This window comes from Ambystoma mexicanum, chromosome 8 (genome assembly GCF_040938575.1).
Source record: "Ambystoma mexicanum isolate Mex_15411 chromosome 8, UKY_AmexF1_1, whole genome shotgun sequence".
In the NCBI taxonomy this organism is placed as follows: domain Eukaryota; kingdom Metazoa; phylum Chordata; class Amphibia; order Caudata; family Ambystomatidae; genus Ambystoma; species Ambystoma mexicanum.
The window spans coordinates 1,305,422,996-1,305,567,174 of NC_090929.1; positions in this window are offsets into that span (position 1 = coordinate 1,305,422,996).

The window sequence follows — 144,179 nt, forward strand, 5'->3', positions numbered from 1 at the left end:
TATTGCACTTTCCGAGCTTATTCCCACTAACCCACCCCACCTCCTCCCCTTTTCAGAGCCGCCAGGGGACCACTTCGGTGGTGATAGTGCGCGGTACAAATGTCCTTTAACATTAACATTAACAGCTGTCCAGATTGACCTGAGATTCCGCTGGCTGTCCAGAATACCAAACCAAGGCTTACTTTGTAAGTAGCAAGTAACCCCAGCCCTAAGTTGCATAAACCCTTCTTTTTGTAACATTGCATCCCATTATATATCCCATTAAATTCCCATTGAAAGTTCCATTGAAAGTCCCAAATTGACAATATCATTCATTCACCTTCCCATGTAAGAATCTGCATTATCTTCTGTCTGTTAGCCCATTCCCTGTGATTAATCTCCCAGTAGGTTGTGTAAGTCCTTAGCATTATTTTGAAGTAAATCAATTAATTCCCCTATAAGGAAATTCACAGTGTGATCTGGTTAAAATTCGAAATTAACCCCCTTGTGCTTGGTGTCTTTCTTTAATAACTATAGTCTTTAAAATATAGTCTCTAAGAATTAGTCTCATTGTCACTGAAAACCAAATGTACCCGTGTCTTGTGTGCATCACCCTAAATTCTTAACTTGCATTTGCCCTATTGAAAACCCGAACTGTAGTCCCATTAAGAACAATTCCTGTTGTTTCTGCATGTGCCCTTGTCCTTGTCTTTAAAAAACGATTTCCGATTTTGACAGCTAAGCCCCTTTTCTTAGGTGCCTGTCATCACAAATCCTGTGTAAAAAACAAATTCCATTGCTGCGTGTATTTTTCTTTTGAATTTGCTTTCTTCCCAAAATCTATGTTCTGATCTTGTTTCCACGGTGTTCTGTGTGCAGATAAGTAGTCTGTCAGCTTCCCTAGCTCCACAAGTGTAGCAACACGAATTTCCTTCCATTCTGTTTCATAGTCATGTGCATAATAACAATCAAAAACCGATTCTGCCATTTTGGGTTTTCACTTTCTTTTCTGGCTTCCTATCTTGAGATGGTGGACTGGATTTCACATCCGATTTTTCTCTCTATATATGTGACTCCTTGCCACAGCCTTCCGTCCAAAGAGAATTAAGTTAGCCAATGTTTGGTGGTGAGTGTTGCAGGGGGAGTGCTAAACCTCAGTGCTATTCATTGATTTAAAAATTGTAATTTTTTCCTGTATTGCCTTTAAAGGTGCATGTGAACTGTGATAGGATTTTGCATCAATTGTTCTGAAGGAATTATGTATTTGTGTGCCACAACATTGTTGGCTATTGTCAAATTGTTTGATTTTGCTCTTTCATTAAACCATACATTAATAAATATCTTATTAATGCACACCGGCCTGGTTCCTGGTCCATTGTGTGACAGGGTGCTTGTAATTGTTGGGTGTGAGACAGGTTGGCGGCCTACTCAAAACAAACCTGTAGTTTATTAAAAATTAAGGACGCTTTATTGTACGCCGCTTTCATTGTCGGGGAAGGAGTCCCTGACTGGAGTGTGCCGTGTAATAAAACCGTTACAGGGGGTGTCATTGATGAGTTCCTTAACTCAGTCTTAAAGAGTCTAACAAAATGCTGTTAGCCATGATGGGGCCAAAGCACCGTTTCTCAAGGTTTTGTATTGTTGAATTGATTTGTCAGCATAGCCACATATTTAAGGGTGTATTTCAGCTGTGTCCAGTATATGTTGCTGAAGGCCTTCTCTGCATCAAAGGAAACTGCAGCCACCAAATCTGCCTTCTGACGTAAAGCAGTGGCAAATAATTAAGATGTCAATACATTGCCTTATGTTGTTCATACCATTCTGAACTTTCAGAAACATTGCTTGAAAATGATTAAGTATTTTCCCTAAGGAGTTTTCAAGCCTCATTGCGCGAGGTCTTCATATGGCCCTGTGATACTGTAAGTGTAATGAGAGCTTCACAAATAATGCTGCACATGCATGTATGCAGTTCTTAAACAGCTCACACAATATTGGAGTTGGAAGTGTGCAGTATGTCGCATATGGCTCAACTGGGTGTCTGCCGAACTGCAGTGACTTGTCCAAATTAATCTGATCTGTAGCAGTAATGATAATGATAATGATAATGATGTGTTATTTATATAGCACCCTAATCCAAAACGCTTTACAGAGCACATATTTACATACAATATCACCCAACCGAAATCGGTACTCATTTATCGACCTCGGAAGGATGAAAGTCTGAGTTGGTCTTGCCGGGATTCGAACATGCGACCTGCAGATCACAATCAGATCGCAGCAGCAAGCACTCAACCAGCTTGTTCTTTGCATCTTTCATTTATAGGCAAAAGTATACAGGAAGAAGAGTGCAAAGTATCAAGGGAGTATGCGAGAAGGAATGCAGTTATGCAACAGAATGAGAAAGGCAAGTGAGGCACCCATTGAGAGAGAGCAATGGCATTGATGGTGAGCAATAGGAGATATAAACAAACAAAGGAGAGGGGGGGGTAAAAAAGCGAGCTGTGGGAGGAGGGGTGAGAGAAAAGGGAAAACAAGCAAAGGTGAGGGTTGGAAAAGATTAAATTAGGGTGTACGAGGGGATATCTTCTAGGTTGCCAGGGTGAAAGGGGGAGTAAGTCTGCAAGGAGGAATGCTACGAAGACAGAGACAATGACAACATATGTTGGGAGAGAGAGGCAGCGCACAGAGAGTGAGTGAAAGCACAAGGAGAACGAGAGTGAATATGCAAGGAGAAATAGAGAGTGAAAGCACAAGGAAAAAGAGAGAGTGGAAGCGAAAGTAGAAAGCGAGTGAATGTTCATGGAAGAATAAAGGGAGAAGAGACATGGAAAGAGAGTAACAGTGCACGGAGAGAGCGTGGCAGTGCATTGAAAGAAAGTGACAGTGCGCAGAGAGATAGTGGCAGTTCATGGAGAGAGAGAGTGTGGTGGCATATGGAGAGAGAAAGTGGTGGCACATGGAGAGAGTGTGATAGCGCACACAGAGATAGTGTCACAGCATAACGCTAAAGTGCAGAAAAATGTGACAGTGCAAGAAGAGAGTATGGGAGAATGTGAAAGCTCAAGGAGTGTGTGAGAATATTGTGAAAAGAAAATGAAAATATTGAAGCTGAGTACCCCAAATGGAAATACACCAACGCGGGTTACAAAGAAAGATACAGAGATCTTTATTGTATAACTGAACAGTTTCAAAGGACAAAGCAACAGATAGCTATCAGGCCCTCAATACAACACAGCGAACCCCAGCCCTGTTCGGTGTGCTCAGTGAGTGGGACTGTACATTAGAATAGTCACACATTTTATACAGTCCAAAAGATGATGTACAGCCCACCTACAAGTTAATACATCACGGATCTAGGGTTCATGCCGAGTTCGCATCTTAATTTATGCATCTATACATTTAGGGGTTATCCTTAATACATTTGTCAACGAGTTACAATAGAAACAGTGTGTCTTTGGATTTCTTGTTGAGCCTTCGCTGTTCTTTTAGGGCCCTACTGTAGATGCTAGGACTTTCCGTGTAACCTTGCGGTGCATGAATAAATGTGAAGGAGCGTCCCCCTAAGGTGAACACAAACAGGTATCTACTGTCCTTGTGTATAGGAATACTAAAGAAAGCATTCATTAGATCCACAGCACTAAAATGAGTAGCTGAAGCTGGGATCATAGTCAATATTGTTGTCACATCAGTCACAATTGGAAATTGTGAAGTGACGATCTTATTGATGGCACGTAAATCAATTATGAAGCGAAAAGGAATCGCATTATCGCCTTTTTTGTACATGGGCAAAATCGGACTATTGCACAAACTACCTGCAATTTCCTCAATCACTCCTCGATGTACAAAACTGCAGAATGCGCGGCAGCTTCACTCCATGTTTCAAAACAATCTTAACAGGCTCAATTTGCAAAACACAAACATCATTGTCGTCAACTGCCCATAAACACTCTGGAACATCACTAAATTCCAGCGGCAAAGGTCTAGTCAGGAATTGAGAGACGGAACGTTTTTGTGGTGAAATCGTCAAACGCACTCCATCAGAGGAACAATGAATTACCGTATTTAATTCCTTTAACAGATTCAACCCCAGCAAATTCTCTCCACAATTCGAAGTCAAAAGGAATGGACAATGGTCCGTAAACAGACCCAAAGAAATAGGTACCAGCGAAGAAACCGGACAGACAACTGGTTTGCCAGAAAACCCTACAGAAACATTGGTTTGCCTTGACAGTGGAATGTTTGGAACCCGAGAATGATCAATGGAACCCTTTTGCACCCCTGTATCTATCAAGAATAGATGTTTCCTATTTACCACTAACATTTCAACGTAGGGACCTTTCTGATCAACGGGAATAGGCGTCGGTTCCAAACCCTGCTTCGGGCAATCCTAGCGGAACAGAATATCGTCGAAAGGAAGTTCTTCAGAGAGGTAAGCGGCAGAAGGATGATCAAAAATGTTTCTACTATCCACACTTGGTGCCTGATCGTCCTGTGAAAAAGGTTGCTGTGAATCCTGACCTCTACTAGGGCCCCCTACACCCGGGTGACCTCTGGGTCGTCTACCCATATTCCCAAATGTGTTATTTGACCTCTGTCGAAGGACCGGGCATTGTGCACGCCAATGACCCACTTGCCTACAATAGGCACACTGGTTAATGTTTACAGGACCCAAGGGCACATTTCCTTGTGGAACATACTGACCTCTAGTTTGTGCATAACCCCCTCTAAGGCCTCTAACAATTTGCTGTAATAATACTTTTGTCTTTAAATAACCTTTTCTCTTTTCGACCCTTTCCTTTTCATTATTCACATGATTCTCATAGTACTGAGCCATGTGCAGTACTTCTGATTGGGACTTTGCTTGCCAAGCGCTCTCGGCAGACATCATTTGTGACTGGATATCTGGCAACAAACCATGCACAAATTTGTCTACAAATAATCTTTTCCCAGACTCTGTGCCTAAATCTTGTCCACTGAAATCCGAGAATACCTGTTTGAACCGATTAAAGAACTCGGTAGCACCCTCAGACTTCCCTTGGACACAGGCGGTAAGCTTGTCACAAATAATTCTCTTTTCGGGAATTATAGTCTTCAATTTCGCAACTATTCTGTCAGGTAAAGTTAGTATCACCTGAGGCGGTCTTTCGCCAGCTGGCCTTTCTCCATCGAGTCTAATTTTGTTAGCCCATGTATCTCCTAGCCCTGGTACGTCATCTATAGTCCTAACCTGTTTCCACACATCTACGGGCAGGAGTGCGGGGAATAACAAATCAATATCACTTAAAGTGAATATTGAGGATTGCAAAACAGACTCTATTTCTTTATAGAACCCTGTTGGATTTTTCCTAATGTCGGGAATAGATTGTCTAATGGTGTTCACGTTCTGTCTTGAGAACGGGACGTGAACGAACTGAGACACATAATGTGCAGGTATTTCCTGAGCAGCTGTACTCGCTACAACATTAGCAGGGATCTCAAGTTTTGGGACAAGTGTCAGAGGAACCTCTGTCATAGGCAACTGAGAAGTAGGCAACTCCAAACGCTTACCAAGCAACAGAGCCAAATTGAGCGCTAAAGAAGCCGAAGAAGTGTCAAAAAGCTCTCTTGTAAATACGTAATAACTCAGCGGGACAACAAATCTTTCTTTTTACACAGTCATCCTGTAGGTACTCTACTATTACCTGTATCACTTTCCTCTGCATTTCGAGTGTATACTGACTATAGGTGTCATATACTTCGACTGGAGTTATCGATGTTTCTGAGATCCATCTAATCTAAGAGTTACAATAGCAACAGTGTGTCTTGGATTTCTTGTTGAGCCTTCGCACATCTCTTTATACAATGCAGTTAAACAAGTGTTCACATTTCAGTATTTGACTATATTATGTTTAACATGTGCTCACAAATTAGCTTTGTGGCACAGGTAATCCTTTATACACAGGTCAACGAAGGACAAGGTCTCAATACATGACCCTAACATTTGGCCTGCAGGCAGGTTACATATTAGCTTATACACAGAGGTCAAGACGGCCATGTTACATTCGGAATGACACTGTCCACCATTTTAGGACACAGGGTGACTTTAGAGAGTGAATCTAAAATGGCGGATGAACCTAAAATGGTGGCTAGCACAGATTTAAGGTCAGGACCTTGCAACGCGGATTTCCTCGCAGAACGACTTGGCCTAGGCCAATTTATATATATACACACACTCTAGAGGGTATAATACGTTTTCCCGTTCGACAAGTGCAAGGTGAGAGTGTGGGAGAGTATGACAGTGCAAAGAGAGTGTTTTGGAGTGTGTCAGTGCAGGGAGAGCGTGTAATAGTGTGATAGTTCAAGGAGAGAGTGTAGTAGAGGCTGACAGTGCAAGGTGCGAGAACGAGAGAGTGACAATGCAAGGAGAGAGGCAGACAATGGCCCTCATTACGACCCTGGCGGATTTTTTCCGCCATCGGCGGACTTTTCCGCCATGGCGCAAAGTCCCTTTACGCCATGGCGGATGGCGGACTTACCGCCCCATTCCGAGGTCGGCGGGGCGGTAAGTCCCCATTGACCCATTTACCCTTCCCCATTCCCATTTCGGCCCCATAGGGTATAATGGGAGTGGGGAAGGAGTTAATTACGCCACCGTAAATTACGGTGGCGTAATTAACACCAAGGTCCCAGAGCGCCATGGATTTTTCCGCCCGCAAAAAGCGGGCGGAAAAATGACCATGGCGCTCCGGGAACTCGTAGTTGGCGGTAAGGGGTCGGCGCAGCTAACGCTGGCGCAGACCCCTTAGCGCCAGGGTCGTAATGAGGGCCAATGCATGGAAAGAGAGAGACAATGCAAGGTGAAAAAGAGACAGCACAAAAGGAGAGAGAGAGAGATCACGGAAGGAGAGAGGCAGTGTAAGGAGACAGAGTAAGAAGAGAGCACAGAGAGAGTGACAGTGCAAGGAGATCGAGATGGAGGGACAGTGCAAGGAGAGAGATATAAAGTGCACACAAAGGCAGAGAAAGTGGAAGCAGAGAACGTAAGACAGTGCAAGAAGTGAGAGATTGAGAATGCAAGGATAGAGGTAAAGAGTGCAAGGAGAGCGAGAGTCAATGACAATGCAAAAAGAATGAGATTATGTTATTTATTGAGAGTGGATCTAGCTTCGGGAAGCAATGAAGCACTTTACAATCACCAGGGGAGGAACGCGGGCAGGGAAGCAGAAAGAAAGCGAGCAGGGAGCTAACAACGGGGAGGGTGAGCCAATGGCAGCAAGTGATCTACGAGCAACCCAGGGAGGAACCAGTCAGGATCAGATTACCCAGTCTCATGTAAGGTGGGGACAAGAGGGTGTGTTGACCCTATGTGTTAGGGATGAGCCATTCCTTGAAGATGAATGTCTTGAGCTCTTTCCTGAACTGTGGAAGTGATGGCGTAGTCTGATGTTGATGGGTAGTAGGTTCCAGAGTATTGGGGCGTAGACATAGAAGTCCTGTCTTCTGGTTCTTTCCTATCTGCACTGGTGGAGTTCAGGTCTGCACATGTCCTTACTTCTGGTGGACCACAGTCCTCCGGAGATGCTGAGCTTCTCAGTGAGGTAACTTGGGGACTTCAGGGTGACAGCTTTAAAGATGATACAACTGGATTTGAAGATGATACAGGCGTGCAGCAGTGACCAGTGCGGTTTGATGAGGGTCGTGTTGATGTGGTCTAATGTGCAGCATCCTTTGATGATCTCATGGGTTCCAGGGTAGTCACAGAAGGCCTTCCAAAAGGGCAGAGGGAGAGAGATAGTGCAAAGAGAATGAGTGACAGTACAAGGCGAGAGAAAGTGACATTGCAAGGTGAGAGAGTGAGAGAGAGTACAAGGAGAGAGAGAACGAGAAACAGCATAAGGAGAGAGAGAGAAACAATACGAGACAGAGTGGGAGAATGTGAAAGTGCAAGTAGAGAATGTTGGAGAGTGTGACATTTGAAGGAGAAAGTTTCACAGAGTGTGACATTCCAGGGAGCATCTGAGTGCAGGTTTTAGGAGAGTGTGGCGCACAAGGAGAGAGTGGCAGTGCAAGGTGCAAGGAGTGTGTGACAGATCAAGGAGGGTCTGAAGACACAAGGAGAAAGTGTAACAGCACGAGGAGAGAGTGTGGGAGAGTGTGACAGTACAAGGAGAGAGTGGGGAGGGTGTGACAGGGAAAGGAGAGAGAGAGAGAAAGTCAAGGCACACACGCCCATACCAAGTTAGTCTCACACACAGAATCACTCACACCTACACCCTTATACAGACATACACAGCCAGTTGGTCTCTCACAGTGGCTCACTCGCACACACAAACACACAGCTTGAAATACATTAAAACAAGCCGCATACAAATACAAACATATTTTTTATTTTACTGACAATACACATGCATACACTTTTATTTTACCAACCATCAAATGTTAATGCTGCAGACACAACCAGTCAGTCTCACACAAAGAACCCACTTACACTCATACAAAACCTAACACCCAATCTCACACACAGATACTCACACATACATACACAGCTTGAAATACATATTAACATGAATACACATACACTTTTTTTCTTTTACTTAAGACATGCATACATACAAACACTTATTTTACTTACCTTCACAAGCTGCTGCTTTGGGGTCTTCTCATGGTCCTGGTGTGGAATAGTAATCCCCTCTCACCCTGTGGCCTTGCATTTCGCTATATCAAAATGGAAGGTACTTTTGCACGTGGGGTTGGTACACCTGGGTTAAATCATTTGAAAACTCTTTAGACCAGCCCTACACTACACCAAAGGAGTTACAGAAACCATTTGTACATTTATCAGAAAAAATACCAATGGACCAAAAAATACCAAAATATATGTATATTTTGTGAAGCAAACAATCTAAATGTGCAAATACATTGAATTTAAACAAACCACCATATACAGAACAAGTAAAAAAGCGAAAAATTGTTGGAATCATCTACATTCACATATACAATTGAAAAATAAAAAACGGAAGAGGGGATAAGGAAGGAAAGAACAACAAGGCAAACACAATTTCAAAATCTAATTCAGATAGAAACCAAAAAATGAACCAAAAGGAAGCAACCTATGTGGCTGCTTCACAAAACTAAAACCTTAAGACACATCTAGGTTATAACCATTAGTCCTTCTAATATTGTGAAGACAGTTTTTTACACAAAAATGCATGTGATTTCGGCCATCTTTCTAAAGGAATTCAGGCTTGATGGATGCCAGCCTGAATTTCCTCCGGAAAAAGGCATAAAACTACTGTTCAAAATGATGTTGATGCCCAGAGAGCCCCCTTTCATCATTTCTGCAGCTTTGCACGTGTTCAGGGCCTTTTCTAAGGGGATTCAGTCTCACATACAATTGTATGGAAGCAAGCCAAAATGCCCTTTGGAAAAAGGTCCAGAAACATGTGTCAAAATGGTTTGGATGCCCGGACTGTGGACAATGTGGGACTGCTATCAGAAGAAGGGACCCCTGCAGTCCCTGCCCTGTGACGTGCCACAATCAGGGAGACCCCATTTGCCCTGGTCCTCCTACACAATGTGGGGTTGTGAAGGGTTCTCTGTTACATCAGTAGGTGAGCAAGCAAAGGAAGGATCAAAACGCTACTTCCGGATCAAAGTATCTGATTTCAAAAAAGAATCCTGATTGAGAGAAACATTGTAAAACACCCACACATAAGTTTAAATGGCCCAGGGACACAAACAAATAACATTTTCTGAATCAGCATTTTCATGCCTTAGCATTTCCAGCTACCATACTTCTGAACACCCATGCTTCTTTCTTATCTTAGCAATGCTTTTCCACATAGATGGCACTAGCACCGCCATATGTGCCAAAAACCAAAAGGGACCAATTTATCCAATTATTTGAAGTCACTGGAGTAGCATTGTCATCTACTAAAGAGTTAAATTATCCATTTCTACTGTGCCTTTGTAGGTTTCCATTTCAGGAATTGCAATAGCATATCCCTCTGATCCCATAATATATGCCTATCAAATAATATGCTTAGTTCAGATTGTGCATCCTATAATTGCCCTAAGTCTCCAATAAGTGTCAGGAAAATATCCAATTTTTAGAATGTTTTATTTGGGTTTCCGGAAGAGCTAGATATATGTTTCTATCTTCATTTCTAAGGCATAGTGATGTATAAAAACCACACACAGCATTGCATGAATTATTCCCACATGATTTGCAAGGGAATTGAGGCCACTATAATCCTAAAAGAAAATCCTGAATATTCCTTCCTACGTTTTCCTTAATGTTAGGGTCTTTCCACAGTGATGTGTTGAGCAAGCACATGGCAGGACTCATGTTATGATCTCCCAGTTTAACCTCCAGGGCCACAGCCATTTAATCGGAAATCACATGAACTTCTAGTTTTGTTCTTATCACTTTCTTTAAAGCTAAGTGTAAGGTTAGGAATACATCAATGAGGGAATATGAGTCATTTGCGCACTAGCCATAAGCACATACTTTAACCCCTGGGAGTAGTGTTACCATATGTTGCTCAGGTTATGCACGTGCATCAATTTATATAATTATTATTATTAGGGTATTTAGTGAGAACGGACCAAGCCTCGGGAAGCAATGGAGGGCTTTGCAAGTTATGGGGGGAAGGACATGGTGCGGGAAGTAGAGATGCAAGAGAGCAGGGACTTAACATTGGGGCAGGGAGTAATTTGGCAGCAAGGGATCTACAAACTACCAGGGGAGGAAGCAGGGCGGAGCAATTCACCCAGTCTCAGATTAGGTGAGGAGTGGAGGGTGTGTGGACCTAGGTGTTAGGAAGGAGTCATTCTTTGAAGAGGAGGGTCTTGAGCTCTGTCCTGAAATGTAGAAGCCAGGGGGCGAGTATAGTATTGACGGGGAGGAGGTTCCAGAGTCAGGGTCAAAGACAGTGAAGGCCTGACTTCTGATCCTCTCCTTCATTCATAAGCAGAGTTCAAGTCCACACATGTCCTTACTTCTGGTGGAGCGTAGGATTCTGGAGATGCTGATTTTCTCAGAGAGGTAGATTGGGGACTTCACAGGGACAACCCTGTATGGTACAGCAGCTCACAAGTTGGATTATTCACCTCCAAAACACAGATGACTGTCATCTTTCACATTAGGGACCAGGTGGAAGCACCCTCCCAATACCATTTTGCTACTTTCAATTTGCTCAAGCTAAAATACAAGCATGTCTCCTATTGTATATCTGGTGTTTTTATGGGAGAGGATACATGTAACCATTGACCTCCTGTCAAAACAGCTGGGTAATGTAAAATATAGTTGTCACAATGGCATAGTCTTTAGACTCATGTAGTCGCGGTATCTCCTGTATCACAAGAATATCAATGTTTTAATATGGAAAGGGGCAGTAAACTTAAAAAGGCTCTAAATAAGGGTTCCCAGCATCAATTCCAAGATGAAGGAAACATGTGAAACAAAAGAAACATTGAAACCCTACTGCCCAGGTTTGACATGCTCTACTGAAGAGGATACATTGTGTTGAGCTAGTGGCAACAGATTAGACATGGGTCTAATCTGTGCATGTTGAGAACAAACAACCAGGTGGAGGCAGAAAGCAAGGTAAAAAGGACGCATTGCATCCTTCAGCCTCCTCCCGTGTACTGAAATCCCTGGGTGCAGCAATTGAGAGAAGTGCAGAAGCTGGAAAGACCCACGCTTTTGCCAGTCCCAAGATAGGCAAAAGACAACAGAAAGCACCCGCATGAAGACCTGAGGCCTCCCTTTTACCCGCATGCGGTAACAAGCCTTAAATGGCATTAATTGCAATAGCAGTTTTTTCCATGGCGGTTTCAGGTGAGGCTGTATTACAAAATAATGGGAACAATCATCCATTGCAGGGATGTTTCCATAGAGTTCAGATCAATGATGCCCGATTTCTGTAAAGACCCCTGTAATCATTGCACTTTCCCTTGTGTCGGCGTCCTAAAGGGGAGAACAGGTGTGAGGAAAACAGTGCTCCCCCTGCGAGTCCTCCATTCCTAAATAAGGTTTGTGGCATGAATGTCTTTTTTGAATAATGCCACGTTCTCGCGCAGGAAAATCCACACACAAATCACAAGTCTTTTGCGCATCAGGGCACATGTTCTATGTAAACTTGAAACTTTTCTGCCACCTTTGTTGTATCTCCTAACCTCCAATTGGCCTTCTGCCGTTGCCCAAAGGATTGACACTCTTGTACTGTTTTCATGATATTCTATTTGTGAGTATTTATTGAGCATGAACCTTGCTTTGGTAAGCATCAGAGTGCTGTACACCATAGCAGGTCGTTCTAGGGCACGAGCAGGGCTTACACCATAGCATGTATTACTGTCCCATCATTTAGGGTAGCAGCCAATAGTACAGTTTGTTAGGAACATGTAATAGTGCTGAAAGGGGGACATGTGAGCGGACATCTTACACGCTGTGCAGGAGCTGCCCAATAAGACATCTCGAAATCAGGACAGGACCAGTTCTTTTCTACAAAATAAGATATACAAAGCTGGCATTTGCTCATTCTACCAGGTTTCTGGGTCCATGCAGATCTCATTATCATATGATTAGGAAGTTTATTGAATACTTTTGATAAAACACAAGGAATAGACTAACGTGCAAATAAAAACAGAGAGAGGATTATCATATTTAATGAATTCAGGTGACCTATGGTAGAAAGGAGGAGACTACTTCAGGATAAAATCCTCTTGGTTACATTTGCAAGCATCCCTTCCGAGTTAGTTTGCAGAGTCTGATTGCTGATGAACCCCTTGAAGCTTACACTTATAAGCATTTAAACATATTATATGGGGCCTCATTACGAGTTTAGTGGTAATTGAGCGGTAAGTCTGCTGAATTAGTGGCAAACTCAATTGCCGTTACTGCCACTTTGTCCTGTGGATTCATCAATGGATTACAAATGGTGCTAACTCCCCATTTTTTAAGCGAATACGTCTCCATGGGGATTTTGGCAGATTTACTGCTGGTGAAATTACTTTGTAGTTTCTTGCTATATGTAAATCCGCCACTTTACCTCCAAAGTTATCAGTTGGCGGTGTGGGAAAAATGGTGGTAATTGAGTTATTGCCAGAAAAGTGATAGTTACAGAATCACAACACTTTTTTTCCCACACCGCCGAACTTGGAATGAGGTCCAATATGCATTCTCGCACTGTTGCAGATGTATCCTGAAACACAAGAATATTGCTGAATTTTCTCCAAAGCTACATAGAACATTTCTTCATCCATGTTCAGATACCGAGAAATGTCATCAGCAAGATAACATGTATTTAAGGAACTGGCTACCCATGTGAATGATTAACTGGTGGGAAGTCGTGGTGTTCAGAATGCATACGTTCCCTCTCCATTCTTGTGTTTAATTACCATTTTGCAACTCAGCATTGTCCACACATCAAGAATAATTTAGTTCACACTAGAATTTACTTTTCATATCAGTGTTACGCTAATCTAGCTAATCTAGTTTTGTAGTAGATGTGCTTTCTAAGGGCACATGTTTAGCTTGAAGGTACAAACTTTTTAACCAGTTTGATAGTTGAGATGATCTCAAATAACAAAAGGATTTTTTTTTTATCAGGCTCACCGCAGCTATCGGTTTGGTTAACAAATATGTGCCATCAAGCCAATTATTTGCCTTGTGAAAGATCTATCAATAAACGCATGATGGTGAGGTGGCCATATTGTTATGTTATAGGGATTCATATTGTACACCACTGCCATTGTGTGGTTTTCATGTGCTCTGCCAGCTCTGAAAGAGAGAAGGGTTGGTTTGGTTAGCAGGAAGAGAGGGAAAATGCAAGGTGTTTTGCTGCTGTTTTGATGAGTGCAGACTGGAAGTACCTTGGGACCTACATGTAGGAAAGACTTTTGGTGCTGTGTGGGGGGAGAATCAAAGTGTTTGTCTCTGGGGGAATGTTTGTGTCCTGAAACCATATAGTGCTAGGATGTATTGGCCGGAGCTGTGCTATGTAAGTTACTTGGTTGTAGAGGTGTAGTGTTCTGATGTTTGTTATCAGCGTTTAGGTGTATTAGGAAGCTGTGTGTCAGTGGCTTAGTTGGTTTCCATATAGTGCGTTTGAGCACAGAAGATGCGTAGTTAGTGTTAACGTAGGCTTCAGCGCGATAATAGAGAGTGGACATAGTTTCACTGACAATGTTGTGTAGATGCCCAGGCTTCTGTCACAACATGGTGAGATATAAGGTGTGACACAAGCGGAAAGCTACACATGTGAGTTGAGGGGATGGATAGGGTGACACATGCCTCATTGTGACAGCAAGGCTTGTATTCTCTTGGAAAACCAGGAACAAAAAATCACATTGTGGAATACATTATGTTGTTGTGAAGGGGAGGCAAAGTGGCATTCCCTGCTTGTTTGGCTGAGGCTCAAGGGATGAGCATGTCCAGTTGGCTTCAGTCTGAGTTGCTGGTTTTTGTGAAATGCCGAACGTACCTCCACTTGTTGGGCTGTGCCTTAGTCAGTTAGGCATTGAAAAAGCAAGGAATGATTTTTTTCTTGAAGCTAAGTTTTCCTGGATTGTGCAGATTCCCTTTAGCATAGTGTTGCAGAGTGTTCCACAGTGTAGTAGCTATACTGGAGAAAACCGATCCACCCATTTCTCTCAGGTGTAGCATGGCGTCTCTAGCAGTACATCATCGATGTATGGCATTGTTATTCTTGGTTGATATTGGGTGATCTTTCCATGAATGTGTTCCATGGCCCAGTAGGGCTCTGTAGGTGATGCAGAGTGCTTTGAAGTGATTTCTTCTTTTGACTGGTAGCCGGTGGATAGTTCTTAGAACTGGTGTTAGGTGTTTCTTCCTCTAAGTCTGAACAGGATTCTTGCTGCTGTGTTCTACACTCATTGAAGTTCCTTAGTAGGTTAATCTGAGTTCCTAAACATAACATATCTTGTTATTATATATATTTACACATGGAGGTAGCAGTTGCAGTCAGCAACTCCAAATGGTCCTCTAGTCCTTTCCTTTGGCCCAGGCAGTCCCAACCACAGTACATTTGATGTTGTGAGGGGGGCTCTCACTTTGGCCTTGGATGGCTTTCCTGACCCAGGTGCTGTCCCTTGCTTTAGGGCACCTCCCCATGCCCATGTGGGGGACTGCTGTCACCACCACAGCGGCCTGGATCATGTTTCTTAGTGGCAACTAATGTTTTGAGCAGTGCACCCCAAAGCTCCATGAAGTGGTCCCAGGCCAACCCGCTCATCCAGTTCAGGCTAGGTTTCCCTGACTTCACCCAGACCGCATCCATTAATTGAAGTCTTCCAACCCATGTCAACTGGCCCGGCGCGGGCCATGAAGCCACACAGGTTGCTCCTGTAACTGGGCCATCCTGCACACACAGTCTGGGCCTTGATCTTCTGGGCACACCTGGTTTGGCTCCCTGGTAGGCTGACTTGCCAGCAGGTGCTGTGAGTGCCCAGGATGCACCGTGCATGCAGCCCAGGACTCGCAGTTCACACTAGGCCACCACTGGCCTATGCAGCCTAGGTCCTAAAGTTAACAGAGCCCTCGTGGGTCGCTCAAGACCAGGGAGCCTTATAATGAACCTCCTCCTTCTCTGTCCAATTTAACTTCCATTTTAAACTTTATTTTCAACCGTTTCTTTTCAGAGTCCTGTTGTGACTTATTGTTTCCCTTTCTATTCTTCTCAGTATGTATGTGATGTCATGAATGCCTGGATGTGAAATGTTGTGCAAATGTTCTTTGCTGAGTGTTCTCTGAATGACAGTTTATGAGAGGCTGGCTGAGAAAGAAGGAGGCCGGTGGATGTGTCGTTCTGTACCCGTAACTTGTAACCTATGTCCTTACTCTATCTGCACTGTAACCGAGTAAAGAAGTATCCTTTTTGTACCTGAAGCTTCCGAGTGATCTGCCAAGGGAATTACATTTAATCAATTCTTGCACAGTACATTACCTGGATGGGGAGAGCTGCCCATTGTTCTTCTATCACACCATGGGGGTGAGCAATAAAAGGCTCCCACCAGGGCCAAAATTGCACTAGTGGCAACACATTTAATTCCTAAGTGTATGATTTCTGGTTCACGGGTAAATCCACCATCCATAAGTATCCCAACGTTCGTGCTTGCCTTTCAGGCTTTTGGGCAGGCAGCCATTACCATCGGCAAAGGTATTATTGGGGCTGATGTGGCTTTGGGTGAAATGATCATGATTTCTATCTTGTTCGAGTTGAGTTTTAATTTGTTCATTTGTATCTATGTGCGATCTTGTGTGAGGCCCTGAGAAAAATCCGTTTTAGTGCCCTGGTTGCTTGTCATCTTGAAAATTATTTGTTTATTTTCCACGTAATTGTAGCAGATGAGCTTGTTGTTGTTTAAGGATCTTGTGGCCATATATATATTGAAAATTAGTATCCAGTGGCGGTGTGGCTTTGTCCTCCCAACCAATGGGGATTGTCGAAACGAGGGCATTAACATGCAGTAATCCTGCCGCTGAGAGCCTCCTCAGGGCTAGAGGCCACCATCTCCTCCACCGCGGAACAAGATAAGTGTCCCCCGTCTGCCCCTCCCGGCCAACCCCTCTTTACCTAGGATTTCCCTCCTCTCCTGCCCCATTTACCTTCTGCTTTTTGATCCTTTTCGGGAGTGGGTGCGCCAGGAACACTTCTGTCCCTGGTGCGTCCACACCCGAGTTGCGACACGCCACCATGGAAATGGAGAAGGGACTACGTGTAGTCCAGTCTCCCGTTCCATGGTGGGCATTTTTGTTTTGTTTACTTTTTCAGATTTTTTAATGGCCGCCCTGGCCAGGGAGAAGGGACTACGTGTAGTCTCTTCTCGCGTTCCATGGCGAGCATCTTCTTTGTTTACTTTTCTTTAGCTGTGTTAAAGCCACCATGGAAAGAGAAAGCAGACTTGGTTTCCCGATCCGTGGCAGGCACTTTTTTTTCAGTTGTGAAACACTTGTGCATCTTTTAAGCGAAAAAAACACAGTATTAGTACCCCAGTCTAACGGCCTGGGGTACAAATAGCAATAAACCCCTCGACGGGGAGGGAGCATTACCGCACCAGGTAACTATGGGACCGAGGGCATTACCTGATGCAGTAATGCCCCTCTGTCACAGGGTTTATTGCTTAAGTAGAGGTGATAAGCTTGATCCTTGTGAAACTCCACATTATATTTTGCATGAGCTGGACCTGAAAGGGGGACGCCAGGTGATTTCTGTCTATGACGAAAGACCTCTTTAATGTTGTGGTGTGCAGACATACTACTTCAAGTCTCCTTATTAATGGTCCATGATTAACATCATCCAATGCTGCTAAAATAGGGCTGTGGTAAAGCTACCAGTTGCAATGATTTTAAGGCCGTCCGAAATAGAAATCAGAGCAGACTCTGTTGCCTACTTGTGCATGATATAGGATGTTGCTAGACTCCACATATTCCAGAATTTGTCTGGATGCATAGCTTTCCAGTATTGTAGCTATGTACAGTGTAATGGTGATGGGTCAGTAGTTAGTGGAGCTGTCGACATTTACAGTGGTGTTTTAGAGGAGTGGTTTAATGCAGGCCATTCCTTATACAACTTATGTTTTAGTGACGAGTTCATACTTTTTTGAAAGTATAGCACTCAGGTTTATTTGGTAAGGATGTCTTTGTAAATGTTAGGATGGAGGGGTTTGCTGGGGGGCCTTTTTTCCATTGCTCTTCTTAACCAGTTCTCTGAAGTCTGCATCCGCGATGGGCTTGCATGCTGGGATTACACATGGGTTGTTGCTGGGCAGAGTATTATCCTATGCATCAATATGGGCTGCTTCTGAATCTTGCAGGATGTTTTTCACCATTCTATGGAGGTGAGTGGTGATTATGAGAGGGTGTCAGTTTCTTGGTTCAGAAAGAAGGTTTTCTCGAGAGTTAATGTTCGAATGCGTTCCCTGTAGTATTGGTTCTTGACCTTCAATATTACTTCTGTGCAGTGTTGGATCTTTCATTTTTAGTTGTTTTTTTGGGGCTCGTAACTACTGGTTTTTCTGAAATGGTGAATTGTTTTAAAGGTGTAGAGTGTCCAGTCCTCATGATATCCAATTCTGGAGGCTATTTCTTTTCTCCAGGGGTGAAAGGTCTACTTCTCTTGGGTTTGGCTTGGTTGTCTCCGTTAGTGTACCGAACTCCATCTAGGATCAGCTTCTCATTTCAATGTTGGTGAGCCTTTTGTGATTCAGAACCCTGCATGTTGATGGACTGATAACAAAAGGCTACATGTGATGGTCGCTCCACTAAACATGGATTAGAGGGGCTATGTTAATCCGAACTTCGTAGAAATTTGGGCCTCATTCTGAGTCAGTCGATCCGGTAAAAAAAGTGATGGTATTCATGGACACCAGCACTTTACCAGACCACTGACTTCGGCTTTGCTGGTGTGGCACCTGGGTTACCTCCTGCTAAAAGCTGGAGGTAAGGTTTGAGCCCTACTCGCAAACAAAAAACCCTCTCGTTACCATTGCCGGTGCTGGTAATGATGGCAAATCCCTATTGGACTCCATGAATAGGGATTTAAGCTGTCTCTCTGGCAACTGTAATCTTGCGGCAATGCCGCCAGACCGGGTGCCGGAAATGGTATCAACATTTGCCGGTATACTGGCCGCTCTACTGCCAGTATACCGGCATAGTCAAAATGAGGCCCATTGTCTCCTGCGCATTCTGCCTAAATGTGTTACCAATACGACGATTTGTTAAAGGTGAAAGCTGACCATGAAGGAGCTCATAGATTCAGCAACAGTTTTACTTTATTGGAACTAGATATATAAATCACTAATGAGGATCAAATGTTCGTGTTACATGATGAGATTGGCTACAGTGTCTGATAAACCTTCTGCAAAAAGAGGATCATAGCATGAAAGTCTTTACATGAGCAGGAAGAAACGGTGAAGACAAGAGTGCTTCACATTCTGACATGGCCATAGGTGGAAATATTAAGGGGCCGATTAATGGAACAAACGTGCGCTGAAAATCCCAGCGCAAGCAGGCGCAAGGAGGCGCAAGCGTGAGAAAGCAAGCATGCGATTCAAGGAAGGCGCTGCGCTACTTTCCCACTGGTTGTGCGCCAAATCCGTGCATGGCGCACGCTGGCGCACACGTCTCCAAACAGGGTGCGCTAAGCGCACATAGCGCAGCTCACACAACAAAAGTAGGCGGAAGAGGGGGCATAACACGCGGAATGGCGAATAACACGTGAAAAAGAAGGAGTAACTGGGGAAGTACTGCTGGGAAGTACACGGAACACCCACACGCACGCGAACCACACATATTCATGGAATCGAATAGGGCAACGCACAGGCCTAAACACGTCCGCCACACAAAGGCAGGCGGTAGCGTCCCTGCGCATTACAAAAGTGTGCACAAATAAAAAGCATGCATATACTGAGTGGGGTACGTGTATTCCTGGGGTTCGCGTGAAGTTTTACATGCGAAAGGGCCCTGTGCGAGTGGGGTACATGTATTCCTGGGGTTCGCGTGAAGTTTTACACGCGAAAGGGCCCTGTGCGAGTGGGGTACGTGTATTCCTGGGGTTCACGTGAAGTTTTAAATGTGAAAGGGCAATGCCCGTGCACGATACGTCACAGACGCGCTTACGCGCTAAGGGCCTTTGGTCCAATGAAATCGCGTAGGTGTGCTGATGTGCTTACGCGCTAAGGGCCTTTCCTCGAATTACACGCTGACGTGCAATTTTTTCATGTGCCAAATCACTCCGTATCAAGCTGGCCACGTGTACACATGTACACACACGGAAGACCACGCTCCTGCCCTGAAGGCCATTTTCCTGCCCCCAAGAGCCCCGAGCACGCTCCCACATGCAATCTGCTGCTGCCTGACTGCCTGCTGCCAACGTGCCCTGCCATTTGCTGCCTGCATGTCAGCCAGGGGTGCAGTGTCATGATGCCCGCTCCCGGGGAGCCGGTTCAAGCCCTGCGTCCCCGAAAGCGGACATCCAGTCCCCAAGGAAGGACCCAGCAACCCCATATAGGGGCCCTTTGGACAGTGTCCTGGCGCCTATGGCTCCAGGCTCATAAAAGACATCAGTCCTGGCGCCATAGGCGCCAGGCTCATTATGAGAGTGCTTGGGTGCACTTACCTGATGCAGACCATGCTGCAGGATCCCGGCCTCCTTGAGGCCTGAAAGGAACTACTTTACCTGTGGGACTAATTTACCATCGGGGCGTGGTCGGGGAAGGATACATAACTGATTGGAGGAAGGATACATACCTGGAACTTCTTCCAAGGCTATTTAAACCCCACCCGAACAGCCACACGTGCTTCGCGTTGTTCTGCATCTAGCAGCTGGACGCTCACTGTGTCTACTCCTGCATCCTGACTTCTGCCACGCCTGCCAGCATCCTGGATCACCTGCAAAGGAAGAGAAGAAGAGAACAGAAGAAGGAAAAGTCCTTACCTGCTAAATCCGCATCCCGGAGACATCTCGCCGACAATCCTGAAAAGGAAAACTTTTATTTAAAAGCTCATCGCGTCGATCGCTGCAGCGCCGCATTCCACTCACCTTTACAGGGCGCCTCCATGTTCAGCAGCGATCATCCGGATTCGCACTCAGGCCCCAGCGCCTAGGGAGAAAAAGACCAGAACAAAAGGTGAGAGAGAGAAGGGAATAAGGAAAGCTAAATCTCCATGTTAAGACTTACCTGTTGATTCATTCCCTCTTCATTTCGGGTCCGCGCCGCATCCTGGCATTTCCGGACTCCGGCCCCTAAGGGGAAAAAAAGACATCAGCGTTAATGAGCGAATGAAAAGACATTACCAAAAAACGCTCATTAAAGACTTACCTGATTTCTACAAGGATTTCACCTCTCATCTCGGGTCAGTGCCTGTTCCCCGGCATTCCGTACCCCGGCCCCTATGGGGAAAAAGACACTAGCACAAGGGGAACCTCTTATCAAAAAACTTACCTGGAAGCCAAGCAAGTTTGGTTCTCACCAATCCGAAAATCCAGTGATGTAACTGGATACCAACGCGCCCCTGCATCAGAAGCAGGATGGAGAGCTCGTCCTTCCAGACCCTAAGGTGAGACGCTACGAGGGTTCGAGGAGGGTGAGAGGGGAAAGTGGGAGGCCAATTGCATTACCCCGCAGACAGTTAATCCCCTATTTTCGCCTACAGAAGGATACTTCTGCGAGCCAGACAAGCCAGATTTGGGGGCCCGGTCCAGTCCGTCTTCCGAACCCTGCACAGGTCACAGCAGCGCAAACCAGGCCAGCGCCTCTGTGGGAGTCAGGTGAGCATAACATGCAGTTGCTGTGACCACCCCTGCAGGAACTGAAGACTCCCAACTGGGATTCCATGGCTCCACAGCCCAGCCCCAGGACCCAGTTGCCCACCCACTCCTGCCTCTGGAGTTGTCATGTCCAGCAGAACACCATCGGGCAGCACTGGCAACCCCCAGCCAGAGAGGCAGAGGGCCACCAGCTTCAGTGCCAGGGAAGTTGGTGTCCTGGTGGAGCAAGTCCTGGGGCAGTATGATGCCCTCTTTGGATGTTTGCGCGCCGACAATGAAGGACGGACCAGGATCTGGATGGACATTGTGACTGCCATCAACGCGAAGGGGGTGGCAGTCCGCGACTTACATCATGTCAAGAAGCGCTGGGAGGACTTCAGGTCCAGGAGCGCATAGACAGCGGATGCCGAGTGGTGCCGGGGCCAGCTGTCGGACCACCGAATGAGGGTCCTGGAACGCATATGCCCAGCGCTCTATGTCCAGATCCTTGAGAGGCAGACCGGTCTGGCGTCGAGCGGTAAGTGTGCATGCAGAGTGATTGGGCGCTGTGCGTGTCGTGGTGTGCCAGTAGTGTGCAGGTTGCACATGTGTTTTTGTAGGGCCATGTAGGGATGTGTATGAACATGGGCGTGAGGCTGCCACATGTGTGTCCTCTCATGTGTGAGACACATTGATGGTGTATGTGTTGGTAAGCATGCTGGAAAAATGCAGGTGTGGGAGCACACATGTTTGAATTTCTGTGTATGTACATTGGCATGGTTGTGGCATGAATGGTGGTTCCTAATGCATGTATCTGCACTGTGTACATGTGCATGTGTATGTACTTGACAAGTGTGCAACTGTGATGCAACATGGATGCATGTGACACTGATATGTAGAAGGCTGAATGGCAGATCTGACATGTATGGCAATCTCATCACTGCAACAGTTGGACGAGATGTAGACATGCATGTAAGTGTGGTGGCGTGTGTGCATGTCTACTGCACTCCCTGTGTTTCATGTGATGTCTGGCTCACCTTTGGATGCTCATGCTGTTGTATGTGTATGGATGGTGCTGGCTGTTGTGATATGGCTGTGGAATTGCTCATGTGTGTGAGTTGAAATGACATGTGTCTTGGGGATTGTGATGCCATGTCTGAAGTTTGACACTGCCACTCATGTGCAACTGTCATGTGTGTTTCAGTCCATTGTACAGTGCCCTGATGCCTGTGTTCTATCTCTCCCTGTCTGCAGTGTCAACTGATGAAGAGGGCGGAGAGGGTGCTGTGGAGCACAGCGGCAGGGATCGCACCGCCAGCCGGAGACGCAAGGCCCCGGCTCCCCTCCCAGGTTGTCATCTCGTTAGGGAGTGAGGAGTCCGGTGCCGCGTCCTAGGCCGCAGCTGCCGAGGGTAGGTCCAAGAGGCGGAGGTCGGAGTTGGACTCCTCGGCAGCAGTAGGGGCAGCTGAGACCCCACAGGGTCCGACGGAGGAAGATGGCACAGAGTCATCCAGGTTGGTGGGGGGTTTGGTGGAGGAGGAGACAATGCAAGGGACAGACACGGGGTCTGGAGGTTGGGGATTCCACTGAAGCTAGTGGTGCAGTGCAGGGGCAGGGATAGGAGGCAGCACAGGCCACCGCGGAGGTGCCTGTGTGTAATCCTGTCCCTGATCCTGTGACTGCATCATCCTGCACCAGCAGGGATGCCTACGTCAGACCCGTTTTCAGGGAGGGGATCCACTTACAACAACTGGCCTTCCTCTCCCTGCGGACGTGGCTATCCGGGACTGGGTTGAGCCTGTCCTCAGTGGGATGGCGTTGCGTCAACGGGGCATGTGAGGTGACCTGCAGTGTTTTCGTGAGGACACTGCACGTCATCTCCAATGCCTCGTTGACCACGTAGACCTACTGGGACAGCTCACCAGGGCCGGATTCCTCTGTTTGCTGGACCTTGTTCCGACACCCTCCTCACCTGAACCCCCTATGCACCAGTCAACCTCCATGCCATCTTCCCACCCATGTATCACCTGGGTACCCTGTGGAGCTGCTCTGACCCTGCATCCGGGCTGGTGGAGGACACATCCCTGCCACAGTCGGGAGTCGGACATCCAGCAGGGGTGGCCATATCAACAACTGCACCCCAGCCAGAGGAGGATGTGCAGGTAGCAAGAGCCAGGGCACAAGCAGAGGCACACCAGCAACAGTAACAAGGTGGGAGCCATGATGGCTCAGGGCCTTCAACATTGGAGGGGCAGGCATCGGCCAGAGGGCAGGAGGACCCAGGACTGGAAGTGTCTTCCATGTGGCAGCGGTTAGGCCAGTGGTATTCAAACTGTGGGTCGCGACCCCCTAGGGGTCCGCGGGTGCATCCCAGGGGGGCCCTGAGAGCTCAGCATGAAAAAAGATTTTTTTTTTTTTTTTTTTTTAGATTGGAAGAAATGGGCAGGGGTGGCCCACATGGGCGGGCTGAAGCATGAAACTGTCTCAGGCAACAATGAAAAAGTGGCCCACAGTTGTAAATGGATATTCATTCCTTTAGTCACAGACTGGGCCTCATTACTACTATGGCGGACCAGTAACAACGGTGCTGGTAAGCTACCGGCACCGTTGCTACCGTTCCGCCATAGTAAGAGTTGTGCTCGTGGGTGCTTGACAGCCCCCGCCAGGTCTGACCTCAGCTCGTCGGATGCACCAGCACCGTTATTAACGGTGCCGGTGCATCCGAGCTCCCCCTTCCCATTTGAGCCATATGGGGCTCAAATGGGAATTGGGATCTACCGGCACCTTCGAAAGGGCAATTATCATGTCCGCCTAACTCGGCATGACCTAGTAATTGCCCACTCGCGGGTGCCAGACCTGGATGCAACTCCAGTGGCAGCCGTGCCGGTTTTACCGGCACAGCTACCGCCAGAGTAGTTATGAAGCCCACTGTTTCAATAGTACCCAAAGGGGTGCTTTGTGTTAAAATGTAAGTAAATTGTGATATATTCAGCAACAATGGTCAACATTACTAACTGCATAGTGGCCCCTCACCCATTATGGAGGAGCTAAGGAGCCAGCCCAGTGAAACAGTGAGCACTCCCTCAGCTGCTTTATCCAGCTAATGGAGTGCTCCTGGGCTGGCTGAACTGTCAAAGGGAAACACTGTTTCCCTTTGACAGTTCAGTTTAGTTCCCCAGCCGCACATGCTCACTGAGCCATGCAAGTGCTGGGGCGTTTTGCTTCGCCAGCATTGCATAGCTCATTGGAAATGCTGGCTGGGGCACTGCATGTCTGTATGTCCGAGGGGGAGCTCCTGCGCCTCCTCGCACATACGGACAGAGCAGCTGGAGCAGCACCTACACACAGGCCAATGCAGAAGGTACGTTTATGTTCATTGTTTTTATTTAAACATGTGTATGGATGCGTTATGAGTGAGTGTATGGTGATGGATGCTCATGTGAATGATAGAGTGATTGCTGCATGAATGTGCAGCGCCTTGCATATACACATAATCATGTTCATTGTGTTAGGACCAGTGGGGCCCAGGGGACAGGGATGGTATCTTTTTACCGGACATCTATCATTCAAAACCCTCTGCCTTGTCCACAAGGCTTTCTGGGGCCTCGGTCCAAAATACCTTCAGCTATTCCTCCGCAAATACCTCCCCTCTCGAGCTCTTCACTCCTCTACCTCCAACTCCCTCAGGGTCAGTCGTTTATCAAAGAAACGAGCTGGGGGTAGATCTCCGTCTTCGGCTGGGGCCTCCCTCTGGAACAGCGCCCTGCCACTCTAAAACTTGAGGAGAACCATCTTTCTTCCTGCACTTATCAGACCTACCCTGTCTGCTGCCTTAAATGTAGCACTTGCAAATTGCTGGCTGCACTACCACTGTTTGTTGCCTTTATTATTTATTTATTGTTATTTATCTGTTTCTCCTCTGCTTCGCACTTTCCACTTCTCCCCCCTTCCATGCACTTTTCCCCTCACACTTGCGCGTTCTCAATGTCACTGGGCCTAGTAAGATCGCTGTTTTATTCTCCTCTGTTCCCCTCCCTTGCCTTGTCATGCTCTGAAACACTTGTGTACGAGCGCGATAGAAATAAAATATCAATGCCTGCCCCCTGGACTCCCAGCAACAATTGCAAACTGTTTGGCTATTTACCCATTTTTTGTTAAAAGTATGCTCTACAATGCAACATTTTAACCTATTATTTAAAAAAAAATTCACAGGGGGAAACCCCCCCGAACCTCCCCTTAATGCCCCTCCACTTAAAAAAGATTCACCAGCCGCCACTGGCCCTCAGACTGTGTTGGGAACGGGATGGGGGAACCGAGGGACTATGGTGGGAGCACAATGGGCGAGAACCATGGGATAGAGATGGGAGCAGAGTGGGGAGAGCCCTGGGTGTGTGATGGGGTGGGGAGAGACCAGCGACTGGGTAGGAGTGGGATGAGGGAGCCCAGCGACTTTGATGGGAGCAGGTGACGGCGCGCAATATATACTGTCCATTTGGCATTTCTGGGGGGTCCCGACCTGCCCAAATTTTGCTCAGGGGAGCCCTGGCCAAAAAAGTTTGAAGACCACTGGGTTAGGCCATGCTATAGATGTGGAGCGGCAGCGGGCAGAAGAGGCACGGCTCACGATGGTCAGGGTGGAGAACTCCATGCGTAGGGCTCTGAGGCGGGCCGAGAGCCTCGAGGCAATTCGCAGGGACCTGGAGGTCCAGATGTCATCATCCCTGCGAACCCTCGGGGCCATGGAAGAGGGCCGCCTCCGGCACATCGAGCAGGAGTTCGATGTTGCCCTGGCCTGGGACATCCAAAAGTGAGCTGCCCTTGTAAATAATTAGGATTCCTTTTCGTTTTCCTTTTATTTGTGGTCAATGGACAATGCCACACAAATTTGTGTATATTTATATTTTTAGGTAGTTTGGTAGGTAGGTTTCATTTGTTTGGTTGGGATCATGGACCCTTTACATCCTTGGACAATGGATTGAATATAGTTTCATCATGTATTCATTTTTTTTTTTTTGCATTATAGACATGGAGCAAAGGATTTATTTTTTCCGGACAATGGACTGTAAATAGTTGGACTATGGATTGATTTCTCTTTTTTGTTTATTATGAACATGAAGCAATGGAGATTTATTTTTACATTTCCTTTGATTTGCGTTGTTGGAGGGTGACTTTGGACTGTTTTTCTTTCTATTTTTTTGGATTGGTTATCATTTTCATCCAATCATCTTTTTCACATGCTTTTCATTTCATGTTTCATATTTTGGTATGCTTTCATTTCATTTTTGATTTTATGTACATAATACATTTTCATTTTTTAGTTCCATGTGTGGGATTCGCTCATTGGGTTGATGCATGTGAAAATGTGGGTTTACACAAGCAATGCCAACCAGTGTATGTGTGTGACGGACATGTGTTGATGTACATAGTTGACTTTTGGTTTGTGTCATGAGATCGGCATTTCACTGCTGGGGTGGGGGGGTGCAGGGGGACATGAGTGGGGGCCTGCTGGCAGGTGCTCTGTACTGCTGGGGGGTGGGGGTCCAGGGGGACATGAGTGGGACATGTGTGGGGGCCTGCTGGTAGGTGCCCTGCACTGCTGGGGGGGTGGGGGTGCAGGGGGACATGAGTGGGGGCCTGCTGGCAGGTGCCCTGCACTGCTGGGGGGTGGGGGTGCAGGGGGACATGAGTTGGTGATCAGTAGTGCAAGCTGACATGTGGCTTGGCTGGGGGGCATGCCCATGGTGGATGGGATGCCTGCGGGACATGACCAGGGGTGCAGGGTAGTCCCCTGTGGTGTGGGCTGCCTGCATGGGCCGTGGAGGGTGTAGAGGGAACACCTGGATGGACCCACACTGCCAATTCACGTGTAGGACTCCCTGCGCACCCCCGAAGTACACTTACCCTGCTGAAATCACGGGTGAAACTTCCCACGCACCCCCAAAATACACATACCCCACTCGCACAGGGCCTATCGCGTGTGAAACTTCCCGCGCACCCCTGAAATACACGTACCCTGCTGAAATCGCATGTGAAAATTCCCGCGCACCCCCGAAATACACGTACCCTGCTGAAATCGCGTGTGAAACTTCGCACGCACCCCCGAAATACACATACCCCACTCGCACAGGGCCTATCGCGTGTGAAACTTCCCGCGCACCCCCGAAATACACGTACCCTGCTGGAATCACGTGTGAAACTTCACGCGAACCCCAGTAATACACGTACCCCGCTTGCACAGGGCCAATCGCGTGTGAAACTTCCCGCAAACCCCAGTAACACACGTACCCCGCTTGCCGTGCTGGTACAGGGTTAGCACAGCCCTTTGCTCTGGATTGGGGATTTTGATGGCTTTGCCCTGCGCGAGGGGCGTTCTTGGGGGCGTAACTGGCACTGCTGCAGGGTCACTGCACCACTGTGCGCCATGGCTGGTTTTGGTAGCTAAAATCCATGAATACGCTGTGCGCGGAAATGGATTTTAGCGCACGCGGCTGGCGCAGAGAATCGCATGCGCACATGTGCGCAAGCCGTGTGCGCCACTTGTGCACTAAATTCTATGAATTACCCCCTAAATGATGTGTTTCATTTGTGCCACAGCAATCCTGTCTCCTATTTTGCATCCTTGATTGGTGCAGACAGTTTGAAACTATTTGAGATGGTTTTGTATGCTGCCACTTTTTAGTTATCTACTTACCATTTCTCCATGATAAAGACCTTATTGTAATAATTTAAATATACAAATGTGAAGTGAAATTATTTTGGTGCGTGTGGTGACTACATCTGTGTAGAAAATGGTTTTGGATAACACATATGGCAAACTCTCTTGTCTCGCTGTCCTCCTGCATGGCGAAGAGCAACATTTCAATATATAGTGTGAAGAATAGGGGAGCGAGAGTGCATATTTCTCTAGTCTCCCATTCCATATGCAGCATTCCTATGGTCAGTATATTAACTATCTCAGCAGGTGCATGCTCATATAAAGCTTGAAGAACCCCGGCGACCTGAGCATAGACATTCCTTATCTTCAGAATAATTCTGTAGAAATCACATGTTCATCGAGTGGAATGCCTTTCACCATTCAGTTAATAAATGATTGATGCTTTCCGTGCCTCAGTTCAGTTGTGAAGCTATGCAGTAGGAGATTTGTTCACCCATAATAAATGTGTTTGAACTTCTTTCACTAAAGACTTAATCACTTTGGCAACTGGCTTGGGCAGGTCTTTTATGATGTCTGTATACTCTGCATTGAGCACAGAGCCCAGCTATCGTTTTGGAAGAGCCACATTCCACAACGTGTTTGTTTAGTGTTGCAAAGTTTCTTGGACCCGCCTGGTTAGACTCAAGAATGCTGATCTTTAAAGGGAAGGAAGCTCCTCCCCAAACATGCAGCTCAGCTGACAGGAAAAGTCTAGCATCCTTCTATGTGACAAGGGTGCACATGGTTGTTGGCTCAGATTGAAAAAGATGTCGCTTTACGTCTGAGTACAGCACCACTTTATGCATTGCTACAAAGGTATTTCTTGATTGGTTGGGTTCGTAAGTTAGCCACATGGGAACTCTAAGCAAGTGCCGTCATTCAACCCTTTCAGGTAAGCACAATTGACAGAACCCTTGCCCATTTTTAAATAACGTGTTACCTCACATGCATATTAGACTGGGATAGAGAAGAAAACAGAGCAATCAGAATGGCATAAAACATTAGCACATCATTTGCGTATTGAGTTAACAATGGCTTTCGTACATGAGTACATTTTATCTACAATACATCTCACAATATTCTCTTGAATGAATCACCAACAAATCAAAATAAATCAACCGCTTATAGGGTTTAGCTCATATTTCTCAAACCACATTCATGAGCAAGGGCTTGTAAGAAACCACGTTTTTAAAAGAAAAATCCTAAAGCTGCTCTGCTCATGCCCTGAAGAGGTTTCTTGACAAGTCCGATCTATGAAAGACTCATCAAAACAGGTTCTTTCCTGTTCTTCCAAAACCATCAAGGAGCACATTGACACCCTCGCTCCTGCCCTGGTTGACTTCTGCAACTGCTCCTTCGCCACCGGAGACTTCCCTTCCCTCCGGAAGCACTCTCTTGTGCACCCTCTTCTCAAGAAAACCTCAGCCAACCCCTCCTGCCCAGCTAATTATCGCCCGATCTCCATCACTCCTTCCCTGGGCAAACTCCTGGAAAAGCTGGCCATCTCCCAGCTTAATCTTCACACTGAATCTGTTGGTTGTCTCCATGACAATCAGTCTGGCTTGATGGCTTGATAGCAGCCAAAAGCATGGAAACTCCTCCCCTGAACATCTGTGAATACTTGCTCTCTAACTTTGATTCTATCCTCCCCTCTGTCCTCATCTTACTTAATCTCTCTTCTGCCTTTGCCACAGTTCACCATGCTACCCTGCTCAATCGTCTGCGTGATAACCTCGGTATCACTGAACAGGCCCTGGCCTGGCTGACCTCGTTCCTCTCAGATCGACCCTCCCAGGTCCAATTTGGGTCCTTCCTTTCATCTATCTAAATCTCTACCTGTGGTGGTCCCCAGGGGTCTAACCTCTCTCCCTGGTGGTTCAACCAATACCTGGCACCTCTCCCCCCATCGCATTGCCGCTCTCTGCTCCAACCTTCAGTGCTATGCGTATGACACTCTCATCTATGACTGTCTGCTATCCAAGAGTGGTGTGCCACCAACAATCTCTGCCTTAATGCCAGTAAGACAGAGTTTCACCTCATCAGCACAACTGCACCCTCCTTTCCTGTCACTCTCTGGCCGCTCCCCCTTGGCTCTCATCCTGCTCCCACCTGTGAAGCTAAGAACCTCAGGGTCATCTTCGACTGCACACTCTCCATTTCTCCTCACATCTCTGACGTCTCTAAATCCACAAGGCCTTCTGGGGCCTGGGTCCCCAATGCCTCAATACCCCAATGCCCCAATACCTTCCTACTCGAGTTCTTCGCTCCTCCACCTCCAACTCCCTCATGGTCAGTCGCTTCTCCAAGCAACCAGCTGGTGGTAGAACTCTTTCTTCAGCTGGGGCCTCCTTCTGGAACAGCCCCCTGCCTCTCTGAAACTTGAGGAGAGCCATCCCTGGTTCCGGAAGCACCTCAAGACCTTCCTCTTTGCTTTGGCCTTCTTTCTTCCTCTCCCCGGCTGAATTGCTGTCTGATACTGCACTGGTCACCTGGCTACCATCTGATCGGGCCCAGGTCCTTGCCTGCCCAGTTGCACACCTGCACTGCCTCCTGGCAACCGTTGCACTTGGGTCTGTATCGGGAACCCTACAGTCTCCCTACCTGCACTTTTGAACACCTGCTGTCTGCACTTACCCTTGCACCTGCCACCTGCCGGCCGCACTTCTTGTTATTGTACAGCACTGCCCCCCCTGGCACTCCCCCCCCCTCCCCTGCACTTGCACAATTTGAATGTCACTTGGCCTAGTAATATCGTTGTCTCTGTCCTCCCTCTGTTCCCCCTTCCTTGCCTCGTTGTGCCTTGAAACACTTGTGTATAGATGCAAAACAAATGTCATATCATATTATATCACAAAATTCTCCTTAAAAAACAAAAGCTTTATTACCAACTCTGTTAAGAAAAACCTACCAATGTTTAGGTATTCAAACTCAAACTAAGCAAATGCATAAATCACAATGTATAGTTGCAGGAGAGAAATGCAATACATTATTATAATAATGTATTATTATAATAAAAGCATAATGTTAAATGGATCAATTCTATGGGCCTCATTACGACCCTGGCGCTAATGGGTTAACAGCGCCGTAAAAGGCTGCGGCGCCGTTAACCCTTTAGCGCCTAATTACGAGGTCCCTTTGCGGGACCCGACCTTAACGGCTAATCTAGGCCAGCCGTTAAAGTAGGGACCCGCAAAGGGACCTTCGCGGTAAGTACGGTACTGCAATTTGCGGTACCGTACTTAGCGCCTTTGCCATTCTCATTATGCCCTATGGGGCAAAAATGGGAATGGGGAACGGCCATGGGGAAATGGGGAAATACCGCCCCGCCAACCTTGGAATGGGGCGGTATTTCCCCATTTCACCATGGCGGACACGTTACGATACCGGCACCAACCATGGTGCTAATAGCGCCATGGTTTAGCGGCGGTATTGTAATGAGGGCCCATATCTCAAACTTGTAACAATTAAAAGCAACGTATTGAAACCACAATGCTAATGAACCAATTCTGTCTCTCCATTTTGCATACCCCAAAAGCAAAACATGCAGTAATAAAACCACAATGCTAATGAATTAATCACTCATTTCAATATGCAATGACCATCAAGAGCACACATTTTTAAAACAAGATATTCCCCAGCATATCAGATGTCTACTTGCTAAGTCAAACATGGCATCCCCTGGGGCTGAGGCTGTAGTCAGCTGTTACACAACACTCTAACAGCATCTCCTCACTAATCCAGTTAGCCAATCCCCATTCTGATGTTTGCATGGCATTACATACATTCTATTTGGAAACCCCCTGGTCATTATTTTCACATGTCACATGATGGACAGTTGTTCTGGATGTAATATATCTAATGGAGATGTGTATGTTGCAGGGACGTTAAGGTCCCGCCCTTAAGGTGTATTGTGTTGCACTGTATTGTATTGTAGTTGTCATTTATATTGCGCATTTTCCCATTTGAATGGCCTCAATGTGATTTATGCTAAGAACGCACTTGGGGACCGAAGTATGGTAACATTCTCAGAAAAGGCTTAGAGTACGTGTGTGCATTTTACCAAGATGAGGAATTGGGTGGGCTGGTTAGGCTCCAATAAGCAACCCAATAGGTCAGGCATGTGGATGGGTGCTGAAGGAGGCCATGACAGAGCGCTAGTGCAAGAGACGAGTTTTGTGTCCAGCTAAACTGAATTTGTCATAGGTAGTTGCTGTGTTCTAATGTCAGAGGTGTTGAGGCAAGTCTGGAGTAAGGAGGCGAAGACGTAAGTGTCCAACTAGACCGAATTTGTCATAGGCATAGTTGCATTCTAATGTGTTTGGATGAATAGCCGTGCCTATGGCAGATGTCCACCGAAGTTGTGCAAAATACGTACCTTAGTCTCAGATGCAGCTTAACTTTGATCTCGCTGCTTGTTTTGATCATCTGTGTGAAAAGAGGAGATACCTTCCTAGGCTATTCTAGACGCTATGGACAAGTTAACCTCAAAGGCTTCTAAGCACATTAGACTGGCTACCTTAGTACATCTTCTAGGCGTGACAGACAGGCTTCAATTAGCTACCTTCAGGCATCTTCTAAGTTCAATATCAAGGATACTTTCATATATCTATGTGTGTTACAATGGCTAATTTATGGATCTTCTAAGTGCAATGGATAGGTTATCGTCATATATCTTTGAGTGCAATGGACAAGCTAACATATATAAAGTGCCAAACAAGTGCTGACTACCAAGTCCATCTAAGTTCAGCACACTGCCCACCCTCAAATCCGTCTAACTTTCACATATCATCTGAGTGCAATATATGTGCTACCATCCCAATTTCCTCTAGAGAAGTACATGTGCTACCCTTCGCAGCTTCTTCAAAGGTAACCGGCCCAATTTAATTCTACCAGCAATACATGTGCTAGCCATCACAGTTCTTCACAGTTCTTCATATGCAGCACATCTGCTAATCTACACAATTTCTTCTTATGGCAAAAAGTGTTAACCTACCCAATATCTTCTACACCCAAATCGATCTAAGTACGACACCTTTCCTACACCCCACACCCCTCTTAGTGCAACACATTTCCTACCTCCAAAAATACAGCTAAGTGCGCTGGATTTCCTACCCGTAAAAAATATCTAAGAGAGGCACCTTTCCTACTCCAAAAACTGCAACTGAGTGGGACACATTTCCTACCCCCAAATACAGCTAAGTGCAATACATTGGCAAAGGGATGTGGTAAAGGTCCAGATTCAATGCTGAAGAGGGGGGCGCACATACCAGCTGCACGAGTAATGTGGTGATGTCAAGAGTGACATGGGGGTCACATCAGGGGTTAGAATGTCATTAACATGGAGCTGATTGACACAGAAGCAGGTGCAGCGCGAAAAGTCCCATGGTGGAGCACAATGAGAGGTGGGGGCTTTGGGCGTAGTATGGGGTAGGTGTATACAGCAGGCAGCTGGTGGTGGTGCAAGCTGTCATAGGGGTGTATATGGTAGGGGGATTTTGTAGCAATGTGTGAAGAATAGAGAAGCTGTTTTGTCTGAATTCCCACGTTAGGAAAGCATTTATCGCAGACAGCTCATTGTGTTTTGGCCCAATACATTTGCATTACTTCTTGCTTGTTGTATGCTCCTTTTTTGGATTACTTTTATTCCCTGGGGTTACTTCTTGGTGGAGGTCCCCTGGCACAGGGTTCTGACAATACTGACCCAGTTGGTGGGAAACACAATACCACAATGTTCCAAACTAATCCAAACTAACCCCATATTCTGGGGGACGCAGTAGGTCCTGGAGGAGACAAGAAACTGATAAACACAGTGTTGTTTGTAGCCAAAAGAGATTTGGCAATAAAATAGGGAGTCATTGAAGTCCCAACGGTAGCCAAATGGAAGGAGGGAATGGACAACAGTCGAACATTAGCGTTTTATTCACATAAACTAGCCATTGTATTTTGTGTTAGTTCACTTTTCCGTAGATCATCCTAGATAGTTATGTTAAGACAGCCTGGGGGTTTGTCCTGTGGGATGTTTTTACCCATGCATCCAAGCCCTACCATAAAACTGGGCAGTACTGGCATGGAAAACATCATGATGGCCAGAACTCCCCAGAGAGTGCACAGGGAAAACATGACGAATAGGCTGCCACCCATTTTTGCCTATGTTGTGAGCACAGGAGGGAACTGCCTAAAACCACCATTGGGCTACACACACAGTAGCCTGAAACCATTGGGAATGGCAATGCTGATTGCCAAAAAGCAACTCAGAACTGTGGGGAATTAATTTTCTTAATCCCAAAAATGGTTGCAATACAGGTACTCACCACTATAAGAAAGCCGGCGTTTTAAAACCACCAGACTTTTGTGTAAAACTGAACAAATGAAACAAAACCAGGCCAAGGAAAGACTTGCTAAGAGGTGGATACAATGTAAAACTATATTCTGAAATGACTTGAAGGAAGTAATTATTTAATGTATATGTAAAAATTGTCAGTTTGATTTGAATGTAGAAAACTGGGAACAAAAAGTGACATTTAGCTGAAACCTGGCTTAATGAAACTGAATTCTGCCTGACAACTACCCCCGACAGGAGTTGAAACTGGATCAACAGCTGTGTTCCCAGGCCAGGCTGCCAGGCCTGGCTGCATCCTGAGGTCACATGGCCCTGTTGATTGAAAGGGGAGTGGCAGCTGGGGACTACAGGGAGTTGAACAAAGGCCTGTCCTGGACTCAGGCAAATGTTATATTGGGGGGGGCCGTAAAGTGGCTTCCTTTTAGGGGAAACTGGGAGGGGCAGTGCCTCTGCAAGCCAGCTGAGCTTGGGGGAAGTGGATAAACCAGTTATTCCACCATGTGATGTGGGAAGCCACACCCCTTTTTGACCAGCGCATCATTTTAAAAAGATAGATAACTCATAGTGCGGACTTGTCAGAATTATTTAAGTAATATCATTATTTTTGTGATTTTTCTGTGTACATTTCAAGAGGCGTTAGGACCCTGTGGTGTATTCTGGGGGGTTGCTAGCGGAAAATAGGGTCTCACTCCAAATGTATGCATGTTAAAAATCTGACACTTTATCATCTGTAACCCATATCCCTGGTGCACATTTGTGTAAAATCTGGAAAGGTTTAGAGGTCGTTATCTGGATGAAAAGGGGAGAATTCTGTCATCAGTGGACATGACATTGTACAAAGACAGGGATCGGATGGTTTGGTGCTACAGAAAATATGTTAACTGGACCTATAATATTAGAAAAATGGTACATAGTTAAATATGTATTTGGGTCAGAAATAGATTTGTGTGCAATCTGACAAGGGGAGGTTCCTCTGACCATAAAACCTACAGCATTACTCTGACTAACATTTCCTTCCCCCAATCAAGGGAGAGAGGAGGAATTGGCCAATGATAAGTGAGAGGGGCAGGTTTAGGTATGACCAACGCACGCATCCACTTTCCAAAACACATAAAAAGAGACTGCTGGGACAGGTAGAGAGACAGGTAGAGAGATTCAATTCCTTTTGCTGCAGAGCATGCTGACCAACGACTTCACATCCAGAGATCCAGACTTCAAATCCATCAATCTCCAGAACCTGTAGCAGAAATTAACTCCAGAATTTGTAGCAGAGAGGCCTGAATCCACCAGCTGAATCCTCTTCAGCCGGCCTCAAAACTAACCAAACTATTCAACAGCCGGGCGAGCTGTTTGAAGTTTTGCCGAGAATTTTTGAAAGAACCTGTAGCAGTACCCAGAAAGCAGGGTTACATCCAGAATCCAGAGAGGCTAGACCAGCAAAGCAGAGCTGACCCAGATCGCTGTGAGCAGAACCGGTGCCTGATTGACCCGCCAAGCAGACAGAACCGCAGCCGGACGTGTTGACCAGATCCGTGACTAGGCCTAGTTCAAATTTATATTGTGAGTACCTAGCAGAACTGTGCAGAACCATCTCTAAGTTAAAATAATCTAATCCAAACTATTTTAACCTAAGTAGAACTGCCTACTAGAAATCGTGTCATCTGTCTTTTTTAAAGCTGCACAACTGTCACCTGTCAAATCTGCAGCTGCAAGCTGTCACCTGTCATTTTGAGTTTACTTTAAATCCGAAAAACTACCTTTATTTAATCGTCCATATCTCTGGAACCGTTTAGGCTAGGAACGAAATTTAACTTTCATCTGAAAGCTTAGAATCTAGGCTTTCCTGCTCCCTATACTTTTTCCATAATCGCGAGACAAGCATGCGCGGAATTTACTGCGATTTGGCCCGATTTCTTCATCCATACAAATCAGCAGCTTTTTGCTTCTCTTTGCTAAAATTCGTTTGCAATCTGCTAATAACTCATAGAGCATTGTTAAAGTGAGCCTGAACTAATATAAAGTAGCCATCACCTACCCTGAACCTCTAGAGGGAATTAAAAGCAATTTTAGCACCTTTTCACTTCATTGCCATCACATTTAAAAGCATTTTGGGCCTGTGTTTCAAACCTCTACCTGTTTTCCTCTAAGCTTTCTGGGGGGGAACTGCATTTTGTATTGCATTTTGTTGGGATTCTTGAAGACTGTGTGCTCTCCTTCCATTTCTTACATTGCATAGGGGGGGAGTGAATTGTCAAGGAAAAGTGATTACATTGCCTTTTGTTAAAGCCATATCAAGTTATTTTCTGTACTGCATTTTATTCCACCTTGCGTTCGTTTCCTTGAACCATATAAAGCATTCTTTCCCACCTTGTTCTTCTGTTCCTATTCATAGTTACCTCTTGCTGATTACTGCTCATATTCACAAGTGTAATATCCACTATCAATTTATTTATAGAAGTGTGATATATATATTGTTTAAATTTTCAAATAACCTTTTAATTTGCAAAACAAACCTACTTCTTGGCTCAGTGGGGTCTGGGGGATTCTAAGAGGGGGGTGTTATACATGGGTTGTCATCCAGAGTACTGAACTGGATATACAAATAAATCAATAAGGGTTTTCCTCAGCATCCCAGACTAGGCATTTACTTAGCTGTAGTGTTGATTGAATATCGCTTACAAAAGTGGGGTCTCGGAGCTGGGATATTCTGGATTAGATTTACCACTTGTGCAGATTAATACAGTGTGCCAACTGACCAGATACACATATCCGGTTAGATCACCACGCTGTTTTACACTGTGAAAGCATCCCTCAAAGGAACGCTCTAAGGAAACGGTCTGTTTTGCAAAATAAAATACAAACTTCTGTAAGTCAGGAAGGAACTCAAATTCCAGAATGACGGCCTTGGTAGATATGAAAATAGCCAGAGAGCACTTCTTACATAAGCTATTTGTGAGAGGTGAGTGGACTCATCAGGACCAAACGGTCTGGTTTCAGGCAATCGCGCAACAGGTCACTGAAACAGGGTCAGATATATGGGGAGATCAGGGTCCCCTACATGTGGCCCTGAGTGAACTATATATGGCCCCTAAAGCCAAAGATGAACATAATAAGATTGCCAGGATAGCGGCATATTTGTATCTATATATGGGAGCCATGCAGGACAAATGTGCAGAAGGCCAAGATCTGGCAAATAGGCAACAGATGGCGTTAGAGAAGGCCCAATCTGATCTGGACACTTCTGAGCATAGGCTGCTCAGGAGCCAGGAGTCAGAAAATGACAGCAGACAGTACATCACTAAAATAAAGGAGGATATGGATGTGCTGCAACAGGAAAAGGTGGACCAGGATACCAGATTTCTGGCCTTGCAGAAGGAGTACCAAGAAGGTTTGGACTCCCTACTGCAGAGCCAGAAAAAGCTGGAGCAACAATTAGATTTCAATAGGGCATGTGCCGAGCAGGTAGTCACCCTGCAAAGCCACCTAGATAGGGAGACGGTAGAGAGCAATAAACTGATTTTGAAAGACCTGGATACCCAGGCAGAGTTTGACCAGGAGCGCCAGAAAGCTGGTGCCTTCCAAAGGCAAAGGGACGACCTGGCAGCACAGATGCAAGCTCTTAGTCAGGAAAGGGATACCTTAGGCCAGGAAGTCTGCCACTTAAAAAGGAAAATGGAAGAAAATCACCTGGCCCTCCAGGGACTGGGTGACCTCCAAAAAGAACACCAGAACTTGTTAGAGCACACCAGGGGGGTGGAGGATGCTCTAGCAAGGAAGGAGCAGGCCAATAGGGACACAGCTCAGGAGGTAACCCTCCTGCAGCAGAGACTGGCCCAGTACTCCAGGACCAATCAGGAGGCACAGAGAGAAAATGAGGCTCTCTGTCAGCACAATGATAGGCTCCCGCAACAGGTAGCCATGCATGAGCGACTGATAGAGTCTAGTAAGGCCTTAACTGAGGAACTGAAAGCGCAGGCTCTTGCATTGCAACAGGAAGCAGGAGCAGATAGAGATGAGGTTTGCTGGGAAAGAGAAACTCCTGAGCATAACCTCAGGAGCCCTAGTACCAGAGGCCTTCATCTCTCCCAGTCCCTGGACTCTGCCACCCCCATGTCCACTCGCGCACATGAGCCCAGGGCCACGGGATGGCAGATTACTATCCAGCTAGAAGTATGGGGCTCATAGGCCAGTACCTCCCAGGAATGGATGGGCGGGCATCCAGGTATGGGCACCCAAGCACAGTGCAATTTAGAGGGGAACCCAAGGAGAGTAGGCCCATTAAGGGCATCCTGAAAACCTCTGCCCAGTTAGGTCAGTGGGGGGGGTACCCCTCAAATCCTGGCAGCAAGGAGGGATCTGAAGACTCCTCTGAGCATTACAGGACACAGGAGACCAGGTCCCCACATTCCGCCAGCCATTCCCAGGCTCACAGAATCCGGGAAAACCTGGAAGATCAGACGGGCACCTCTGGGAGCAGTGCTTCTGAGTCAGAGGATGAATGGACCAGGGTTACCCAAACCAAAAAGGCCAATAAGGCAAAAAGGGCCTTGCTTAAGGACCCATTGAAACAAATAAAGGCAATAAGGAGTGTCATCACGCCTTATCATAAGAACGCCAAGTATTCTGTTTGGGAACACTTGGAGCTCTATGAGCAAATGATGGAGACTTTCCATTTGAAGGACAGCCAAAGCTGTATTCAATATGTAAAGTGGACCTTCTCACCAGAATACTCCAGTTTCTTTGTGGGGCTGGAGGATCAAAATCATTCAAGGTGGTCCACATACAGGGCGGCCATCTTGAAACATTTTTCTGTGCACAGAAATCCTCAAGAGGCTCGCAAGGCAGCCTACAATTTGCAATGTGGGGAGGATCAGGCCCCACAAGAGGCTGTGCAAGAATTAAAGTGTGCTTTTGCGCAGACCACCAGAAGGGTGCGCACGGATAGCAGAGAATTTATCAATACGTTTTTCCATGCCTTACCCAAATACATAATGACCCAGCTCATGAGAGATTTTCATGAGAAAAGATCTTTAGACTGGGTCATTGAACAGGCTACCCGGATCTATGAGGTGCAGAAGCCCATCGAAAATAAAAATAATGCGCCGAAAAACCCCAAAACCAACAGCACCCCTGCTGCTGCCAAGGTGGCAGAGGTAAAGGTTGCCCCCATTTTAGATTTGGAGATGGGGGGGCCTAAAAACCTGCCTGCACCAAATAATTCACAGCCCAGAAGGCCCTCGGGCCAGTCACAGACAGGGAGTCGAGGAGGTAGTCCGTGCTACAAGGGAAACCGACCAATCATGGGTTATGTGTGGACTCCTCCAGCCCAAGGGGGGTATCCAGCCAAGCACCTAACCCAGGGAACTTCCCTCCTAACTTCCCCCAGGAGGGCAGAAATTCTCCAAATCCTGGGCAGAACTTTTTCCCCAGGTATCCGCCCAATTTCCAGCCCCAAAATCATCCATCCTTCTTTCCCCAATTCCCTGAGCCCAGACAACCTAATCCGGGAGAGGGGAGGCCAAGGGTGGAGGGGTACCAAAATCTTCCCAACCAGGGGTACTACCAGAGAAGGGATAGCTACCCTTCCCGGGATCAGCCCAGGCGAGAAAAGAGAGCCCCGTATCAGCCTGAGCGGGTTTCACAACTTGCGCGCCAGGTCCAAAATATGGCACGAGATCTGGGTCACATACTGAGGGCTCAACAGGACCCTCAGATGAGCATGCCACCGCAGAATGCCCCAAACTCTGGACCTGGTGCTCCAGAACAATGACGGGGCAGCACCCCGATAACCCACCGGTTCCCAGGGAGGAGGCACAAGGGGAAGGGGGTGTAAAGCCTTGGAGGAAGCTTCCTTCCCAACTTGTAAACAGCCCCTGGAAAACCAGGAACCAGAAACAAAATCTCCTGCCCCTGAAAGCCTGCCTCCCAAGGAGCAGAGGGGGGGTAGGAGGAACAAAGGACCCAAACAGACCCACTTTGTGGAGGAGGTACAGGTCTTCCGATTTGAGGGAGAGGGATCCTCAGAAGATCCTGGGAAAAAGATCTTCTCCTTCAGAGATGGGGGAACTCCTCCCAAGGAAAAATGGGTCCCAAGGGATTCCAATCCAGACTGGGGAGATATGGAGACAGAGCTACCGCCGCCCATCATCTCATCCCAGAACCCACAATACCGAAATCCCCTGGTTCAAACCCATCCTGGTGACTGCCTCCAAAAAGGGGGGGGGGTGGCCCAGAACCAGAACCAGGAGAACCCAAAATGGCTCTGATCTCCAGTTGCCAACTTTTTCTTTCAGATTCCCCAGGCTCTTCGCAGAATTCTGCCCAAATCTCTTTGCTAGCAATGTCCAAAACCAGAAAGTTGTCCAAAAATGTGCATTATCTGTGCCCCCTTGAGGAGAAGGAGGGAAGATATTATACCCCGGGACAAATACAGGGGCAGGGTACAATTTTGGCACTGGTGGACACTAGATCCAAAGCTACCCTTCTGTCCAAAAGGGCCTTTGATGAACTAAATGCAGGAAGGGGGGATAATTACCGTATTCCTCTCACCTCTTTTCCTGGACAACTGCAGAACGTTGACGGGAAGGAAATTCCTGTCGAGGGGACTGCAGATTTGGACATCAAAATTGGGCGACACAAGGTGAAACACCCAGTCATAGTAGTGACTCCAGAGGGCACCCCTTGTTTACTAGTGAATGACCTCCTGAGAAGGTTGTCACCCCTAATAGATTGCGTAAATAAGGTCCTCTGGACCCAGACTAGTCGACCAATAAAATTAAAACAGAGTGTCAACCATGTTAGTTTAAACGGCACCTGCCACATGGTTGAACAAAAATCTGACCAAGTAGAATTTCACTTCAAGAACAGCCAAATTCCAGACGTGAATGTAATAGCAGTAGGGCAACAGACTGGTGATGGGGGGTCCTCTCTATTTCTGAAAATCAACCTTCCTTCCAGTTTAAGGTGGTATTCCACACTGGAAGGAAACACTATGAAATTATTTCCTAATCCACAATCAGAAACTCCCACTCCTATAGTCCAGAAAGATGTGAAGTGAGCTCAGAGCCTGGCTGATATTCAGCAAATTAGAGAGCAGTCGTTCATCCCTGTTCAGTTAAATGATTGGAAGGACTCTGTTCTCGCTCGAGTGTGTGTGAACAACGGTAAGAGCTTCATCAGCAAAGCCATGTTCCGCCAACTCCCAAAAGATCCAGCCATTCCCACATTCAAACTGATAGACAAATGGGAAATGGACCTGGAAGCACCTAATTCCAAACATCTCCTGCCAAGCAGGTGTATGCTCAAAATCTCCATTGGCAACAAGAGCATAGTCCATAATTGTTGGGTCGTGCGAGACGTCACTGCCGCCTTTTAATTAGGCAGTGACATTCTCAATCGCTTCGCCATTAGTTTGGACCTAATAAACTTCAAAGCTTGGTCCCGATTAGCGGATAATCCCATGGGCTTTGATGATCCAGAAAAAGCATTTAGGTCAGCTCAATTGCTACCTTATGCAGTTGAAATTCAGATCAAAGAGGAAGTCACCATCCCACAAAGGACCCGACAATTCTCCCTGGAAGTGAAAGTTAAAAGAGGACAAAAATTGAAAAACCCTGATGCTTATATCCATCTAAATGCTTCTCTCCAACATCAAGGGTTAGGGGTAAACCCAACACCATTAGTCAACATAGAACATGACACCATTCCAATAGAGGTGGATAACAGCGACTTAAAGAGTATTACTCTAGCCGCAGACACCATTATTGGAATGGCGATTGATGACCGACATTTCTCCATTGATTTAGGAAATTAACTGTTAGGACCAATCCCCAAGGACTGTTTTGACAGTGACAGTGAGGACAATACAACACCAAGCAGGATTTTCACCCGGCATGGGGGGAACTTCCTGGTGTACACTTCTTTCCCTTATGGTAAGGAAGATGTGACTTGTGACTTCAGGAGGGATGAGGTGATTTTCCAGGTCCATGAGGGCTGCCTTTCCCACCTGAAGCCTCCAGTCCAAATCAGTACTCTGACCAGGCACTTCTCCACCCAGCTGGAGGAGGCCACTGAAATAGCCAAACCAGAAGTCTTTCCAGGCTTCAGGCAGATGGTGGAAGAGCGAGTCAACCTAGCTGATGCCTGTGTGACTCTGGAACAGAAGCAAAAGTTGAAACAAGTTTTCTTGGATTTCCAAGATCTCTTTGCGGTAGACTCATATGACTGTGGTCGCACCGACATCCACACCACAACAATTCCCACGGACCCTGGAATGACTCCAGTGTTTGTGAAGCAATATTGCTTGCCTCTCGCATCCATGGAGTCCCTTACTGAAATAATTAAGAACCTTGAGTCCCGGGGAATAATCCATCCAGTCCACAGCACTTTCAATAATCCGGTGCTGGGAATATTGAAGCCAAACGGCCAGTGGAGACTCTGCGCCCACCTTAGGGAGCTCAACAAACGGGTCCATACTTCCCGATGGCCTCTGCCCTACATTGACCAAGGGTTGGCCCAGATTCAGGGGTCACAGGTATTCACAGCAATAGACCTGACCAATGGATACTGGACCGTGCCTGTCAGTAGGGAGGACCAATACAAACAGGCTTTTACCTTTGGGGGCCAGCAGTACACATGGACCCGGACTCCCTTCGGATACCTCAACTCGGGCAATGAATTCAACATTTTCCTACATAAGGCCATGCCCGACCTGGGTGCGAGGGATAACCTGGCTTATGTAGATGATGTCCTCATCAAAAGTTCATCTGTGGAGGAACACATAGCGGAGATCCGTTATGTTCTGACACAGTTGAGGGCCGCCGGAGCAAAACATTCCTTTCAGAAAGCACAGTGGTGTAGAACCTGTGTTAATTTCTTGGGGCATGAGATTACTCCTCAGGGTCTCTGTCCCCAAGAAAAGAAAGTGGAAGCACTCCAGAAACTGAAAGACCCCACAACTCTGCGGGAACTAAGGAGCCTCCTTGGACTGACCAATTACAGCAGAAAGTTCATTGAAGGCTACGCAGAGATCACTCGACCCCTGATTCATCTCTTGAAGGGGGGGGTCAAGTGGGAATGGGGTCCAGAACAATCCGAGGCGGTAAGACAACTCAAAAGAAGCCTCTCACAAGCGCCTTGCCTAGCTTACCCTGTCAGAAACAAGGAGTTCTTCCTGGAGACGGGGTTCTCTAGTACGTGCTTGACGACAGTATTATACCAAAAGCATGACAAGGTCAATAAAGTAATCTCCTATGTGAGCAAATCTTTATCCTCTGTGGAGGAAAAATTCAACGATTGTGAGAAGGCACTCCTGGCAACGGTGTGGGCATTGAGGAATTACCGCCAATTTATCCAGGGGGAACACATCATAGTGGAGACTCCACAGCAGCCTCTGCAATATCTCCAAAGTGACAGAATCCGGGTCGGAAATGTGAGTAATTCAAGAATTACTTCCTGGATTCTGTCAATGCAAGGCTTTCCTGTGGCGGTCAGATATGGCCAAAACAAGAAGAGTCCCCTCGCGCAAGGTCTGGCTGACTTGCATGATTGTGCCAGAGAAAACTGTCTCGAGGACGAAAGTCTAAAAATCAAGGACAACATGGAGGCATACCTTAATTCCCCACACAAAGTCTTTGAAGAAGACAAGTGTGAGGGAATGCCCACTGTCTATGTGGATGGATGCTCGTACCATGTTGACAACAACGGGGAGAAAGAACTGGTGGCCGGCGTAGGGAATGCCTGGGTGAAGGAGTTTCCAGAACCCTCCGCTGGATACAAAATTGGTCCCCGAAGTAGTCAGGTGGCAGAGTTGATGGCTGTGGATCAGGCCATCCTCACTGCTGTCCAACATCAACTCCACGAACTGGTCATAATCACTGATTCGGATTATGTACGGAACGGGTTCGTGGAGCACCTGGTTAATTGGAAAACCAGAGGCATGTTATGTGCTAATAACAAACCCCTGAAACATGGGAAGTTAATCCAAAACATTGATGATCTGGTCACCTCCAATGGTCACTGCTATCACTAGGTCCCAGACAAATGCTCACAATGATCTTTCGACTGCACAATGGAGTAAGGTGACCCCTGATGCTGATTTAATTACAGCTCAGAAGGGGGATCCATTTATTGGTAAGTTTTACCAACACATTGAGGACCCTGAGAACTTTCCCCTGACGGATACCGATTACATTGGGAAAGAGGACCTAAATGTGTTGATGAAATGTCCAAAAATGTTCTGAATGCAAGACGGTTTGTTGGTAAGGAAATTCCAAGCTGGCCATGATCAGTGGGTGGTTCCTACCTCATTCCGAAGCTTGATGTTAAGTCACGCCCATGATGCGGCCACCGCCGGTCATAGAGGGTTTCACACAACACTGGAAATCTTAAGAGGGGTTGCATACTGGCCACACATGGGGCAGGACCTCGACCAATACTTGAAGGGGTGTCTTGTGTGTGCACAATTTCAGCCATCATCCCTCACACACCGTGCGCCTCTCCAAAAGAGGGGGATGACACTGCCATGGTCAGATTTGCAAATCGACTCTGTAGGCCCTGTGATTCGCTCGTCTAGAGGAAACAAGTACATGTTGACCGTTACATGCTTGTTTACCAAGTGGGTGGAATGTCTCCCGGCCCAAATTGCAAGGCAGAAACTGCAGCTGCCCTGATGATTAACCACATCTTTTCCCGTTTTGGTCTACCTCAAAGGATTGAGTCAGACAGGGGTAGCCACTTCACCAGTGAAGTAATGACAAAGATGTGGGAGATACTGGGTGTTAAAAGGAAGCTACACATTGCTTACAGGCCTGCTTCTTCTGGAGCAGTAGAACGCTACAACCGGACAATTGTGAGCATCTTAAAAAAGTTTGTGGAAGATTCTGGGCCAAGTTGGGATATCCGATTACCTCTGGTCCTAATGGCCATCAGATCTACCCCTTCATCTGCAACCAAAATGTCACCATTTGAGTTGATGACTGGACGCAAGATGGTGCTTCCCCAGCATTTGCTCCACAGAACCCAAGAGCAAACGTTGATAAATGCCTCCACAACTCATGAGTATGTGGAGAATTTAAGGAAACACCTTCAGCATGGTTTTGCCTATGCTCAGCGGAATCTAGAAAGATCAGCTGAGAGTATGAAAACCCACTATGATTTGAAAACTACCCGAAAGGAATATAAGCTGGGTGATCGGGTCTATCTATACAATTTCCAAAGGAACCAGGCCAAACAGCGAAAATTCTTGCCTACATGGAAGGGACCGTTTGTAATTATAGACAAGATCTCCCCTGTTGCCTATAAGATCTGCATCCCCAAAGGCAGTCTGGCGGAAGGGGAAGACAAATGGGTACATATAAATCAGCTAAAGTGTTGCCATCCCAGGCACACTCTGCAACAACTGGAGGAATCCACTGGAATCCCAGAGGGGGCCACTCCAGAGTACTTCAGTTCCAACCATAAAATATTCCAAATATAGCATATAAAATTCTGTGATCCTTGTATATATATATATATGTTCTTGTCTCCTAATTTAAAAAAGAAAATGTATATGTTCATATCTTCTGATTCATAAAATGTATATGTTCGCAACACCATTAATAGTGGTGAAGAAATGTCTACGAATAGGTATTGCCGCTTTGCTTTATCATCCTAGGAGAGATGAAACCATGGAGACTGACCAAGGAGGACAACCGGGGACCGGGAGCGAAGATCCGAGGGGCCCGGGGTACCGCCCAATCCTCCCATCAGGACCAGCAAGGAGAACTGATTGATCGACTGGAGGGAGGAAAAGATGCTGAACTGTGCCACCTATGGAATTGGAAGAAGAGGAGGCGAACATCCCAGATCTTGTGAGTTCCATCAGTGAAAAGTCAGAATGGCCATCGCAAGAGGGGGGGCTTGTGCGATGTTTTTACCCATGCATCCAAGCCCTACCATAAAACTGGGCAGTACTGGCATGGAAAACATCATGATGGCCAGAACTCCCCAGAGAGTGCACAGGGAAAACATGAAGAATAGGCTGCCACCCATTTTTACCTATGTTGTGAGAACAGGAGGGCACTGCCTAAAACCACCATTGGGCTACACACACGGTAGCCTGAAACCATTGGGAATGGCAATGCTGATTTCCAAAAAGCAACTCAGAACTGTGGAGAATTCATTTTCTTAATCCCAAAAATGGTTGCAATACCGGTACTCACCACTATCAGAAAGCCGGCATTTTAAAACCACCAGACCTTTGTGTAAAACTGAACAAATGAAACAAAACCAGGCCAAGGAAAGACTTGCTAAGAGGTGGATACAATGTAAAACTATATTCTGAAATGACATGAAGGAAGTAATTATTTAATGTATATGTGAAAATTGTCAGTTTGATTTGAATGTAGAAAACTGGGAACAAAAAGTGACATTTAGCTGAAACCTGACTTAATGAAACTGAATTCTGCCTGACAACTGCCCCCGACAGGAGTTGAAACTCGATCAACAGCTGTGTTCCCAGGCCGGGCTGCCAGGCCTGGCTGCATCCTGAGGTCACATGGCCCTGTTGATTGAAAGGGGAGTGGCAGCTGGGGACTACAGAGAGTTGAACAAAGGCCTGTCCTGGACTCAGGCAAATGTTATATTGGGGGGGCCGTAAAGTGGCTTCCTCTTAGGGGAAACTGGGAGGGGCAGTGCCTCTGCAAGCCAGCTGAGCTTGGGGGAAGTGGATAAACCAGTTATTCCACCATGTGATGTGGGAAGCCACACCCCTTTTTGACCAGAGCATAATTTTAAAAAGATAGATAACTCATAGTGCGGACTTTTCAGAATTATATAAGTAATATCACTATTTTTGTGATTTTTCTGTGTACATTTCAAGAGGCGTTAGGACCCTGTGGTGTATTCTGGGGGGTTGCTAGCGGAAAATAGGGTCTCACTCCAAATGTATGCATGTTAAAAATCTGACACTTTATCATCTGTAACCCATATCCCTGGTGCACATTTGTGTGAAATCTGGAAAGGTTTAGAGGTCGTTATCTGGATGAAAATGGGAGAATTCTGTCATCAGTGGACACAACATCGTACAAAGACAGGGATCGGATGGTTTGGTGCTACAGAAAATATGTTAACTGGACCTATAATATTAGAAAAATGGTACATAGATAAATATGTATTTGGGTCAGAAATAGATTTGTGTGCAATCTGACAAGGGGAGGTTCCTCTGACCATAAAACCTACAGCATCACTCTGACTCACATTTCCTTCCCCCAATCAAGGGAGAGAGGAGTAATTGGCCAATGATAAGTGAGAGGGGCAGGTTTAGTTATGACCAAAGCACGCACCCACTTTCCAAAACACATAAAAAGAGACTGCTGGGACAGGTACAGATTCAATTCCATTTGCTGGTGAGCATGCTGACCGACGACTTCACATCCAGAGATCCAGACTTCAAATCCATCAATCTCCAGAACCTGTAGCAGAAATTAACTCCAGAATTTGTAGCAGAGAGGCCTGAATCCACCAGCTGAATCCTCTTCAGCCAGCCTCAAAACTAACCAAACTATTCAAAGAGCCGGGCGAGCTGTTTGAAGTTTTGCCGAGAATTTTTGCAAGAACCTGTAGCAGTACCCAGAAAGCAGGGTTACATCCAGAGTCCAGAGAGGCTAGACCAGCAGAGCAGAGCTGACCCAGATCCCTGTGAGCAGAACCGGTACCTGATTGACCCGCCGAGCAGACAGAACCGCAGCCGGACGTGTTGAGCAGATCCATGACGAGGCCTAGTTCAAATTTATATTGTGAGTACCTAGCAGAACTGTGCGGAACCAATCTCTTTGTTAAAATAATCTAATCCAAACTATTTTAACCTAAGTAGAACTGCCTCCTAGAAATCGTGTCATCTGTCATTTTTAAAGCTGCACAACTGTCACCTGTCAATTCTGCAGCTGCAAGCTGTCACCTGTCATTTTGAGTTTACTTTAAATCCGAAAAACTACCTTTATTTAATCGTCCGTATCTCTGGAACCGTTTGGGCTAGGAAAAGCTTCGAATCTAGGCTTTCCAACGAACCTAGAACCGACTTCCTCCTCCCTATACTTTTTCCGTAATTGCGAGACACGCACTCGCGGAATTTACTGCGATTTGCGATTTGGCCCGATTTCTTCATCCGTAGAAATCAGCAGCTTTTTGCTAAAATTCGTTTGCAATCTGCTAATAACTCATAGAGCATTGTTAAAGTGAGCCTGAACTAATATAAAGTAGCCATCACCTACCCTGAACCTCTAGAGGGAATTAAAAGCAATTTTAGCACCTTTTCACTTCATTGCCATCACATTTAAAAGCATTTTGGACATGTGTTTCATACCTCTACCTGTTTTCCTCTAAGCTTGCTGGGGGGGAACTGCATTTCGTATTGCAATTTGTTGGGATTCTTGAAGACTGTGTGCTCTCCTTCCATTTCTTACATTGCATAGGGGGGGAGTGTATTGTCAAGGAAAAGTGATTACATTGCCTTTTGTTGAAGCCTCATCAAGTTATTTTCTGTACTGCATTTTATTCCACCTTGCGTTCGTTTCCTTGAACCATATAAAGCATTCTTTCCCACCTTGTTCTTCTGTTCCTATTCATAGTTACCTCTTGCTGATTACTGCTCATATTCACAAGTGTAATATCCATTATCAATTTATTTATAGAAGTGTGATATATATATTGTTTAAATTTTCAAATAACCTTTTAATTTGCAAAACAAACCTACTTCTTGGCTCAGTGGGGTCAGGGGGATTCTAAGAGGAGGGTGTTATACAAGGGTTGTCATCCAGAGTACTGAACTGGATATAAAAATACATCAATAAGGGTATTCCTCAGCATCCCAGACTAGGCATTGACATAGATGTAGTGTTGATTGAATATCGCTTACAGTCCTGATGAGACTCATAACAAAAGTACATGTCTCCCAACTCTAAGTGGGTCAAAAAAGTGAAGGGCCCATTGCAGGACTCATTTTCGCAACGTTACAACAGAGTTGCCTTGGTATAGCCCCAAGTGCCTCAACCGTATGCCATGATTTTGGTTTTGTATAGACAGACCATGCAATGTATTGAAAAATGCCCAATGCTGTAGGCAACATGAAGCATTCGATTGCGTCACACATTCAATATGCGTTGTCCGTGACAGAGCGCATGAGAGGGGAACTCGCAATTAATCATATTTAGGTACCCACTCATCTTTTGGGTTTTGCACTATATGACCATTGATAATGCCCCGCCCCCTACCGGTTCAAGCTATGAAGACTGTCGCCCGAATAGAGTAGTAGTGTATATTGGCAAACTCGCTACCCTTGTGACATCACCATTGCCAGAGAGTTCAGCTTGCAGATCATTGATGTATAAGTTGAAAAGAAGTGGGGCAGCCCTGCCATATTCCTGCCATAGCCCTGCCATATTCCTCTCCCCGATGGAAAGGATGCAGCAAGATCGCCATTTGGGCAAGATCGCTATTTGGGCAAGATCTTAATTGTAAGGTCTGAATGCAAACTTTCCAGAATGTTTATTAATGTAGCGGGAATCCATTTGCTCTTCAATACAGACTATAGTTGGGCCCTAACCACTGTCAAACACTGGTGATGGGTCCATGAATGATTACAAGACAATCTGTGGTGCTCTGAGAACATTTTTACTTAACAGGAGATTCAGAGATTGTTCATTTGTACCCATCCCCTCTCTAAAACCATGTTGGACTTCAGATAGAGTGCTGACTGAGTCCCCCGCAGTCAGCACAGTCACCTGGGAGCCCCGAGCAGCCCTGCGCAGTCTGTCCACCATTTTGCCAGGAGGAGGCCGAGCTTGCTGGCCAACACCCATCGGTGTAGCAGAGCGTGGCGTAGGCCTGGCTGAGTCCCCTGCAGTCGGCGCACTCACCTGGGTGCCCCGGACAGCCCTGAGTAGTCTGTACACCATTTCTCCAAGAGGAGGCAGAGCTTGCTGGCCAACATCCGTCAGTGTAGCAGAGCGTGGAGTGCTCCTGGCTGAGTCCCCCGCAGTCGGTGCAGTCTGATCAGACTGCAGGACTCAGGGAGTACCATTTGGAGTCGTTCTGATAATGTTTAAGCCGGTGTTGGGATAAGAGGGCATGAACTTAGGAAACAGGGCTGCCGGAGCCTGCATCCTGATTGGTGAGTGTCTGTGGGCTATGTCTATGTGTCTCCCAGCCATATCTACAGCTACAGCGGTATTGGTCATTTTGACTGCATCTAATGGTTCGCATTAAACCATTAGGTCTAAAAATGCTACCACTAAAGGTTCGAACACCAAAAGTTTGATCCTTTGGTGGTAAACAAACAAACGGGGGCTGGGGGCTGCCCCCCCCGCATCTCCCCGCTCACTATACTTTATAGTTTACATTATACTTTATAGTATAGTGAGCGGGAGTTGTGGGGGACACCCCCGCAGCCTTCCGTTTAAAAGAAAAACAAAAATGGGGGCTGTGGGGGTGTCCCCCACATTGCCCTGCTCACTATATTTTATAGTATATTGAGCAAGGGTTGCCGGGGACACCCCCACAGCCTTCCGTTAAAAAAAAAGAAAAAAAATGGACCCTGCGGTGTCGGTTCCCGATCACGGAAGTGAAAGGGAACTGGCGCTGCAGGGACCCAGCGTGAAGAAGAAGGTAAGTGGGGGTTGTTTATGTTGGGGGTGTGGGTGGGGGTGTGTTGAGGGTGTGGGTGAGGGATGTATTATGGTAGTGTTGTGTGTGTGGGTGTGAGTATGTATGTGTGTTTGCATGAGAAGGGTGCAAACCTTTGGTAGTTCGCACCTTTCTCATGCGAACGTTCCGGTCGTGGCAAATTCAGTCGCGGTCGGATCACTTAGAACCAGCTACAGCTACAGTGAAAATTATTATTCGATAACCATTTTTGCAAGCGAGGTGGGGGAGTCGGATTTCGATTTTGCCCCACAGCAGGGCATTCCTCGGCCATCTGTTGATCATAGTGGGAACTGTGAAATACAGGGAATGAAGGGCAACTTCAAGTATATAGGCAGACACAAGGAGGTTAACCTCCAACTTCCTCTGTCCTCAATTTTCCTCTATCATTATCACCCCAGATAAACTCACCTGCAGGAAGATTCTTTCAACAGTTGTTACTTGGTATCAGGCCCTACATTTGTCCCACATTGGAATAAAATTTGGACCCAAAACTTTGATGAAGTTGCGCCTATCTGCAGATCTGCATATCTCTGCCTAACTGCTTGCGTTAAACAGACTCTTCTGGTGAGGCAGGGGGCGAGAGACGGACTACGGCTGCTCCTCAAGCTGTCTGGCGTTACCTGCCTAACAATTATAGATGACCGAAACTTAGGGTCAAAGGGTGGACTAAGAGGCTGTAAACCGGAGTACTGCACTTGGTGTGTCCCCTACCTGTGGCACTTTATAGCTCCACACTCTCAAAAGACTACTGGTAGGCTTATCGCTTTAGTGGGTCAATTGAAGGCTGAGAGCGCGCTTTCCCTCACGCCTGGCAGCAAATAAAAGGGTTACTTCTGAATTAGGTTCCCTAATGGTAACCCCTGTGGTCTAGGAATGTGGGGACACAGACCCATTGGAAGATCTGGAATACCTGCAAGTGCAAGCTTACTAAGGAATGAAAACCCTGGCCCTGTGAAGAGCTGGCTTAGTCCACTTCACTTCCATCCGAAGGGACAAAGTCGTTGGACTGTCCCTCGAATTTGGCAAAGGGTGTATTTCTGTTTTTAACTTCGGGTTACATTTCTTAAACTTGATCTCATTCATTTTTATGAATTCTATTAGTCATCATAAACTTCTAAGACAATTTCTAATCACTGTTTATTGTACTTTGGGGACTGGCATCATTCAATATTGTCCATGTCAGTGAGACAGGCAAATTGGTTCTGAGATATTGTTGGGTCAGGTACTCTACCGACCAGTCCTGTCATCCCCTTTTTGCTGTGGGTCACACTGTATGAAAATGAGGATTGGGCCGCTTGGTACGGGGTCCAAGCGGGACCTGTGAACCGATTTAGATGGACATGGCTCATGGCCCTAGATATTATCCCTTGTTTCTTCCTATCTTGACTGAAAGTGCCCAAATTGTATTTGACCAAATACTTGGTCACCTGTGCATTTTTAAAGGTTTGCACCACGCAGTCACCAGCTATTGACTTGTCCTTGGTACGCACCCATGGAGTTCTGCGAGCCATTACAATCATTCAGGGATCTATAAGATCTCCCTCAATATGTGAGTTAACCCACTGCGCTGATTTGTTAATCAGGGCCCCACACTCTTCAGAGTACCCTGTTCCCATAGTGGGTACGTTTAATATTACGTCCACTAATGGTAATTCTCCCGGGGCAATTGCAGGGAATATCGCTTTGGATCTTCCTTGTCCTGCACCTGTGCCAAAGTTCTTCTAGTTGTTATTTGCTCCCCACTGGGATGCTTAGGGGTTTCAAAGCTCATGTGAACTTGATACTCTGATGTCAGGAAACTGGAGAGCAGGGTCATACTGGAGAAGTTCAGAAGTATGCTGATGTAGCTCTCTCAGGTGTTCTCATGCCCTCCAGGTAAACAAGGGGTAAGAGTAGAGGGGGCTGGTTTGATTCTGCCTGCTCTAATGCCAGGAAGAATTTACTAGAGGTTTTGAGCAGCAACAGTGAATCTAAAGGTTGTAGGTGAAAGGATCGACAGTAAAAGGGTCGACAGGTCAAAGGATCGACCCCAAAGGGTCGACAGGTCAAATGATCGATTATTTTTTTTTTACACGTTTCTTTTTTTTGGCGGGGTTACCCCCCCCAACCACCCTTTTTTTGCTAAAAAACACTTTTTTCCCCCCAAAATAAATGTGGAAAAAAATATATAATAATTCGATCCTTTGACCTGTCGACCCTTTGGTGTCGATCCTTTGACCTGTCGACCCTTTATATTCGATCCTTTGACTAGACACCGCATCTAAAACCACCATTATATGCAGTAGATCCTGTTATAAGAAAGCTCTGGCTGTCAGGAAAAGTGAAATTGAATGGGAAGCCGGGATGGCAACTGCAAAGGAGAATGATTCGAAATTATTCTGGTAATTTGCCCAGAAGGGCCCTAATAATGAATTCACAATGGAGAATCTGACTAATAATGTCACAGATAAGGCCTGGCTGGAACATTTTACTCACTCTACAGTGTCGGGAGTAGGGCAGTGGGCAATGCACAAGTAGAAAGGGGTAGACCAGCGTACAGTGTTGAGGCGGGCACTGAGGATAGCATTGCATTCACAATGGAGGAAATAAAGAAGGCCATTGGTTGTCAGCGATGTAATCGAGCTCCGGGACCTGATAATATCCCGTCATATCTATTTGTCATGGAGCCAGACCTTTGGGCACCAGTGCTGACCCAAGGTTTTATAAGAATGGTTCCTGGGCTTCTCCTGCCTCATATGGACCCATTTCACTTTTGGACTCAATCTTCAAAATATTGGGCAGGGCTATACTGACCCGGCTGGAGGACTGGGTTGCGAGTAGCAGTGGTCTCTCCCAGGTCCAGTTGGGATTCAGACCAGGGCTAGGTACAGCAGAATAGACACTTGATCTCTACCTGGTACTGGCTCACTCACTTTATTTGAGGGAGGAGCCCATATATTTGGAATTCATGGACCTGAGTATGGCTTTTGTCAAAGTCAACTGCACAAAGTTGCGGAATATGCTCAGGTCCATGTGTAGAGGAGGAGCCAAGTACCCCCACTCCAACTGCCCCGCCTACATTACCTGAAAAGTATGAACCAAAGTATGTGAGGTATACTGAACAATTAAACCAGCAAAGAAAAGAGTGTGGACTCTGTGCAGTACCCATAAGAATACCCATACCTAAGAGAATATGGGAAGTAAAGTACCCATTGAGGAAACCATGCCTGCATACAGGACAATATGATGGCCATTTAAACGAGATTCCTGAAGAAGCAGAGAAATTAAATGTCAAAGATGAATGGTGATGTCATACAAAGTGAATCGGCACCCATATAGAAAGGTAACCAGACCAGAGAGGCAGACGATTTCTAAAAACAAAGAAGTACCAAGTATAAGTGACATCTTGGGATCAAGATGAAGAGATTTATGCCACAAACCTGATGAAGATACTTAGATAAACGTGTACAGATGCAATGAAACGCAAGCAGCAAAGCAATCATGAAGCTAGCCACATGCTTTTGAATAGATTATACAGCGGCAAGCACCAACATATCTATACACATATAGACCTCTATAGATCCATATAGACAAATAAAGGATGGATGTTTCCACTACGCATATAAGCAGTACTGCACAAGCAAGAATGCCTCATCTCAGTGTCGCAGTTAAGAAAAGCATTTGAATTAAACAGAATAAAAGCTGTTAAGGAGTTGACTGAGCCAAGAAAGCCGAGGTCTTATCAGACTGGGATTGGCTGACATTGGATACAATTAACGTGAAAGAACAGAAGCTCCTGTTCAGAGGGGTCAGGCAAAAACAAAAAACATCAGAGGACTATGGAAGAATAAAATAAAAAACATGAAAAGGCTCAATTTCATGGTGTCTAGTCAGGTGATGGAAGGAAATAGGATGAACGAGATGATCACACCTACGTACAGGGGCCGGCTGGTGCGCATACTTCTTAAAAGTTCTCAGAGAACAGTACAAACTCAAGGCCAACTTCAAAGCACTAATTGACACTAGGCAATTGAGGTGATGATGGATGATATGCTAATTGGTGGAAACCTGGTACTAAGACGAGCTCACCCACACCTGGTTGTTCAATCTGCGTACTGCTAATATACGTGGAAAAGTACTGATGGGGGTTAGAAGCCAACCAATTGTCGGGGACCATGTAGTTGGGAGTCCTATAGCTTGTGTAGCCAATGGAACATTGTACATTTAGTGGTGCTCGTAGTGGCCATTTTTAAGGGGAGGGCTTAGTTGCCCCACCTGATGTTAATTATCCTATCACCTTCTTTTATTACTTCACATAGATATAGAGCTTATACTTAGTTATTCACTTAGAACCAATCCCACCTCCCATTAGGTTTTTGTAGTTTGCCACGTAGGATGATGTTGGTAATGACGCAGGTCAAAACGTCAATGATGACCAATTTTGGGTATAAGAGCCAGGTTTTTTATGAAGTGAGTAGAGTTAGAGTATCGAGCGATTGCTGATGTTCGTTGTACTCCCTGTTTTAGATACTTGACATTAAAACAGACAAACTTTGACAAACTATTTGTGTCGTCTTGATTATTGATGTATGAATAATAGCTGCATCCCCATCCATCTCCAGGGTATTGCTGCTCATCTTAAACAGCTGTCTGAGGAACACCAAGTTCACTTGGTAGCAGAGATACGATGGTTTGATAAGATAACCTTCGGCCATTGACATAAGTAACTTTAGAGCCTCAGCAATATCACACAACCTTTGCCATTCAGCTGACAGGATGAGAAGTTCCGCGTAGATACCGGATAGTATAAAAAAAACTCCTTGTAAGGGACGGTTTGACCGGACCCCTATTTTCAGATAGAAACCCCTCCTACATCTATGAGAAGCGGATCGAAAAGGGGCTCGAAGAGGCAGTAATGAAGGCAGTGATCCCGAGGGTCCGAAGAAGAAGAATATGCGAATGGTGAATAAATAGAGTAAAGAGTGTGGCAAAGGAATGCATGTATAGTAAATTATGCAGAGTAAAGGAGGGAGGTGGGAAAAAATAATGCAAGAGTAAGAGTGTAATATATATATATATATATATATATTGGAAACGAGGTATTGGGCCTCATTACACGGTAGGCAGTAAGGGTTTATCGGTACCGGTAAGGGCACTGGTACCGGTAAACCCTTACCGCTTTACTACGAGGTCCCTTTGAGGGATCCGACCTTAACGGCTGGTTTTACCAGCCATTAAGGAACGGGCCTGGTAAGGGACCTTGGTGCTAATTACGGTACCGCAATTTGCGGTACCGTGATTAGCGCCTTCCCCATTCCCATTGAGCCCTAGGGGGGCAAAAATGGGAATGGGGAAGTGCCTTGGTGAATGGGGAATTACAGCCCCCGCTCACCTTGGAGTAGGGCGTTAATTCAGCCATCAACCAAGGCAGACACGGTGAAATACCGGCGGCAGCCATGGCGCTAATAGCGCCATGGTTACCGCCTACCGTGTAATGAGGCCCATTGACTTTTTGTGTTATTGAGCAATATATAAAGAAGAATAGTCGTGAGTGAGGCCATGATAAGAGAATACTCCCTGTTCCTAGACTTTAAAGAGTGCTAGCAGAAACCTTTATCTAGAGTCCCCTAAGTGGATGACATAGGGGATGGGATGGATTAAAGACAATCCAGAAAGAAATAGGTTTAAGTTCCAATCAGAGCAATCTTAGAGGGCAAGACAAATCTTAAGAAGAAGATTGTGAATAGTACATGTGGCTGATAAAGTCTGTCTGTTTGTTTTATGTGATTGAAAGGTGTGATGACATCAGAGTTGAAAGAAAACATTTTCTGTAATAGAGAAGCGTGAAATTGAGACACGAAAATTGATTGTTTTAAAATTAAACTTTGATGGTTGTTTTTTAGCAAAATGAAAGTAAAAAATTGTTTTGTGATGGGATTGGAGTTTACTACGATTGGTGCTCGCTCATAAGTGTTTTTTGATTGAGACGTAATTTGGAAAACTGTAATCCAAGCATAAGCGAGTGGTAGCAAAGAGATAAGTGAAGGTTAAAAAAGGAAGAAGTTACTCCATTAGTGCATCTTTGCAATCAGCTACCTAAGCACGCGCTTAAACTTAAACAATAGAGTGCAGAGTTGGTTAAAGGTACCGCGGACAAAATGTTTATGCCATGGCCACAAGGCGGATCATTATCCGCAGTTCTGCAGCATATGATGACTTATTTGCATGCAGCATACACAGGGACAAAGTTAGAAAAGCGCCTAGCGAGTCTAGAGCTTTGGAAAATGTATGAACAAAAAAAGGAAGAGGATCCTCCTTTAGATTGGATACTCCGAGGCACAAGGACCTGCCTTTAGACAGACTAACATTAAATAGAGTTGATGATGAGAGAAGTTGGACAAGTTGGACACATGAAGTATCAGATGAAGAAAGGGAAACCTTCCAAAGGGAAGAGAGAAGTGATGTATGTGATCCAGAGGGATATTCACCTATGAATAAGGGAATAAGATGGTCAGATTTAAAAATACCTATGTCTAAGGCACCAGAGCCACTGACACAGTTAGACCATATAAGGGGCAATCCCACAGTCAGAGGGGGGAGTCCCCACCTTATGTAAGCAGGTTAAGATCATTGCCAGCTAGACGGCGATGTGGGACTATTACCCCCCCCAGTAAATAGACAAATGATAAGAGATGAGAATGAGTTTGGGGCGTCACAATTCCTCTTGCTAGAAAAGGGAGGGGCCAGGCCGCACTACATATCATGGCCCCAAATGGACAGAGATAATTTAAAGTGCAAACTCCCGAGTTTAAATTCTGGTGCTGGAAAATGGATACATGAGTTAGAAAAATGATGGGAGAGAATACATTAGTTATAGGGGATATTAAAGTTCTTCTAATTGCCATACTTGGTGAGAGAGCTGATGACATAGGGACAAGGGCAGGCTACCCTGGTGTGACTACAGTCAACACTGCGCATGATGGAGCGCCATTTAATAACTGCAGAGAAGCAATTTGGAAAGCGCTACATGTACTATATCCGGACACGTCCACGCTTGAGACTTGTGAGGCTTTGGGGAAATCTATACCTGTATTTTATCATATATTATGCAAAGGGCTGCCAGAGCAAGTACAGAAGCAGCTAAATAAATTAGTGGTTACAGAAGCTAACCATGGTTGGAAATCCAGTTAACCATTGCACATTACTTTAGACTCCTGCAGGAAAAGAATTACAAAAAAGACAATACGCGAAAAGGTGAGGAAGGAAAATTGCTTCAGAAACAACTGCCCAAGTATGCCATTGAAGGGACAATGGCAACTAGCATAGGCGGATCAAACTCACAGTAAGCAGTGAACATGCCACAAGTAAATTACCAAAGACAGTTTGATCAGACAAATAATGGATATGCTCCAAGAGGAAAGGGATATCGAGGAAGAGGTTGGCAAGGTAATCAAGGGAATTGGCAGAATAATCAGGGAGGTTTTCAGAATATGCAAAATGGTAATCAGAATATGCAATATGGGCAGATGGGGAGACCAGCGACTATATGTTGGACATGTGGAATGACAGGGCACATGGCTCATATGTGTAAAAGCCAAGGGATGGTGCAGAATGGTCAGTTTTCAAGACAGGGAATGCCAAATCCACCTGCATATTCACAGCAGAGAGGAAATGGATTTGCGCAAAATCAAACATTGCAGCAGCAAGCGCCGACAGTGCAGCAAGGCTTGCAATCACAGCAAATGGCAGGTAACCAACCGCAAGGACAATCGCAGCAAACTCCTATGCAACTTCGGCAGAACAGAAGCACAGAACCGCCAATGACTCGTAGAGTAGGATGTGTCACTGTTGATGGAGGAAATCCATTCACGAGTGATGGAGTGAGACTTTACCCGCAATAAGACAGCTCACTGGGAGACCTGATGTGTTCAGTCCTTTCTATAACGCTGAATCCTTCAACAGTCCCTTTGTCGTTGAGGACATAATGCCATCTGCTGTCAAATTTCACTGTAGGCATGCTTGGATCCTCTTGGGAGATATGAAGATCTACTCTGGAGAAACCGCTCTGCCTACACCCCACCGTGAAAAAACTACAATCATCAGGGAAGAACGACAGCACGTGCAGACTAGATCTATGATGAAGAAGAAGGATGCATAACTTGACAAGTGTAAAGTGGAAAGAACCCTTTAATTGGAATGTGGCTTGATTTTGGACACTCCCTTTTAAGCTATAAATAAAAGGGTAAAAGGACACATTTGAACACTCTGTGCATCTTAGTTGCAGGGTTAAGGGAGGATCTGCATTCTTAAAGCCACAGTAGCTTATTGACTTTGGACTGAGGCATGAGTAAGCCTTGATAAGAGTAGGAAGAGTAGGAATATGCCAGATTCTGATCGTGGATACAGCAATTGGAAGAGGGTCCAATACCCTGATTCCTTCCTTCTTGTTTGGTTCTACTCATGGTGTTACCCAGTGATGACCTTTCCAGGAACATACTTACATATTTTGAGTTGGTGTTACGTTCTTATCCGTCACTGGTGGTGAGAACTTGCTGTATTCCATCTTTCATTTGAGATTCTGACAATGAAAAAATAATAAGAAGATTGCTCACAGTCATTGCAGAACAATTCTTGAAATTACCTGAGTACAGTGAAGAAAAATGCCCTAATCAGCCAACACAGCACATAGACAGGTCAGTGTGGTGTTCTTTCGTCTAATTGAAGAATACCCGCTTCTTGTTAGAAGACACACGGAAGTGGTGACTTTTCTGAGAGATCCAAGAAACACTGCAAACTTGAATATAATCCTGGAAGGTATTATCATCCAGGTGAGCATCTATTCTGAAAGAAATCACAGAGCGGTGTAGAAACTTTCCTCCGAGGGACAGATTGAGGAAATGAATAAAAGACATAACTTTTTGTTCATGCTGACAGGGAAGCAACATGTCATCCGGACTGAACCAGATTCGAGGCATCTTTTGGGAGTTGATATATGAAGCAGATCTTGTAGAAGTTTGCAGAGGTCATTTTTCTTCACGATAAAGGAACATTTGCATCCGACTGGTCAAAAAACTGGTTCCACAGAGAAAGGTAAAGTCATTTCTTAAGTATCCTGAAAGCAGATAGTGATTGAGGAGCAATGCTGAAGGAAGACAGCAGCTTCCAGAAAGCAATATAAAAATGAAAAGCCACTAAAATGTGTTTTCCTTTCTTAGCAGCAAATGATCAAGATGGGGAATTTCAGTAGTAACATTGTGTTAACTCATGAGAACAGCCGGACCCATTGTCCAAGAAACAGATGTTGCGAAGTGACATATCTTTGTGTCATTTACATTGTATTTATACTCATATTGCTTTCACTGACAGTGAGGACTGCATTTTGTATAGGAGCACATGGGGCCAAGACTCCTGTATATGTTTCTGAGCAGAAAGAAAAGGTGAGCATGGCAACTACAAGGCAGCATAGACCCTACATAGTTATTCCTGTCCAGAGAAAAGATGGGAAGATACCTGAGCTTGAAATGGATGTTGTTCGAAATCAATCACACAAAGTGCTTGTTTCATAAAATGTTTTTAAGCGCCGGAGTCAGAGTCGGTGGATCAGGCAAGGTAAGGGTTTGATAAAGGTTGGGCCTACACAGAGAATACATGCAGACACACCTAGTCCAGTGATAAGAGGCCCAAGCACAAGTCCCAAAGAAAAGTCACACGTAGAGATTATAGTAGAAACTTTATGGCCGTCATTAGCTGCTGCTAGGAAAAGACAGATGGATAGAGACAGACTTGTTGAACTTTCTTCTACATAGGGAACCCGGATAGATGTTCCTGCAAACAAACCAGCCAGAAGAAGCTACGTTGACACATTTAGAGACGTAGTCAATGGAAACTACATGAAGAGTTTGAGAACCAAGAAAAGTACCCAAGAAGATAATCATGAACTAAATGATTATCTGGACAGCACAGCACACTTGGGAAACAACATATGGTATCAACACATGAAAGAAGTTGGAAGAAGTACGTCAGATGAAGAATGCTTTGTATGTGCACTCCTACCATACAGCATGGGGAAGTCAAAGATCTTCATAGCTATTGAAATAGATGTCCTAACTGCACACTGCATAGTGCACCTAGCTTTCTGTGGTACAAGAGGCCAGTTCATGGGTCAAACAGCCCCTCTCAAATGGGCTACTGAACGAACAGATGTAAATGAATATATAAAGACAAGAAACAATGCCAAGACAAAGAATCTTGTGATCAGATATGACAAACCTGAAGTAAAAGGAACTGGAATAAGTTCCAGGACAATCTAGAGAAGATATCCGTAGATGGAAAAACAGAAGCCAGATGCAGATTTGGGGAACTGTTCTATCACCAGATGGCTGGGAAGAAGGAGTGGTAATCTGCAGAGACTGGGTAATAATGGGACAATACCAACCAACAATCGAGAATGCACAAATGTGTAAACCATCGTGGCCAAAACTTGCTAAACTACTGACATGGGTCGCAGATAGAGGAGGCCCCGTGCAAATAGTACCATTGGAGAGCTCTAAATTGTGCTTCAGGAATAATGGTACAAGAAAAATGTGGGAGAATCAGAACTGTGGACGAATCTTCGATGCACCAGGAATCCATATCGGAACACAAGTAATCATGGATCATTATTGGGCTTGTGGGTCCCAGGCCTACATTAGACTGCCTAAAGATTGGAGAGGAATCTGCACATTGGTGAATGTCCATGTTCCTGCATTGGTGATTCCTAAAAGTGACCTGAACATTAATAGTTTCCCGAATGCAGTTGCTCATCTGAGGAAGAAGAGATCTGTGGAGCTAATACATCAATAAAGAGAGAAAACTACTTCTCTGCCAAATCACTCGAAACCTTTGATGATACTCCATATGAGCACAGACTGTTCAGCCAGACTGCTTCATTGTTCACGATGTTCTTCATGCCAAGCATCCAGGTTGGAGCAAATACTAAGTGGCTTCAGATAACCAGATGGGAATTGCTACAGATGATTAATACTACCATAAAGCGCTTCAATGCAATCAGAGAAGAGATGAGAGCCATACGACTGATGACTCTCCAGAACAGGTACATCCTGGACATGATCACAGCTATGTATGGAGGTGTTTGTGCCAAAATTGGAGAATCATGTTGCACATTTATACCTTCTCATGATGACGAGAATGGAACCTTGACAGAGGCCATACACATGCTGACGAAACTCCATGGGCAGATGATAGAAGAGGTAGAAGACATTGCTGATGACAGCTGGTTTGGATCACTCTTCTCGTGGGTTCCACAATGGATGGCATACATGTTCATATTTCTTGGAGCTTTGTTATTATTAGTGTTGTTTGGATTCTGTGTGATCAAGATAATGATCTCACACTACATGAAGACAGCATAGAAAGCCATAGGGATGAAAATCATGATTGATGTTGAACCAGGATGGAAGCCTAAATATCTGACTGATGAAGAAATTAGAGACTTTGTAAAAGCCAGAATTCATTCACCTGAGGGAACATAGTTTCTATATCCAAAGGACCATACGAAGTATGTGGGAAGATCTATTGCAGTCCAAGTGGACAGTGCATGCTCATGACATGGAACAGGATAAGCATGTGAAATCAGCTGGATGCTTGAAGGGAGTCATACAAATATGGATCCCTAAGAAGCATTTCTTCAGACCAGAATGTCTAGATTTAAAAGATGATGTGAGAGTGGTCGATAAATCACCCATAGGGGGGAGTGTAGAGGAGGAGCCAAGTACCCCCACTCCAACTGCCCCACCTACATTACCTGAAAAGTATGAACCAAAGTATGTGACGTAGACTGAACTATTAAACCAGCAAAGAGAAGAGTGTGGACTATGTGCAGTACCCATAAGAATACCTATACCTAAGAGAATATGGGAGGTAAAGTACCCATTGAGGAAACCATACCTGCATACAAAACAATATGATGGGCATTTAAACAAGATTCCTGAAGAAGCAGAGAAATTAAATGGCAAAGATGAATGGTGACGTCATACAAAGTGAATCGACACCCATATAGAAAGATAACCACACCAGATAAAAACAAAGAAGTACAAAGGATAAGTGACATCTTTGGATCAAGATGAAGAGACTTATGCCACAAACCTGATGAAGATACTTAGTTAAACGTGTACAAATACAATGAAACACAAGCAGCAAAGCAATGATGAAGCTAGCCACATGCTTTTGAATAGATTAGACCGCGGCAAGCGCCAAAATATGGTTCCATGTGCAAAAATTGCCATGGTTACAAAATATCATGGCAAAAACGCGGTGGTTTTGCCGCTGCAATCCATATAAAGGATGCGGGGGACAGCCCCACAACCCCCACACCCATTATACCATTTAAGGGGAGTACCCCCGCTCCCCTTAAATGCTATAGCAGGGTTCACCTTTACCGGGTCAAACCACAGCCTTTTTACTGCGGTTTTTTGGATAGTTGACATTTTTGCCGTGATTGTATCACTGCATACCCAAAATATACACATATATACCTCTATAGAAACATATAAACAATTAAAGGATGGATGTTTGCACTACGCATATAAGCAGTCCTGAACAAGCAAGAAGGCCTCATCTCAGTGTCGCAGTCAAGAAAAGCAACTGAATTAAACAGAATAAAAGCTCAGCTAAGGAGTTGACTGAGCCAAGAATGCCAAGGTCTTATCAGACTGGAATTGGCTGACATTGGATACAATTAATGTGAAAGAACAGAAGCTCCTGTTCAGAGAGGTCAAGCAAAAACAAAAGACGTCAGAGGACTATTGAACAATAAAATCAAATACATGAAAAGGCTCAATTTCATGGTGTCCAGTCACGTGATGGAATGAAATTGGACGAACTAGATGATCACACCTACGCACGGAGGCCGTCTGGTGCCCATACTCCTTAAAAGTTCTCAGAGAACAGTACAACCTCAAGACCAACTTCAAAGCACTAATTGACACTGGACCATTGAGGTGATGATGGATAATATGCTAATTGTTGGAAAGCTGGTATTAAGACTAGCTCACCTGCACCTGGTTGTTCAGTCTGCATGCTGCTAACGTAGGTAGAAAAGTACTGGCAGGGGTTAGAAGCCAAACAATTGTAGGGGACCATGTATTTGGGGGACCTTTAGCTTGTGTAGCCAATGGAATGTCGTACATTTAGTGATGTTCGTAGTGGCCATTTTTAAGGGGAGGGCTTAGTTGCCCCACCCAATGTTAATTATCCTATCACCTTCTTTCGTTAGTCAACATAGATGTAGAGCTTATACTTAGTTATTCACTTAGAACCAATCCCACCTCCCGTTAGGTTTGTGTTGTTTGCAGTTATGTTATATTATGTTATGCTACTTTACATTTATATAGCGCCTTATGTACCATTGGTATGGTCTCAAAGTGCAGGTAGGTTGTACTCCCTCGGGAACCGAAGTTCAAGTCAGTAGACAGAATAGCGAGAGTCATAAAGGTGCGTATGAGCACCGGATATGTGTGCAGCTGGTGTGGCATTCGTGTGATAGCTGCTTCTTAGCGGTAGGCGTGGTGGTTGAGAGATCAAGAGTATATGTTTGTTCTGGCAGGTTGTTATCCAGACCGATTCTGGCTGAGTTAGGCCTGAGTAGAACGCCTAGGCTGGACGGTGTGTAACTAGCAGTGTTTAATTAGGTTGATGGGGAGTATGAGGCAAATGATGGTATGAGAACAGCTATACCGAATGGTGTCATAGTATCGCCGTGTTCTAGTTGAGTGGTGGTGTAAAGAAGAGATTAAGCATGGAGATGTGATATGGTGTTTACCTTAGGTGCTTGAGATCGAGCCCACTCCAATAGTTCCATGTACTCCACCCGTTCCATGTACTCCGACTGTTCCATGCATTACGACCGTTTCATGCACTCCAATCCATTCCATGCACTCCAACCAGTTCCATGCATTCCAACCATTTTATGCACTCCAACCATTTTATGCACTCCATTCTGTTCCATGCACTTCATATCGTTCCATGCACTATCATTTTTGTACAGTGTCCATTCCACGTAGGATGACGTTGGTAACGACGCAGGTCAAAACATCAATGATGACCAATTTTGGGTAAAAGAGCCCAGGTTTTTTATGAAGTAAGTAGAGTCAGAGTATCAATCGATTGCTGATGTTCATTGTACTCCCTGTTTTAGATACTTGACATTAAAGCAGACAAACTTTGCCAAACTATTTGTGTCGTCTTGATTATTGATCTATGAATAAAATCTGAATCCCCATCCATCTCCAGGGTATTGCTACTCATCTTAAAGGGCTGTCTGAGGAACACCCAGCTCACATGGATTGCCCAGGGGCATTGGTGGACCGTATGGCAAGGTTGCATGGTAATACCCAAGCCTGTGTGAGGAGCGGTCCTGGTGGGCGCTGTACAAGCTCCTCCAAAGTTGAATTGGGGGTGTATGTGTGCTGGTGCCCCTCCTGTTCTGGTTTATTTTCTGTTTATACATAAATGGTCTTTAAACGCACTTATTAGGGTCTTCCTCTGATGTCCCAAAGCTGGGTGGCCGGCCCTTACCAGCTCTGGTATATGTGGACGATTCCATTATGTTGGCCTGCACCCCAAGGGCTCTGCAGGCTATCATAGTGAATGTGCCACCTTCATGGAAGTCCTGTATCTGGTGGTGAACGTAGCCAGCTCAACGGTGATGTCCTGCTGGAAGGGGAGATGAAGGATCAAATTCAGGGCCATGCTTTGTAGGACTATTTTTATCCCCAGGGTGGACCATTTAGATTATCTGGACATTAGAGTTTCCGCTAACATGGGCTCTTGCAGTTCAAGCAGGCTCTGGGTGTGGTCTCAAGGGCAATGTCCTTGTTTAAGGGAAAACCAATAGCCCCCTTGCTCAGCTGTTTAAAGGAAAATCAGTCTCGGTAGCCAAATTTGGGATGGAGCTCTGGGGTCAATCTGGTGTTAATGTGATCCAGACCCTAAAGAATTAATTTATGAAACACCTGCTGGGGTTGCCAAGTTCTGCACCGAATTTTGGAGCCTGGATGGAATTGGGCAGCACACCAATCAGTGACATCATTCCCTGCAGCCAGTATTACACTGGCTGAGGCCATGGGGTAATGGTAGAGCGATACTCACCCATGAATTGATTACCTTCTTGATAGTCAAGGACCAGGGTGCTAAGATCCCGTGGTTGGCTTACATGAGGAAACAGCTGGGTGGGATGAATTTCACACATCTGTATCCACCCAGAAGCTTGCACTTCAGGGAAGGAATACATTGTTGGACTGTTTGTTTTCAATAGTCTGTACACCTGAATAGAGAAAGCAGAGAAATCATGAAGCCAAAAAATCGAGGCTTGATTACTATCATGTCTTTGGGTGTACAGCATTACCTGTTATGGGCAGTGTTTCCTGGGGATAGAGTCCTTTTGACAAGGGTGAGGTTTAACTGCATCCCCCTAAAAGGTTGTGGTGGCAGCATGGGACGGGGCGGTGGAGCAAGAAAGCTATTGCCCAATTTGCAAAGCAACATATGAGGACCTGGTACATCTGATTTTGTTCTGTCCAGCATTTGTTAAGGCAAGAGACCTGCTCATACGACCTTTATTAAAGGAATTGGGTGTCATGCAATACCAGACTGCCCTAACTTACCTGCTATGGGCAAGCACACCTCAAGTGGGCTGGTCGTTACTTTTGTACTTAAAAATAGCACTTGGTCACAGGAAACGACTGCTTGATATATTGCCCTGACCAAGATTTCTCTTCTAATATACTGATTAAGGAATTTGTTGGGCTATCTTCTCTGCTCATTGTTCCCGTTATAGTGCTAAAATTGTATGTTTTTATGGTGTAATATTTGTATGCATTTTGTAATGGTTTTATGGATTGTTTTTGCATGCAAATCCGAATAAACTTGATGATGATGAGAATTCCTACGTCCAGTCATGGGCCTTCCAAATAACTGCTGCATATAACAGGTGGACCAATAGCATGATGGATCTCCCTTCTTAAAATTGTCGATTTAAAAGAAGTAGGAACACTGGACTTACAAACTGCATTAAACACAGCTGTTAAAATTGGTACCCGAAACCTAAAGTCCAGCTTAAATGCATTGCCTAGGCAAAAATCAGAACCTGGACTCTTTGATTTGTTGCTTTTAAAATCACTGCTTCCTCATGGGGAAGTCATAGATACTTCACTGAGAGCAGTTGGGTTCCATGTTAGCTGACTAGGGCTTGTTGTTTGTGTTTCACAGCAGTGTTGATTCATATAATGCTGCAAAATGTTTAACCCAAGAAGCCTCAATTATGCTGTTCTCAAAGACCAATGTATCATGTACTCCTCTGGTTGCACATGATATTACCACCTTTTACCTACAACGGTTACCTTCTCCTTCTGACCCTGTCATATTGCCACATCTATCCACTAGGAGTTCGTTTTTTTAATTCTACATTCCATATTATACCACGGAAGAACCTTCTTGTTTCCTACTGCAGGATCTAATTTTGTTTGCCAGCAGGGGAATCATGCTAGCAATTAGTTTGATGAAAGATTCTACAATTTCACTAGGATCCCTTAACTGCAACAAGGCCTCACTGTTTGAAAGATTTAGGCTCTTGAACATAGACCTTTTGGGATGGAAGCAGATTGCTGACAATTTGAATGCTCGCCTATTCCTCACTACTGGTCTTGGGGTATGAGCTGTTTTTCCCAAAGTGCATTTTGGGTTTGAGTCTAAGGTCCAGCAGTGCAACCAAAGGATTATGATCATTATCAGGACAAATAACACCTTCATATCTTTCACCAATTACCAGTTCACTAATCACAGCTTGAAGTAGTCTATAGTGCTGCTTTTCCATGAGCCATCCTTCTTTGGTAGCCTCTGCAGGACATTTCGGGGGTTTTCACCCATTAAGTATCCTTAAGTCCTTCATGCAAGTAGATGAAGAAATTCACCCATCCCCCACCATCTCTCCTGAGATCAGACAGCAATGTGTACTGTATGTTAAAGGTAGCATCCTCTTCCGCATCAAAGGGGACCTGGTCACTCTGTGAGGGATATCTTCAAGCTAACATCCCCCCAATCAGTATTCATTCATCCTCCCCGTTCTCTAAAAGGTCATCAATTGACAATCTAAAATTGTGAATGACCATCATTTGAACTCTTTGTTGCATTGTAAATGTTTACTAAGATAATGGTAAAACAGCACTTAAATGAAAATTGTACTATAAAAATTACATATGCATCTAAGAAGAAAGTATAAAAAGAATCTCCAGTTCCATCGAAATCCAAAGATCTCACCCATTATTTTATCCCCTTGTGGATCTTTTTGGGTTTGAGCATATACAAAAAAAGTCCATCTGGTGCAATTATGACAAATGTTTCTTGGATAAGGCCAACATCTGAAGTTCTTACAAACATTAGGAAGTCTTAATCATCCATTTTTGAAGAGGCCTGCTGGTGCCAATTGCCAATGAGGAGAACTGCTCGACTCCAATAAGGACCATCCTCTTTGGATTCCCATATTGATGCTGAGTCATTCAATGTTGTCCATGTTGCTTAGTTCCTCAGACATGTTTGAGCATGGTGCCAGTAAATGGTAGAAAATAGACTGTTTAGAACCTAATGTTGGCTGTTGACCTGTGAAAAGTCAAATAAGCATGTGAAGGTATGCATCCTTCAGGGAAATACAATGTGAGCAGGTGTCATCACCCTCAACTTGTCTGTGGGTAAGAAAAATTCATAAAGGGAGGGGGACTGGTCCAGTCCGGACTCAGGCATACCCCATTTTGCTTGGGGACAGTGAAAAGCTTGGAATAAACCCCTGGCATTTTGGAAAATGCTCCAGAGCTATCATCCTCATATGTTTATTGGAGAGGCACGTCTAACTCCACCTGATGCAAGGCAGAGAAAGAATCAGAGGGGATAACCTGTACACACTGAATACCACAGATAAAACCCATGCGTTCACAAGGTTGATACAATCTGCCACAAGATTCCTCCCATCAGAGATGGGTGGACCCAGACAACCAAGCCATTTTTGTTTCAACTATCCAGTTGTTAGTCTCCTTTCAAGGAACCCTTGCCAGCCATTTTAGGTCCTATATCTAAAGTCTTCAAGCTAGACTGGAAGGGTTTCTGAGGATGCTTTGTTACTATCAAAGATTTGGCTGCACCAATACACTTCATTGTGAGCTCCTAATCAGTTAATCCATGGAAGAGTACATCTCCCCACCCACCCGCAAGGGAGGTTCCAGCATCTTTACTGAATGTCCTATGGAAATTTAGACAAGGTAATCCACTCCATCCTTTGCATGTCTCCACCAATACAAATACCACATGGTGCCATGCTGATGCTTCCAGAAATTTCTGAGAGCCTTGCATTTGCCAAACCCACATTCTTCTCTGTTGGGCAACTGCCCTAAAATATATGGGCAAGCTCCTTCCAAAGGGCTTGACTGGATTGATAGGATGCCTTTGATGCAGGAAAGTGTTTGCATATGCACTTTTCCCCCAGAACACCCAGAAGCTCTTCTTTCTTACCCAAGGGGAGGTGGCCAAGAAGACATAGATGAAGGACCCTTTGGGGAATAAGGGCACAGCTACAGAATGCCAAGGAGGCCAATTAACCATCCGGTTGATTGCAGAGCCACACTACCGGTGGTCAAGGTGTATTAGCCAGGATGGCAGAGTGTGATTTAACCAAAATTATTAGACACTTCTAACATGACGTCCTTTTGCTTTGGTATTAGCAGGTAGACCTGAAGCTAAACATCTTTGTTCACTGGGTAGGTCTCTTGGCATCCAGAGGTCTAGGCATTTCCCAACATGTATCCTCTCCTGGAATGCAAGAGGATGTTATGTTATGTTATGTTATGTTATGTTATGTTATGTTATGTTATGTTATGTTATGGGGTCTTTTATAGGGCACTGTTGCCACTTGTGTTGTCTCAATGCTCTGGTGCATCTGCAATGGAAGAAGGGTTCGGGGGGGTTGTTAGTGAGATTGAGAGGGAGAAGATCAAGTGAACTTTGGCAGCTTCAGTTCAGAGAAACCGGTCATTGAGTGTTGGTGCATTTTTGGTTACTAGCGTCATGTGGTCCTGAGGTATGATTGTGGGTGGTTTGGTTTAATGTCGGGTGTTGAGATGTGTGTGCGGCTTGTGGTGCAGTATAGGTATGGTTGTGTTTAGTTCAGAGTTTGAGGCTGAGTATGCAGAATGGTGAGTTTTCTGAATGGTTGATTTGGAGCAACACATTTCCACCTCCCAACAATCCATCCAAGTGCAACAAATGTCCCGCCCCCAACAAATCCATCCAAGCGTGATACATTGCCTGCCCCCAACAATCCATCCAAGTGTGACACATTTGTCTGGAAGGATCGACTGTCCCAAGAATCAGCATAATGCAGGGAGCGAAAGGTATTGTGTGGAACAAAACCCGGCCCTTGGACATGGCAACGTGTCCACAAAACATACCAGATGAGACTTTCGTGGTTCTCAAAAAAAAAGGTGCCTACTTTTCCCTCAGTTGCTATTGCAAAGCAGTTCTCAATCATAATACATTAGTTTTACATCTGCAAGTAAGTCTCATACAGGCATTATATTATCATTATTATAATTGGTTATAACGCGCTTAATACCCAGAGATTTCTAAGTGCAGACCCAGGGATCGACCTTGCTTTCAAGGCTAGCGGGTTGCCCCTGAGCTATCCTCCTGCGATAAAACAAAGTGCTCAAACAAGACAGAATGAAAGCACAGAAGAGATGTTGACTCCAGGCTTCATACTATGACAAGGCAGTGGGGCACAGAACAGAGTATTAAATGGTGCCATAAAAACAAACATGCTTTTTTCTACCTCCTTTTTATGGACTGCCAATTTGAAAAAGAGCGTTGCAAAATCATAAACAAAAAAGTGGCACAATTAGTACTAGAATTAACTAGGCAAACCGCTATCAATGTGAACGGTCTTAAACAGAGACTCTGAAGCAGGGTGCTGAATTCTTGGTAATCTAGATAGGACAAGTGACTATAATTTTTCCATCATGCACCAACGTGTGACTCCCAAACATCTTGCTCGAGGGTCAGAGATATTGAAAAGGCAAGTGCATCCTCACTTGTGCAACATGAAACAAGAACATCCATTGAGCAGATGGCAGCATTTTTCAACTTATCCAAAGTGAGACCCTACCCAGGAGACCTTCCTAAGAAGGTAGTGGGTCTAAAGCTATGCTCTACTAGCCTGGATTTGTAAGACTTTTAAGAGACCCATCTGGAGATCCTGTCCCTGGAAGAAGCCTGAAATATATTGCCCTGCCCTGGTCGACATTCCCACAGGTGGACAAATATATGCCTCCAGTGGGTCACAAGCCTACTGACAGGCAAGCTCCGCTAGGGATATGCAGGACCCAGACTGCTAGCTAAAATACGGGTGGGGAGAGGGTTTAGGTGAGCATCATGAGAGTTGAGCAGGTAATTTCTTTTCTTCACAGCTAATTTGGGCGTTCATATCTTCCAATGGTTCACATGAGATTATTCAGTCATTAGGCTAGATTCCTTGGTAACAGCATAACAAAAACCATTACATTGTCTACCAGCCCATAGCCAATTAGGATATCGGCCCTAGGCTCCACACATCGATGCCTCTTGAATAGGCATGGCATACCAGATTATCAATGCAACTCGACATAGGGATGGCAAGGTGCAATGTCCAGCTGCATGGAAATCGTTCATGTCTGTAGTTTAGCTTGGAAGTGGCATCAATTGATGGTCAAGAGGTAACAGCACCATCATACAAGTGAATATGTGAAGGCATGTGAAAAATACCAGTCCCAACATTCAATCGGAAACGCCCCAGACTGGCCCACTTTCATGCACAGCATGTGGCTAACTGGCAGGTCAACAAGGAATCAAGTCCCAGTTGGGAGGGAAAAAACATGCCACTCAGAGACAAAAGTCATAAAAAAGAAAAAAGACTAAAAGCACTTGGCACATCCAGATAGGGCACATACAACAGTAACTGGGAGAGGAGGGTGGTGATGGAGGGCAAGGGCACAGAATGCTTGTGCATACAGGTTCAGTGCCATAAATGATGCATCATTTTAGAGAAAACCAGGTAAGAATGACTCCGGTGTGGAGCTTGGGGACAGTCACTGACAAATCGTTGATCCACCTCAATTTAACTATTTTTCCAAATAGCAGGATTCCAAGCCACAATACGACTCCACCCTGCGAGTCTTAAACACCAAAACATTAACTGGTGTTGGCTAAGAACCACTTCCACCAAAATGAAAACATCTCATGTTTCTGGAACATGACAGATGACCATTCACAGCAATCAAAGGACACTGCTGGGCCCACCTTCTCACGAAAGCCAGCCATTGCATGCTTCCAAGTGCTTGTAACTGTACAGTACAATAGGTACAATGAACCCTGGCTAATCATACCAGAATATCCAGCTTTCATACCTCAACTTGAAGCTCACAGGGGCCCAAGCATCCAATTCAACCAAACCATCTAAGTAGGCCTCTGAAATGCAGTAACACTAAACCTTGAACCCCATTCCTCCTTCCCAAACTATGCATCCCCGCTAAATCTTGCCACTTAACAATCACACTTCTGAGTGGACAACCCACAATCACTCCACACAATGCACCCACGACCATCGTATTCAAAATGTGGCCACTATCAGTACTAACTCCCTCAAAATGATTACACCACCTAACAAAGGAATCATATTCAGCACACAGGTAACTGGTGCTCTGACCTGCCCTCCATTAATGACATCCCTTTCACTACTTGCCTTGCCCACTATCAAGATCACCCACCTCCACGCCCTGCCTTACAGACCAATACACAAGGCTCAGAATGACACTAAAGAAAACCACCTTACCTACCAAACAGACCATCCCTTTATTCTTGCTGCTCTTGGGTGGATGGCCAAGTACCATTTGTGTACAGAAATCACAGGAAAGCAATGCATTTGTGGCACAAAACCACTTACAAAACTGAACATTCATACAGAGCGAAGGTCATGGGTCTTTTAAAAATTGGGTGAGAGAATGTGACTTGAAGTACATATGTTGCATGTGATGTGTATCAACAATGTAATTGGTACAGCAACCGTTCTGGTTATCTTTCTGCAGCAAAACACATCCAACATATTTAAGGCCATGTTTTTCTGTGCCCATAAATATTTTTCTGGTTCAGGCTGCTCCAAAGAAAATGTGTCTTTGCTATATCAGTCCCCAGCTATGTGCCTCTGACAATTTGTGCCATCATCACATTATCAAAGCACAGCAAAATTCTTGTATGCACAAAGTGCAAGTGTTTTTGCACAGTGCATCCTAGAGGACCGCTATTCCAATTTTCTTATCGGGAATTAAACAAGATTGCTGGTGCTCTTTGCTGGTTCAATCTACAAGCTATAGAATTCTACACAGAGCTAAATATATATGTATTAGGGGAGTTTTCCTAAACTCCTACTGGTAGTAAGACTTGAGTAAGCTATCCCAGTGGTTTGTAGATCTCCAACTCTTAGTATCAGTCTGTACTAACTCAGGACCTTGGTGGAGTGGCAGAGCAGTCGGGCTTATCTTAAGAGGAAGGTGTGAGCTGTGGGTAAGTACACTTAAACTTCGACATGCACACCAAAAAAAACGTGTACACTTATAATTTATATGAAATTATAAATTTATTATATATACGCCAGAATCACTTTAAATACTTTAGACGTTTACACTTTCACTTTTGTGTTTGTTCACGGTTACATGTGCAGCAAAGTTAGAAAGGGAAAAGACAATGTTATTGTATTATTTGTTATTGCGCGCACCTGCGGTTTCTAACAGTTTATACAGTAATACATTTACTCTACAAAAACATATAGCAACATTACTTTAAGGGAGAAAAATGGCTAGTTAGTGTAACATTAGCTTGGTTCAAGGTGCTAGAGAGGTTTGTTTTCGCACAGCAAGTCTTTTAAGTCCAAAAATGCAACCCTAGCTACAGGCAGTTCGGGCAGGGCTCAAAGTATTGGCAAGAAGCAGAATTTGAAGAGTTCCAGAGGATTTCTTCCAGTCTCCAGTGTCATAGAAGCAGCAAGTTAACAACTAACAAGGGAGACCTATTGAAAGGACTTGATGAAGAGACACAAACAGCAGCTTGGGTCGGACGTAAGAGGGGGTAACCCTGGACACCTCTGGGTGCACTCCAATGCTTTGGAGGGGCTTCTTGGAATCAGGTAACCAATACATTTTTCCCCACAGTACCCTAGGTTTGAAGAAAACTGATTGTCCCCCACCAGCCAAAGGGAAGGAGTCATCTTCTTCTGACCTCCTCTGTTGGATAGAAAACAGGGTCAGGACAGCAATGGCCGCTTCACAGTGTTGTGAAGGGTCTGTAGGCATCTCTGGACTTCTTCTTCTTCGGTTACTCTAGCTTCCAGTGGTCGACTTGCTTTTCACTCCAGAAGCCTCACTTTTTATATGGTTCCAGCGCAAACGCCTCTGCAATCTTTCTCAGAATGGTAGAAGAAGGTCTAAGAAAGGACAAACACGCTAGTAATGTTGAAAAAAGAAGGGACGCCCCAAGTTAGTACTCGGGTGCCCCTATTGTGCACTACCAAGGCTATGGTCATAGCCTGGCGTATTAAATTACACAGTAGTTGGTACAACACGTCCACTGCCACCAGCCATAACTAGGAGATTTTCCATGTGACTAAAAAGTCAGTAAAGATAAGGGTGATACTAGGTATCTCTTTGGCATTCCACTGAAGGCGGTGTGTGCCAATCTCTCAGACTATAGAGTTTTAGGAGATATCCTTAAGAACTGTAGTTACTTGAGGATCTAGGAAAATAATCTTAAAGGAGGACCCTAATGGTCCCCAGCAACACTGCCCATATGGAGCTGTGTCCTGCACTAGTAAAAACACAGGTGCCTTTAAGAGCTATAGAGCAGGCAGACTCCATAGTACAGGTAGAATACAAAGAATAGCATTCCAAAAGACAGAGCCCACAAGAATGAATGAGTGGAAAAAGGTTCCACTCATTCAGGATTTAAAGAAAAAGGTCCAGAAGTTCAGCAAAAAGTGCTGTGGTCTCACTAGGAGAGGGGATGAAGCATACAAATGATAAATCTCTCTAAAAATATGCATAACTCAGTAATTCATAAATGTAAATGCACCATAAAAATGCACACCTCACTGAAAGCTGTATTTGCAAACTAGAAGCAAATTCAGGTTAACTCGGGCATCTAGCACTTTGAGTATTTCTGGCTAGTCAAGGCATTGTAATGCTCTTCTAAATATATCTTAAGTGTATAGCATATTGCTTAATTAATAGTTTCTAGGCTACTTTTGCTTATATGAGGGGAATTCTAGCATGACATGGTATCATCATAGGTTGCTTCCCTGCCTGCGACATGGGTAGCTGGCGCATGTCATTAGATTCGGAGAAATCATCAGGCTTTCTTTTTGCATGGGGGCAGGGCATGACAGTGACGATAAGTTTCAATTTTATATTAAACATAATTGAGGGCAAATACGTCATATACTTGTCTTGTATAATTCAATCATATTCTGTCGTCTCTGAAAGCTTTTGCATTCTGTAAAATGTTAATAAACTTCTTTAGCTCATCTCTTCGATTTCATACTGCTCATAATTGAGGCATGTTCAGTCTGGTCAACTTCTCCCAATATTGACTTGTCTAGGGCTTAAGTTCTAGTTTAATAAATTATTATATTATTTTAGGAATACCCCAGTCCTATCTGTCGATGATGTATACATTTGCCTTGTCACAAAGTCTAGTATGTTCAGAATGTCGTTGTGTTTTGTTCAATATTGGGTTGGGCAGGAAGAAAGTGGAGTTTTAATTTTGTTTATTTGAATTATTCTAGATCCTAGGCATGATGAAAGTAAACAGCATTGTTGTCTCTATCAGGCATTTTCAGCATTCATTCATTTAATTCCTTTTTAGTCTGCATTGTATGAGATTATAAACCTGCAAAGAGAATCCTTAAACAGTCCTAAACTCTATGGGCCTCATTACGAGGTGGGAGGTAAGGTATTACCGGCACCGGTAAGGGCACCGGTGCCGGTAATCCCTTACCTCCCTACTACGAGCTCCCTTTGCGGGTCCTTCCTTAATGCCTGGTTTTTGCGGGCGTTAAGGACGGGACCCGCAAAGGGACTCTAGAGCTAATAACGGTACCGCAATTTGCAGTACCGTTAATAGCACCTCCCCCATTCCCATTGAGCCCTATGGGGGCTCAAATGGGAATGGGGAATGGCTTGGTGAATGGGGAATTACTGGTCACTCCGACCTCGGAATGGACCGGTAATTGCTTCATTCGCCAAGGCAGAATCGGAAGGGTTTTGGAGGCCGCCATGGAGCTAGTAGCTCCATTGCTACCTCCAACCTCGTAATGATTGTGTATGAGTCTCAGCTATGCCTGCATTCACGCTGATACGAGTGCATTCATTTAGATACTAACTTGTCATCTGTCAACACTGAATTAGGCATCCTCCAGATCGTTACAAGATTGTATTTATTTGAGTAATAGGTATTTGTAAGGTGCCATCTGTGTTCAGGTCCCTTTTTAGCGCCCCAGGTATACAGGGAGGGGCGAAGGAAGAAGACTGATGTTCACAGCTTTTGATCATTCTGATGATGTACCTACAGAGGAAGGACAAGGGGAAGTACAGGGATTGTGGGTAAATGTCAGCATTCTCCTCTTCTTCGGCGCCAGACAGGTGGATGCTTCATTTGCTGATTCATTTGCTGATTCCCTTGTAAGAATAGCGCTTCATTGTCTCATTCCCTTCATCACATGCCGCCATTTTGATAAAAGACTTCTACCATCACCTTAGAATGTCTCTGTTCCAGTTGTTGGCCATTCTTATCATTATTAATGTAGTAAGTGCCAACAAACTCCTCTCTTGCTTCATGAATGTGCATTCCACTCCGGAGGTGGGCAGTTTCCCTCCATGTCTACAGTCCCCTCCTTGACTCCACTGGCGTGACAGATTCATAGAGAAGTACGTCACCACGGCATGACATCATAGGTAGTGGAGGAGGGGAAGCCTCATCTGGGTCGGTCGCCTTCACTCTATTTAGCAAACCAGTTGCGGTTTTAAAATGCTACCACATTTTATTTTAGTATTCTTAAAACGCTCTGCCCAATCCGGCCGATCTGCCATGTATTAATTATGTTAGGATCCTAATTCTTATGCACCGTCACATTCAGGTTAGGGTCTTGTTCGCATGGTAAATGCACCTGCCGCTGCCTTGCTTAGCATGTCATAATTAGTCGATATCACATGTTCAACTCCAGCAAGTCCGGAAACGATTTTTCTTGGTAATACCAAAACTAAGAGTGCTCTGGCATCGGGCATTTACAGTGTTCCAGGAACGGGCTGATGTCAAGAACTCTCTGAAAGAAATGTGAAACTGTAAGTTGCTGTGTGTTCTTGATACTTGACAGCGAGAAGGAGGAGGAGGAAGAATTCTTATATATGCCGGTCAATGCTGATTTGGACGTCAAGGTGTTCAAGGACAGCACTGAAGAATTGAGGGAAATAAGGTGAAAAAGTCAATCATATCCTGGCATCTTCTCACAGCTGTGATGCCCTTCTCTCAATTCAACGGCCCTATACAGCACTGCATCGCTGGAAGGTAGTCATTACAACCTGCACAAGGTGAAAACACGATGGGCTTTGCTGCCACAACAAGGGATGGGGGAACTGGGATGGATCTGTGGAGGCCAGCACTGGGGAGGAAAGGGTTGTTCGGGCAAAAGGGCAAGTACTTAATAAACACACAGGACATGTGGGAAGAGGTTGATTTTGGAGAAAAATGATGGGAAAAAGTGAGATTGATGTCAAATGCTCAGGTCTATACGTGACAGGGAGGAACTCCATTGATAGACCGCAATAACAGGATAAGTAACATTTCATTGTTTTATAGATTGTAAGTCTGAAAAAGGCTAGGCAAAAGTTCATCCAGTGCAGTTGTTGCTCCAAACGGTAGTACACTGGTAACTCTTACTGACATGTGCAAAAGGGTGTGATTCATGTCTTCATAATATACTCATTCGTATGCCGGTTCAGATCCAAAATTGAGAAGCAGGCCATTATAACAATCTTGAGACTTTTGGGCAATCATCATCTTTAGGAGGGTACACATCTAGAAAAAAACACAAAAATAAAAGTATAAAAATTACACTCTGTCTCTATACGGGTGATTGTCACATTTTCAAGTGTCTGTTTGCTGAAGATGGCCGAGCCATTGCTGACTGCTGTGTGACCAGTGGAAAAAACAGATATTTTGATGGAGGGCACTGCTATTTTTAGGAAGAGCCACTATTAAAAAAATTAAAAATAAAATGACAGAATTTTAAGGACAATTTAAACCAACTCCTTTGAAGATTTTACAATGCTCATTTCTAACGATCACTTCCGGTGTATATTTTAGTCATAATAGAACGTTACACATGTCTCATTGAGTAAAGAACATTGTCAAAACTTAGACTAACTATATACATTATTTTCTGATAGAAGGTTATTATTCTAAGGTGGACGGTCTGGCACACAACCATTGTACTCTTTCTAAATACCCCTAGGAGAAAGATGAAAGGGACAAATAACACCAGTGAGGGTTCCAGCCTGCTTTGAATAAAATCAAACAGAATTTTGGGACCATATGAATATCCACAGATATTTGTATTCGCCAATACATGTAAAACATATATGTGACAAAAAAAGCTGTATGCTTGTAAAAACCAATAATGCATGGTGGGCTTCATGTTCATTTGATTTTTATCACAACACTCTTGCGAACATGAAAACGTTTTTAACAGTGAACCATGTACAATGATTTGGCAGCATACGGATTTAGATGTGAGGTAGAGGGGTTGTGACATCAGTCACTACAACAGTTTCTTAAGCTGTCTGTAGATAGATAATGTTTACTTTTCCTAAACAGATTTGTATGCAGTGTTGTAGGGTAAGTATTGCTGCACACATGCTCAGTTCCCAATGCAGGGAACCCAGTGAGAACTATATGTATAGGATTGTGCCCTACAGTAGCTCAAAGCTGCTCCAATGGAGCACTGTATTGATTTACATTAATACTTTTATATTAAGTGTGACATTGATGTATTGTCTGTCTTGGATTACCCAGGATCACTACAAGATGTGTTCAGTTCGTCCAATAGATTCTCACTACCATCTATTTTATGCAGCCATTTTAATTTGATCTCACTGCTTAAGATATGGCTCCTAGGAGTATGACAAACTCTGCTGAGAAAAACATCAACACTGAAGGTAAAGATAGAAATCCCAGACTCTGTTAGACATTCCCCTTATGATGGAGACAACGGCATCAAAGAGCAAAAGAATGCCAAGGCACTACTCACATATCTGAGCAAATGGTTATATGGGTGTTCTAAGTTAGAGATATTTAACATAAGATGCACCTGACCCCCATTATAGCAGACCCTAAAAGATCATTTCTTGCTAACAATGCAATATAATCAGGGCAATTTCTCGCAGAGCATGCAATGTATAACTGTGGAATGCCCCAAAGCCCCAAACTCTGCCCATGGCTCTTCAACACCTACTTGCAACCCATGACCAATCCGATTGCACCTTTTTCCTGCACCTTCCATATGAACATGAGTGTCACACAGATTGCCATCAAACTGAGTGCATGTGCCTGTCCCGTGCCAAGATGTACATGGCGCTGAATAACTTCTGCCTGAATGGAAATAATTAAATCATTCATATCAGCTCAGATATCCTGCCCTCTCTGTCCTCTCTGCTAGTAAGGTGCTTGTAATGCTGCCACCGCCTTCCATGTCCCTGAGGCTAAGACCTTGGAGGTTATATTTGACAGCACTATTCTTTCACCCAAGGATTCACAAACCTTCCAAAAAGTCTACTTTCCAGCTTCACCTGTCTATTTAAATCCTCCCTTTTCAGAAATTCACTCATGAGTTGAAGTAATAAGGGCTCTTCTTATCTTATAGAGTGATTTTTGTGACCGTCTTTACTGCAGGCTCTGTATGACACTCTTCCACCAAGTGCAGATCCTGCAAAACAAACTGGACAGTCTTATCCCTGGTCTGAAGCCTAGATCAGATAGCACAGTGAGCTGAGCGCTTTTTCTGACATCTCTGCTCAGCCTGCTGATGCAGGTTTGAATCCTGACAAGACCGACTCAGCCTTTCATCCTTCTGAGGACGATAAATAAAGTACCATGCACTGGGATTATAACATCAACTGTATTTCAGCACTTAGATACCTGTGGGTTTGAGGCACTATATAAAACTAGATATTATTTAAGCAATGATCCCAAGCTGGGGGGGGAGATTACCAAATCAGGCGAGGGGATTATTGCTAGTTGTACCCTGGCCTGTTGCACCGGGGTACTAAAAGAAATTTTCTTGGATGTGTGATTTGCAGCGAAGGAATAAAATAGCCACCAAGGACGGGAGAACATAGTCCATACTGCCTTTCCATGGCGGCCATTGTAAAGAGTTAAAAAAGTAAATAAACAAAATGGCCACCATGGAAAGGGAGATGGTAGTCCCTTCTCCCTTTCCATAGCAGCCCTTCAAAAAATAGAAAAAATCTAAACAAAAATAATGGCCGCCATGGAAGGGAAAAGTGTCTACATAGTCCCTTCTTCCTTTCCATGATGCCGTGTCACGGATCGGGAGCGTACGTACTGGAAACAGAATTGTTTCCAGCACGTCTGCTTCTGACGAGGAGTCAAAAAAGAGGTAAGTGTCGGGAAGGGGGTGGGGGAAAGGGAAATCTGTGGAGGGGAAGGGGAGTGGGAGGGGAATACTTACCCGATTCCCCCGGCAAGGGGAGATGGCGGCCGCAAGCCCTGAGGAGGATCAGGGTGGCGAATTACCATCTGGTAACACCAGCGTATTGAGCCTCCCCATTGCCTGGGAGGCCGCCACAACCCCCTCGCCGGGTACTAATATATATTAGAACCACACCACAATGACAATATTCCTCGATTAGCCCCTAGATCATTTTGGGATCCCTTTCAAAACCGCCTGTTTGATTCTTTGGGCCTATTGGGCCTCATGCCCTGTGTACCTTGAAAAGAAGTGTCCAAGTAGTGCCCTAACCGGTTATTAAGATCTGCTTCCTACAGAAGCCTGGTTGTTAGTGGCCTAAGAGAAAGCAGATTGGTGGCAGGACACTGTGTGTCGCAGGGTATAGCGTTGAATGGGCTCTGTACCCACCTCAGATTGATTAAGGAAATTGTAAGCTTTAGGAAGCCCTCCAGGTTTTCCTTTTTTTAAAAGCTTTTGATTTTTAGACCCTCGCCTTTGTCTCCTTGTGGCTCTTCGTCTCCCACCTCTCCTCTCCAGAACAGTTTTTTTGCATCATGCCCTTGATCTCCTCTGTTGTATCTTATGCACTTTCACTTGTTGCTTTTCCATTTGGATCTCAGGCCTTCTTGGTAGCACCTTGAGCTCTTGCATTCGTATTTGCACTACTACACTTATCTGTGTACTGCCACACTTGTGTGGGATGCTGCATTTCTCCCATGCAGCTAAACATCCATTGATGTAAGTAATTCCTTTATGCCCCAAAACATTTTTTTAATCCTCATATTTGACCATGTGGCCCAAAGCCAATCTGGGCTGGTGGGAACCCCTAGTGCAGACTTGCTGGGCGCCACCTGTAAAACAATAAATCTCATTAGTAACTGGCGAGAGACAATCAGGTTGTTTCAAACGATCTGATTGGCTCTCGCCAGGTCCTTACCTGCCAGACAAGGCTCTGCTCACCGCCAAGGCCACAGGTTGTCTTCCATGAGTGGCCACCACAGAAATGGAGAAGGGACTATGTGTAGTCCCTCCTATCCTTTACATGGTGGCCATGTTCTTTGTTTTGATTTTATTTTAGATTTTTCAATGGCCACCATGGAAAGGAAGAAGGGACTACGCATAGTCCATTCTCCCCATTCTGTGGCGGCCATTTATTAAAATTGTTTTATTTTTTTCAGTTGCATTTTCTCGATGACGGCATCTCTGAAAAAAAGACTATTAGTACTCCAGTCTTACGGGCCAGAGTACTAATAGCAATAAGCCCTTGGCGGGGGGTAGAGGGGGGCATTAGCAGTTCAGGTAATGCCTGGGGACCTGCGTAACTATGTGCCCTGGGGCATTACCTGAAGTGGTCATTCTCCCCATCCCAAACTCAGGGCTTTTAGTTTAATTATGGCTTTTGTTTGTGAATCTGTTTCTTTTCTGAAGGCACAGGACAATAGAAAATGTGCCGCATGTTCTCCCCAAGGACACGTCAACATTACAAAGTGTTTGAATTAAATGTGCTGTTCTCCCTGTATTTTTTATCTGGCCTTACACAATGTTTAGTATTTCGCTTGTCAATTTATTTTCCTCTCCTATTACCTTGCTTTCAAAATAGTAAGTCTTCATGTCAATTGTAAATAACTTCTTATGTGAATTGATGCTCATGTCCCCAGTTTTATTGTTGTTGTCATGAACGAGAAGCCCAATAGTCGCTGTTAGACAGCATAGACTTTGTTTCATGAAGGATGCGTGTCCATGTTTCTCTGCACAGTATTCACTATGATACAGACTATGCTTTGTTTCATGATGGAGAATTGTCCATGTTTTTGCTGAATGACATTCCTTGTGCTACAGATTAATCTCGGTTTCATGCAATGATTTATTTTGCAAATGTGTTGGTAACTTATAAAGGATTAATGAGTTGCTTTTTGAGAAATGCCTGCTCACTTTCATTATTGATGCTAAAAGGTACAGCCCAACCAATGCAGCACGTACATTCTGTGTGGATCGGTATCAAGTCTAGCAACTTATTTATTTTTATTATTTTTATTTATTTAGCATTTTTAAAGCACTCACACAGCCCGGGGGCATCCAGGCGCGGACCCGGGGATCGAACCTGTGTTGCTTCGTGTGTCTTGTTTCCAAGTCGAGCACTTTGTCGCTGACCTATCCTCCTAATGTACAGCCATCAAGCCCAAATCTATGCATAATAGGAAAGAAAAACTGAAAGGGTTAATAAAAACCATTTACAGAGTAGACACTATGCAAAACGCGTCAATTCGCCAATATTATTCCTGAATGTGATAGTCTTGTGGATATATCAAGATTATACAGAGACATATTCCGGGTTTGCATTGTTGAAATGGGCCTCTGTGAGCATTAAGATCAAACCAGTAATTTCTTCTCTTGAGATATATTAATATCTGCAAATAAAATGTTACATCTTGTTCTGCTGCAGGGTTTCTGTGACCCTTACTACCTGAGGATTTGAATTCTGGAATGTATGTTCAAGATCGCCACTCTTCTGTTGTATTTGCTTCAATGAATAATACATGCTGCCCATGTCCATATTATCCTGCCCATGTCATGTTTCAATACTTTCAATGTGTTCTTTCTTCGCATCCAGCCTCTTCGCAACACGTGATACACTCTGCTTTCTTGACTAAGTCATTCATAGTGCTGTTTTGCTTTGCTTAGTAAGATTTGATCTCTGTTGTTACTTTCGGGATCACCTGTGAAAGAGCTTTTAAAGAAGCACTTTAGGCTAAGGGCTTCTTTTCTCATCCTCCGGTTCTTGCTCCTCCTCCAGGTTTGTGCACTCAGATGTGTAGGTGTATACATACTATGTTTGAATCAATACCATATCATAGCAGAATATGTTTCAATCGCGTAAAGTGTCTCTAGAGGGCGCATCTTAGTGTTATCTTCCCAGGTATCCTGGCATTGGGTGCGGAAAACTAGACTGACAAATAGGCTATCACGTTTCACACATGTCCATCTGTCCTCCACATTTAGTATGTTCTCCTATAAACAGGCTGCATATTGCTTTGGATAGTAGTCAAAAACCTTTACAACCTACTGTATGGAGTGTAACCTCTCTACACAGGAAGGTGCTTACAACCAGGAGTGTCTGGTCTTCTTCGACATTTGTATCTTTCAAAGGCTGAGCATGTAGACTATTGCATATGGGGTAGATGAAACGAGGCGAAGATTATGCCATTTTCTTTATTTTAGTTTTTGGCTGGTAGTAGTCACCCCAAGCAAGAGGGGAAAGGTGTGAAGGAGGAAGAAGGTAGCAGAAACTGCAAACTTTTCTTCTTTTGAAGTTTCTTCTTTTGGTGTCCATGTCAAGTGGGCCCATTGTCCTCCATTTACACAGCTGAGGGTTAGTATTTCTTGTGTTTCCTGAGACATTATAATCCTCATCATTTTCTTCTTCACATGAAATATTACTTTTACTATTGTTGTCTCAAGAAGATCGTTTGCTATCTTCTGAGCTATTTTCCAAATGGGTATTTTAACAACTCATTCATCAGAGTAGAGGCTAGAGGCTGTTCCAATGAGAGTGTAGCTGTCAGGGCTTCTGCACTATCAGCTGTACCAATATATACCCGATATGGCCTTCTTCACCCCATCAGTCATTGTCTTACTCCTCTGTTTCACACAAACCTACTCTCCACTATGTGCTGAGAGAATGATTTGTCTTCTGCAGTCACGTGCTGGAAATCTAGAATTCAAAGTAAAAAGTTAAAGGAGAGATGCAGTATAACCAGCCTCTCTTTGCAACCTGCATCTTTGAAGAACATCTTTCTCCTCTTGTTGTATAACCATAGAACTGTGTGTACATCGACTAACTCCTGACCTTATATTATCAGGGGGGGTACCTCGGTTTATAGTCATAATGTCGAGAAAAAAAATGTCGACAAACAAAAATGTCGAAAAAAAATGTCGAAAACAATAATGTCGACATCCTATACATATAATTCGAAATTTTGACTATCGACATTTTTACTGTCGAAATTATGACTGCCCACTGGGTACCTCTCTCTCTCTCTCTCTCTCTCTCTCTCCCTCTCTCTCTCTCTCTCTCTCTCTCTCTCTCTCTCTCTCTCTCCTTTTCTCTCTCTCTCTTCCTTTCTATCTTTCGCTCTCTATCTCTCTTTCTCTCTCTCCCCTCCCCACCCCGCACCCAGCTCCCAAGTAGTTGCCTCAGGATTCAGGATTCTGTGAGATCAATCTGGGCCAGATCCATACTGCTTATCTGAAGACATCTCAACTGAGTCATCCATGCCCAGGCAATATGCTGCTCTCTGCATTTAACCCATCCTCCCATGTGCTGTTTTTCTCAGTCATGCCAAAGTCTTTCTTTGTTGTTCTTTCTTCCTGAATGAAAACACCACTCTAATTTTGAGAATGTCAAGCATTTGTTTCAACTCAACCCCAGCAAAGGTTGTGATCAGGGGCACATGGCATGGTCAAATGACCATAAAAAAGACAAATTAACACATTTTCACATGAAGCTCTGCAAATGGAGTGAGGCACACCCAATGGTCACATTCTGAGAACCCTACAATGAAACAATCGTCCTACAAACAAGGCGCCCAACTCCCAGGAAAGCCCTTCTTGTGCACACACTTCCCACCCAGCCATCTAGACCCTTCTGATTGGTACTTCCCTTGTCCTGTAATAGGGTTACATAACAATGACATTATGCCATGTGGTGAGCTCGGGAATAGCCTGAACCGCTTTTAAATTGCATGAATAAAATGATGCAGGTAATTCTGTTTCTGAAAGGGTCACCTGCTATTCAGACCTTACTTTCATAATGCTCCAGGTCAAAATCATAGAGGACTCATGTGCCTTTGCTAAGACAGTGTCCGCACATCCCCCAGAGCCAACCCTGCAGTGGCAGCAGGGCAGCAGGGCAGCAGTAAAGGTCAAATGTGCATTACCGGCAGCTGCTAGGACACAAAGATGGCTTTTCAATTATTTTTTTTTTTTGGATTCATACAAAAAAAGAGAACATACATTAATAGTACAATGAAACCTCATACAATTTAAACATCAGCAATTCCTCCCTCCCGACTTCCAGCCATACTTACACTACTTTCACAGTTTCTTTCCCAGTCATTCGGGCCCACCTGTCAGACCTGCCCCACTATTACCCTCCTCTTTACACTCCATACTTTTTTTGGCCAATCATCACATTTATAAATTTCAGCATGGCCAGAGTGGGCCCTTTATGATTACCAATCAAAATCCAATCCCAATATTCTTCAGCATTTAGAGTTCCCCTCCAGTAGGGTCCCATGCAATTCGCTCTTTCTTTTCACAAATCATGGCAATATGATAAAGGGTTTCTACCTCATCGATCCGGTTACAGAAACGGCAGATGTTATTTTCAGTCCCCTTTTGTTGACGCTTATACTAGATTTCTCTTGTTGGCATAATATTAATTCTGCAGCGAAACAAGAGATCCCTAAAAAAGGGCGAAAGAAATCTGCATAAATATGTTGGTAGTTCATTTAAACTTTTTTTTCTCAATCCACCATATAAATGTATTTGGCATGATTGGTCTTGCCTCGCTGGTCTGTATCCAGTCACCTCTTTCCAAGAGAGACTTAGCCTTTGTCGGATTCTCCTTTAGCAAAGCGAGGCCTACCTCCAGAGATTGTAGTGCCTCTATCATGGCTCCATACCACTCAGATAATACCTTTTCTTTAGACCTCTTTGCTAAATCAAGTATAGCGTATGGAGGAACAGGATCTTGCAAAATGCATTTCCTGAATAAATACATTTCCTTCCCCAGAACAATGGATTCCAGAGATGGTAACCGCAGCTCATGGTGATTTTCTGCTGTTGATAAACACCTCGGTAGCCTTAATATTTTTCGCCAAAAGTGGCCTTACAATTGTGGCCATACTTTTTTATTTAGGTTCAGGTGGCTTTTTAATCAACTGAACCTCTGATTCAAAATATATTTGTGTACCCTAGTCGTCCTGATGGAATCTTAAACTGGAAATGTAACCCATGTCTGGTTATGCTTGGTGAGCAGTGCTTCAGCCATGACAGGGCTGATGTATATTAGCCGTCTGGCCTGTGTCTCCCCACAACAGCCATGTGGGGTAATGCCCAGGAATGTACACTTTGGATCCATGTGTGGACAGCCACAACTTCAGGATCCCTCCCTAGGCGGTCCGCTGGAAACAAGTGCTTCAAATGCAGTCCTGACATAACAAAGCCATTCTCACATCAGGGTGCTGATCACTAGAGTTCTTTTGAAGTAGGCAGACGTGGGAAGGGTGCAGAGTTATACTAGTCAGAGGAGATGGTTGGCCAGGAGGGGGTGCACACATCTAGGATTCTTCTGTGGCTTCCTACACTTTCTGTGCCCTCACCACTTCCTGCAGACAATGTACTCTGGGTGTGATGTCCTAAGGCAAAGGAGATTCGTTACAGCAACCTGGGTTGGACCCCTGACCACAGGCTGGCTTTGGACCAATCTGCTGCATTTTGTCTTTATAAGGGAAATAAACCCTTCTCTTCATTGGCTTGGCTTTGGACTCTCATAAGAAGATGAAGGTCTCACTTAGGTATGTTGGAAATGCATTCTATTCCAAGGCCCTCTGCCAAAGAAGTGAGGACAGAAGGATACAAGGCATAAGTAAGCTCTGCTCTCTACCCAACGGCAGGGCACATTTTGAGTGACCAGCTGCCTGAACTGTGACACTAGTAGCCAGTCCCCTGATCGCTGGAAGTGGCAGAACCATGTAAGTGTGCTCTACAACACTCTTGTGTGAGAGGTGTAGAAAGAATAGACTCACCTAGCCTGTGGAGATCCTCCATTGGGTCTCCATAGCACATAGAAGTCAAGGAGCAGCTCTTGATCCTGTTTCCCGGCATTTCATGGTTTTCAAGCCAGCTCAACCACTTCAAGGTGCTTTTTTGAGCTGCAGCGAGAAACAGGAGCAGCTTTTCACACAGTTTTCTGATCTGCTGTTGAGTTCCTGAGCCACTGACTCAACTCATCACCTGCCGGCACACCAGCACCTTCAGGCCAGTTGCAGCTGAAGTTCCTCAACTTTTTGTTGGACCGCCTCAAGTTGGCTCGAATGACTTAAGATGCGGACTCGACCCATCTCTTGCCTGCACTTTGCCTTATCAAGCCGACCGTTGCTGCAAAGAACGCACCACACTGCTGGGCTGTTAATAGCTAACTGGGCCTGCCTCAATGTTTGAAATCTACTGGGTCCAGTGATTAGAAATGCCTCATTGCAAATTAGACTCAGTAAAAGTGCCAAGAAGCTCGACTTGATGCTGTCAAGCCCCAAAGATAAGAAATAATAGTATTTTATAGAGTCTTTTTCCCCTGGTTCCACCTTAAGGGGCCTTAGTGACTTTTAAGTCCCCTTCCTTGCCGTTATAAAGACACATCCTTGGACATTAACATTTGCTGCTCAAATCATTTTCCTGCACTTCAGACTTCACTCAGAGTGACTCTTTATTCTCAAAGTCTGCATTATCTATGTTTCCATTACAGGAGTGGGTTTTACATTTTTTTAAATTAGTTGTATGCATTGATAGTTTTATTGAAGTTCTTATTTTTCTGCTTCTTGGTTGGACTTTCTTTTATTTTGGTAACACCATACTTGTGCTGTTTGTGTGGCATCCCTTGTACAATTTAGCGCTTTGAAATACAATTCTGTTGTATAAAGCGCTTTACAAATGCTCAATAAAATAAAACTTAATCAGCTCAAAACCGCACCTGAAGAGTATAGCCTGCCCTTGGTCTGCATTACCAAAAGAGACGAAGGAGGTATACCTTTTGGGCTGTGCCTGTTTCAACTTTGGGATGGGAATCACTGCTGGTTTAGTAGTAGTCTAGGGCTGAGTGAGAGGTTTAGCCACTTCTCATCCATGTACTCTCTCAGAGGAAGTTGTTATTTTGTCACGATAACTGAGTGGGCTTACGTGACAGGGTGACATCACAGAAGAAAATACAAACGAAAACAAAACTGCAGAGAAACCTGCATTTCCTTTACAGAAAACATCACGAAGGGAAGGAACAAGGTCTGACAATATCCTCCTGGAGAAGCTTAAAAAATGTTCACTCCATATGTCTGTAATACAGCTCACCAGAAGCACTCCACACCCTGATCCCAGCAATCTTGTCTTCCCTGATTGAGTCACACAGGGCCATAAGTCTGTGGAATCAGAAAATACAATATTAAGGCTTTTACACCATGCAAAAAGAAATACGCCAACACGGGCTTGTAAAGATTCCCAGAATCTTTATTGCAATACTGAACAGTTTACGAAGCAAAGTACACAAATAGCTATTTGGCCGTCAGTACTTCACAGAGACCACCAGCAGGTTCAATGTGAGAAGTGAACAGGAATTGCTAGCTGGACATCAGCATATTTATACAGTTTCTTCATAACGATGTCCAACCTCCTACAAGTTAATCATGTACTGGGCTAGGGTTCGCGCCAGGTTCATTCCTAATTTACATATCTTGTGAATGCGGTTTACTTCTTAATACATTTACTAACAAGCACTATTGTTCTCTGGGTTTAACTTTACGCTCTTTACACATTTGTTTCAATGCAGTCAAACAGATGTTCTGCATGTCATGTTTAAATAGCGTTATTGTTTTTATATACTTATAGGTTAACATCGCTGATTCAAGTAATCCCCTAATCCCGAGGTCAACAAAGGACAAGGTCTACATGACCCTAACATGTAGCCTGCAGGAAGGTTGGACATTAACTCGCCTACAGAGGTTGAAAAGGTTAAGTAAGAACAAGAGAACACAGGTTGGCCATTTTAGGCCACAAGGTGACTTTGCACGATAAACTAAAATGGCGGCTTTAACCTAAAATGGAGGCTCTATTAACTTAAGGTTACGACCTTGCGATGCGGATTTCCTCGCAGAGCGACTGGGCATAGGCCAACATATACAATGAGGACGAAACAATATTATATCAGTTTTAACAAATCTAGCTCACACAACGCGTCTATCTGCAACTGGGAAGCTTCTTTGACAATCAGGCTTTTTTCTGTTGGCTTTCCATGTTGTCTAGCGTGACCATCAGCAGCAAAAAGTGAAGAAAAAAAAACCAAAAGATCCATTCCAGCTGTCGCCTGGTCGGGTAGCAATAGGGATGTAGTGAAAGGTTTTGCAGTGTGCAACTACGTCACATGCCTTGCACTCTCCAAACCTTATTTACATTGCCCTCTGCTCACAAGCACAACCATTTGGCAGAGATTTGATGTTACAAAACCATAGTACTATTACCTAACACATGTCCATTGTCATGACCTCCTACACACACTGCTCTCCAGGTGCATTGCCTAGTAAAGAGGCCATCCCAAACAACAGCCCATAGGCACACATCAAGGGTGATGGGGATCCAGGGTTCACTGGTGCATGCATTTGGGCAACACTGTTTTCCCCAGAGCACCCGCTTGTAGCGTCAACTAAATCTCATAAGGGAACAAACTCCTATGAGATTCACAGCATCTTGGGTAGGCCTAGGCTATTTAGCGCATTTTCGCTTGTTCCCTGCAGAAATAAAATGCCAAATGTGCATTTACTGCGCATACGGCAGTGACAAAAATGCTGAATCCCATCATACCAAACGCGGGAAGTGAGGGTTGCAGGGGTGTGCCCCCTCCCCTTGTATGGTATAATAGGTTTGGGGGCTACAGGGGTGTACCTCGCTTCCAGGAAAAGGGTAGCTCTATAATAAAGTTTAAAAAAATAAATAAGGTGATGCGCAACGGACGTCCCTACCCGCTTTTGTGATAGGGAACTTACTTTGCAGGGAGACGGGCACGTCGAAAGAACCTGAGTGAGGGTACGTGAGCAGCCAGAAGGTGAGCATGGATACACGGGTAAGTGGGGTGTGAGACAGTGAGATCTATGTGATCACTGCGCACCTCTGTTTTCGGATTCGACGTTTTGGTTTGCGACATTTCGGATCGTGCAGTGATCACATAGATCCTTCAAGGCCACGCCCGGGTTGCATCTGTGCCAGTTGTTTCCAGACCAGCACAGTCTTACCTGTCTTCGTTTTGCCACTCCTAAGCCGGTCCACATCTTCAGATGACAACTCTCGCAAGAAAGAGGATGAACAAATGAGGAGACTTGTATTACGGATGAAAGACAATTCTGCCTTTGTTCCACTTACCTGGTTTGCGCTTCCTGGTCCTTCAGTCCCCCCACCTTCAGGAAGCTTTTTTTAATTTTATTGTAAGCTTGTGATCTTGTGATTACCTGCATAAAGAAAGTGAAATAGATCACTTAGAGAAAAAAAATGACTCAATGAACAACATATTTGTTTTTGCACAATAATGGGTTTGAACTCTTCAGCACTACAAAGGGTATTCCCCCAACAGAGATTTACCAGAGGGGAAGAACAGAAGTGGAATGAAGTAACTCCCAGCTACTAGACAGCAAGCTGTTCTCATTGATGCTTGTGAACCCTCATTGATGCTGGTCATAGTGGGGAAGCGGCAGGACATTACGCGGGCAAAGTCATATTCCTCATCCCTCGCGGGTGTTGCATGCTTTCCCGGGGAAGCGGCCTGGGTGGCATGAGCATTGTTCCTGGGGCACATTCACATCACCCCCTTTTGTCCACAAAGGGAACACAACACACTGGATAGATCCTCCAAACACAAGCATACTCCCTCAAAAGAATCCCCCATTCACGGTGCACCCCCTGACTGTCACAATCCAGCTGGCCCACTCCTCTTCACTCATCAACACATGAGTTCCTCACAAATATACCTTTGAAATACACAACCTCCTTTCACACATCAATCTAGACATCCTCTTTGCTACAGAAAAGGGGCTCACCACCAAATCCCGATCCATCTTGAAGAAGCTTTGATAACAATGCTACAGAATATACAACTAGACACCAAGTCACAAGACAGGTGTTGGCCTTTTTTACCAACCACAAATCCATATTAACACTCACCACACTACCGACCACCACCACCCTGTTATTTCAACTCCTATAGCTATGCATATCACCCACATACCCCACCACTAGTATCTCATCTGCCACTCTCCTGGCCACACCAATAAATGGTCCTCCACTTTCTGCAGAACAACTGCATCTTAGAAATAAACCTTAAACATTCCTCTTCGTAGATGTGTTTGATGTGTAATCTTCACCCCGAAGCAGCTCGTGGTCCATGCCAAGATCGTAAGGAATCTGCACATTACCAATCGCCAGACACATAACATACATTGCAGAAATTCTGCCCCTCAGTTCGCTTTCATAACGAAATACAGCATCTGACAATGTAATAAAAGGCCAGATGTATGTTTGTCACTGTATGTCTGTCCGTTGCAGTAGCTTCACCTGTTGTCCCCGCTAGAGGGAGCTGTTGCATTAGGATGTATAGACAATGGCAATTCACAGAGCTTCGTCTGTTGTCACCGCTAGAGGGAGCTATCTGCTTAGGCTATATAGTGGTCCTACTGTGTCAATGAAAAGCTGCATTGGCCAGTGTACACGGGCCTGTACACTAGTTTCACAATAGAAAAGTGTATTGAATAGTTAATGCAGCCACTAAATCAATATGCTCTGACATATAGCGAGGTTTTTACAATGTGATGTCACAGTGTAAAGGCTGCACACTTTTACTCTGCGATCTGTGCTACCTGACAGAAGTAATCTGAAGCGTGTGATATGGCACTCTCCTTTACAATGATATCACAACTTGTGAGCACAACACACGCAAATCGCATCGACACGAACATTCCCCTATTTGCAGCAAAACCTGGTGGTGGAGCTTTCGAACCACTCCATAGAAATCGCCATGCCAATTTATCAGGAGACAACACAGTCTGAACGTAATGCCAAAATAAAATGAACCAGTGTGAAAACTGCTCGCTAAATGCAGCAGAGGTTTGATTGACCTTCATCCCTGCAGCATTCGCTGAACCCACTAACGCTTTGAACTTTGTACTTCATCAGCACATCAAACGGACCTGACTGGTGCGTCAAACAATTCCAAAAGAGTCATATGTCAGGAGTTGGAAGACATGTGCTGCATATTTGCCATCAAATGATTCAATTGTGTCTGTTTTTCCAAGGCTGGCCTCTATCACCTGCTTTGACAGATAAGACAGCAGGTTCTTGAGAGCCCAGTTGAACAGAGTGATGAACACCTTTGATAATGGGAATAAGGTAATAGAGTATTTTACTTCTTCTTCTTCCTGTACGTGCAATTTCTAAACTGTTTTGCTCTGCTTGCGTCCGCTACGTCCCTGCATGCCAACTATCCCAATTAAGGCATTTCTATTGCATGAAAGCATTCCATTACATTGGCTCTCTCTCTCTGTCCCTGACCTGACACATTCATTTTCAATTGTAACTTTTTTTAAGTCCAATACGCAGTGGGCTTGATTTACAAAAATGTTTTCAATGGGACTTACCCATTTGGAAATATTTGTGTAAATCAGGCCCATGTCATCTCAATTGAAACCATGGTCCTCGCTAATGTGTAACTGCGGAAGATTCCCATGTGATGAAAGCTTCATCTGAATGAAGTCAAGATGGCCACCACTCAATCTGTAATGCAAGTGTGTCATTCACTCTGTGGATGCTTGTAAAACACGCTGTGCATAACATAGTCCCAGTGTGACAATCTGCAGCTAAATAAGAATGGTCACGAGTGGCTGTGATGGGTATTTCCACAATTTAAGGTGTTTGGTGTGTCTTTATATATGAAATACGACAAAGGGTAAACCCCCAGAATTCAGTAGAAGATGGTAAATTAGACTGAAACCTGGTGAAAGACACATCCCGTGTTTTCCTATCTTAGTGCGGTCCTTCATGTGTCCTCACTAGTAGGTTGTGTGTTAACCTGTAGCTCCCAAGTATATTAAATAATGAACAAGTCTTCGCTTTTCTCTTCTGTCCTTGCTAGTGAAACGGGTTCTCAGTTTTACCGTCAGAAGGCTTGTTAGGTCTTTGCAATGAATGCAGGTAGACTCTTGGATTCACCTCTGGCTAGAGCATCAGGCTTCTTTCTGGCTTACTGTACACTAGTCCCCTGCAAGGCAAACTGAGACAAACCAACACAAAATTGGCCCTCATTACGACCCTGGCGGAATACGAAAAACGATGGCGGAAATGTAATACCGCCATCGAAAACCGCCCGTTGCGATTACGACCCGACACCGTAAAGTACGATGCCATTAGCGGCACCGTAGTGAACGCCAACGCTAACTGCACCAAGTACGCGCACACGCGCCTTGCAAGACCGTAATTACCGCCATGGCGCAACGGTACGCGAATCCCGACCCTAGCGGACATTTACTTAACGCCACCAAGCATGGCGGAAAGCACCATTCCGCCATGGTGAGAATTACGGCATCGCGAACCAACCCTTAAAGGCCCTACTGAGTGCCTGTACTCCACTCCCTGCCCACATTGCACAACTCCTCGTAGGCGCAATGTAGTCACACTATGCAACCAGTGAAATGTACAAGTCACCCATGCATGCCAACAAACAAATGCATGCAGGGGCTCCAAGTGCCCTGTGAGTGGCCATCCATATTTGGCATGTCACCATTGCCGTACAGATGCAGCACAGGCATTTGAAGGTTCAAGTACACCAAAACGAACTGAAATATCCCATGAGACAAAACAACAATAGTCCCCCATCGCTTGCCACCAGTGTAAATCAACATTCAAAGCAGTAACCTGAGGGAGACTGCACCAGCCCTGTACTCTTGCCAGTAGACAAACCAACCATCAGCATAAGCATGTACCACACAAGCTGGCAGAGTGACTGAGCAGCCAGGCTCATCTCAAGAGGGGCCAATGGGAGCAGTAGGGCACAGATGGCACGAATACAGAAGCAATTCCAATGGATCTGACCTCAGTCTCCCTCCAAGAAACGCACGTAAACACAGGCACCTGTGACCAGCCATCTTCTGATAATCCCATCATTCCACCAATCCACCTGGCTGACCGGCATCTGTTGCACAAAAGCTAATCCCCCGCCCCTGAGCATGACATCATAAAAACAGTCATAATGGCAGCCCCTATCCCTGACCTCACTGGGCTCCGTAGGCAAACGCGGCCAGTACAGTACCACACAACTCTACTCAGAAGCTGGAACCCAATGCAGATCATCTCACAATACATCGCGCCACAAATCGGAATATGCTACATTACTAGCAAAGAATAACGCTACACGGTTAATATCTGAATATAAATTTAATGCACATCAAAATCACCAAGCCCATACAGCCATACGCTCATAAACTCCCAAATAATTTCCTTTACTGTGGGCTGCATCCGCAACAAATGACCAGCTACTTCTTGTGTGACGCCCTGTTCCTTCATGGTACACAGGGGCCACATTTACGGACAAAAAGGCAACGTTGAAGCGCCTAGAACCGCAGGGCCGTCCCATGAAGTAGGCACTAGTCCAGCTGAAAGGCCGATATGTTGCTCCTGGCCACTAGTACTGCGTAAGGGCATGTGGCCCATTGGCGATCGTCCCATAAGATCGTAATGGTGCTCCACTGATTAACTCGAAGCTGCAGGTGTCGTCTGTAAAAGCCATCTGCAGGAGTGGCGTACAGATGGCAGCGGCAAAAGGGGAGGAGATACCTGTCACCCAAATGAATAAAAGAAAAATAGCATGGGCATCCGAACTTCATATGTATTACTCACTTCTTCCAACACACTAAATCTACAACCATATGCATGCTAGCCCACTCAAAAGGATTAATTACACCCAAAAATCACTTGCGAATCATAACGATATGAATCGAGGTGAATACACTATTACAAACGAGTGTCTGTGTGCATGCGTCTGTTAAAACAGAATCCATTAGATGGGATTAGTAACGTGCATAGACACAAGTGTTTGAAGGCGCGTCGAGACAGGGAGGGTACAACAAGGGCAGATAGACGATGGTCCCACTATGGCAGCTTTGCATCACATAGCGCAGGGGAAGGGGATAGATTCCAAAAAGCCATGTACATGGCAAACTCTCAATTGAATCATCTGTCCATGCATCCATTCATCATTCCCTCATCCCGGTATAAAAACGCCTGAATATTTACTCACATGACATTTGAAATTTCCATTGAGTCTGTGCGTAATGCAGTCTGCAAAATCCACTGTGCTCCTGCCCGGATTTCTAGTGTAGTGAAGTAACATGTATTTGGGAACGTCCTGCCTTATCGTCCACTACGCTATTGCGCATCCCATACAATTCATATCAATCATTGCATTCTCGTCATGGGCCCTGTCCCAAGGACATTCAACAATAGAACGTTATATTTCCAGTCAGACCTGTGGGCGTCTCCTCGCCGCTAGTTGAAAACCAAAAGCGCTGTCCTTCGAATTCCTCATTTGCAACATCACGACCAAAAGGCATCTGTAAACGCTTGAACTCACAAATACATCTATGTAGTGCGTGTGTGTGTGAAAATGGTAACTGGCTTCAATCACTGATGGGACTCCCCGCCCGTCGGTGAACGTCGGTACAGTGCTGCATGAGGGTCCACCGTTGATCGAGTACTACATTCCACTGACCCCCCACAAGTTTGTTCGCGACTGCAAATATAGCATGTGAAACAATGGGACCATAGCAGAATTAACATATGAACCAATATTTCACTGCCATCGGGATTAAATACATGATTGTAATTGCAAGATGCCATGCGTCAAATTGCAGCGTTGTGTGCGGGACGTGCTCGCCCAAAAGTAATTGCAGCTGGCACAGGTGGAATGAATCACCACAGGTGGAGGCTATACAGCCTGGAAACACATAAATTGCACACCCAACCCCCTCCCACAACCACACCCACTCCAAAATGCTACCGACAGGACTAGCGATGTTGGGCCTGGGGGACCTGATAGCACTGCAAGTACTCCAACTTCAAGAAGAAGACGAACACCAACTACTACAACAACCGGCCGCACAGAGGAGACGCAGGAGGAGGAGGAGGGGGGCAAGGCAGGGGCAGCAAGCCCCACCAGCACAGCCACTACCACCACGCAGGCAGCCCGCAATCCCACGCCTCCGAGCTAATCCATTCAACCTCACTGCTGAGCAGATCCACACCCTCTACCGTTTGGACCGGGACACCATAACCGTCATTGTCAACATGACACACGCTGACCTTGTCAGCATGATAGATAGCCCAACCGCCATCCCACCCCTACTGAAGGTGGCGTCTGTACTCCACTTCCTGGCCACAGGCACCTACCAGCACACAGTCGGACAGTTGCATGGCATTTCACAGCCACTATTGTCACAGACACTATTCCAAGTGCTTGATGCCCTCCTGAAGCACGCAGACGACTACATCTCTTTACCACGCTCGGAGCAGGAGATTACGAACACAAAAGTGGGATTCCATGCACTTGGCGGCATACCGGGTTGCATTGGTGCCATCGACTGCACCCATGTGGAATTGGTTGTCCCACATGCCATGGAGGCCCAGTACCGCAACCGGAAACAATATCATTCTATCAATGTACAAATGGTGTGTGACTCCAACAGGATCTTTACACATTGTTGTGCCCGATTTCCAGGATCAACCCATGATTCGATGGTCTTGAGGAACTCCACAATACCACGCTACATGGAGCGACACGCAGGGCACCGATCCTGGCTACTCGGTGAGTCTCATTTGATGCATGAGAATGTGGGGTAGGTGATGCGTGAATGACCTGGCAGGAAGGGGGGGGGGAAGCGTACGTAGCAATGACATTCCACAAACATCCTTTATTGTCCACATACAGGTGATGCCGGGTATCCACTGAAGAGATGGCTCCTTACACCAATCCGGAACCCACAGAACCAGCATGAGGAGGACTACAACCATGCCCACTCACGTACCCCTGTAGTCATAGAACAGGCATTCGGCCTACTGAAGGCTTGTTTCCGCTGCCTCAGCAGGTCTGGCGGGGCACTCCTGTACCGCCATGAGAAGGTTGCAAAGATGGTCATGGCATGTGTCATGCTACACAACATGTGCGTACGTAGAAATGTGGCCATGCCCCCTGACGCAGAACTGCAAGCACCTGAAGATGGTCATGATGAGGGTGGGGATGTGGCAGCACCTCAAGGAGTCCGCGAGGCACAGGAGGCCCGTGAAATGCGTCAGAATCTCATAGATGCATGCTTCTAGCACTCACGCCTGGTGGCTGTTACATGGACACGGGACTTGTGGCACTGTGTGTGTCTGGAACATGCACAATGTGGACTGTACGCCAAGAAAGGGCTCGTACACAAAGATCAATGTCCACACATCTCATTGGATTAATATGAAGAAATGTATAGCAAATGTGAAATGATATTACACACCCAATCGACCCGCCACCCAAAAAAGCCCAACACACCCCCTCCACCCTCCTACCTCCCCCCGAACACCAGTGTCCAAAGATGCACATTGTCAGTGGTCAGACGCTATTGCAAGCCCCCTCTCCGGGTATCAGGGGCACCCCTGCCTGTGGAGCGCAGGTTCCTCCCAGATCTACGTTGGGGGCTGCCCTGGACGGAACCTGCAACGGATGGTGTCTCTGCCTGCTCACGTCCATGCATGTCCCTAAGGGTTTGTGAGAGCTCAGTGAGCACACGGCGCACAGCGGCAAGTTCACCACATACGTCTTTGGACGTCGCATGCAGTTCCCCCCTCAGGCTCTCGGTGCTTCTCTCCATTTGTCCCCTCAGGCTCTCGGTGCTTCCCTCCATTTGTGCCCTTAGTGTCTCGGTACTTCGCTCCATTTCTGCCCTAAGTGTCTCAGTAGATGTTTCAATGGCTGCCTTGGAACCCTCACATTCAGCAGCATGCTCCTTGAGGAGCGTGGCCAGTTGCTGCTGTTGCACGATCATCTGCTCGAGGGACTGTTGCCTCTGCTGGGCCATGCCCATTTGCGGTGGTGTCACAGAGGGGCTGCTCAGCTCATGTTGCCTTGCCACAGGCCTTGTGGGGGTTGGCCAGTCGTCGTCTTGTGGGTGCCCCTGCGTGGTTTCCTCATGGTGTACGGGATGAAACATACAGGGGGATTGAGACAGGTCATGGATGTGTCCTACATCGACAGCACCGTTTTCTGTGTCGGAGCATGCTGGCATGAAAGCAGTGTCACCTATGGTGCTGCTGCCACCAGAAGCAGTGCCTTCTGTGGCATCCATCGGGGGGACCTGTGGTGCTGCTGTTGTGGACATGCTGGCTGCTGGGGTGCCTGTTGAAGTCCCCTCCAGTGTGCTGCCACTTGATTTGTGCTGCTGCCGTGTCTTGATCCGTGCAGCTGAGGTGGAGGGTCTTTGGCCGTTGGTCTTGGCCCTCTTTGCAGGTGTGCTGGTAGGGGTGTCCTGAAGCTCGTCATTTGAATCGGACCCTGTGGTGGAGTAAAGGAGGGCGAGCGTTATTTATGGGTCTGTGGAAATTGGAATGGCAATGTATCACATGCATTGGGGTGGTACCTGAGGGTGATTTGGGTCAGGGCCTTGGAGGTGGTCTCATTTTTGTGTGGATTGAGGATGCAGTTGTTTTGCAGCCTGCAGTTTTTGGGATTTCTACTTATTTATGTATTTAATCTGACTTTTAAAGGGCGCTATCATGGCAATGTATGTGGACGTTATCCTGGACATGTGTTTCTATTGCACTATGGGGACACATGGTACTTCACATGATTGGTCATTGTGGATTTTGCATAGTTTTATTTGGGCCACCTACCTGATTCTTCGGATGTCTGCACTCCTTTCTCCATCCCTCCGACTCCCTCTATGCTCTCCATTCCAATGGTGGAGACACAGATTCCTTCCCAGGGGGTCAACTTGATGGGTGATTCCGATCCTCCCCCGGTGGCTGTGGCAATGCTCCGGTTGGCAGAAAGTATGCTCCGGACGCGTATCCGCAGGTCGTCCCATCGCTTTCTGCATTGCTGTTGGTTGCGGGGTGCGGTCCCCACCGCACTTACCCGCTGTGCCACCAGGGCCCATATGGCCTTCTTGTTCGCAAGTGCCGTCCTGGTCATTTGCGTCGAGAAGACGACGGCAGCATTCTCCTGGAGGGTCTCTGTGAGCACGGTGAGTTCCTCATGGGAGAAGTGGACCTGCCGCTTGCGATCACACGCTTTTTTAGCAACTTTTCCCATATTTATTTTTTGGGCTGGGGTGGCTAACGGGTTGGGATGTGTCTCAGGGTCGGATTTTTAATGGTTGTGTTGGGATTCTGATCTTATAGGTGTACGGCGTGCTGTTTCCCGTTCCGGCCCCATGTTTTTACTTCCGTTTCCGTATATTTACGGTGGCCGTAATTTCCGCTGACCGCTCATTACGGTGACCGCTTAGATGGGTGGCGGTATTGCACCTAGGGCGGCGTACGACGGCGGTAAGGGGCGTTTAGGGGTCATTTCCGCCATCGCGGACTTTGCACTTCCGCCATGGCGTGATGCTCGTGCCCGATGGGTCAGAATTAGCCGCACTTTACTCCATCGTGCAATGGCGGAAACGCTATTTACGCTATGGCGGTCATGTCAGTTACTTTCCGCCAGGGTCGTAATGAGGGCCAATGAAAAGATGAAAAATATGCTGACCAGACAAACATAGACTCAAACAAAGTAAATATGCATTAGCAAAATAAATCTAAAAGGTTTTGGCGTGAAGACAGAAGCACATGGGATTACATTAAGAGAAATAAGGCTATGCATTTTCAAAAAGTATGGATTTTTATCTTCTTCAAAACTCTTGGGTCTCTCATGACATGGATATGATATGATAGGTTATTTATAACGCACTTAATACCCAGAGGCTTCTAAGCGCAAACCCGGGGATCAAACCTGTGGCGCTCTGTGTCATCTTGCTTCCAAGGAGAGCGCGTTGCCCCTGAGCTATCCTCCCGAGACAAAGCAGAGCAATGATCCATGAATCACATGTACTTGGTTGGATCTATCTCTATGTAAATTATTCGGCTGGATCTAAAACTATGTAAATAGTGGTACAGATAGTGAAAACAAAGAAATTGATATGAGGCTGGGAAGCCCAAAGGAAACACACCAACACAGGTTGCAAAGGACATACAAAGTGCTTTATTTAAAAGCTACAACAGTTACCAAAAAGTCAATTGACAAACGGATAGCTATTCGGCTCTCAGAGTAACGTAACGAACTTCAACGAAGGTTCGATGCATTAGTAGAGAGAGCGTACATTAGAATACTTGGCCTTTTATATTCTTTATCCAGCCCTGGCCAACCCCCTCGCGGGTTAACCATTCTTGGGACCAGGCCTAGGGTTCCTTGCCAGGTCAATCCCATAATGTATGCATTTTGATCAGTTCCGCTGATATAGTTGTTCATTTACACATAGGTCAGGGATAGGACAAGGTCTCAGTTCGCGACCCCGACAAGTGGCCTGCAGACATATTACTTATTCATGTGTGCGGAGGTCACAACGGCCAGAATTTCACTCAGAATGTCATTCGGCCTCCATTTTGATGTTCAGAGTGACTTCCACATTACAAGAGAACCTAAAATGGCGACTAAATCCAAGATGGCGACTTACACAATTTTTCGTTAAGGTCAAGACCTTGCCGGAGTCTATTTACATGATATTTTAGACAACTTGGCGTAGGCCAATACACATTCAAATACTGCGATAGGAGGCATAATATCATTTCAATTCCAACAGACCCTCCTTTTGGCCTATGCCAAGTGCTAACATCATTTCTAATACTTTTGCAAATAACTCCATGTGTTGTCATCCATACATCCTGAATCATTGTCTGTAATATCTATAGCCATTAGGTCGTTCATCAGAACCTCTTGCAACACAAACTCTTTAGAAGCTGTATCTGGGGCATATATTCTATGCCCTATTGTGCTCACTGCTTAGGCACAACATCCCCCTAGCATTCCACATATACTCGGAAGACATTGAAAACAGCAACAAAGGAATAGCAGGATCCCCAAAATAACCAGAATAACAAAAAGCACCTTCCAACCCCAAGATCGTAAAGAATCCCAGAACCAGGTGCTAAGATTCCAATCTCCTACAGGGATATGTACTTCAGAACTAAGAGTATGCAAGTTCTGTATTGCTTTAACAATTGTCGGCGAGGAATCTGGTAAGAAAACACAGCAAGCGGACCCCACTAATTTGCTTACTTCACCTCGTTCTGCCAGAATGGCATCTAATGCCATCCCATTTTGGAGTGCTACCAATCTTATTGCTTTTTGCTCTAAGGTCATTTCGTAGAGTATGTCCGTGGTCCGGTTGATCGTTCTCTCCAGTACCCTTGCTAATCCCCTAATGTTCTCTGAGTTTGTTATTTGTCCCCAAAAGGGCACAACTGATTTCGCTATATCTCCCAATACTTGCCCAGGGGTATCTCCGTTCTTGTCCCGCCGTGGGCGAGCCTTAGAAACCTCCAATGTACTAGCTACAAATACCCCGGGTAACAATATTCCTAAATAACAGGTTCCCTGCCAATCCTTGGGCAACCAGGGAACTGCTAAACTACCACAAACAAAATAAACAGGCCCCCCTACATACAGAGGCCTGTTTTCTCCAGTCAAATTTACAATGTTCTTACAACCTTCAAAATCTCCCATTGGCCTAGTGCCATTTCTTTGTACACAAAAGGGGACCGAGTCAGGGCTATGATTTATAGAATAAGAAGGAGGTACGGCGTCCTTATTGCTTATCGGAGCCATTTTAAAGGAAATTAGAGTTTGAAAAGGAAGAGATAGTTTATCAGACGGCCTAATAGAAGCGACATTAGGTTTACTTCTATTTGCAAAAAGCGAGCATCCCAGGGGAGTTAATTCACGTTTCTCGAAATCATTCAAATTAGTTCCATCAAAGTTCCCTGAGATGCTATCATTCCAACGGCCAAAGAATAGTGCTCTAAGAGAGGCATAGCAAGCAGTCGTTAAAGGTAAAGGATGAATATACCATCCCAGTCCCTTGTTCCCATGTTGCGGTAAATGAGTACAAATCCAACAATTACTCTTATTAAAAATGGCATGAGTTGCATTCATTACTATCATTAGAGTGTTATTATGATACTTTTGTCTATGTTGGGAGTCTCTAGGGGACAGAGTGTGAAGGTGTACAGAGGGAGTCAAAGCAGTTGGTACAATCTCGGTCGGTAGTAAAGGTTTTAGAGGATAGATTTCTTCAAAGTACCAAAGTCCTACAGCAGTAGTTGCAAAAATAACAATTATCATTATCAAAACACAGCAGTACGTTTTCGGGGCCCAGGCACATTGTTCATTGTCCAAGTTGGTCACCCCCTTCCAGTGCGGGGAGCAGCAGTGGAGGTGGCAGGCATTGTAGTTCCTCAATCGACGACCCCAATGTTCGTTGCTGGCGACGCTACGGTTGCGCAATTTCTTAGTCCTTCCCAACCCTAGCCAGCAGAATCCCTTTTTGTTCAACAGAACTGTCATATACAAAAGAAAACTTCCAATCACTTCCTTTTTCCAGATGCATGAAAAACCTGTGCCGTAGTTCTATTTCCTTCGTCGAAGGTTGTCCCTGGTGGTACCCAAGATTGTCTGATCCGGAAATAAAGTGTCGTCACTTCCTGAGGGAAGCGACGTATCGGAGGCGACGGAAGTCGCAGAGCTTGAAACAGTATTTTCCGGAAGTGATTTTTCAAGAGAGTGCGGAGACGAAATGGACTGTTCCCCAAGCTCCTCGGGCTCAGAGAAATTCTCCGACGCACGCACAGCCCTGTTTGCTACTTCAGGATCAGAGATGGTAGCATCAGCGAGGGGTTCTGCTTCTTCTGTAACATGTGGCGTTGGGTGAGGAAGTTTCTTGACATGCGTCGCATGGATCCAGTGCTTCTTTCCAGCCACCCGCACTGCTGTCCGGGTGACCAGCAACACCTGGTAGGGTCCCCGCCAGCAAGGCGTGAGACAGGAAGACCTCTCGTAGGCCTTCACTAGGACCCAACTTCCAGGCTGTATATCGTGTGCTGGGCCCGTGAACCGTACAGGTAAAGCTGAGTGCACCTGGTGATAAATGAAATACAGGTTTTTAGTTAACTAGTTACAGTAGTCTACAAGCAATACATTTTCCACCTCTCTCAGGGCTTTAGGTTTTGGGAGACCCCAAATGTTAGCAGGTCTCCCCATCACTACCTCAAATGGAGAAAGCCCAGTCTTAGTCTGAGGTGTAGTACGCATAGCTAATAATACAATAGGTAAGGCATCTGGCCATTTCAGTTTGGTATCGGCACATGTTTTCGCAAGCTTAATCTTTAAGATACCATTGTGTCTTTCCACCAACCCAGCACTTTGAGGATGTCTAGCTGAGTGAAATCGTTTTTCAATACGTAAGGCTGTGCATATCTGCAAAATTACTGATGCAATAAAATGGGGACCATTATCCGACCAAATGACCCTCGGGAGCCCAAATCGAGGAAATAATTCTTTTACCATCATCTTTGCAGTGGTCATGGCGGTAGCATCTTTAACGGGCAAAGCCTCGACCCATTTACTAAAGGCACAAATAATTACAAGAACATATTTCAGATTGTTACATCGTTCCATCTCAATAAAATCAAAATGAATGACCTCGAAGGGAACAGAAGGGGGCCCAAAGCTTCCCCTCGGAGTTACTGTCCCCTTACCCACATTGTGCTGTAAGCAGATCATGCAGTTTTGAACATATCTTTTCGCAGTCTCCAAAATCTTGTTATTCACCCAAACTTGTTCTAACATTTTCGTGATCTGCTGGGCACAAACATGTGTAGGACCGTGTGCCATCGTAACCATTGCCAATACATATGAATCAGGGAGCAACCATTTTCCTTCAGATGTATCCACCCAACACCCTTCATCATCCAGTTTCCCCATTCCTTCAGCCCACCTTTTATATTCTTCTACTGTGGCATCAGTTTGAATATCTCGCAAAGACCCAATACCTTCATCCATTATATAAGCATCTTTCATTTCCCTCGAAGCATACATGTCTGTGCTAAGGTCTGTGGCCGTTTGTCTGGCTATCAAGTCCGCAAAAGCGTTCCCTTTACCCACATCATCTATGACCTTACGATGTGCTGCACATTTCATGATCGCTAACTGTTTAGGGAGCGAGAGTGCCGAGAGTAATTGCACTATCAAGGGGCCATGCTGGATCTTGGTCCCATGTGAGGTCAGGAACCCTCTTTCCGACCAGAGCCTTCCAAAGTTGTGAGCCACCCCAAATGCGTACTGGCTATCAGTATATATATTTATTATACGCCCTTGGGAGGGTTCACAAGCTCGGGTCAACGCTATAATCTCTGCGGCCTGCGTGGAGTTATGCGAAATTCTCTTAGTTTCAACAACTTTACTCAATGTAGTAACTGCATAAGCAGCTGTAGATGTACCATCTGAAAGTTTGAAGCAGGAGCCATCACAAAACAGCTCCCCTTCTGCATTGCCCAAAGGAGTATCTATGAGATCTATCCTGCCCTTCGTTTCTTGTTCAGTGGTACATAGGCAATCATGTAATTCTTCGTCACCGCAAACAGTGTTTTCCGGGAAAGGTAAGAGTTCAGCCGGATTAAGAACACAACACCTCTTAATTTGAATGTGAGGGGAAAACAGAATTAATTCATACCTTGTTAACCGCGCAGAGGTGAGGTGTTGCATTTGGGTTTTGTTCAATAAAATATCAACAGAGTGAGGTACCATCAAAATCAAATCATGGCCTAGGACCATTCCCTCACTCTCTTTTACAGACGCGGCAGCAGCAGCGACAGCGCGCAAACATCTTGGCAAAGCGCATGCGACAGGATCAAGGGCGGAGGAGTAGTAGCCGCACGGCCTATTCTTCCCTCCGTGTTCCTGTGTTAACACAGCCAAAGCACATCCATCACATTCATGCACAAACAACACAAAGGCCTTGTCATAATTTGGAGTACCCAGAACCGGTGCAGAGCATGACGTGGTTTTGAGAAGCTCAAATGATAGTTGATGTTCCGATTTCCATGGCAGTGGCAGAGAAATGCCCTTCTTCGTCAAAGCCAACATCGGTTTTATCACTAGCGAAAAGTTCGGGATCCACAACCTACAGTAAGAAGCCATACCTATTAAGGCTCTGACTTCCTTCTGTGTATTTGGAACAGACATGCCAGAAATGTGTTTTATTCTTTCAGGTGTCAATCTTCTCCCCTCCTTTGACAGGAGGTAGCCTAAATAGGCGACCTCCTGACAACAATATTGAAATTTTTTAAGCGAAGCTTTATGACCATTTTTAGCTAAATGAACAAGCAACAGTACAGTGCCTTCTTTACAAGCACTCTCAGAGTCTGCAGAAAAAAGCAAATCATCAACATATTGAAGCAGCGTACAAGTAGGTGGCAATTCAAGGGTGTCGAGCTGCTCTTTCAAAGCTCTACTATAAATGCTTGGACTTTCAGTATACCCTTGAGGTGCCCTGGTAAATGTAAATGAGCGTCCCCCCAAGGTGAACGCAAACACATATCTACTTTCCTTATGTATAGGAATGCTAAAGAAAGTGTTTTTTAAATCCACAACGCTGAAGTGCGTAGCCGTGGCAGGGATCATTGTCAATATTGTCGTCACATCAGGCACAATTGGAAATTGTGGGGCGACAACTCTGTTAATAGCACGAAGATCAATTATGAACCAATATGGAATTGCATTGTCGCCTTTCTTATATACAGGCAAGATCGGACTGTTACACAAACTACCTGTAATCTCCACGATCACCCCACGATGCACAAAATCGGAGACAATGCATTTCAAAGCACGCTCGCCTTCAACTGATATTTTATACTGTGGAATGCGTGGCAGTTTCACTCCATGTTTCAAAACTATTTTAACGGGCTCAATCTGTAATACCCCGACATCATTGTCGTCTACCGCCCATAAACATTCCGGGACAATGCTAAACTCAGGAGGTAAAGGTCGAATTGGGAACTGAGAATTAGGAAGTTGCTGTGGTGAAACCGTCAGCCGTACTCCATCAGAAGAACAATGAATTACTGCATTCAATTTCTTTAACAAATTCAACCCCAGTAAATTCTCTCCACAGTTTGAAGTGAGAAGAAAAGGGCAATGGTCCGTAAAGGGACCCAAAGAAACAGACACCGGTGAAGAAACCGGAAAAAAAAATTGGTATACCAGAAAACCCTACGGAAACATTGGTTTGCCCTGACAGTGGAATGTTTGGAACCCGAGAATGATCAATGGAGCACTTCTGTGCTCCAGTGTCTATCAAAAACTGGTGTTTCCTATTCCCTACTAATAATTCAACGTAGGGGCCTTTCTGATTAACGGGAATAGGTGAAGGTTCCAAACCCTGCTTCGGGCATTCCTAATGAAATAGAGCCTCGTCAGAAGGAAGCTCTTCAGAAAGGTAGGCAGCAGAAGGGTGATCAAATATGTTCCTCGAGTCCACACTCGAGGTCTGATTTTCCCGTGAAAAAGGTTGCTGAGGATCTTGAAAATCTGACCTCTATCAGGGCCCCCTGCTCCAGGGTGGCCCCTAGGTCGTCTACCCATACTCCCAAATGCACTGTTTGACCTTTGTCGAAGGACGGGGCACTGTGCTCGCCAATGACCTTCCTGGCGGCAATAAGCACATTGATTAATATTCACAGGACCACCCAAAGGAGCATTTCCTTTTGGGACATACTGACCTTTGGTCTGTGTCGTGCCTCCTCTAGGGTTTCTAACAATTTGTTGTAGTAATACTTTGGTTTTCAAATCTCCTTTCCTCTTTTCAATTTTTTCCTTCTCCTTATTAACACGGTTCTCATAATACTGAGCCATGTGCAAAACCTCAGATTGAGATTTTGCCTGCCAAGCGCTCTCAGAGGACATAATCCGTGACTGGATGTCAGGCAACAATCCACGTACAAATTTGTCCACAAACAACCTTTTCCCAGACTCTGTACCCAAATCCTGTCCACTGAAGTCAGAAAATACCTGCTCGAATCTGTTAAAGAATTCGGTGTCGCCTTCAGTTTTCCCTTGAACACAGGCCGTAAGCTTGTCCCAAATAATTATTTTCTCTGGAATTATAGTTTTTAATTTTTCGACAATTCTATCAGGCAAAGTAAGTATTACCTGTGGTGGTTTCTCACCTGCTGGTCTTTCTCCATCAATCCTAATCATATTAGCCCACGTATCTCCCAACCCTGGTACATCGTCTATTGTCTGAACCTGTTTCCATACATCTACGGGTAGGAGTACAGGAAATAGCAAGTCAATGTCACTTAAGGTGAACACAGAGGACTGCAAAACGGACTCTATTTCTTTGTAAAACCCCGTCGGGTTTTTCCTAATATCGGGAACTGATTGTCTAATAGTGTTCACTTCCTGTCGTGAAAACGGGACGTGAACGAATTGTGATACATAATGTGCAGGGATATCCACAGCGCGGGCACCAGTCCCAGCGTTGGCGGGAATCTCAACTTTTGGGACAAAGGTCGGAGGAACCTCTCTCATAGGCAACTGAGATTCAGTTACCTCCGGCCGCTTACTAAGCAACAGAGCCAGGTCGAGCGCTAAGGCAGCTGAAGAAGTGTTGGGCGAAAAAGCCCTTTTACAAATCCCCAATAATTCTATGGGCAACTAACCTTCTTTCTTACACATTCTTCTTGCAGGTACTGTACCATTACCTGAATTACCTTTCTTTGCATTTCTACTGTATACTGACTATACGTATCATATACTTCATCTGGCGGAATCGATGAATCCGAGATCCATCGAATCGCATATTTGGTACAAATTCGTATTTCCTCAGGTGCCGATCTACGACACGGAAGGAACCGTTTCTGTACATATATTCTAACGTCTTCGTCGTCCTCATCTCGTGACTTTTCAAAGTCTTTCCTAAACTCAAACAATTTTTCAACATGCCCATATACTTTCTGCTCTGTGTCCCTCGAAAGTGCCAAAGCATTCAGATCTCTCACTCCTTGTGGAAGATCCAAATTTTGTAATCTACCCCACATCACACATAAATGAGTCCCCAAACCTTCGATAAAAACATTTTTCTCAGGAAAACTATTCAAATTAGATAATGTGGAAAAAATTAACTTGATCACCTTTCTCCATACAGTGCTTAGCCCATGCAAACAATTCCTGTTTCTTATCTGCAGAAACAGTATTACGAGTGACGATCTTTGATCCTGCACCTGGATCGACTTCAGTCAATACGGGGCCACTCGGGAGCGGAGGTGCAGGTAAATTTAATAAAGGTGCAACTATCGGTGCAGAAGGAAGGGGCGGTGCGATAGGTGGAGGAACAACAACTATGGGACTAGGAACAATAGGTTGTACAGGGGGAACAGGAATAACGGCAGGAACAACAGCAGGAATGGGCAGAGCGCCCAAAATAGGAACATATGGAGGTGGCGCAGAGGCATCAGGCCTGCGTTCGTTTAACAACTTCTCAATAAATTCTTCGGAAACATGGAAATCTTTAGAGGGGTAAATTTTCTGGATTCCAAGTGAAAAAGCCCTATCCATATTTTTAACTGATTCTGAATGTTTTTCTTTATCATATAACAATGCTTCTTCGGCGTTTGTTTTATGACGGCGTGCATGTTTGTCCCTACTTTTAAGCTGCTGTAACGCTTCTTTTTTCCAATTCTGTAAAACATCAAAGGCTGCAGGTCTAGCCTTCTTTTTTAACAAGACTGATTTTAGGTATTCAATACGGGGGATCTCGAAACTGCTGTTGATTGGCCACTGAAATTCGGAGGCATGTCTGGTCTGTCTGTGCCAAATATCATTAAATACTATACTACCAATGCCATACTTACAGTACATAGTACATGCCGGCGACCCCTCCTGTGGTGCCGGGCGGCTAAATTCCAAAGATTGTCGATCGCTGCGGAACAGAGCCCTAAAGCAGCTAGACAATTTCCCAGGCATTTCACAAAGAATTGGTGTTACCTGGTCAATAATTGTGTCTGCAGATACAATACGCCAAATTCAAATTGTCAGGGTTAAATTAAGAGCCGGGTCATGACTGCACCTGACCAAACCTAAGGAGGACCGTACGGTTTATCAAAGAACTTACCTAACGAATTTTACCTTGTGTTTGGTGGTTTCGACAAATCTGCCCGCCTCAAAAATGGACCCTCGTCAAGATGCCGTGTCAGACCACACGACTATCGTCCAAGGATCGGATTGTGCAGCGCTGCCGAGGTATCGCGTCTCGTTCATTCGGGCCCGTAGAATCACACCGTCCGATCCCGGTTCGATAGTCTGCGTCAACCTTCAATGATCCGGCATCAATCTTGAGGGTCCCTATTCGGGCACCAACTGTGAAAACAAAGAAATTGATATGAGGCTGGGAAGCCCAAAGGAAACACACCAACACAGGTTGCAAAGGACATACAAAGTGCTTTATTTAAAAGCTACAACAGTTACCAAAAAGTCAATTGACAAACGGATAGCTATTCGGCTCTCAGAGTAACATAACGAACTTCAACAAAGGTTTGATGCATTAATAGAGAGAGCGTACATTAGAATACTTGGGCTTTTATATTCTTTATCCAGCCCTGGCCAACCCCCTCGCGGGTTAACCATTCTTGGGACCAGGCCTAGGGTTCCTTGCCAGGTCAATCCCATAATGTATGCATTTTGATCAGTTCCGCTGATACAGTTGTTCATTTACACATAGGTCAGGGATAGGACAAGGTCTCAGTTCGCGACCCCGACAAGTGGCCTGCAGGCATATTACTTATTCATGTGTGCGGAGGTCACAACGGCCAGAATTTCACTCAGAATGTCATTCGGCCTCCATTTTGATGTTCAGAGTGACTTCCACATTACAAGAGAACCTAAAATGGCAGCTAAATCCAAGATGGCGACTTACACAATTTTTCGTTAAGGTCAAGACCTTGCCGCGGAGTCTATTTACATGATATTTTAGACAACTTGGCGTAGGCCAATACACATTCAAATACTGCGATAGGAGGCATAATATCATTTCAATTCCAACAAGATGTCTCCATAAAAAGAAGTCAAGTTTGAGAAAAGGTACCCAGCGATTGCTTATCCACTTCTGTTGCTGGAATTGGGCATGGCAAAGGAAGGGCTTAAATTAAATTGTCATGATTTAAGTATCCTATAGTCTTAAATTACAGATGTCTAAAGTGTCTGCCAGTTCATTTGGTCATACTTTTTGTTTCTGTTCTGGTTATTTTTATGTGAAAAATCTCACCTGCACATGTGCCCTCTTGCACTCTGTGCCCCTCACTCATCTTTTTAGTAAAACACTGGCTGAAGGAAACAACCTCACATGTCTTTAAAATCTATTAATAAGGACGTTTCAGTGGTATAGACATGGAAGAAATTGTGCTAGGTGTCAGGTAGTTATAAAAGAGAGGGCACACAGTAGTTAAGGTTTCCTAAATCGGGAGATGACAGCTTGTGAGACAGAGGGTCAGTCACTGGTCTAATGAATGTATATTTGTATTCTCCATTTTCTCATTTTAGGTTAACAGTCGATGAGGATCTTGTAATGAAGTGGTGGGACTCCTAAAATGCATCCAGCCCAATGCTTTGCTAATGGAGTGTTTTTAAAGAACTCTAACATATACGCTTTGGACCTCTTTTAAGTGACATGCACATCGCACGCAAATTATCTCTACAAATAACACACATTTGTTTGCAGTCTTCTCCGTACAATGTGGTTTGTTTTGTGTAATATGTGCTAAAAAGGCACAGAACACTAGGCTGTGCCAGGATCCCATGACTTTTTAGACCCTTATGTTAATGTTAATGTTAAAGGATATTTATAACATGCACTATAACGAACGAACTGGTCCCCTGGCGCTCAGGCGAATCTGAAAGGAGGGAGGATGGGACGGGTTAGTAGGATTGGGTGGAAAAAGTGCAAGAGAGACGTGATGTGCTGTTGGCAGCTTAAGTTCGGTTAACACTGTTCGCTGAGCTTAGGTGTGCTTTTCGGCTGGTAGCCGTCAGATGTGGCGTATGATTATCTTCACAATTCTATCTAAATGTGATGCAGGTGACAAAATAAACTGTAATGCCGACCTCCATGTACATGCGTAGAGACCAGCATTATAATGAATTCCCCTGGATTGCGCCTGTTCTTTCAGGAGTTAGAAACATGTGGCATCTATATGGAGACATGCCTCTTCGCACCAGGGAAATGTGATGAGCTGGAGATACTTGCGTATTTTCAGCACAGGGCGGGTGTAAGTGGCGGGGCAAACTTTACGTTCAGCCCCCCAATTCCGTGCTGAAAATACAATGAAATTGGCAGTGAACATCATCTTCTGGCTGAGTTCTTGTCTACGCCCGTAAGTACGTTCTGGACATGTCTACAAGTCTTCTAAAAAGAGACCCAAAATGATTTTGCTCTACAACAAAAAAACAAGTTGATTCTTTGCATATCAGTTAGGGTGGAATATATTGGCGTGAAATGATATCTTTTTTGAATGATTTGCTGAAAGTGTGAACTGAAATTGCACACAATCTTTACATTTAAACAAGAACAAATTCATGGATGTGTTTTAGTCACCTAGGATCACTGTAGTTTGTATGTGGAGAGTTGTCTCTTAGAAGTATTATTCCACCCCAATACTTTTCATAACAAAGAGTTCTGAAATCTGTTACCAAGGACTTTCACTCAGAATAAAGTACACGTTCTGGTATGCACATTTTTAATAGGGAACACTCACATGTTTACCTTTGAGAATACAAAACAAAACCTTGGGATAATGTTGAGTCCTGCAGTGGCATTTTAAAAGTTACTTTAGCAGCCAAGGACAGGCATTGCTCAAAGATGTATCGCAAATATGTTTTTCTCAGTTTGGACTCATCAACGTTAGATACACAACTTGCTTTGATACAAGTGTTTGAAAGCCATGCTGTCGAATAGATAATACCACAAGTAGTCAAATAAGTAAAAATCAAAAACACATTCCGAAAATGTTCAGAACCGTTCAACACCAAAAGGAAAGCAAGTATTGGCAAATCCAACAGTTTGGGCTTTTATATAGCTATACAAATTCTCGTATGTAAATATATTTTTAATATTACAACTTTTGTATCTTACAATTTTCTACAAATCATCCATGTGATGAATCCGATGGTGTCATCACTTTTTTCCCGGCAGCAGCCTCTCCCCATGTGAACAATGGACGGCCGTTGCTACCTGATCCTGATACTGGGGGTTTCTATGTTAGGGAGGATCACATGGGGGGAAGGCAGCCCTCAGGAGGAAGTCATGACATCGTTGGGTGAGACATTGTATCCCCCTTTTTCTTTTGAGGATACCCCAGCCATTTACCATGCCTTGATGGCATCTTTTCATTCCTCCCCTCACCCACCTAGGAAGGATCCTGAAAACACCTTACCAAACTCCACATATAAGTCATCAAGAGCTGACTTGTCTTTTAAAATCACTAAGAACACTTTTTCAGACCCTGCATATTCATCAATAACTGACTTGCCTTTTAATATCACTGAGAACACTTTTCCAGACTTTGAATATAAGTTATCAGAAACAGACTAGCATTACCATAAGTCCAAGAATGCTGGGACGAAAAAGATGGATGGTGTAATGAGGATCACTGGAAGTTAAGAGGACACGCTGCACTCTAGTGATTGAAGGAACCACCCTGAGGCCCGGAAATGTAAACTGGCGAAGCAGCTGACAAACGGGCACTGGCTGGAGAACACTGCTTTTCTCTCTGCTTTCTGAGATACCGTGGGAAGAGAGTCTGTGGAGCCCACTGCCTCACCGACACAGAAGCGGGGAGCAGATTGCTGAGGAGAGTACACGGTGAGGTCGCCAGAAGCAGATGCAATGCTTCTGGGCATTTGCCGATAATAGGAAGCAACCTCCACTTCACCTACACACTGGAAGGCGAAAACCAGAACCAGCAAGATGGAGCAGAGCACCGTCGGTTCGCAGCAGAAGAAACAACATATGCCAACAAGAGCCAGTGAGTGCAACCAAGGGAAGCAGAGGCACTGGAGCGGATAGGCCACGCTGTCAAATCTGAATAATCCTGAATGAAACCCATGAGGAAGAACAAGTACATGAATATCTTGTAAAAAGGCCAAACGGAATAAGCAGAAGAGACTGTCCCGTTTATAAATGTGTGCAATACACATATAAGAAAAGCCCTGGTGTTATAGCACACAAGGCAGATCCAAGACAGAACAGAATAAACATAAGAAAATATCATGTTTGTAAATGTGTACAGCGCACATATAAGAAAAGGCCTGGTGTTATAGCACACAAGGCAGATCCAAGACCGAGCAGAATAAACATAAGAAAATATAAAGTTTCTGAGCGTGCACAGAACACACATGAGAGAAGCCTCGTCAGGAGAGCATACCAGGCAGTTGCAAGTGTGTTCATATATGAATGCACTCACAGGAGAGTATACCAGGCAGTTGCAAGTAATGTAATGTAACGAAACCTATAAAGCACAACTACAGCCCGAAGGTGTCTCGATGCAAACCATAAGCGCACATTGAGGGGGGGTGTTGGGGGAGCCTAAAAATACAAGAAAAAGAACATTAAAAAAAAGATAGGTTTTAAGTGGCTAACAGAATGGCAGATAGCCATCAATTACTCTCAAGGACAGGGGGAGTCCATTCCATAAAGTAGGAGCAAGCACTGAAAAGGAGCGACCACCCAAGCAACCTTGCTGGTACCTCGGTACTCTGGGGAGCGCATGTTAAGACGACCAAAGGCATCTAGGAGGATGGTAAAGCTCCACCCTGTTTCTCAGGTAAAGAGCCCCAGTACCATAAAGGCCCAGTGGGTAACACACAGAGTTTTAAACTCAACCCACGCCCTTACCGGGAGCCAGTGGAGTTGATGCAGCAGGCCTGCGGAAGGGGTCATCCTAGGGGCATTCAGGGCCAACCAGGCAGCTGAATTCTGGAGTACATGCAGTCGTTGAATTTGATGTTTTGGCTGCCCAAGGTAGACCCCATTACAATAGTTCAGCGACCCCATAATTGCTGAGGTGACTACCTTGGAGTGACAATCAGTAGAATGGCAAGAACTTTCTCAAAACTTTGAGTTTTCCAAAGCCAGTATTGCAAACCGCCACAATCTGGGCTTCACCAGAGCTGTTTGAAAGGAGCCTCACCCCTAGGCTTTTCACAGACATGCTGGGAGTTGGACAGAGAAAAAGAGTATCAGGCCAGAATTGGAAATTCCCAAGAACTGGTTGCCGCCTGGCTGGCAAACACAAGAACCTGCGTTTTTTCCACATTAAGTTTTAACCAATTGGCAGACATACATCTGCCAATAGTGGCTAAACAATTTCTCAGTTTGTGGTGGGGGGGGGGGGTGTTCAGTAGTGGGAGAGTCCAGATGAAACACCAATTGTGTGTCATCAGCATACGTGCAAAATGAAACTCCAGACTCTGAGATGAGGTCTGCCAGAAGCCGCAAACACAAATTAAACAGAAGAGGGGAAAGGGCCGATCCCTGGAGTACACCACAAGGAAGAGAGGAGGGGCATATAGACAAGCTTGAAAAGAGACAGTTTGAGAACGCTCTGCCAGAAAAATGGTGAACCATCCCAATGGTGGCCCTGTAAACTCTACCTGTTCAGGCAGCCCAGCTAGATACTGTGATCCACAGTTTCAAAGGCCGCAGAGAAGTCAAGGAGAATCAGCACTCTGACCCCTCCATGGTCATGAGGAAGTGCCAGATCATCCAGTAGAGAGATCATAACTGCCTTTTGGCCCATAAGGGCATAAACACTGATTGAAATTAATCCAAACAGTTGTTAACTTCCAGAAAAATAATAAAACAGGGGTGTGATCACCGCCTCCAAAAGCTTCATCAAAACTGGTAGCAAGGATATGGGCTGATAGTCATCCACTATAGTAAGGTCAAGGTGAGGTTTCATTAGGAGAGGAGTGACCAGTGCATGCTTCGGGCCACTGGGAATCTCCCTTGAGGAAAAAGAGTACTGCAGGTCTGCTGTAAATATAGAAATGCTTTAAGAATGTGGAGTGGAACACGGTCAAGGGGGGATGTCAATTTGAGCATACTCAAGATCCTGGCCACAGTTACATCGTCCATTGGTTCCAGTTGAAAAACAGCAGCTGGAATAGGAGTAACTGGCTTCATACAAGCGCTGTCCCTAAGGGCGTAAACCCCAAGTGTCTGGCTATTATCACTGATGGCTTGCCGAACACACTTAATTTTTTCAGGAACAAAAGCATTAATAGCATCACATTGTGCTTCAGAGTCAGGCATATTGTCAGTCCTCTTGAGGTGAGGTGAAGAAATCTCTTTTGCAACTAAAAACAGCTCCAGAGAGTAGCATGCGGCTTCCCTGATCCGATTGGAATAGAATTTCTATTTTTCAGCATCAATCAGCTTTTGATAAGATAGTACTGCCTGCTTATAGGTAGTTCGGGCTTCCTCTCAATAGTTTATCCGCCACTTCCTCTCCAGGTGACGGCAAACTTGTTTATGGGTCCGTAGACCCAAAGCAAACCACTGCACAGTCGGCTTGGATAATTCAACCAGAGAATCCACTGGGGATAAGCAGTCTGCTACCAAAGACAGGGTATTAAGAAGGGCAGTATAGGATCTTGCCCGTCCACCACCAGGAAATGATTGTTAGTCTCTACCATGTGATCTGCCATGAGAGAGGCCAAGTGTGTTCACATTCGAAAGCCATAGCAGGAGAGAATACCGGGCAAGTGTGGTTATAAGAAAAATCCGTGGTAGAGCAGCACACCAGGCAAGGACAAGCTGACTAGTGTATATCAAATACATCACATAAAGAGGTCCTGGGAAGTCTATAACAGGTATAGCAAAAAAAACTGTATTAAACCACAGAGAAGAGGAGTGAAAACTTGGCAAATAAGTGCACCAGGTATCTACCAAGATACAGACTTACAGGCAAGTTGTTTTATTTTACCAGTTGCATTGTTAATCAAGGGAAGATGAGTGAAACCCTGGCAAGGCAATACAACAGGTATCCCACCCAGATACAGACTCACAGCCAAGTTATTTTGCTTATCAATTGTGTTGTTGATTTCACCCTAAGTTACTAGGGTAATCCAGACGTGGAACCCTTGCACACTTTTCATAGAGAGGCACAGCTCCACCTCACTGACAAGGCCAAACCAGGCTGAAACACGTGCCCGGGGTTGCTGTTGGTACTCTTGTTCAGAAGACAACTGACTGGCATTTTAGTGCTGGACTGCCCTACGGCAGGACAAAGACTGATATGTAATGGAAATTTCTCTTCTGGGAAAGGATGGTGAGCTAAAGAATCTGGTTGAGACTCTTACCCGGGACATAGGCCCGTAGATAGAGATACTCCCAGAACCCCCCTTACTTGTGCATATGTATCCTCAACACGTCCCCGACCCCCACCCCATATGCTCCCTTTCCCTCTTGGGGTCTTTCCACTCATGTCACAGGTGTAAGGGATGAATGGTAGGCACGCCAAGTTATTATCCTGGGCAATGTGAGTGAGGGAACAGCCTATGTGAAGTGTGACATAGGTTTGTGGTCCAGCAAGTCTGAAATGTACCCCAAAAGGGAGAAAATATAGTATGTGATATGCAGAGGCCTCCATGGACCAAATAATTGCATATGCGATATCAGGAAACCTTCATAAAAGTCAGAAAAATGGCATGCGATATGCCGAGGCACCCAAAATCTCAAAATTGCATACACAGCACCCGGAAAGCTTCCGCAAATTAAAATGGTACGCAGCACCCAGAGATTGACAAATTGCACACTTGACACACCGTAGGCCTCAGAAAAAGCACAAAAACATGCATGTATGTGCAGAGGCAACCCCCCGGCCCCAAAAAAAGAATGCAGTACGGGTACCTTAAGGGAAGGATTGCGGAACACAACAATAAATGTCTGCAAGACTTTAAGGATTGTAACCTTCACGCACACAGCTAGTGAGACGTGGTGCACGACTTATATCACCCTATCATTGAGGCGAGCCACGTGGGTACACAGCGTCACTGCACACAGTGTTAAGGGCCTTTACTCTGCTATTGGCTCCTGAGGATGCAAGACGCACACCACTGTTCTGTCTGCCTACCTGCTGCTGAATTTGGCTCCTCTGGTCCTGCTTTGCCTCACTCACTCCTATAGTGCTGCTGCCTGCTCGAGAGTGAGTGCCTGCCTGCAACTTGGTGTGCCAGCTGCCTCATTTTGGCTGGACTCCTGTGTTGGGCCTGCAACCACCTTCTATGTACTTTCCGGGACTTCCACCTCTGCCAACACCACTGAAGTGCCACAGCACCTACCCAGGACCCAGGAAGCCCATACATGCCTCGGTGGTGCCATGTCTGCCCCATCCACGTATCTCGGGAGGGGAGCACTAACACATTGAGGCAGAGGGCTGCCAACTTTAGCAACACCGAAGTTGGCATCCTGGTGGATCAAATACTGTGCCCTTTGATGCCCTCTTCCACCCAGCTACGCAGCTGGGCTCCGACGCAATGCTGAGGATCTGGGATGACATCACGGCTGCCATCAACTCAGAGGGGGTGGCAGTCCGTCCGAGGAACACAGTCCAAAAACATTGGGACAACCTTAAGACCCGTAGCCATACCAAGGTGGTGGCAGCCCTCAACATGGAACCCACTGTGGAGGTGTACCATGCCGGCTGCCACCGGTTCACACAGATTCAGCTGCAGGTACTTGAGTGGTTCTATCCGGACCTGCACTCCCAATACTTGGCCTAGGGAAGTCATCTGGATGCTGCTGGTGTGTATCCATGTGGAACAATGCTGTACGGTGTATGTGTGGCATGCATTTTTGCAGATGCCTCATCCGGTTTGTGGCTTGTGAGCATTGTGAGACACAGCCGATTGATGCCTCATGCCAATGCAAGCCCTTTGTGGCATCAGACATTGTATATTGGCATTTGCGCAAGTATTTGCAGATTGCACATTCATGGCTTGTTGTACTTGGGCATGTGCAGAGTGTGAGCCTGGAGAAAGTGCTTGGACATGAGAGATGTGGACATGCTATATTGTGGGCACGTTAGTGACGTGCATGATGTTCAAGTCCATGTGTAGCACACCAGACAGTGCATTGATGCAGGCACATCTGCTGATAGTGACACATGTGCATTGATGCCTGTATATGTGGAGTTCATGCATTGACAAATCCAGGCCTGTGATGTCACCTAACATCACATTGCATTTGTAACAAAAGTGTTTGGGTGTACATACAATATTTGTATGGTTGGCCAACCGTCATGTGCAATTTGTTTCCAGATATGGGTGGATGTACATGTTGCCTGCTTGCAGGTCATGCTGTCACATGTGGACATTTTGGTGACTGTGTTTGTGTGGGCAGGTGCCCAGGTGCTGCTCCCATGACCATGGCTGCATGTAATTCTTGTGTAGGTTGGTCATTGGTATGGTGCCCCCGCCTGTATTTCAGTGATGTGTTGTTGGGCACTGTACAATGTGCTTTGTTCACATATGCATGGGTCATGACTGTTATTGAGCTTTGATATGATATGATATGATATGATATGATAGTTTATTTATATAGCGCCTATACACAATGTGTTTCAAAGCGCTTCAAGGAGGGAGGGGAACAAAGGAAAATACAGTTACATTCAGCAAAAGTCCTTGAAACAGTACAGAATGTAAAAATAACTATCATAATAGGCCTGTCGACATTTCTGATAGTGCAAGTGCATAGAACAAGTAAGGCAAGAGGTAATGGATAGGAGGATAACAAAGCAAGCAGTAACATTACGATTTCTGACAACAATTTACGCAGTGCAGGTGGTAACAAGAGGAGGGGTGGGAGGGGGGCAAGGGTACGGAGGGGAAAGGAGAACAAGGCACGATACTGAACAAAAATGTCGGTGACAAATTTGAAAGTAGGGGAGGGGGGGAGGAAGAGAACAAGGCGGGAGGAGGGGGGACAGACAAGCTGCTATCGAGAGTCACGGAACAAAAGATAGGAGTAAGTGCTAGGAGGGGGAAGTCTGAGAGGGAGAAGGAGTGGGGAGTAGGAAAGGTAGTAGAAGAGGATGGATGTGAGGAGGTGGGAAGGGAAGGAGGCAGGAAGGGGGGTGGAACGCAGAGCAAAGAGGGTGGAGCAGGCACTCAGGGGGGGAAGGGGGGCACACAGGCACTCACGGAGGGCCAGGGGGGAACTCGAGCACTAACGGAGGGGCAGGGGGGAACACAGGCACTCAAGGAGGGGCAGGGGGGCACACGGGCACTCACGGGGGGGCAGGGGGGCCACGGGCACTCACGGAGGGGGAGGGGGGCACACGGGCACTTACAGAGGGGCAAGGGGGCACACAGGCACTCACAGAGGGGCAGGGGGGCACACAGGCACTCACGGAGGGGGAGGGGGGCACACGGGCACTGGCACTCACGGAGGGGCAGGGGCACACAGGCACTCACGGAGGGGCAGGGGGGCACACGGGCACTCACGGAGGGGGAGGGGGGCACACGGGCACTTACAGAGGGGCAGAGGGGCACACAGGCACTCACGGAGGGGGAGGGGGCACACGGGCACTCACGGGGGGCAGGGGGGCACATGGGCACTCACGGAGGGGCAAGGGGGGCACGCGGTTAATCACGGAAGGGCAGGGGGGCACACAGGCGCTCACGAAGGGGCAGGGGGGCACACAGGCACTCACAGAGGGGGAGGGGGGCACACGGGCACTCACGGAGGGGCAGGGGGGTACACGGGCAATCACGGAGGGGCAGGGGGGCACACAGGCACTCACGGAGGGGCAGGGGGGCACACGGGCACTCACGGGGGAAGGGAGGGCACACGGGCACTCACAGAGGGGCAGGGGGGCACACAGGCACTTACGGAGGGGCAGGGGGGCACACAGGCACTCACGGAGGGGCAGGGGGGCACACGGGCACTCACGGAGGGGCAGGGGGGCACACGGGCAATCACGGAGGGGCAGGGGGGCACACAGGCACTCACAAAGGGTCAGGGGGGCACACAGGCACTAGGAACTCACAGAGGGGCACGGGGGCACACAGGCACTCACGGAGGGGCAGGGGGGCACACAGACACTCACGGAGGGGGAGGGGGGCACACAGGCACTCACAGAGGGGCAGGGGGGCACACAGGCACTCACAGAGGGGCAGGGGGGGCACACGGGCAATCAGGGAGGGGCAGGGGGGCACACAGGCACTCACGGAGGGGCAGGGGGGCACACAGGCACTCACAAAGGGTCAGGGGGGCACACAGGCACACAGGCACTAGGAACTCACGGAGGGGCAAGGGGGCACACATGCACTCACGGAGGGGCAGGGGGGGCACACGGGCAATCACGGAGGGGCAGGGGGGCACACGGGCACTCACGGAGGGGCAGGAGGCACACGGGCACTCACGGTGGGGCAGGGGGGGCACACGGGCACACAGGCACTAGGAACTCACGGAGGGGCAGGGGGGCACACAGGCACTCACGGGGGGGCAGGGGGGCACACAGGCACTCACGGAGGGGCAGGGGGGGCACACAGGCACTCACGGAGGGGCAGGGGCACACAGGCACTCATGGTGGGGCAGAGGGGCACACGGGCACTCACGGAGGGGGAGGGGGGGCACACGGGCACTTACAGAGGGGCAGGGGGGCACACGGGCACTTACAGAGGGGCAGGGGGGCACACGGGCACTCACATGGGGGCAGGGGGGCACACAGGCACTCACGGAGGGGCAGGGGGGCACACAGGCACTCACAGAGGTGGAGGGGGGCACACGGGCACTCACGGAGGGGGAGGGGGGCACACGGGCACTCACGGAGGGGCAGGGGGGTACACGGGCACTCACGGAGGGGCGGGGGGGCACACAGGCACTCACGGAGGGGCGGGGGGGCACACAGGCACTCACGGAGGGGCCTGCGATCCGGCGTACCGCGGTGGACAGCGGTAGACAGGGCCTTCGTTGTGGGCCTTAGGTGGTGCGGCCGACTCCCGCCTCCCGGTTGCAGCCATTGGCTAAAGGGGCCAATTGCAACCAATGGGAGAGGGGGCAGGGGCTGGCCCACCAAAGCAGGAAACAAATCACATATTCCTCAAAATGGCAAACAAAACGAAAGAACGGCCATCTTGGAGGGCCTCGGCAAGGTGGCATTTAGCAGGGCAACACATGAAACAAAAGGTGCAGGCAGCAACTAGTGAGATGGACGCATCATGCTGGACACAGCAGCCATATGTTTCAAATTCACGATCGATTTGTGAGCATTCCGACCAAGATGAAAAGTCACTCGCATTGCCACGCAAAGTCAATGATAATGTCTCCAGATACCTTACCCCCAGCATAGCGCCGTGTGATTGTCAGTCCAGCGCAGATGGAGGGTGCTGGAGGGCAGAGGGCAGGGCTCCAGCTCGAGGTGAAGAGTGGGAGAGGAAGAGGGGATGGAGGCTGGGCCCCGTTGTGGACCTTAGGTGGTGCGGCCGGCTCCCGCCTCCCGGTTGCAGCCATTGGCTAAAGGGGCCAATTACAACCAATGGGAGAGGGGGCAGGGGCTGGCCCACCAAAGCAGGAAACAAATCACATATTCCTCAAAATGGCAAACAAAACGAAAGAACGGCCATCTTGGAGGCCTCGGCAAGGTGGCATTTAGCAGGGCAACACATGAAACAAAAGGTGCAGGCAGCAACTAGTGAGATGGATGCATCATGCTGGACACAGCAGCCATATGTTTCAAATTCACGATCGATTCGTGAGCATTCCGACCAAGATGAAAAGTCACTCGCATTGCCACGCAAAGTCAATGATAATGTCTCCAGATACCTTACCCCCAGCATAGCGCCGTGTGATTGTCAGTCCAGCGCAGATGGAGGGTGCTGGAGGGCAGAGGGCAGGGCTCCAGCTCGAGGTGAAGAGTGGGAGAGGAAGAGGGGATGGAGGCTGGGCCCCGTTGTGGGCCTTAGGTGGTGCGGCCGGCTCCCGCCTCCCGGTTGCAGCCATTGGCTAAAGGGGCCAATTGCAACCAATGGGAGAGGGGGCAGGGGCTGGCCCACCAAAGCAGGAAACAAATCACATATTCCTCAAAATGGCAAACAAAACGAAAGAACGCCCATCTTGGAGGGCCTCGGCAAGGTGGCATTTAGCAGGGCAACACATGAAACAAAAGGTGCAGGCAGCAACTAGTGAGATGGAGGCATCATGCTGGACACAGCAGCCATATGTTTCAAATTCACGATCGATTCGTGAGCATTCCGACCAAGATGAAAAGTCACTCGCATTGCCACGCAAAGTCAATGATAATGTCTCCAGATACCTTACCCCCAGCATAGCGCCGTGTGATTGTCAGTCCAGCGCAGATGGAGGGTGCTGGAGGGCAGAGGGCAGGGCTCCAGCTCGAGGTGAAGAGTGGGAGAGGAAGAGGGGATGGAGGCTGGGCCCCGTTGTGGACCTTAGGTGGTGCGGCCGGCTCCCGCCTCCCGGTTGCAGCCATTGGCTAAAGGGGCCAATTACAACCAATGGGAGAGGGGGCAGGGGCTGGCCCACCAAAGCAGGAAACAAATCACATATTCCTCAAAATGGCAAACAAAACGAAAGAACGGCCATCTTGGAGGCCTCGGCAAGGTGGCATTTAGCAGGGCAACACATGAAACAAAAGGTGCAGGCAGCAACTAGTGAGATGGATGCATCATGCTGGACACAGCAGCCATATGTTTCAAATTCACGATCGATTCGTGAGCATTCCGACCAAGATGAAAAGTCACTCGCATTGCCACGCAAAGTCAATGATAATGTCTCCAGATACCTTACCCCCAGCATAGCGCCGTGTGATTGTCAGTCCAGCGCAGATGGAGGGTGCTGGAGGGCAGAGGGCAGGGCTCCAGCTCGAGGTGAAGAGTGGGAGAGGAAGAGGGGATGGAGGCTGGGCCCCGTTGTGGGCCTTAGGTGGTGCGGCCGGCTCCCGCCTCCCGGTTGCAGCCATTGGCTAAAGGGGCCAATTGCAACCAATGGGAGAGGGGGCAGGGGCTGGCCCACCAAAGCAGGAAACAAATCACATATTCCTCAAAATGGCAAACAAAACGAAAGAACGGCCATCTTGGAGGGCCTTGGCAAGGTGGCATTTAGCAGGGCAACACATGAAACAAAAGGTGCAGGCAGCAACTAGTGAGATAGACGCATCATGCTGGACACAGCAGCTCTATGTTTCAAATTCACGATCGATTTGTGAGCATTCCGACCAAGATAAAAAGTCACTCGCATTGCCACGCAAAGTCAATGATAATGTCTCCAGATACCTTACCCCCAGCATAGCGCCATGTGATTGTCAGTCCAGTGCAGATGGAGGGTGCTGGAGGGCAGAGGGCAGGGCTCCAGCTCGAGGTGAAGACATGGGACATTTTCAATGCAATTTGCCAGGGCACATACATGTGTGTGGGCATTGTGTGTGTTATTTCATGATTGAAACTTGATGCATGATTTTTCATGTTTATTTTGTGTATGCCAGACATCCATTGACGACGATTACTGATGTCAATGTTTAAAAAATAAAATGTTCAGCAGTTGCTGCAGCTCGTGAAGAGGGCAGAAGCATTGTTGTGGAGCAGAAGGGCAGGGACAAAGCCACCAGAAAAAAGCGCACACCCCGGCCAGCCCGACTTGAATCAACATCATCCAAGGGTGAGTTGACTGGGGTAGTGTAAATTCCATTGGGCGGAGCTGCTGGGGGTACGTCCCAGGAGGTTGTTGTCATGGGGGAATCCTCAGTGGCTGTGGGCCAGGCTGCAGAGACAGAGGGGCCATCCAGGGAAGAAGGCTCTCTGGAGGCAGCCAGGCAGATGGAGTTGGTGGTGGTGGAGGAGGCAGATGAAGGTCAGCGACCGCGGTCAGGTGGGGGTATCCAGGAGGGTGTTAGGCTGCACCCCTGGGCCAGGGACAGGGGGATGTGCAGTGCACCCTGGAGGGAGCTGACCAACCTCCTGTGCCTGCTCCATCTGATGCTGCGGTGACCACCATCGTGGATTCCTCCACTCAGTGCATGCCGGCCTTTGGGGCCACAGAGATCACTCCTGAGGTATTATATGCCATGCTGGCAGCGAATGCAAGGGGGACAGGCTCAATTCGTGATGATGTGAGAGAGATTTGTGCAATGCTCTCACATCATCACAACTCGATGTGTGTCTACCTGGGCCAGCTGGCACATGCGCTGTTCTCGGGTGGTCTCTGTGCACTGGTGTAATCACCTGCCCCCTCCTCCACTGCCTCCTCGGTGCCTCAGTCATCTCCAGGGGACCTTCCTTGCCAGTTACTATCACGGCCCCCTCTACTCCTGTACTACCCACACCGCCCAGTCTGGTGGTCAGCACGTCCTTGCATCAGGTGGAAGTCCCGGAAAGTACAGTCGAAGTGGTCTCTGTGCCTGCCCAGGCACTTAACCAGGAACAGTCATCAGTGGGGCAGCTGGCACATCAGGACAGTACTGGTACTGGACCCACCCCCGTTGTGCCACATCCAGATGGCAGGGGTGCATGCAAGGGTACACTTGATCAGGCAGCAGCACTATAGGAGTGGCCAGAGGCAAACGTCGCAGGGCCATACAACATTGGGGAGGCAGGCAACACAGCAAGGTTCGTACACCTAGCAGGAGGAGCACCGCCACTTTAGGCAATTGTTGTACATCCAGATGGATTTACGGATGCAGCTGATGGAGGAGAGGCAGCGGGCTAGGATGGCACGGGTTGCCCGGGCCACGGCAGAGGTGGCAGAGAGAAGGACACAGAGGCGGGTTTCCATCCTGGAGGAGACTTGCAGGAATGTAGGGGAGGAGGAGAGTAGGATGAGGGAGAGCCTGAAAAGCCATCCAGGAACAAACAGCGGCTGCCTCCAAGTGGAGGATGACGAATGAGACTCTGCCCTGGAGGACATCATGGCAGACTATTGAGCCCGCTGCCTATGTATATAGCTAATTGTGTGCTTTTGTATTTTGGTTCATTTTTTCCCCTGGACATTTCTCCCTTTCTGCATAGTATTTTTTGGTAGTCTATAAATATTATTAATACAGTTTCTGGCTATTCATCACACAGTTGTTGTTGTCTCTTTGTTCATGTGCTGCATCTGGTTTACTTTGATTTCGCTATGCATTTGTTATGTGACTGTCACATCGGTTGGGGGCCAAACTAGATGTGTGGCATACACTCATCAATTATGCAGGGAGAGTGTGGGGGTGTGTGCTTCACAATGCATGGACACCCACCAACACACATCAGCTACCCAACAGTGGGTGTTATCATGTCATTCCACACATCTGCCACTGTAATGCTTCTTCATAACATGTGAGTTTGTTTATGTTTGTCTGGACCCATCATCCATCTGTTTTGCTCACACACTCTCAGACTTCCTTCGCATCACCCCAAAACATGCATGATCACTTTATGTTACTTGCAGTGGATTTGAATGTTGTGCATTCATACATGAGTCCCTTAATTCATTGATCGATGTTTGCTACTATGCACTGGCATTACATGTGAATCTGTCCTGTCAGTGGTGTCTTGGACTAGTGTCCTCCTAGGTCATTCACCTGCAGCAGTTTTAGGAAATTGCATGGGCACAATGATAGGTCACATTACATCACATTGCTTTGCTGTGTGACATGTACATGGTGCTTTCACTCTGTAGCTGGCGGTACGTTCTGCTGTTCTGTTGTTGTGCCACTGGTTGTGATTTACCAGGGCATACTTTGATGAGTTACAGACATAGATTCTTCATCAGTGCATCCAGTTATTCGCTATATGGGTGGGTATGTGGCCTGTGTGCTTCATGTTGGTGGCAGGCAAGTGGAGTTGAGGTAAGTTGTTGTTCTACATTGCACTGGTAAGGGGGTGGTATGACAGGGCCGGGCTGGGTTGGTGGCAGAGGTGAGGGGGGCTGGTGGGTGGTGTCTGGACTTGAGGGGGGTGCCTGCAGAAGTGGCAGGGGTTAGGGGGCCGGTGGGTGGTGTCTGAACTTGAGGGGCCGTCTAGAGTAGTGTCAGAGGTGAGGGGGGCTGGTGGGTGGTGTATGGACTTGAGGGAGCCACCTAAGGTAGTGGCAGAGGTGATGGGGGCTGGTGGGTGGTGTCTGGACTACCTGGGGTAGTGGCAGAGGTGAGGGGGTCTGGTGGGTGGTGTCAGGACTTGAGAGGGTGGCCTGGGGTAGTGACAGAGGTGAGGGGGGTTGGTGGGTGGTGTCTAGACTTGAGGGGGCCACCTGGGGTAGTGGCGGAGGTGAGTGGGGCTGGTGGGTGGCATCAGGACTTGAGGGGACTACGTGGGTTAGTAGTGGAGGTGAGGGGGGCTGGTGGGTGGTGTCTGGACCCGAGGGGGCTGATGTGCAGTCTGTGTATGTGCCAGCGGTTTGTGTGGTGGATGTAGGGGGACGGCCATCAGGGGTGCAGCAATTACTTATGTAGGACCCCACCAGCGTAGCTGGGGTGCAGCCGTTACTTGAATGGCACTTCACACAGAGTAGTTGGTGTGTAGCCGTTACTTACGTGGGACCTCACGCAGAATAGTTGGGGTGCAGCCGTTACTTATGTGGGACCTCGTGCAGAGCAGCTTGGGGTGCAACCGTCACTTACCTGGGACCTCGCAGAGTTTAGCTGGGGGTGGAGCTGTTACTTACTTGTGACTTCACACAGACTAGCTGAGGTTCAGCCGTTACTTACATGTGACCCCTAGCAGAGTAGCTGTGGTGCAGCCGTTACTTACATAGGACCCTGCGCAGGGTAGCGAGTGCAGAGGTTATTTACGTGTGACCTTGTCCAGAGTAGCTGGGGTTGCAGACGTTACTTACGTAGGACCTTGCGCAGAGTAGTTGGGGTGCAGATGTTACTTATGTGGGACCAGGGCAGAGCAGCTGGGGTGCAGTTGTTACTTACATGGGAACTCGCGCAGAGTAGCTGGGGTGCTGGGTGTTGTGTTATAGGTGGACACAGGTTTGCGGAAAGGTTGGTCAATGGCTGTGTTTTTGGTTTGAGTAGGGCCATGTTGTGGACGTTCCTCATGCAACTCGATTCCCTTCGCGGATCAGCTAGAAATGCGCATTTGGATCCATGAATACACGGCACACAGATTTACTTATGTGCGCAGGCTCGCACAGTGTCGTTTTAGGCATGCAGCACTTGCAGGATTATTGTTCTCTTTTCCATGAATCGGGCTCTGTGTTGCTACATGTGAAAATGAAAGCAATAAATATCAGATAAGCGAGGACTGCAAACTCAGAATTCATTCAGCATAAAAAAGTACACAATAAATGTCAAATTTAAACCTCAAAAGTGTTTTGAGAATACCCCAAAATGTTCTCTCTCCGAACAAGAATTCAAGGTTCTTGTGTCATTTATGGTTATGCACTTACCTGTTGGTCATTGGTATGGGTTGTGGCACTGCGCACAGTACTCACATGTCCTGTTGAATGGCATTTCAATCGTCTACAGCTGCTGCCGGTGTGATGCACCTGACTGTTACTCAATATACTTTTTAAGTAGTTTACTTCTCAAGTTACCATCTACTGAGCAGTTTCTCATCTTTGTTCACTACACCTTTTGGCTACAACTATCTACGGGATGTATCCTTATATTGTGCTTGACCATGGTGTCGTTCCTCCAGTATCACACAATTAAGTATCATGTATCAAAGAAGCTTTATTTCGGAATCACCATAGTTCATATTACAAAAAAACCATTAAAGTTTTCAATCAAACAGTTAAAAACTCCACATACAAAGACTTAATACTATAAATAATATTTGTACCCTGTGGGGGGAGGGCTTGAAAGCCTCCCAGCCAATGAGGAGGCTTGAAACGGGGGGATTACCATACAGTAATCCCGCCGCCCTGAGCCTCCTCAGGGCTGGGGGCCGCCATCTTGCCCCACCAGGGAACGAGGTAAGAGTTCAATTGTCCCCCACACCGCAATCCACAGATTCCCCTTCCCAGCCCCACAGCCCCCACTTACCTTCTTTTTGGTTCCTTTTAAGGAGTAGACACACTGGGAACACTTCTGTCCCCAGTGTGTCCTCCCCCGATCTGCAACATGCCGCCATGGAAAGGAAGAAAGAACTACATGTAGTCCCCTCTCTCCTTTCCCTGGTGGACATTCTTTTTGTTTACTTTTTCCCTATTTTTTTAATGTCCGCCATGAGTAGGGAGAAGGGACTCTATATGTTCCTCTGGGATAATGAATTTGAAATTCACACTGACCACACTTCCTTGGTCAAGATTCCAGCAGTGGATGGTAGCGGGAACACATTACCTGGGCATACCAGACTCCCTGTAACATTACTGTTTTACAAGTGTTCTGTTATGTATGTCCCTGGAAAGTTTAACTCACAAGCTGATTTTTATCTAAGCATCCTGTGAATGAGAGACTGAAAATTGAAAATGAGGAAGGTTAAGTGCGCGTCAGTGAGGCAAAATCTCCTATGGTCTGATACTGCAGTGATAAATCAAGGTGAGTGGGGAAAAAGCATCTGGCAATGGCCCTGACATGACAGCAGTCAAGTTGTACTGTGGAGAGTGATGGTTTTTAAAAAGTGAGCACTGTGATATGTGGATGCTTCAGAGGAATTACATGTTCTCAGAGGGAATGTGTTTAAGGATGAGAAATGTGTGAAATAAAATATGGATTTAGGACATTAATCTCATTGTAGGATTTCTGCTCCAAAAAAGTACTCTACAGGACTTCTGGTGGCCCAGTACTATTTGAGAGATTGATAGTCAGGATAAGAGTTATTTGTTCTGGGTGCTCTTCTAGTGATAAGGCTTTGTCCACTAGTGTCGGTCCTCTGATTTCTGTTGAACGTTCTGAGAGGCAATGGAAAAAGGTGGGTATGGACAAAATGGGTCCTTTCAGTACTGTGCCTCAGGACCAGAGGTTCATGCTTGTACTGATGGATTATTTTTCTTGTTGGCCTTATGTGCGATGTGTGCCTGTGGCCAACACTTTAGGTGAAGTGTTCACGACTGAGGGTTTATCTTCTGATATTATTGCAGATAATGGAGTACAATTTGTCTCTTCTGAAATTAATATTTTTTTTAGAGCAAGAGGTATCAGGCACATCTGCACTTCTCTATACCACCTTTAAGGAAATGTAATGGTCGAAAGGTTTAACTTTGTCCTGAAGGATCAGATGGAGATGGCTATAGGAAATTGTTGGAGTGGAAGAAAACACAGCAGCCCTCTTTCTTGTTTTATCACACCATGGCCATCATTATGAGCTTGGCTGCATTTCAGCGTTAACCCCGCCAAGATGGAATTAGCGTTACTGCTGTGTTGATCAGTGGATTTATTGCAGAATTACAACCTAGGGGGCACGTGCACAGCCCAGTTGCGGAAACATTCATTCCACCTAGTGGAGTTACTAAGAAAAATGGACCCAACTTCGGAATTTCCGTTGATATTCAGCGGAATTACCGTTACCATTGTTTCTGTCCTCAGAATTTCCGCTGTCAGAATATCTGTCGTCTGATTTACCGCCAACAGAAATTCTGTTGCCGGAAGTATGTCACGCCCTATAAAGGAAGCACTGTGGCAGCCAATTTGGAAATCACAATCCATCAAAAATCAGCAAAACAGAGTGCCATCCAGGACTGCAGACAAGTGGAATCATGTCAGGGGGAAAGGGGAAATCATGAGAATGCGGAAACCTACATTTTCTGAACAAGAGCTCACCATACTGGCTGAGCAGGCGGTGGTTCACTCGGATGAGTTGCATGGAGACCCCCCAGAAACGCAAAAATGCAATATTGGCAGACATCCAGGACAAGGAGGTGGCCTTAGATAATGGGTGTGATGGACATGAAAAAGCACTGGAATACCCTCAAGGCCAGGGTACAGAGCTTGTTTGCAATTCAATTCAGGGAGACAGCTACCACTCGAGGCCGCACTGTAGAACCACTCCTGCTCACACCCTGGGAGGAGATGGTCGCTGGCATCATCCACATGGTCGGCATCGAGGGCTTGGACACTGCAGAGTTTGGAACCAGCGGCCAGGCAGAATCTGGTCAGTACCTGTGTGAAATGTGCATCCATACATGGACAACCCTGCATGCCTGCTGCAAAATATAAATCCATCAAAGTGACATGAGCCCCAGACAGAACACCCAATCCTGGCGAGGTCCGAGGCCACAGTGATTCCAGTCAGCAAAGCAATGACCCCAATACAAGGAAGCCAGGCAGGAAGTGGAGGGGATGACACCCAACTATCACCATTGCCATGGAAGCCAAAGGCTCAATGCACACCCACAGTGCACAGCACAAGCCCCCCTTGGCACATAAGGTCCACCCATGCACATGCAACACATACAACATGTAACCATTTGACAATAGCATGTGCAGGAATGTTAGACACACAGCCCATCAGCAGCAATGCGCCATGGAGGCACTCATTACACAATCCATGCCCATCATCATGTCCACCTGAATCATACACAACTCAATGCACTGCAGTCACCTTACTGGTGTACCATAATCAAAGCCTCAACAGTCCCAACGCACATCTGGACAGGACACCCTGTTGATCAACCAATACCAGGGTTGCACATCCATAGAAAGCACTGCACTCCACCCCTGTCACCTGTTTGCCCCTACCTAACACAGTGGCAGACACATGATGCATGCCTCTCCGCCCCCGGAGGAGCAATGCACAGTGATGAAATTGTACAAGTGAAAATCAATGTTATATCGCCATGCACCTCAGCAACAATGTGTTAATGGACATCTGACTTATACACCAACTGGCAGGCTAGACACCCAGGAACAGACTGATGTTGCGGGACCCTCCAGGACACCAGCACCAACCAGCACCAGGAAGCACACACTGGCAGCCAGCTCTGTGAGTGGGATAGTGACACCCAAAAAAGGCACCTTGTGAGAACGTAATCTACAGGCCCAGAGAGTGTTAGGAAGGACACAGCCATGGTGCATCAACAGGACACAGTCACAAAAACAGCATCGCAGGCTGCAGGGCAACACACAGCCACAATTGGGGCTACTGTTGCCCCTCATGTCAGACACATTTTTGATGACAGGACACAATCCCAACAGACCACAGCTGGCACGGCATATGTGCTGTCAGACTCTGCATCCCCCGCTTTAAGTCCACCACATTCCCCTGCCTGCCAGTTCTCCCCAGAATCCTCTCCCTTCCGTAGCCTCTCCCCATTGCACACCCCACCTTCCCATCGGGAATTATGCTGTGCACTCCAGTACCGTCATGAGTCCTCCACCGTTAGCCAGGTGGAGGCAGGGCCCCATTCACCCTGTACTCTGCAGCAGGCCAACCATGGCAGCAGCCATTCACCCCAGCCATTGCCTGGGCCCCACAATGCAGGCCATCTGGACCGTCTTGACAGGATGGAGCAGAGGCAGGCTCAGATGCCCTCCATGGCCCAGGAACAATTGGGTCATTCTCGGACTGTATTCAGGGGGTATCCAGGTGGTTACCCAAATCCATCAACAAGCTGTGCAGGAGCAAGGAGAGCAGCAACGCAAGCCAGTGTGTGATGAGCCAGAGGGTGCGTGAACTGGCTGAACAGTTGTCATTCTCCCAAAAGGCCATGGCCAGGGCCATCCACGTCACCATGGACTATGCCCCTGGAGCCACACAGGGGAGTTCACAATCCACTACCCCTACTGAGGGTTCATTAGCAAGCACCCCACACAGGCGCTCACAGTGCCATGCAGCACATGCCGCAATGGCTGCTGACAAGGGGGGACAAGAGGTTGTGCCAGTGGGTTCATGTCCAGGGGCTATGTTGTGGGGTGGGAGGTGGAGTTGGGGATCAGAGTGTGGTTTGGGAGGTGGAGGTGGGTTCAGGGTGTGGGGAGGGAGATGGAGTTGAGGATCAGGGTATGTCAGGTTCTGAATAAATCACTGAAGTTAGTGTTCATGTAAGGTGTTTATTCTATGGTTGAGTAAGTTGTGTATTCAGTGACTCATTGTTGCCCTCAGTGTTGCATAAGTGCATAGTCAAGGGTAATTGTCCCTGATGTCCTTGCAGTCCATCAGTACTTCCATCACATCCCAACATATGTCCTGTGATGACCTCTTTACACCTTCAGAGACATCCTCATAGGAGCTAGGTTCTGATTGGGCCTCATATGGTGGCATTTAAATGTGCCTTCAAGTGCACAAGTAGTGCATCATTGCAGTTATGAATACTATCTTGCCTACGTCATCCAGTTTGTACATGAGGGCACTGCCTGTGGGGCGTAGGTACTTGAATATGGCTTTCAGAAATCCAAATGTGCACTCAATGCATGGCCTTGTCCTCTTCTGCACATCACTGTAGGCTTCCTAATGTGGTTTGCCAGGGTTCCTCACAGGAGTCCTCAGCCATGGTGACTGCAGATGGCCAGCTTCCCAGGCAACAAAATATATAAGGGCGCCTGCCTATGCCCTGAAAGACCCAGTTGGGCGTATGTTTTAATAATTGTAGAAATCAGGGTGAGAGGTCACAATACCAGGTTTTTGCAATTTAAAGATGGCCGCCGCCGCTTCCTTCTACTCATTTTGCTTCTTTGCCAAGTGTCAGAAGCCTGTTGCCCCATGATTGGTCACCTGCTGCCTCTTAACCAATCGGGGTGCACCGGCAGGCGAAAGCCGGCCACCGACGAAGGCAACAGACAAAGGCTCCTCCTGACTGAGCCTGACTGAGCATTGGCCGTGCTCACCGTGATCCAGTGCTCACGTTAACCAGGTGAGATGCTCGCTACTCCTGCAACTCATACGCTCACCTGTTAACCTCCCTCCTCCACTCTGCAAGTCACCACATTGTGCGCGCTGATTGCATCCTGCTCCCCTCCCAGCCATAGCACAGCCCGATTTGCTCAAGCGACTCTCTTTACTGCCAAGCAGCATGCAAGCCAAATACATGGCTATGGGCGCATCGCCCCACTAAAGAATCTCCACCTACATCAACCCCATGGTTGCATGTAAAACGAAACTCTATCCCTTGCTCTACCAACGCCATGAACTTCAAATGCATCCTATGCTATCGTGCACGGAACTGAATGACACCTCACATTTTTGGACACGCTAGTTTGCTCATCATATGTTGCGCACTGTATTTACAGCTAAACATGCCGTGCCTTGCCTCTTTGTCAATGTCTAAATGTTTTGCCTGCTCTATTGTCTAATTGGCCAATCCTTCCGCTCCCTTGCACACTTGCCTGCATCCGCATGATGTGCACCATAGAAAATTATCTTAGTCACTGTGTCAGCTTACTTTGAAATTTGAATCTAGGCATTGTGTCAGGTTACCATGAAATTCGAATCTAGGCATTGTGTCAGCTTACTTTGAAATTTGAATCTAGGCATTGTGTCAACTTGCTTTGAAATCCGAATCTACGCATTGTGTCAGCTTACTTTGAAATTCGAATCTAGGCATTCTGTCAGCTTACTTTGAAATTTGAATCTAGGCATTGTGTCAGCTTACTTTGAAATTTGAATCTAGGCATTGTGTCAACTCACTTTGAAATTTGAATCTAGGCATTGTGTCAGCTTATTTTGAAATTTGAATCTAGGCATTGTGTCAGCTTACTTTGAAATTTGAATCTAGGCACTGCGTCATTTTACTTTGAAATTCAAATCTAGGCACTGTGTTAACACACGTAGGGCCTCATTAGGACTCCGGCGCTAAACCATGGTGCTATTAGCACCATGGTCCATGCCGGAGTCCGCCATGGCGGAATGGGGAATTACCACCCCATTCCGAGGTTGGCGGGGCGGTAATTCCCCATGCTGCCATGGCCCTTCCCCATTCCCATTTTTGCCCGATAGGGCTCAATGGGAATGGGGAAGGTGGCAATTACGGTACCGCAAATTGCGGTACCGTAATTTTCCTAAAGGTCCCTTTTTGGGTCCCTACTTTAACGGCTGGTCTAGACCAGCCGTTAAGGTCGGGTCCCGCAAAGGGACCTCGTAATTAGGCGCTGAGTGTTTAACGGCGCCGCAGCCTTTTACGGCACCGTTAAACACTTAGTGCCTGGGTCGTAATGAGGCCCATAGCATCTAAGCTTTTTATTGTGCAAAACGTTCTGACCAGGCTTCTACTTAATACTGTTGAGAACTATTCTCCACCTAATTAATTCTTCATGCCCTCCTAGCTCCACCCTGAGCTTGGCCAGCATAGGCATCACTCCACCACCCCCCATAGAGCCCCACACCACTACCATGCTGCTCCAATTCTCCCTACCATGTAGCTTATCTGAAAGAAATACCAGACTACGGTCCAGACTACCTAAACTGTACGAGCCTGGAGCCAGGGACCTTATCCAGTCCAAACTGACTAACCGTTCCCTTACCATTAGCACCTGCGCCAACCTTACGCTGGAAAGACCCAAGTCCAGCCCACCTAATACTACACACAAACGCAAAACTCACAACACAGCCACCATCCCCACCCCCACCAAGACTACTACCGCACCTATAAAAGGCGCCCTCCTTAATGCACGCTCCATAATAGCCCATGCTACACATATAGCAGACCTCATTATAGCAGAAGATATAGATTCCTTAGCCATAACCGAGTCCTGGCTCCGCGCAAGCCGCAGGTCCAGCCCTCTCGCTAGCCATCCCCGACGACTGCATCATTCTCCGAGCAGATAGAACAGAATCTAGAGGCAGTGGCCTGGCCGTAATTGCCAAAACACATCTCAACATTGGACTTGACTCCTCTACCCACCTCCCATCATGCGAATCACTCACGTGATTGCTGCCTACTACTAATTCACAAACGATATCCATTCACTTACTCTACAGACCTCCAGGACCCCTAGGATCCTTCGAGGAAGACCTCAGCACCATCCTCACCAATAACCTAAAAAACACCTCCCAGAGCCTCCTCCTAGGGGACTTCAACCTAGGCTTTAAAGACCCTAAAGATCACCAGGCCACCATCATCAACAATACTCTCTCTGAATTAGGCTTTACCCAAAAAGTATCTGGCCCCACCCATAACAAAGGGAGAACCCTTGACTGGGTAGCAGACTGCAACTGCGCGGCCTCCATCACCGATAACTCCCCTCAACCATGGTCCGACCACCATCTCCTCTCCTTTACCCTTAAAGCCTTGAGCCCCATCACCAACAATATGCTAGCCTCAGCCATCCCCACGAGAAGTAAAACAAATATCACAGTGGAAAAACTGATCCCTCTCATCCTCCCCACACTTAACCAACTCCCTGCGACTTCCAACTATGACCTTGTAGAAGGCTATAACAAAACCATGCGCACAGCCTTAGACTCCATTGCACCATTAAAACTAAGAAAATGTAAACCGAAAAAACATCTCAACCATTGGTTCTCTAGTCACCTAAAAACTCTTAGATTAGAAAAACGCAAAAAGGAACAAGCCTGGAGACAATCTCCCACAGACCATAACAAAATATTGCTCAATAAAATGACATCCAACTACAAAAAAGAAATCATAGCTGCCAAACAAGAGTCTTTCAACCAGAGAATTACACAATCCAACTCCAGCACCAAAGAGCTGTTTACGATCATTAAATAACTGGAAACACCTGTGCTAACTCCAGACACTTGTGTGAAGGACAAACAATGGTGTACCAATGAAGGACAAACAATGGTGTGCTAACTCCAGACACTTGTGTGAAGGACAAACAATGGTGTACCAATGTCCAAAATGCCCTAAACAATAAAGTCACAGGCCTATAAACTAAAATTAAAAATAAGAAAGATTCCATAGCTAAACCAACCAACCCCACTATTACAACCACGCGCCCCACTCTCCAACACCCTCTTCCCAACCACATTCGCTTCAGCTTCTCCAAAGTCTCCACTCTTGAAGTGGAAAAAATCATTCTCAGCCTAAAACCATCTAACTGTCGGGGAGAGTTTTACCCCCCATAAATTATTAAAGATGCGGCAAGAGACCTCTCGCCATTCATCACCAGACTCATCAACGCCTCCTTCACCTCCGGTACCGTCTCCAGCAACCTCAAAGAGTCCTGGGTCCTCCCCCTTTTCAAAAAACCCTCTCTTGACCCCTCCACCCCCACCAACTACAGACCTATTACCACCGTCCCGTTCCTTCTCAAGATATTAGACAAGACAGCCTACCAACAAATCCAAAAACACCTTGAAATAAACCATCTCCTCGGTATTCGGCAATCAGGCTTCAGACCCCAACACGGGACAGAAACGGCCCTTATCGGCCTGAAGGCTCAAATTGACACTCTCAGAGACAAAGGGAAAACTGCTTTATTGCTTCTCCCAAGAAGCCATCGGCTGGATCGAGTCATTCCTCAGCAACAGATCCATGCGTGTCTTCTCCACCACAGCTGCCGCCGACCCCATTCCCATCACATGTGGGGTCCCCCAGGCTTCATGCGTCTCCCCTACTCTGTACAACATGTTCACGAAGCCCCTGTTTGATGATCTAGATGGTCTGGGTATCACCTACACTAATTATCCTGCTGATACCCAGATCCTCATCCGGTTGACGGGAGATTACAACAATGATTTGGCCTCGGTGAACAGGGTGTACCTCATCATCCAGGCATGGATGGCAACTCACAGTCTATGCCTGAATGATGACAAGACTGAACTCATCATACTTGGTTCCACCGCAAAACTAACTAAATTGGATCACAACTACACCAGCTTCACTATAGACGGGAACCCGATCAAAGTAGCCAAGGAAGTGAAAACCTTAGGAATAGACATTGACTCATCCCTCTCCTTCCATAAACAGGTTAGCTCTATGGCATTCTCCACGGCCTACACATGTAAGCTTATAAGAGCAGCCAAACCCTTCTTATCTACCCAGAGCTGCAATATGTTAGCCAGAGCCCTTGTATTATCAAAACTGGACTATTTTAATGCCCTCTACGTAGGAGCTAGCAAGCAGGTTGCTAACAAAATACAACGCTACAAAGCAACGCTCTCAGAGCAGCGCTTAGCATCCCCAAGAGAGAACACATCTCTAACATTAGGAGAGCCCACAACTGGCTCAACACTACAGATAAAATCCTACTCAAAGCAGCCTCACTAACACACAAATGCCTCAACAACGCTTTCCCCCGCCACTTAGTCGACAGAATAAGTAAACACACCTCCAATAGACCTACTAGAACCTCCAACGCTAATCTACTCACAGTTCCCAGGTTCAAATGCACCAAAATGGGTGGCAACAGCTTCCAGGTGAAAACAGCCCAACATTGGAACTCCCTACCACCCTCCTATAGGACACCCCAAACCTACACACACTTTAGACGCAACTACATACAATGGTTAAAGAACAATGACCGCTAATTCCATCCAACCCACCTCACCGCTACAAACTATGTAAATGTGTATATTTGTAAATCTGTAAACTCTTGACTTTATCGTGACTGCTTCAACCATCTATTGTCCCATTGTAATTATTGTAATGCATTGTAACGTGTAACCAAGCTGTGAATAACCTTGTTGCCCCTGCGCCCTCATACCCTCGGGTTTGGTGCGCAATACAAATTAATAAACTAAACTAAACTAAACATATTGCATATCTGTTTCATGGAAACGTATAATGTGTGTTGAAAGAGGGATTAGATCACAAAAAAGTGTTTCAACCTTATGTGTTTAATTTGTGTCTTTTTTTAAAAGAACAAATGTGGGGATAGACTATCCAGAGACATTCAAAAGTGGTTTTTACAAAGCATTCAATACAGGTGAGTACAACCCAGTCAGATGGACTGGATTTGGATGAACAAACAACATGTTTTGCTTACATTCAACGACATATTGGGCCTCATTACAAGGAAGGCGGTAACCATGGCGCTACTAGCGCCATGGTTGCCGCCGTTAATTTACCGATCCCGCCATGGTGAATGGTGGAAATACCACCCCATTCGAAGGTTGGCGGGGCGGTAATTCCCCATTCACCATTGGCCCTTCCCCATTCCCATTTGAGCCCCCATAGGGCTCAATGGGAATGGGGAAGGCAGCAATTACGGTACCGCAAATTGCGGTACCGTAATTGCCTCCAAGGTCCCTTTGTGGGTCCCGTCCTTAACGGTTGGTGCCCTTACCAGTGCCGGTAATCCTTTACCGCCATCTGTGCAATGAGGCCCATTGTGTTTTACAAATACATTGTGGACACAGAATAACTTTCAGAGAACAAAACAAAAAATATGGCAGCGTGTGGTATCAACACTGGAGCAACAAGGCCGAAACATGTTTGGGGATGCTTGTGGTCTCGTGCAGAAGGGATGAGACTTAGCAGTTTGGGCTGGACTGCCCCTTTTGAGGTGGGACAAAGCCTGATTTGCATATGGTCTTTCCCCTTCTGTAATGGCTTGGCAGGTGAACAACGATGGTCTGGAGGGTTGCCCAGAGCAATGCAAGTGGTTAAGATTCATTCTAAACCTTCCAGCCATCACCTCTTTGTTTTTGCTTTGTCACCCGAGTGGGACGGGTATGCCTAGACGTGGGTCCCATGCCTGCTGGGCCTAGAGACCCAAGCTACTCCTCACTGATGAGGCCCAACAAGGCAACAAGGCCGAAACATGTTTGGGGATGCTTGTGGTCTCGTGCAGAAGGGTTGTGACCTAGCAGTTCGGGCTGGACTGCCCCTTTTGGGGTGGGACCAAGCCTGATTTGCATATGGTCTTTCCCCTTCTGTAATGGCTTGGCAGGCGAACAACGATAGTCTGGAGGGTTGCCCAGAGCAATGCCAGTGGTTAAGATCACCTCTTTGTCTTTCCTACATTGGTGCAGCAACATGGCATTGCATTTTCACTGGCATTATGGACAAAGTCATCATGAGGAGTGTTCGTGCATGAGGATATTGGCGTACATTTGTGTGGTTAGTAAGGGCATACATTCTTACAGTGGGCATAATATTTTACTACCATTATGAACAATAAGCAACACCAAAATAAGTGTTCTTCAATTGAGTTACTAACCTATATTGGTGCAGCCAGTGTGGACATGTTTTCCTACAGCGGCATGATGTTTATTGGCTTTATGTGCAAAGCCAACATGATGAATGTGCTTACAACAGCTTCGACCTAGAGTTGTATTACTCTCTGTTCATGCTTACTTTTGTTCCCTCTGACTTACTGAACCTTGCTGTGCTTTATCACGGTGTGCATGTCACTGTGCTGACTTCGACACTGTTGTTTTATTGTTAACTGACTATGATATCCGGCGCTCAAAAACACGCAAATGCAGGGTTCACAAATAAAACAAATGTGTTCTATGATGTGTGTATCAGGTTAGATATGTAAGAGTGGGGGCTTAGTCGACAAAGTCTAAAAGACGCCAGGATATCTTCTTGAGAGTTATTTTGCGGCCATGTGCTCGCGGTTTGCATGTTTAATTCCCCTGGAGAAGTTACAAGAAGCCCTCAGCACTGCTTAGAAATGCAATCCTGTTTTTGAAAATCGTCATTATAACATGCATTGTGTTGCCTAAGTAAGGTTGTGAATCAATAACACCTCATTATCAAAGTCAGGCAATAAACTTAAAAAACGATTTACTGCCGTGCAAAGTCTGAAAATAATGTACGTTTTCCAATGTTTGCCTGTGGTTACCACGCCTTACACCCACGCCCTCCTCTAATCCTGTTTGCCACTCCTAAAGGATTGTCTTATTATGAAAAAACAAATGTGCCTTTCTATGTACAAAGTAAAGTAAAAACCAGAACAATTTGTGTGCGTCAAAATGTATTCTATCCCTCCTAATTAATAACTAATCAAAAATATATCTGGGGCTCACTTTTCCCTTGAGTACCTAGACCCAAACCATCCCAACCAAGAGTCTCACAGGTGTCAGGACACAGATCTATTGCCTGGATGCGGCAGGGAAATCAATTAAGAACACTATCTTGATTAGTTAATTATCTGACATTTTAAGGTAGTAAAGTGAATGGCTGCTCATGGAACATAGCCTTGAAGCATTTTTGTAGTGTCTCATCAGTAGTCTGGAGCCACACGAAATTCCACACATTTGGCGAAACAGAACTTTCCAAAACCTCTATCAGGTCGGGTGGGGCGGATCAGATGAGTTTGGTCCCACAGAATATGTAAGGAATGATCAGATGGAGCTGGTGATCAGTCTGGTAGTCAGAGATGGAGGTAGCCTCTGGCCTGGCTAGTGCAGGTGGATAGGGAAATATTTTTCATTACATTACATAAGGATAGTTGAGGGAGAGGAAGTACAATCAAATAGGGTTTGTTTGAGGGAGCTGCACAAAAATGAGCAAGTAAAGGTTGGGTATTTTATTTTTTAATCTGAATTCGTTAAAGGTAGGCAGGAGATTGCCATTTAGTGGCTCTAACTGAGGGTGCCATCTTTTGACCACTTTGAACAACAGCTACGCATGTGAAATTTGTTTTCTGTGACTAGTAGGGAGAACAAATCCCAGAGTTTGATGCAGACATGAGGTGACTATATCCGAGTGTGCCATCCTTTTCTGACTAGGAAGAAGAGAATAAACACAAATGACATCTTGCTGAGTATAGGGGAGAGATCATTCCCTTAAACTGAGAAGGCTGGTGTGGTGAAGCCCAGTGATGCCGAATCATGTCTGGGGATGCGTGTGGTCTTTTGCAGAAGGAATGGGACCCAGCTGTTTGGGCAACCCCTTTGGCAGTGGGGCAAAGCCTGATATGCATATGGTATTTCCGCTTTCTGTTATGGCTTGGCGGGCGAGGTTTAAGATGTAAGGGGATTCAATTCAACACTACAGCTAAGTCAACGCCTAGTCTATAATACTGAATGAAAACCCTTATTGATATATCTTTAGGTCCAGTTCATGCGTTCTGGATGACTACCCCTATATAACACCCCTCTCTTGGAATCCCCCTGACCCCACTGAGCCAAGAAGTAGTTCTGTTTTGCAAGTTTAAAAGGTTTATTTGATAAATTAAAATATATATATATATCACACTTTATAATAAATTAATAATTGACTAGCACACTTAATCTGATATGATAAAGATTAACAACGGAGAATCTGGCACTAACACGCTTCTCTATAGTCAATAAGGAGTTGACATGAAATGGATAAGGTAGCACACTGGTAAATAGGTACAGAAGTATAATGTGGTAGAGAATGCTTTATAAGGTTCAAGGAAATGCAAGGTTGAATGAATGAAATGCAGTATAGAAAACAACTTGATATGATTTCAGCAAAACAATGTAATCACTTTTCTCTGGCAATCCCCTCCCCCCTTTTATGCAATGCAAGGAAATGGAAGGAAAACACACAGTTCTCAGAAATGCAATCAAATGTGATTCAGTTCACCCCAGCAAGCTTAGACTACAGAAGTTTGAAAACACAGGCCCAAATTGCTTTGATATGTGCTGGCAATGAATTGAAAAGTATGCTAAAATACTTTTAATTCCCTTTCAGAGGTTCAGGGTGATTGGTATCTAGTTAATATTAGTCCAGGCTCACACTAGCAATGATGCAGGGATAGTTAGCAGGTTAAACAAATTTCTGGCAATGGAAGGCAAGCAGCAGCAGCTTTTTACACGTGAAGAAATTTGCAAATCGCGGCAAAATTCGCGGATGCGCCGAGCGCTATTACAGGGGAACCACAAGGACTATCTCTATCGTTTTGGGGTCCTAGGAAAGCCTAGGATCTCAGCTTCCAAATAAAAGTTACTGCAAGTCTCTAGCACAAACGGTTGCGGAGATATGAGCGATTGAATAAAGGTCGTTTTTCAGATTTGAAATTTTAAACGCACACTTTTTCAGCTTTAAAAATGATGGCAGGATAACACAATTGCTAAGCTGCAGTTCTACTTAGGTTAAAAATGGATTGAATTATATTATTTTAACTAGGAGATTGGTTCTGCACAGTTTTCTAGGTACTCACACTATATTCTTGAGTGAAATGGGCCTCATCACGGATCTGGTCAGGGTTTTAAATTCGCCTCTGGTCTCTGCACTTCACAGTGATCTGGGTCAGCTCTCTCTGGTTCTCTGGTCTGGGTCTCTAGTTCTGGATAGATTGAAGTCTCTAGTTTGGCTCTCTGGAGGTTTGATGGAGGTAAAGTATGGATTTTTCCGGCAGAGCGTCCCACTGCAGATGGAATTTGAAGGTCCCTATCTGTCCTGTCTGTCTGCTTTTATGTGTTTAGAATGTGGGTGTGTTCTAGCATCACTGACCCTACCTCTCTCTCAGCTTCTAATTGGTCAAACTTCCATTTATCATTTGATTGGGGAATGAACTGTGAGTCAGAGGGATGTCATTTTATGGCTTGCAGATAGGACACTCCTCTGTCAGATTGCACATATTCTATATTTGATAATAAAAGACATATTTCACAGTTACACAGTTGCTTGAAATTACATATACATGGTGTGGCTGAATTTAGCCATGTCTCTGTCCAAATCTGCTGTTTCTAAGAGCTTGCATTCAGAAATGGCACATAATTGACTTTTTAACTGATTTTTCACTTTCTGACATTGACCCAACTTTACATACATGTGTGCAGGGAGTATGGACATTAACTGATGAAGTTTCAGATTTTTAACATGCATACATTTAGAGTAATATCCACTTTTCCGCTAAAACCCCCCTGAACACGCCACCGGGTCGAAAAACCTCTTAAACTGTGGGCAGAAAAATCACAAGAATTATGGTATCATTTATAAAATTTTCACATGTCCGCTCTATGAGTTATTCATCTTTTTAGAGTTATGTTCTGGCTCCAAAGGGGTGTGGTTTACCCTCAGCACAAGGTTGAATTTCTGGTTTTTCCTGTTCTGCCAAGCCAGCTTGCTCTCACAGGCAGTGCTCCTCCCCTTTCCTCAGGAGGAAGCCACTTTTTACGACCATTTACGACTCCTGCCAATAAAACCTTTGCCTGAGCCAGGACAGGGCTTTGTTCACTTTCCTGCAGAGCACAGGTAATTCAATTATCAGATAGATGGCATATCCTTAGTGTGGGCAGCAAAAGGAAGGTTGGCCTGGGAACACAGTGGTGACTCAAGTTTCACTCCTGATGGGGGTAGCTGCCAAGCAAAATCAAGTTCCTTAAGCCAGACCTTCAGCTAACTGACAGGTTTTTTGTTGCTTTTTAACTTAACTTGCAATTTTACACATGCAGCTAGGATGCTGATTCTAAGTGCAAAACTATGACATTTCAACAGTTACAAAGGCATGTGATACCAAACATAGGTCACTCATTTAATCTAAACATTTTCGATTTTAGTGTCTTTAAATCCAGTGCAACTTAAACTGCTGCAATCCACAGCTCAGCCAGTCTTGTTATAAACCTTGTCTTATGATCTTCATTTCCCAGATTTTGTAGGCACACAAAACTCCATTCTGCCAAATGTCTGCTGGTGTTCAGTAAATATTTTGCACATATTGCAATGTTTGAAAATAGGCATTTTGACTTGCCTTCAGGGAAACAGAGTGGTTTTAAAACGCCGGCTTTTGGATAGTGGTGAGTACTGGTACTGCACCCCTTTTTGG